The sequence below is a fragment of the Ochotona curzoniae genome, unplaced genomic scaffold (genome assembly GCF_017591425.1).
Source record: "Ochotona curzoniae isolate NIBS_2020 unplaced genomic scaffold, NIBS_Ocur_1.0 contig_3622, whole genome shotgun sequence".
In the NCBI taxonomy this organism is placed as follows: domain Eukaryota; kingdom Metazoa; phylum Chordata; class Mammalia; order Lagomorpha; family Ochotonidae; genus Ochotona; species Ochotona curzoniae.
In genome coordinates this window covers 805587-941937 of record NW_024465926.1, presented here as the reverse complement: position 1 = coordinate 941937, position 136351 = coordinate 805587, and the positions used below count along the sequence as shown (strand labels likewise).

Below are 136351 nucleotides of genomic sequence, written 5' to 3'. Positions count from 1 at the left end.
CCTGGCTTCTGGCTCCGGGTTGGCACAGCATCAGCCGTTGCGCTCACTTGGGGAGTGAATCATCGGACAGAAGATCTTCTCTATCTCTCCTCCTCTCTATATATCTGACTTTGTAATAAAAATAAATAAATCTTTTTAAAAACTTAGTCTAAAATCAGGGTTGCCGAGTGGAGGGTGGAGAGCAGAAGTGGGGGTCATTGCCAGGAAGCCCATGTGTGGAGGCCACAGGCATGGCCGCCCCTCCCAGTACAGTTTTGGGGCTGGCTGCCTCTGGAAGGCCGTGCACGCCTCCCAGTGCTGGCGACCACATGCACTGCTCCTTCAGAACCCCTTCTGCTCTGAGCAGCCGGCGGATGGGCATGGGACGTGCCACATGCTCTGTGCTAGGAGCTGCCCTTCCCCTGCCCTGGGGGCCCGCTGGGCATGGGGCTGGTGTGTGGCCACCCCTCCATGCCACCCGGTCCTCTCCCGTTGGCTGTCCTGGCCAGTCTGCAGCAGACTCAGGCTTGGAGCAGTGTCACCGCGAGAGCAGAGTATGGCTAACTGGCTGGGCTCGCCACCCGACCCTGCCCGCCTCTACAGGCTGGCACCCTCTCTGAGCCTTGTCCATGTGGAAAAGCAAGGACCAAATCATGTTGGAGCGAGGATTTGGGGGTCAGAGCCCCTCCTCTCCCACCCCTTCAGAACACCTGTGCTGTCCGCGTGCCCTTTGCTGGCGGCCCTCTGGGTCTTGGCTCTCCCATCTGCAGCGTCCTGGGCTGTGCTATGCCGGAGTGCCGGGAGCCCCCGGACCAGATGCCCAGACTCAGGACTCAGGCTGCACCCCATTAGTGCCTGCTGGACGTGAGAGCCCAGGAGCCCCCGGAGCTCCGGGACGGGTCCCTGCGTCTCCCCTCACTGCACCTGTTCTGTTGCTCCAGGCTCTGGGAGATGTTCTAGGGTTTCTCAGTGGACCCCGCAGCATCCTCCTTCCCTCCCCGCTGGCCGTGTGGACACCGTGTCCTCCCTGAGGCTGCTGGCTCCGATTTCCTGTATGCCCCACGCCCTCCCGCATTTTTACGATGCTGAATCTAACCGCCACATTTAAGTGGGTGTCGGGGTCTGCGAGCGGCTCTTGGCTGTTTGTTCCTGAGGGCTGTGGGGCGCTCTGGCTGGGACTCTGAGGGGCTGCCCCCTCCTGCTGAGCCTCCCTCCACAGCCCCTTGGGGGGATTTCCTGGCGCTGTGCCGAGGGTCCTGCAGGAGGGAAGAGGAGCCATTCTCTGTGTCCTCAGCTGTGGCTAGTCTTCCACACCCACCTGTGTGTTCCTGACGTTCCAGGGTCCCAGGCCAGAGACAGGGCAGCCCGCGTGTATACAGGGCCGCAGTGTATTGGCAGGGCACAGGGTTGCAGAGGGTGCAGGCGGTGGGCTCCCCTTTGCCCGTGGATGCGGTGTGAGCTGTGAGTGAGGGACCATTCCTGCTGCTCCCGGGCAGGGGAGACCAGGGCCCGGCATGGGTCTGGGAGGAATGCAGCTCAGCCCGCCTCAGTTCCAGCTGGCACCTCAGCGTGCTGCCCTCTGGGCTGGTGAGGATGGAGAGGGGGTCATTGTCCAGCAGCAGTTTCCCAGAAACCTAAAAACAAACCAACGAAAGCACAGCCACCTCCTGCCTCTGGACCGGGCCGGTTCTTCTCAGAGCTACGCCCCACCCCCTTGCCGCCCACTCAGGGAACAGGTGTGGAACTGGGTGCCCACAGGTGAGGGTGGCCGAGCCGCCTGCAGCCGGAACCAGGCAATTCCCGTGCCCATGAAACATTGATGCAGACACTGTCACATGCTGCCACTCGCGTCCCAGCACGACAGGGATGAGGTTCATGGTCTATTTAAAGAGAAGGTTCCAGAGCTCAGCCCTACTGCCTGTGCCCTGCCCTGGCACCTGCTGGAAACCAGCACTTCACTGCTTGGGCTCAGCAGTGGCCTGGGGGTTGAGGCACCCCAGGGAGCAGCGTGGATGCCTGGGGACCCCTCACTGCTGGGGTGACTTCTCAGCCCCAGACCTTGCCCCAGGCCGGAGCACCTCCTCTCGCTTGGCTCCACCCTCTGACCTCCCTGGGGCTGCTGTGCCAGGGGTGGGCCACGTGGGGCATGGGCAGTAAGGTGCCCACAACACCAGGCGTGTGTGTCCCCTCAAGAATGCATGTTACCTAGCCAGGCAGGACAATGCAGCCACCATGCCCAGGAGCCCCTGCCCTGTGTGCCCAGGTGATGGAGCTTGGATGGCAGAGGGCCTGGTGTGTGAGGGTGGCTGTTTGGGGTGAAGCAGGAGCGTGTGTGAGCAGAGCTGTGGAGATGGGGTTGGGCTGCTGCTGAGGCACGGACTGGAGTCTCTGGGCTATGCATGGTTGGGGTCTCACCCCCCAGGTGGGCTGTGTTGAGGAAGGGGCCAGCTTGGAGGTGAGGAGGCAGACAGGTGGCTAGAGGGCTGGGCCAGGCTGTCCTGCCAGATCCCAGCCCTGTCCCTCTGGAGAAGGGATGCCCAGCGTGGCCGGGTCCTATTTGAGGTGACCCAGGGGAGCTGTGCTCCCACGTGCAGACTCTTGGTGTTTAATTCACATTCAGCAAGAGCTGCAGCAGGTCCCGCCCAGCTCCTGGGCCTCCCTGTCCAGGCTGTTGGCAGGCCGAGTATCCATGGGACAGGGAGCCTCCCTGTCCAGGCTGTTGGCAGGCCAAGCGTCCACGGGACATGGGGCCCTCCTGTCCCCCCACGAGGCTGTTGGCAGGCGGAGCATCTGCAGGGCTGGGAGATGGCCTTGCCTTGGGCTCCGGTCTCATGTCCAGTAGCTGACGGGCCTGTGGCCAGGTTGGTGCTGGCATGCCTGCTGTGTGAGGCGTGTGGGTCCTGGCAGGGTCAGGAGCCTGAAGGCTGTGAGAGGAGTGCGTGCTAGCTGTCCTCACCCCGTGTGTGGGACACAGGATGCCGTCGGAGCCGCACGGAAACCCACACAACAGCCATCTTTGCTTTGAGGCCCCAAACCCTTGCTTTCCTTCACGGTTCCAGACAAGCTCTGCCCTCTTTAGGGGACCACTCCCTGCCCAGCAACCCCTCCACAGCCCCACAGCCCCTGCCGTGCCCTCTCTGTGGATCACGCCCCCTGGGTGGAGTCACGCGGCAATTGGCCGCTTCCAGTGTGTGACATCCTCAAGTCCCCTGGGTCCTGGCCTGGGGTGGGGGTCTCCCTCTCGTCTCCTTTCCCACCCCTCCTTGGGGTGCAGCCTGCCCCCTCCCCTCCCCTCCTGGGGTGCAGCCTGCCCCCTCCCCTCCCCTCCTGGGGTGCAGCCAGCCCCTTCCCTGCAGACCTCACGCTCACCCCACTCCTTGCTCTTTCCAGGCACGTACCAGGGCCAGTGGGTCGGTGGCATGCGCCAAGGCTATGGCGTGCGGCAGAGCGTCCCCTACGGCATGGCGGCCGTCATCCGCTCGCCCCTGAGGACTTCCATCAACTCCCTGCGCAGCGAGCACAGCAATGGCGCGGCGCTGCACCCGGACGCCTCCCTGGCCGTGGCGGGCAGCCCGGCCGTGGCGCGGGGCGGCTTCGTGCTGGTGGCCCACAGCGACTCCGAGGCCCTCAAGAGCAAGAAGAAGGGGTTGTTCCGGCGCTCGTTGCTGAGCGGGCTGAAGCTGCGCAAGTCCGAGTCCAAGAGCAGCCTGGCCAGCCAGCGCAGCAAGCAGAGCTCCTTCCGCAGCGAGGCGGGCATGAGCACGGTCAGCTCCACGGCCAGCGACATCCACTCCACCATCAGCCTGGGCGAGGCCGAGGCCGAGCTGGCCGTGCTGGAGGACGACATCGACGCCACCACCACCGAGACTTATGCCGGCGAGTGGAAGAGCGACCGGCGCTCGGGATTCGGCATCAGCCAGCGCTCGGACGGGCTCAAGTACGAGGGCGAGTGGGCCGGCAACCGGCGGCACGGCTACGGCTGCATGACCTTCCCCGACGGCAGCAAAGAGGAGGGCAAGTACAAGCAGAACGTGCTGGTGAGCGGCAAGCGCAAGAACCTGCTGCCCCTGCGCGCCAGCAAGACCCGCGAGAAGGTGGACCGGGCCGTGGAGGCCGCCGAGCGCGCCGCCACCATCGCCAGGCAGAAGGCCGAGATCGCTGCTTCCAGGTAGGAGGCCCGGGTCCAAAGGGCAGAGCTGAGGGGCTCCCGGGACCTGCCGCGCCCTGCCTGCCCGGTGGGCGCTGGCCCTTGTGCTGTCTGGGCACCGGCCTGGCTAAGGGCGAGGGTGGGCAGCTCGCACCCCAAGTGCTGGCAAGGCCCTGCTGGCCCAGCTGGCCATGAGGGGTGCCACGTGGCTTTCCAGGCATCTCTAGGAGGACAGAGGCTGCTTTTGTCCTAGGCTGGGCAGGCTGCCCTGCGGGGAGATGCTCCCGGTCCTTCTGAGAACCTGGGACCCCGGGGCAGGGGTGCCATGGAGCCCCTGGTGGGTCCGTGTCCCCACTCGGGGCAGCCCAGCCCTCAGGACCTGTCGCTCTCACATTGTCGTGGTTTGTGTCAGTGACATTTGACCCTTTGGTCAGCTGGGGGCTGTGGTTGGGGGTGGGAACCGGTCGCTCTCGGTGTCTGCGGTGTTGAAGGGGCTGGAGACCACCGCGAGAAGCCAACAGGGAACAGAGCTGCTCCTGAGGCCTTGAGCCCACCCCCTGCCGTCGGCCCCCTCCCGTGCCCTGGCTGGGGTTGTCCAGGCAGGAAGTGAGCAGGTGCTCCCAGGGCTTAGAGTTAGTCTCAGGTGCATGGCTTGTTCCAGAAGGTGGTGGCCACGCCACACTGTGACCCAGACATTCATGTTGCGTTTGGGGAAGGTTCCCTCTGTCCACTGGTGGCCTCTTGCCAGTGTGTGCATGTGAAATGGCCGACAGGACCCCCGGCCTGCCTTCCGTGTGGTCACCACAGGGCCCCGTCCCGTCTTGCAGGCCCCCACTGCTTGGTGAGGCAGGCCTTGCCGTCCACCACTGCTGCCCACCTGTGGCCCCATGGCCCACAGGGGGTGGGGCCACGCCTGTTCCCCCCCCCCCCACAGGTCTGCCAGTCAGCAGCAGGGCCGTGTACGTGAACCTGGGAGAAGGCCCACCAGGCCCTTCCTGTGCACCTGCTCTGAGATCCCGGGACCCTCATCCAGCTGGGCGAGCCCCGGGCAGGTTGTTGAGCCCCCCAAGGCCTAGCACATGGGGCTGGAGCCCACGTCAGTGCCACTGTCGCCCACCTCACCCCGCCTGCTTAGACCCGTGCCGGGCACAGACTCACAGGTGGGGCCTGGCCTCCTGGTCCCTGGAGTGCCCTGTGTCCTGAGCCAGCTCACAGCCGGGCAGCTGGGCAGCCAGGCCTGGCAGAAGGGGAGCTGTTTCCTGCTTCTTCTCTGCGGGTTCAGAATATGGGAAAATACACACACACACCCATATACACACACACACACCAACACCACACACCCACACAATACCACCCACACACACACCAACACCACCACACACCAACACCACCCCCACACACACCCACAGAACACCCCCCCACACACACACCACCCACCCCCACACACATACCAACACCAACCACCCATGCACACATACCCCCCCCACACACATACCCACCCACCCACCCACACACACACCAACACCAACCACCCACACATACATACCCACTCACACACACCAATACCACACACACACACACACACCACCGCCACCACCCCCCGCCTCCCCCCCCCGCAGGCTCAGATTGTGGCCCTGTCCTCAGCGCAGCTGGCAGGTGACTGCCCAGGCCCACTCTCCACTGGAGGCTGAGGGCAGTGGCTGTGGCCACGAGGGCCTGCCAAGCCCAGGCTGACCCCTGCCTGAGAGGGAGGCAGTGCATGGCTTGTGCGTCCCTGCAGAGCAGCAGCCTCATAAGGGGTGGCTGTGAGTGTGGGCGGGACTGCGGCGTCCTGCGGCCAGGCAGCCTGGACCTGGAGAGCCGACGAGGACCCACGTCCCCTGCGAGGAGGGCTCGACTCGGGACCCTGTGGGAGTTGGGTTGAGAGTCCCTCAAGTCCCCGGTGGGTGCCCCCGAGGTCTGTGGGGCTTGGAGGCAGCAGGTGGTCGGCCCCACCCCCAGGCTCCGTCTCACTGCGCCCAGGAACCCGTGTCCCCACCCCCAAGTTCCCGATGGCCTAGTGGACCTGGCAGACTTGGGGCAGGGCTGGGTGAGGGCATGTTGTACCCCCGCCTCTGAGCTTCTGCCAACCCAGTCAAGGGCATGGACGGGGCAGGGGGCTGGCGAGGAGCTGAGCAGTGGCCTCCTCAGGTGCACGTGGTCAGGGTCCCCTCCGAGCTGTGGGCGGAGTGAAGTCGTCCTTACGAATGGCACTCTTCCAGGAGGCCTTGTGGGCCGGGAGGGCCCTAGGCCTATGCTTGGGGTCCTGATTTGGCCTGTCATCTGTCACTGGGCGTGCCACATCCTGCATGAGAGGGCTTGGGTTCGAGTGCCACCTCCATGTCCAGTTCTGTTCCCTGGAACGTGTGCCCTGGGACCCTGCAGGGGTAAGAGTTTGGGTATGCCAATGGGGAACCTGGCTCTGACCTGGTGCAGCCAGGGGCCGGGGCATGGCTGGGGTCTGTGTTCCAGGGGTCATTGCTGGCGGTAGCTGCAGGGGACAGCACGGCCTCATGCCTGCTCCCTCCCTCCCAGGCTCTCTTGCAGAGGGACTGATCAAAGGTAGCAAGGGCCTAGGTGAGGCCACGTCTCCTCTGCCGGCTATGGAGGCCCGAGGAAGGAGGGGCGAGGCGCTGTCCCCATCCTCGGGTGTGGCAGGAAGAGGTGACCTGCCCTGGGAAGCCCTCACCCTGACCCCTCTGGGAGCCAGGCGTGGCAGGTGACAGAGCCGCCTCTATGTCCCCACCCCCTGTCTCTGTTACGAGAACTTTCTCAGGACCATGCCAGGCAGTCTCCAGGGAGAACCATGGGACCCCACAAAGCCTCTACCTTTTTGAGCCTCCGTTTACATGTGTGTGTGTCTGGCCTGGCTGGGCTGCAGCCGGCATGCCCAGGCCTGCAGAGTGCCCTGCGTGGGGCAGGGACCTGCGTCTCTGTTTACTGTGGCGTCCTTGGGGGTAGGTGCTGCCAGCTCTCCCTGGGGGGCCTCCCCCAAATCAAAGCCTTCTGGCCACCCATCCTGTGGGAGCCAGCCACCCGTAGCCCAGGCCTAGGGGCATCCAGACGTGGCCCCTGGTCACATGCCACCTACTGACAAGGTTCTCCGTCACTGCTGAGCGGTCCGGCTGTGGGGGCATCTGGAGCTAGCTGGCCTCGGGGCTTGGAGCGGGGCATCGAAGTGCAGAGGTCCTCAGGCCCTGCCAGGCTTCTCCCTGAGGACCGCGCTGCTCCAGGGCTGTGGGACCCCCACCTGGGCACCGAGTTCCCTGATGCTCTGAGCCCTCCCTGCTGGCCTCAGCTTTCCTGCCTGTAAAATGGGAACCTCCTGTTTGGGTTCTGCAGTTTTACCTTCCAAGTGATCATGACTGCTGGCACAGGTCACATTAAAAGGACTCAGCTGGCCAGATGGCTTGGGCCCGAGCCAGCACCCTCCTCGAGGCCAGGTGCAGTGTGCCTGTCCACCTTGAAGGACACAAGGCTCCACAGGACACAACTCAGTCAGGTGTCGGGGTCCCAGCCTGCTCTGTGGCCCCTGCTGGAAGTAGTCCCCAGCAGGTGGCCCTGTGTCCTGTGGCTCTCAGGGGTGGCGCGTGCCCTGGCCCTCCATCCCTGAGCTGTCGGCCGTGGCCACCATCGTAGCTGGCGGCCAGCACTGTAGGCTGCTGTCACAGTTGCTGATTCTCTGTTTCCCAGAGACTGGCAAATAGCCACAGACTTTGTGGTTTGTGCAATAGCATCTGTGTTCCACAACTTGCAGGCCAGTAGACCCAGAAGCAGGTGCTGGCCCCAGCAGGGGAGCTGTGCCGATCCGAAGCCAGGAGCCAGGAGCTCTTCCAGGTCTCCCATGCGGGTGCAGGGTCCCAAGGCCTTGGGCCGTCCTCAACTGTTTCCCAGGCCACAGGCAGGGAGCTGGATGGGAAGTGGGGCTGCCGGGACTTGAACCAGTGACCATATGGGATCACGGTGCTGCAGGCTTTGGCTTTACCCACTCCCCACTTCCGTGGGACGGAAAAGGTACATGCGACACATAGCAAAGGCCTATTTACTCATCGAACACTCCAGGGGTGGGCATGTGACCCCCACGCCCCGGCTGGTCATAACCCACGGTGCCAGACGCTAGCAGCAGCACCAGCAGACCTTGTGGTGGGGCTTCCCCAAGCCCACGGATGGTGGCATTCCGAGACGAGCTGACTTCAGCTGCTGCTTGGGATCCACACACGGCTTTTCCCTGGTGTGTGTTCTCCGGAAACTTTCTGGAATCCTTGGGTGTGGCGTGTTGGCAGACACCTGGGGTGCACAGGTGGGAGAGAGTCGGTGCTGGCCGAAGGCAGCAGAGGGCGTACGTGCTCTCGGGAGCGCCACGCTCATTGCCAACACGGGTGTGTGCGAGGACACGTGAGACCCGGGGCTGAGGCCCATGGCTCCGCTCCCGGCTCTGGCTAGTGCAGGCCTAGCTAGGTTCAGTCACTTCTGCCACCACTCCCACCCCTTCAAGGCAGGTGCCTACCCTCTGCCCCCACCCCACGCATTCCCTCCGCACCCCACAGGCCCCGGGTTGCTGTGCATGCTCTGGGGTCCATGCTGGTTCTTGCTGGCAGGACGCAGGGTCTGCAAGCCTGGCCTGGCTGGCTTCTCAGCTAATCTCGTCCCAGAGCCCATGAGGCCCATGAGGCTCAGCACCACACAGCACCCTCTGCCTGCTGCATGTGTGGACTCCTGGCCGGCCCTGCCTCCTCCAGGAGGACAGCCAGCAAGGAGAGGGGCTGGGCTGCAGGCTTTCCCGTGAGGAGAGGTGACTGTCAGCAGGTGTGGGCAGACCCACCCCCCTCTCCTCCCCAGGAACTTGCTAAATATGCAGGCTCTCGGGTGCTGCCCAGTCCTGCCAATCAAATACAACCAGTGCCAAGAGCCTGGTGGGGTGATGGGGTGCCCTGAGCTGGGCGGCTTTCAGGGCAGTGCCTGTAGGCTGCTGGGAAAGCTAGGGATTTCCCAGGAGCAGTTGCTGCCATGGCTCTTGACACCCCACAGGGCTGGGCCCGCCGGGTGTCCACGTGGCAGTTTCCCAGGGGTGCAGGCTCTTGACACCCCACAGGGCTGGGCCCGCCGGGTGTCCACGCGGCAGCTTCCCAAGGGGTGCAGGCTCTTGACACCCCACAGGGCTGGGCCTGCCAAGTGTCCACACGGCAGCTTCCCAAGGGGTGCAGGCTCTTGACACCCCACAGGGCTGGGCCCGCCGGGTGTCCATGCAGCAGCTTCCCAGGGGTGCAGGCTCTTGCAGCTGCTGGCTGTTCTCGGGCTGCTGCAGGAGCCTGATGCTGGAAGTGCGAGACGTCACCTGCTTTTGCTCCTAGAACTTTCTCCGCAAGCTGCCCCTGCACGTCCACGATCGCCTGGGCTTTGCATTTGTTCACTGTACATTACGGACCCACTGTTGGGTCCCCTGCTCACCTTGGCCTCTGGGGAGCTCAGAAGAGGCAGAGCATCAGCCCACATCTCCCCAGCTCGACAGGAGCACTGTGCACCTGGACCCAGGGAGTGGCCATTTGCCCACTGGGGCCACCTAGGTCAGACCCCATGCTGTGTGCTGGGATGAGGGTGTGGTGGGGGGCACAGGCCTGCCAAGGCCCTGTCAGGGCTTCCTGGGGCCTATCAGTGCTCCCCACCCCCCGCTGGGCCAGGAGCCGCTGCCATGGGCCCCAGGATTGGAGGCAGGAGCCTCCTGGGGGTGTCTGAATTCAGTGAGGCTCATGAGGAGGCGGCGGTCCCTGTCCTGGGTGCCTTGCTCCGGGTCACTGAGAGCACCCAGGTGGCTCACATCCCGTCGTGCGCAGCAGCACTTGCCAGGGCCAGGTACGGCTCAGCAGCAACAAAGGCAGCTGGTTCAGCTGTAGCTGCCATGTGGGCCCTTGGGCAAATGCATGACTCAGCGTCTCCTGCCTTGTCTGGGTCAGGGCAAAGCAGCTGGGCACACGGGCTGGGTGGCACCTGCCCAGGCCTGAGCTCCAGGCACACATGAAGCTGTTGGCTGCTGACAGAGGGATGTGTGGAGACTAGATGGACACGCAGGCGAGGGGCTGCCGGCCTCACAGCGCCTCCTCGTCTCCCCCAGGACCTCCCACTCGCGGGCCAAGGCCGAGGCAGCCCTCACTGCAGCCCACAAAGCCCAGGAGGAAGCCCGGATCGCCAGGATCACTGCCAAAGAGTTCTCCCCCTCCTTCCAGCACAGGGAAAATGGTGAGTCTGGGCTGCCAGCTGTGGGGCGTGGCAGGGGCCTGAGGGGACTGGGCAGCTGCTGGCACTGCTGACACGCATGTGGACAGTCCTGCTGTCCCTGGCCTTGCTAGGAGGGAGCCCCCTGCCCAGGGCCTGCCCCTCCCTTTCCCCTCTGCATGGGCTGCAGCACAGCGCTCTCTGGCCACTGGAGTCTGGGGAGCCTGCACCGCCGCAGCAGTTGTGCCTTGCCCAGCCAGGGCCTCGTGGGCTGGACAGCTGTCTCGGATTGCTCTCCCTCTGAGGCACCGGTCCCCAGGCTGGGCTATGGAGACCGGGCTGTGGGGCTGCTGGCAGCTTCGGGCTGTGTTCACACAGCCTGGTACCCACCCATGTCCTGGAGCTCGTGACCTGTGCTGCCACGAGGGAGGTTCTGGGGCCACCTGCCTGGCCCCCGGGACCCAAGTGTAAGAGTGCAGTGGGCCCAGAGCTGCAGCAGGCACCTGACCACCCCCACTGTGCCCCAACATGGGTGAGGACCTGGAAGGCCTGACTGCTCCCCTGAGCCGCATGGCAGGGGTGCAGCCCAGCTCTGCTCACCTGAGCCCCATGTCACAACCCCAAGGTGGGACAGGATGGCTGAGCCATGTGGACACTATGCTTGGGCCGAGCCTGGCTGGAACACGCAAATCCTGGCCTCCCCCATGGTGGCCGTGTCCTGCTGTGGCCGGGTGGCTGGCAGCGGTTGTCTCCGACAGAATTCCTGCGTGGGACTGCCCCTCTGCCCACGGCTCGTGGGATGGGGAGGCCTGGAGCCCAGTGGCAGCCCCACCCCCACCCCGTGTTGTCCCTTCCAGGGCTAGAGTACCAGCGGCCGACCCATCAGCTAGTACCATAGTGCTCGCACACACTCTCACAGGGCGCCGCTGCCACAGGAGAGCCCGGAGCTGTACCGCAAGGGCACCACCCCGTCTGACCTGACCCCCGATGACAGTCCTCTGCAGAGCCTCCCCGCCAGCCCGGCCGCCACCCCGCCGCCCGCCCCCGCCTCCAGGAACAAGGTCGCCCACTTCTCTCGGCAGTTGTCTGTAATACATATATCTTTCGTTTTCTTTTTTATTCCCACCCTCATCTTATTCTTTCTTTTATTTTACCTTCCTTTTTTTCCCCCTTTTCTTTCTCTTATCTCACCTCCTATTCCACCCCCCCTCTTACCATCTCTCCTATTACTTTCCACTTCCACTCCTTTAACAACCCCACCCCTTATCTCTTCGATTCTTCTCCCCACACACTATTCCAACCACCCCCTTTCATTCCCCACTTCTCATTTTTCTTCACTCATCTATCTTTCCTCTTCTCATCTCCAACCACACTTATTCTAATTCCTCCTCATATTTACATCCCTACCTCCTATTCTCCCCCCCTCTCTCTATTTTTCCATCCCTCTTCCTTTCCAACTTTTATCCATCTCACTGCCATTTTCCTCCACAACATATCCCAATCTGACTTCCACCACTTCCTTCCTCCAATCATCCTCATTATTCATCTCATCTTACTTTTCCGGGCTGAGCCCCGGCTGCTGCGCTGGGACCTCAGCTTCTCCCCACCCCAGAAGTCCCTGCCTGTGGCGCTGGAGTCTGACGAGGACACCGGGGACGAGTTGAAGCCCAGCACGGTGAGCTGCCGGGTGCTGGGCTCTTGGGGGGTCTGCTCTCGGGGGCGGTTTGCATCCCCCCATGCCAGGGGTTGGTGGGGGCTCCTGATGTCCTCTGGGGGAAAGCCAGAGACCCCTGCTACCCCAGTGATTCCTGGTCAGGAGCTCATGGTCACCTCCAGGGACATGAGAGCCCGGAAGGGACCCGATGGTTCTAACCTGCTGGCAGTAGGTGTACCTGCCTGAAGTCAGGGTACCACGGGGCTCAACCCCATGGTCAGTGGCCAGCCTGCACCTGCAGCTTTGCACTGCTGGCCACGGTGGCCTGTGGTGCACGTGGAGCTATTTCAGGAGCTGCCAGCCGGGCGGCCAGGCAGGTGCGGGAGCAGCTTCTATATTTAGCTAAGCCACACTGGCAGCTGGGGCCCAGGTGAGCCAGGGACGAGCTCCATTCTTGACCTGTGGGCCATGTAGGGGATGCAGGGGGTCCCTCCTTACCCTAGGGTGAGACTGGGCATTGCCGAGAGCACCCAGCCAGGCTCAGGGTGGCCAGAGGGACAGGGTCAGGGCGTCCAGTGCACAGCTGCTTGCTCTCCACACTGACAAACCTCAAGCCGATGTCCCGGAGCAGAGGTGCCGGGGACCCAGCGTGGTTCCTATGGCCTCACGGGACCCCATGCGACCGGGCAGCTGGCCAGGCAGTGGCAGGTCCTGGGATGTAAGGGCCTTGCTGTCATTCACTTCCTCCTGTGACACAGTGGCTGGGACCCTGGGCCCCACTGGGCATAAGGACGGTGTCCCAGTAGCAGAGTGGGGCAGTCATGGAGGTGTGAGTGTGTGGGGTCCTGGGACGGGGCACATGGTGCTGGAGGTAGCCTGCCCGGCAGCTGGCCAGTGCAAAGCAGCCCTCTCCTCAGGGCCTGGGCCCCCTGGCCTGCTTCCCTCCGTCTATGTCCTGTATGCAGGTGGACACAAGGTCCCTGCTTCCTGTGGGAAAAGGCCTCACACGCTGGGGGCCACTGGGGGCGAGGCCTGGGCTTGGTGGCCGCAGCCATGCTCCCAGCAGCAGTGGGCACACCTTGGTGCTGTGGCGTGTCCCTAGTGCCCCTCCTCCCCCAGTGGACGGGCCCAGGGAGCCTTGGAGGCCTGGGCAGGGTCAGTCCGCTGAAGCAGGGCGGGGGCGTCTTGCTGGTGGAGACCTGCAGGCCTGATCGGCCCAGGGAGCCTTGGAGGCCTGGGCAGGGTTTGTCTGCTGAAGCAGGGCGGGGGCGTCTTGCTGGTGGAGACCTGCAGGCCTGATCGGCCCAGGGAGCCTTGGGGGCCTGGGCAGGGTTTGTCTGCTAAAGCGGGGGGGGGGGGGGGGGGCGTCTTGCTGGTGGAGACCTGCAGGCCTGATCAGCCCAGGGCGACTGTGCCGTGTGCTCGCTAGCGCCACACTGGACATGCAGCTGGTGGGGCTGGGGAGACAGTGTCGAGGGAACACAGCCCCCCAATGGGTGTCTCAGGGCCCTGAGCTGGTGGGGCAGCTGACCCTAGGAGCTAGGACCCCCCCATTGTTGGTGTACCTACGCTACAGGGCTCTTGGTCAAGGGGCAGTCCTGGAGGAGGCATCCCACCTTCAGCCCAGGTCACCAGGAGCATTGGTGCTATGCAGAGCTGGGCAGTGTGCCCATTGGGACCAGTGTCCACAACTGGAGCTGCCTGGCTGGCTGTCTCCAGTAGTGTTGGAGTGCATGCACCCACTTCCTGGGTGTGAAGTGGGGAGCCACAGGACCACCACATGCTTCTCCAGCTCTCAGGGAGCTGTGCCCCTTCCTGTGGGGATGGGTGGCCCAGGGCCCCAGGCTGCAAGCTGAGAGCACCGACACCACAGTGACCCAGTTTGGGGGAGGGGGAAGAGGTAGGCACCGGTCCAACAGGGTCTGAACTCTGCAGAGGAGCCAGGCTCGGGGTGGGAGGTGTCCCCCAATGCCTGCGGGCCAGGAGGTTTCACAGCAGTGTTTTAAGAGCAGCCCTGGTCAGCTGTTCAACTGGCAGCAACTTTTCTACTCAGTATCCCCCCGTGGGACAGGGCGCAGGGGGCACCGATGCAGGAGGGGAGCCCCAGTGCCTCTGCCTGCTGGGGCAGCCTGGGTCAAGGTGAGACCTGCAGTGGGGAGACCCAGGGCCAACCAGGAGGTGCTGGCACTGTGGAGGCTGCTGGAAGACCCCCAGGGGTCATGCCCACCTCCTCCCCAGGAGGCTGCCTGGTGTGGGGCCGCCAGCACCCAGCAGGCAGTCACCTCCGTCTCTGTCGTTTCAGGGATCGGCGCCCGTCCTGGTGGCCATGGTGATCTTGCTCAACATTGGAGTTGCCATCCTGTTCATCAACTTCTTCATCTGATGGGACGGCCGTGGCAGGTCACCCGCTGTCAGCCCGACGGACACGGACAGCCAGGGACGGCCCGCGTCTGCGAGGACAAGCCTGGGTACCACAGTTTGCCTTTCCTTCCGGGTGACACATGCGGATTGTGGCTGTGTAACACGGCACTGCGTGGCAGGGCGGGGGGCAGCACCTGGCAAGGGGCCCTGGCCTTTGCTCTTCCTGATGCGGGTGTGAGGCGGGGGAACCGGATGTCCCGGCCCCGCAGGCAGCAGCCCAGGCCTGGGACGAGGGAGGAACCGCCACCTCCCCTCTTCCGCACAGGACAGACGACCCCCTCTGCTCGGCACTGCCTCCCCACCGAGTCTTAAGCAAAGCCCTGGGTCCCCGCCGCCCACCGCGTCATCAGCCCCGCCCCGCCGCCCGCCCCAGGGTGGCCGGTCCCCGACCTGCAGGGTTCTCACTTGTTCGAACTGTGCCTGCCTCGGCCCCCCAGACATGCACTGTCCCTCCCTGCTGCGCAACGGGCAGGCCCCAGGACGGGAGCGTGACTGCGTCCCGAGCCCGTCCCGAGCCCTCCCCGCCGTACCACGTACCTTGTTTCCGTCCAACAAACAGGTTCCGCGTGTCTCTGCCTTCTCTGCCAGGGGTGCCCCTCCAGCCGCCGAGAGGACGAGGGGTGTCCGTTGGGGAGCCCTCCAGAGCCTGGCCACGCAGGGCTGGGCCCCGCCCACCTGCGGACTCTGCCTTGCTTTGCTTGTGTCCAGCTGTGTCTGCCTTTCGAGCAGATCTCTTTCCTACACTGCACTGGATTGCTATATTTTTAACCAGAAATAAACGGAGGACTAGAGCATGTTCCGGCTGCCTCCCGTTTGACTGTTTTCCAACCCCGTCCACTCCCTGCTCCCGGCGGCTGGGCCTGGGTGGGTGTGGGGGAGACGCTGCTTTCTAACGGACCTTGCACCTTTTTGTACATCCTTGCCTTCCTTTTTTAATATGGAGTGGTTGCTACAGACTGGAGTGAACCAAATAAAGATGCCTGCTCTTTGAGGCCGAGAACCATCCGCACTGGGGTGCGTGTTCTGTCATCCATCTGCCGCTCCGGAAGCATCCAGGCCCACACGCCCACTGCTGGGGGAGGGAGCGCACAGCGCCCCGCATACCAGGGGACTGAGCTGGGAACTCTGCAGACAGGCTGGCCCTCTAGCCTCCCAGAACCCTGGCCTGGCCAGGCACACAGGCAGATGGGACTCCTGGAGCAACATCTGCTCCCCGGCTCTGGCCCCAGAGCCCTGCAAGAAGGGCCTGCCCACTGAGCTCACCTGTGGGAGGGCCATGGCAGCTATGCGCCTCTGGCCCCAAGCCCACCAGGGACAGGGCCCCACACTCACCTCAGGGCATGGAGCAGAGGAGGTCCTGCCGGCCCGGGGGGGGGGGGGGGCCAAGGCAGCACCAGTCAACAAAGAGGAGTGTCTGAGGGTACTTGGAGCCCTGCCCTGCCACGCTGATGGTTGACCTCCCACAAGCCTCCAGACATGTGTCCCCACAGGCAACGCCTCGACCATCCATGGCACCTGGTAGGCTGGTGCAGTGTGGCTGGGCTTGAGTGCATCAGCTGGTCCCACACTCAGGCCCTGGCACCCCCTTGCCAGAACCAGGGACCCCAGGAGCAGACGGAGGTGCTCAGCCCCAGGGAAGGAGGCAGTCCTTGGGGGCTTGGCCACTGCCTGTGCCAGGCATAGCTGCTTCAGCCAGGGACAGATGTCACCAGCCTGCCGGCAGGGTGACCTCACTTCTCCAGTCAACCCCATCACGCCAGGACACACAGGTGCTTCACCACACGCAGACTCCAGCTCCAGCTGGCACTCCTGCCCCGTCAGCTCTGCCTGCCAAACCACCACTGTGCTAAGGGCTGAAACCCAACCCAGGAAGTCAGGCAGAGGCGAGATGGGTCTGGGCTGGACACCCATCCCTTCCCCTGCCTGCTTCCTCATCCAGGGGAGCCCCATGTTACACCACCGCCCTCCAGCTTAGTCCACAGCCGCCAGCACCGACACTGCCCAGCCCCTTGTCACCAATGGCCTCCCAGGCCTGTGCCCTGCCCATGAGCCGCCCACTGCCGTGGCCAGCACGGCCGGGAGCCCGGAGCCCTGACTGGACAGGAAGCCCTGACCTGGTGTCTGTCATGGTTCTATGCCTGAATTGCTCTCCAGCTGATCTCTGGGTGCTGGGCCCGCATACCAACATGCTGACCGTGTTCTGAGAAGGGAGACAAGCCACGCTGGCCTTCTTTGCTTACACATTGGTCACTGACCAATGTGTAAGCAAAGACATTGAGCTGGCAATGGCTGTAACTCTGTCACTATGGGACGGCAGGGCCACAGTGGCGCTGAAGAACAGCCCCGCCCCGCGCCACCACCAGAAGCCGTGGGTAGTGTGCTCACAGCCACTGTAGGTGGGTCTTTGCTGCCAGTCCCTCCTCCCATCACCCCAGGAGCCGGAGAGTACACTTGCTTCTTCAGGAGCTGGGGTCTCCACCACACGAGACCCACAGGGACCTGAGGACACAGCCCGCACACCAGCCAGCTTTTGCCACATGCTGGCAGCAGATGGCACAGCTGTGGCCTGTGCCTCCGGGGAGCAGGTACAGGACCTAAGGGGTAGCGGGGTCCCATTCTGGTGAGGGTCTTGCGGGAGGTCCTTATGGCCCATCCTGCTTGGCTTCCTCCTGCCTGTCAGTCCCCTGAGCCATAGCACTCACCAAGCCCCTGCCAACCTGGAGCCAGTCAGAGTCCGCAAGCATTGAAGGCAAGTGTCCAGGGGGTTCGAGTGGCCTCAGCCTGAGCACCAGGGTTCCCCAACGCTGCCTAAGCCCCTGCACACCAGAGAGACCCTCACAATTCAGTGCTGGCTGCCGCCCACAGACCTCCCCGCCTGCCATCGGGACCCTCACTGCACCAGCTCCTGCCCGCCGTGCTCCCCACCGGCCACTGGGACCCTCACTGCACCAGCTCCCGCCCGCCGTGCTCCCCCCCGGCCACTGGGACCTTCACAGCACCAGCTCCCGCCCGCCGTGCTCCCCACCAGCCACTGGGACCCTCACAGCACCAGCTCCCACCCACAGACCTCCCTGCCTGCCACTGGGACCCTCACTGCACCAGCTCCCGCCCGCCGTGCTCCCCCCCCGGCCACTGGGACCTGACCGGAAAGCGGCAGACCCTAGCCTGTTCTCCAGGAGGTGCAGTCCAGTTGAAAATGGCCGATCAACATGCCCCTGGTCCTCAGCAGGGGTCACTTCCCTACTGCCACACCACAACTCGAGACTGGCTTCTGCCTGCCTGCCTGAGCTGTACCAGCTCCTGTTGGGCCCAGGAAGCCCACCACAGTGAGTCTTGTCCTGCCCAGCCCAGTGGTCGGCCAGGACATGTCTCGCTGACTCTACCTCAACAGCCAACACCTGTCAAAATCACAGCAACGCCAGCACCCAGGGCAGGATTTAAACGACCACCTTTGGTGCCGAATGCCCCAGGGGCCAAAGTCCGTGTCCTGGCTGCTCCACTTCCCATCCAGCTCCCTGCTTGTGGCCTGGGAAAGCAGCAGAGGACGGCCCAAAGCCTTGGGACCCTGCACTCAATGGGAGACCTGAAAGAAGCCACTGCAGCCATTTGGGGAGTGAGTCAGTGGACAGAAAACCTCTTTTTCTCCCTCTCTCCCCAACTCTTTCAAATAAAAATAAACACATCCTAACAAACATTGAGCAGTGGTTTTCCTGGTTTTTGTTCAGTTCAGCTCCAGCACAAGAAGCGCAAGGCTCTGCCAGCCCTCACACCAACTCAGCCCAGTGATGCCACAAACAAGCAGGGCAGGGGAGTTCTGGGGATGGGGCCCCTGGGCCAGTGTGCAGGGGTGAGGTGGACAGTACCCAGCCTTCACCCCCAGGAGCATCTCACTGCACCAGGGCAGCCGTGCGGCCTGCAGACCCACACATGGCCACCTCACTCATTGTCGGCCCACCTGGGCCAGCACGCCCAGCACACGTCCAGCACACGTCCCCGGCCTCACCAGCTACGCAGGCCACACGCAGGCAGCACCCCCTCCGCAGAGGCAGTCCTCTAGCGGGGAGCTTGCGCAGTTAATCCCCACCAGCCTTGGCCAGCCTCCTGCTACAAACCGGACCTCAAGGCCGAGCAGAACCCACGGCTGGGGCCACAGGGCATTTCCATCAAGAGAAGTTCTCTGCAGCCACCCACTGCACCTGCAGCCTTGCTGCGTCAGAGCGCCTTTTGGGGCACAGAACAACGCATGCCTCTCAGGACTGGGGGGCCCCAAAGGCCCTTGCCCTAGGCCCCTCTCTACGCCCAGGAGGGTCAGGCAGAGGTGGCTCTGGAATGAAGAGGCTCCACTCGCCCCTGTGTCTCAAGCCTGGTGGGCCCAGAGGGAGACACCACAGTCTGAAAGGACGGGGATGGACCAAGACGGTGATGCTTGACAGAGGAGTAAGAACTCTGTCATTTAAGATCTTACCATGCAGGGACTGGAAACCCACTTCTGGCTCACTCGGGCGAAGGAAAGCCAGCGCGTGAGGGCTGGCAGGGAGATGAACGCTGCCTTGCCTTCCCTCCCACCTAGTGCCTTCTGCCAACAGCCGCCGCGTACCTGCAGGGCACATTCCCAAAAGCCTACCAGGGACAGGGGAATGTCCTGAGACCCACGGAGCAGACCCACAGCAGAGGCCGGCAGGCAGAGGGGGACTTCCCTTACAGAGAACTCAGACCAGCAATGTGGTGGACCCTTGCTGGCTGTGGTGACTTCCGGCATCACAGCAGCCACATCCTGCTTAACAAGCAGGGGGTTCATCAGAACCTGCAGCAGGAAGAACCCACGAGGCCCAGGAAGCCGGCTTTTATTACAGCAGGGTCACGCGAGCCGCGCACGGCCAGAGGAAAGGAAGGGGATCCAGGGACAGCCCGGCAACCTGCCGCCACGCTGCTCTGCCGCCGCTGCTCACTGGTGGCCTTCACCTGGCAGTGCCGAGTCCTGGGCAGGGCGCTGGGGGCCGGGCCCCGTGCTGTGCGTGCTCTCTCTCTGGCGCCAGCTCCGTGTGCTGGGGCTCTTCTCATGGATGGAGAAAGAAGCGCTATGAGCGGAGACCCCGTGCAGGACGAGGCACCTACGACAGGCACAGCCCGCCACCAGAGCCCCGGCTCCCCGCTTCGCCTCCAGCTCCTCCAGCCAAGACCTGGCTTTAGTTACTACCTCTTGGGCCCAGCCCTGGCTGCACCTGGCACCTGAGGCCACAGATGGAACATCTCTGGCACACTCTGGCCTTCAGGTAAGGTAAATCAAGGGCCTAAACGCAGCCTCTCCTATGGGTGCTGGTCTGAGTCCTGGCTGCTGCACTTCTGACGCAGCCCCCTGCTTGTGGCGCAATCCTTGGGCCCTGTGCCTGCCTGGGAGACCTGGAAGAAGCTCCTAGCTCCTGGCTCCAGACTGCCTCAGCTCTGACAGTTGCAGCCATGTGAGAAATGAACCAGCAGATGCAAGATCTGTTCCTTTTGCTCTCAGTAAATCTGCCTTTCAAATAAAAATAAAGGGTAACCAACTACAAACCTAAACACTCAGCCCTGGTATGGATGTAGCTCAGTGCACCAGCCAGCCGCCCCTGTTGCGGGTCCGGCTCCCGGCCACTCGGCACCTGGCAGGCGGCAGAGGCCAGCCCGGGCACCTGGCGCACTGCCACTCCGTGGGCTACCCAGATGGTGCTCCTGGCTCCTGGCTTCAGGCTGGCCCAGCACTGCCAGTGGGGAGCATTTGGGAAGTGAACCAGTAGATAGAAAATCTTTGTCTGTCTTTCCCTGTCACTCCACCTTCGAATAAATTGTTCTTTAAAAAACAACTGCAGTGAAGACAGAAACCCTCTCACTGTCAGCAGGGAGCAAGCCAGGGCGGCGCTGGCCGGGCTCTGGCCGTCTGCTGCCCCAGCTGCCCCAGTCCATCGGCCACTCACCTTCCTCCTGCCCCCCGCTGTCCTCCTCTGAGTCCTCGGAGCTCTCGGCTTCCTCGCTGTCCCCGTCTGAGTCCGTTTCCTCCAGCCACTCCTGAGTGTCTTTAAAGCAAAGCAGACCCTTGGGCTTCCAGGGCAGCGGTCAGCTCTGCCTCGGAGGCTCCACCCTCCCATCAGATCCAACTCCAGGGCTGGCGGCGCAGTGCCGCAGCTAAAGCTTCCCTCTGCAGCGCCAGCTCCAGCCCCAGCCTCTCCACGTCTCACTGAGCTCCGGCTGGTGTGTCCTGAGACACTGGAGCGGGACCAAGTGCCCGGCCCCCTGCACCCTCGGGGGAGGCCTGAAGAAAGCTGCTGGCTTCACATGAGTCCAGCTCGGCCACTGGGGCACTGCAGGGATGTTTGCTCTGTCTCTTTGTAAACAGATCTCTTTTTCAAAAGGGGGACAGAGCTTTAACCGTTGGCGAAGAAACAGACTTGTGTGTCCCAAGGCTTAGAGCAGAGATGGCATACTCCATACCACACCCCAAGTCTGCTGGCCGGGGGGCAGCCCACACAGGCCCCAGTGGGCACCCCACAGCCTTCCGACACTACCCTGCCCGGGGGTGGGCTGGGGGTGGATGCCCTCCCTCCACAGTGGCCCCACTGCTTACCAGGGTCCAGGGCCACCAGGACCTTCCACTCCTCCATCCGGTGCAGGTCCAGGCAGTACAGGTCCCCGAGGGTGACCTGGCGGTCACCAGCCTCAAACATGCCCCCATAGAGATAGAGTATGCCGTGCTTCACGGCCAGCATAGCGTGAGAGCGTGGGCTGGGCCCAACCTCAGGGCCACCGGCCCCCCCAGCACTGTCCTCGTCCTCCTCCTGGGGCTGTGCCGCCGGAGCTGGGGCCGGAAGCGTCTGCTTGATGGTGACCACAGTCCCGTCCTCGGCCACCAGCTCTCTGACCACCTCCAGAGGCTGCGGGGTGCTGGTACCCCCGTGCGCAGGCTCACAGGCTCCTTCCAGGGCCTCTTTTCTCCCCCGCCTTGGCCTCCTCCTGTCCGACTTGGGGCCCTGTGGACAGAACAAGCACGGAGCAGCGAGCGGTCAGCCCAGAGAGCGAGGACTGAGAAAATGACAGTCCGCAGCCAGGGACACTGGGGGTGCTGTGGCCCCGGGCGGACCAAGGTCGTGCCATCAGCTGGGAGGCGCGAGTTGTGGCCTGACCAGCACTGTCAGAAGGCTGTACCCACTTGCATCTCTGCCACTGGCAGGACAAGCCTGGCGGCCAGCCTGGCCTGACTCAGGACAAACACGTGCTCTAGGTGCGTCAGGAGAACCCCTGCCAGGAACTCCTGCAGAACCCACCAGCAGCCTTCCCATCTCCCACCCCGTCGCAGAGCGGACCCTGCCATCCTGGGGCTCACCCTGCTCTCACCAGGTAACCCCTGGCACACCCTTCCCAACCTTTTAGCTGCCACCGCCTGCAACAACCCGTGACAGCACCCCAATGGGTCTCAGGACATACAGCCCAGAACTGGGACCAGGACCACAACTACTGGGTGCCAGCTCCACATCCACCTCGAGAGCCCCGTGCAGGGGTTGCAGCTGGGAGGGCCCGAGCTTTGAACCTTGGCAGTAACTAGCCCGGGGGAGGACGAGGGCATCAGAGGAACACCCCTCAGTGCATGTGGGCAAGGCTGCAGCCCGTCAGAGCTGACCTACCTTCAGCTGCCCCACGAACCAGCGGTTCTTGTTGGCGTCATAGAAGTGCAGGTCGTTGAAGAAGTCGCCCTCCAGGCGCTCCTCCTCTTCCTCGTCACACACCCCTCCGAAGAGCAGTGTCTGCTGGTTTGGGGCCACGGCCACCGAGAAGCCAGACCTGGGGCTGGGCTTGACTCCAGAAGGGTGGATGCGGCTCCAGAGCCACTTGCCTGCCAGACAGGGGAGGTTGCCAGGTGCCTTCCCACGGCCCCGGCACAGCTCCCCACCGAGCCTCCGCAAGGCATACATCCCCAGGGCACAGTTCTGCACAGAGCTGTCCTGGGGCCTCAGGCAGCAGCCCTGGGTGTGGCCCAGCCCTCCCTGTCCCTGCCTTGCTCCAGTCCCGGCCAGGCAGCCCTCCCAGGAGGTGGGAGGTGGACTTCATGCTGTTTTTCCTCAGTACAGGCCACCATGTGACAGTCCTGCATGTGCAGCCTGCAGGCTTGTGAGACAACTGCTGGTGCGACCAGAGACTCGGCAAAGCCTTTCCCTTAAATGATCATCATAAACACCAGTTGGTGGGAGAGGCATGGGGAACATCCCCAGCCCCCACGGCAGCAGCGGGGTGGAGTCTCAGCCTGACCGGGCTCCAGCTGCTACATGGGGAAGGCACCGCCCAACACTCAGGGCTTGGACCCCTGCTGCCTGTGGGAGACCGAGACAGGCTTGAGCTTACACCAGACCTGTCCCAGCCCTGCCTGCTGTGGACACATGGGAAGTGAACCGGCAGAATGAAGATTCTCTCCCCTCCCTCCACTTAGCAGATGGAAGTAAAGGCTGAACCAACACAGCCTGCTGACACACAATGTACCCAACAAGCAGAGGGTATCAGACAGGGAACCCAAGAATGACACATCCAGCTGGGACTCAGCTGTTCCTGGCCACAGGAACTGAAGTGCTCCCAACACATCGTGTCGCCAGGAGATGGCCCCACCCCAATCACCCAGAGAGGAGGAAGGTCCCTGCTGGAGGAGGCACCCTGGGGTCCTGGCTGGTGGAGACCCTTCCCAAGCAGGCACAGTGCTGGCTACAGAACACCAAGCAGCCCTGGCCTGCCCGGCTCTGTCCTGGGCCACAGGCACACCCCATCTCCTAACAGCCCTGGGATGCTGACTCCACAGCCCACTACCAGCAAGGACACACAGCAAGAAACAGCTGCAAAGAAGCGGCCCTGGCAGGCCCACAGCTATACCCAGGCTTGGCTCCTGCAACTTCAGGGTCTGTAAGGGCATACGAAAAGCCACCCCACCAAAAAACATCGCTCACTGTCATCTCAACACATGGTCTTTACCCAAAAATACAACACACATCACATCTGGTGGAGCCCAGGGCGGCTGCACGCTGAGGGCTCAGCTGTGGGAGCCCAGAACTCTTCTTAAAACCCCAGCCATTGCTGCCCTGACCCTCAGCTAACAGGGCCGCGACCTCGGCAAAGCAAGTGCTGAGGCGCCGCGGTCCTCAGGGCTGCTCCGGGCAGCAGTTGTCATCTGAAAGCCCCACATTCACTGGATCCCAGGGTGAGCGTGTGCCAGGCTCGGCAGCCCAGGGTGGACCTGCCCCACTAAGGAGTGAGCGTGTGCCAGGCTCGGCAACCCAGGGTGGACCTGCTCCACTAAGGAGAAGGTGTGTGCCAGGCTGGGCAGTCCCTGGTGACCCTGGGTGTGTGCCAGGCTGGGCGGCCCCTGATGACCCTAGGTGTCACTGCACATGGCTGGGTGGGGCTAACATCCTGGGCTGGGCTTTCCACAGAGGCCACCTGCTGACGCTGCCCTATGCCCCGACAGGCAGATAAGAGGGCCAGGCACCAGGGGCTAGCGGCTGGCCTTCAGTCCTGGGCAGCACACTTGAGGGCACAGGCTGCACTGGGCTATACCTTCATTGCCGTCCTCCGGCCTGAGCAGGAACATGTCCGAGTGCTGGGTGCCCTTGTCCACATCCTTCTTGACTCTCTGCAGGAGGAAAGGGCCGTGAGAACCGCATGGCAGCAGCGGTGGACGCCACCAGGGGCCCTCTCGAGGTGACGCGCAAGGAGAGGCCCACGGTGCTGCACAGGCCTCCTGCACCAGCAGGCATGTGGTCAGCTCAGGATGGGTGCAGCTACAAGCCCGTCCTCACAGAGGAACACCCAGGGCATCCTGCTGTGCAGTCAGGGCGCTGCCAGGAACCATGCAGGGCGCCCAGCGGGCTCACTGCGAATCCTGCTCGTTCCCGAGGCCGCTGTCACAATGGGAGCAGCCTCCAGGCAGGAAGCCAAGGACGGCTCTTGACCGATGCCAGGCACTGCCCACTTGGATCTCCGAGCTCTGAAGACAAACCCACTGCTTCTACCCTTCACGTTCTGCTTCGAGAGTCTAACCCTGCTGGGCCTTGCTGCGACGCCCACGGTTCTCATCGTGCTGCCCGGGAAAAGGCAGCGCCAGCCCATTGGAATGCGTCCTTTACATCCAACCACACCCAAAGCACCCACTAGGCAAAGACGTCTCCACAAACAGTACTGCAGCAATCCGCGTGGACAGACCACACAGGCACCCCACTGCACTCCTGGGCTGCCCACGGAGGCCAGCTGTAGGCCCACCACTGGTCGACAAACAAAAGACACCCTTCATTACTCAGTGCCAAGCACAATGAGAAGGCGTGGGCTCCAGGAACGCAGCCCCAGCCGGGAGGAGAGACATTCACCCCCGTAGAGGACAGACTCCAGAGCATAGAACCCCTGCACCTGCAGCCCCTGGGGACGCGCAGGCCAGCAGCTGTCCGGGGGCATCGGGACTCCAGGGAGAACCTCTGGTCACCAGGGTGATGTGCTGGACAGCGGGGTGTAGAGCCCGGGAACCCTTCATCTCAGGAAGGGCCTCCCTGTTTCCCCCGAGAGAGGCCTCCAGCCACACAGGACACCCCAGTCCTGCTCCTCCACAGCACTAGGACACGAGGCCCTGACCACGCGTGGGTGGCGGCCATGGGAACACGGCACGGCCCGAGCGGGCAGGTCTTCCCCCTTCAGCCTTACTGACCGGACACGAGTCACAGAGCAATCACACAGCCAAACAGGCCAGGGGAAAGGTGGCAGGCTGCCAAGGAGCCTTAAGGTGCCCACACACTGACACAGCTGGGACCTCAGGTACACACACACAGCTGACATAGCCGGGGCCTCACGTGCATACACACACACACACACAGCTCTGACACAGCCGGGGCCTCACGTGCATGCGCGCGCACACACACACACACACACACACACAGCTCTGACACAGCCGGGGCCTCACGTGCACACACACACACACACACACACACACACACAACTCTGACACAGCTGGGACCTCACGTGCATGCGCGCACACACACACACACAGCTGTCACAGCCGGGGCCTCACGTGGACCTACAGTGAGCACGTATGTCACAGCCGCAGGACTTTCTGTCCCAGTCAGGGTCCAGGACGACATCAAGGACCACCTTGTCCCCAGCACTGATGTGACCAACACTTCCCTGACACTGCAGTCACAGGATGGAAGGCAGCGTCTGTTACCCAGAGACCTGCATATAGTAAATAAATCAATTTGTGGGAAGTGGCCACAGCAGAGAGAAGACCCGCGGGTCAGGAGGAGGTCTTGCAGCTCGGTAAGACATTACACAAGACCAGACAGCAAGTTCTAAAAATGCTGCCAGACCATTGGAAGCAGCCAGAGTAAAAATAAATGAATTCAAAAGTAGTAAAATTGACACTTCTAAAAAAATAAAAGTGCTAATGAGAACAGACTCCAATACTGAACTGTTACTCAGAACAGGTCATACACGGCACGCACACAGACCACCCCGGGAAGACCGGCTCTTGGCACACGCCACACGTGGCGTGCCAACGCAGAGCCAGTGAATTCTCCAGGATGAAACAAGATTTTGGACATTTCAGCTTTAACATACGTAACTCTGGCAAAAGCCTGAGGCGTACATTCTTCTCTAGCATACTCAAAGTTAAATAAGATTCACTCCATAAGCAAATAAGCCTCACGTTAAAGGTACAGCTGAGCGCTACGAAGGCAACTAGTTCTAAGGATATGAAGGAAAAACATCTGCTTCTCATTGCAGATTAAACCATGCAAAGCAGAATATGAAAGAAATAAAAAGATTTAAGATAAGAAAAAGAAGGTTGGTGTATTTTTTTTTTTCTTCCGTGATCTTCAAACTTCCCAAGAGGAGCCTGGAACTTTCCTCTTGTCGTGTCAGGAACCAGAAGTGCCCTCCTGAGACTGCCCTGTCCACCAGAGGGTAGCCGCTTCCTGTGTGCCCCACAGCCCAGCTCACCTGCTTCGAGTAGCCCCCATAAATGACAATGCCACCCTGGGGCGTGACAGACATCTGGCAGCCCGACCTGGGCGTGGGCCCAGTTCCCGATGGGCACAGCTTGCTCCACGTGAATGAGTCCCGGTTAAAGGCATACACGTCATTGTAGTAGATGTAATCCCTGGTCAGAATAAAACACAGGGACACGGTCAGGGACACGGTCAGGGACACAGGGACACGGTCAGGGACACGGGGACACGGTCAGGGACACAGGGACACGGTCAGGGACACGGTCAGGGACACGGTCAGCGACACAGGGACACGGTCAGGGACACAGGGACACGGTCAGGGACACAGGGACACGGTCAGGGACACGGTCAGGGACACAGGGACACGGTCAGGGACACGGGAAGGATGGGGACCTGGAGAGTGAGCCTGGGAGGCGGCTAGGAGCCCAGTGGTGGCCACAACACAGGTGAGGGAGAGTTCTGTCCCATGGCCCGCATCAAGGCTGTGTGACGCCAGCTCCACTATCTAACCCCCACTCCTGCTAGTGCACCCCTGCCGTGGCGGTTCTGAGGGTTCCAGGAGCACGAGGTTCCTACGTGGGAGGTCCTTAGCTTCAGCCTGGCCCAGCCCCACTTAAATCTGGGGAGGAAACGAGTGGGAAATACAACTGTTTCATTTTTCTTCCTCTTAAATAAAGAGTGAAGCAAAGCTTCTCCTGGTGTAAATCTACACGGGAGACGGCCTGCACCGGAAAGCCTGAGCGCTCAGCAAGCCAAGCACTCGACGCTGGAAGTTGTGCCCAGCTGGCAGCACCACGGGGTACAAGAGGATGACACTGGGCACCACGGGGTACAAGAGGATGACACTGGGCACTGTGGATTAACTAAGACACAGCCCCGAACCACACGGCCCAGCTGCATCGCGAGACACACAGCACCCCGCCCAGACCTGGTCAGCCTGCAGACACAGCACCAGGATGGGAGAGGGCCTGCGTCCACCAGCACTGCAGGGCAGAGGGGAGGCCTGAGGAGGCACCCATCACGGCCCTTCCCGGGCCCCAGCCCCATCCAAGGCGTCAGGCTGGAAAGGCACCTGCGGTGCAGCACAACCAGACGCCTGCATGGACACAGGCCGCCTCCGGCCACTGGAAGCAGAGCCCAGGGAGCCTGGCTCTCTCTTCTCTGAGCGCCACAGTCACCTGCAAAGAGCACACTGGCCAGCACCGCCAAACCGGTGCTCCTCCAAACCCACCCAGGCCACTGGCCTCACCTCACCCTTCCTTTTTTTAACATTTATTTATTTTTATTGCAAAGTCAGATATACAGAGAGGAAGAGAGACAGAGAGGAAGATCTTCCGTCTGATGATTCACTCCCCAAGTGGCCACAATGGCTGAAGCTGAGCCAATCCAAAGCCAGGAGCCAGGAACTTCCTCCAGGTCTCCCATGCAGGTGCAGAGTCCCAAGGCTTTGGGCTGTCCTCGACTGCTTTCCCGGGCCACAAGCACCGAGTTGTATGGGAAGCGGGGCTGCCGGGAATAGAACTGGTGCCTGTGTGGGATCTTGGTTGCGTTCAAGGTGAGGACTTTAGCCACTAGGCCACACCGCCGGGCCCACCTTTTTTTTTTCAAGATTTATTATTATTATTATTATTTTTTTCTGGAAGGAAGAATTGAACGAAAGAGAGCCAGATATCTTCTACCTGCTGGTGCTCCTCAAATGGCTGTAGGACTAGGCCAGGCAGAATCAAGAAGCAAGGAGCTTCTTCCGGGTCTTCCCCGGGTCTCCCCTGGCCTCCCATGTGGATGCAGGGTCCCCCCTGTGGGTGCAGGGGCCCCCCTGTGGGTGCAGGGGCCCTGTTGGTACGGGTACAGAAGCCCAAGCCCTTGATCTTGTGCTGCCTCTCCAGGCCGTCAGCAGGGAGCTAAACTGCAAATGGAGTAAGCACAGCTCAAACTGGTACCCCATGGGATCCAGCGCTGCAGGCAGAGGCTTGGCCTACCTCCCTCACAGGCCTTAAGAAGACAACAGGGGGACCCGGCGCCGTGGCCTAGTGGCTAAAGTCCTCATCTTGCACGTGCTGCAATCCCATATGGGTGCCAGTTCTAATCCCGGTGGCCCCACTTCCCATCCAGCTCCCTGCTTATGGTCTGGGAAAGCAGTGGAGGACGGCCCAAAGCCTTGGGACCCTGCACCCACGTGGGAGACCTGGAAGAAGCTCCTGGCTCCTGGCTTTGGATTGGCTCAGCTTCAGCCATTGTGGCCACTTGGGGAGTGAATCATCGCATGGAAGATCTTCCTCTCTGTCTCTCTTCCTCTCTGTGTATCTGACTTTCTGATACATATAAAAGTAAAAACAAAAGCAGGGGCAGGGTCATAGTGTAGCAGGCTAGGCCACCACCTACAATGCCAGCATTTCTTATGGATGCTCCACTTCGGAGCCAGCTTCCTGCAAATGCACTTGGAACAGCAGGGGAGGGCGGCAGTGCGGGGAGCCACAGGGGTATGACAGCTGGATGCAGTCACAGCTCCTGGCTTCAGCCTGGCCCAGCCATCCAGGATTCTCTCTGAGCTGCCTTTCAAACATAACACATCTTAGAAGAGACGAGCAGAGCAGATGGCCCCTCTGTCGCTGGCCCACTGGCCCCTGCCGGGCACCTGACCCCTGCCGCTCTCCAGTTCTAGCAGCTGCAGGTTTCCACTCAAGAAAATATGTTACATGTAGGATAAACAGCAACTGTTTGAAGAAACTCAAAATAGCCTTTCCAAGTGCAGTTCATTTGTTTAATACAGATGGTGATTAATCCACTGTGGCATCTTCCTATTTTTGAAATACTTCCTCAATAACAATTTTAAAATAAAAATTACTTTAAAAACTGACTCGAAGGCAACTGGATGTTAGAACTACTGCCAACTTTGATTTATAACCAGAAAGTTTAAGCGTAAGTTGTCCTGCCCTGGCCGAGGCCAGCCCGGAGTCAGCAGAGCAGCACAGCTGGGTGAGCAACTCGGAGGCTCCAGGCTGAAGGGTAGCCGTCTCTCTCTCTCTGAATGTGCACGCCTGTCTCTCTCTCTCTCTGAATGTGCACGCCATCTCTCTCTCTGAATGTGTACGCCGTCTCTCTCTCTCTCTGAATGTGCACGCCCATCTCTCTCTCTCTCTGAATGTGCACGCTGTCTCTCTCTCTCTCTCTGAATGTGCACGCTGTCTCTCTCTCTCTGAATGTGCACACCTGTGTCTCACGTAGATTGAATGCACACATCTGAGTGTGTGTGTGTGTCTGCCGTCATCCGGCTTTGTCACAGCCAACCTGAGACGACGGAGCGCACTGTGGGGACCCCTGTTCACACGGAAGGCGGCACGGGACAGGAGCCTGCTACGCCGGCGGTACCCTGAGTCAAACACACAATGCAGCAGGTGCTGTGGCAGAGGCAGCCAAGTTTGCGCCTGTGGCAGCGCCACTCCATGTGGGCACCACATCTGGATGCCAGCAGGTCCTCTTCCACTCCTGAGGACAGGCCAATGCAAAGCCTCTCTAGTCTGTCCTTCTCTCTGTACCTCTGCCTTTCAAATAAAATAAATAAATGGGGGGGGGGGTAACTAAAAAGCAAACAAGAATGATGCAAACACATTCCTTCTTTAAAATGAATTACACACTTAAAAGTGTCCCCCTAAAAAGCACTTGAGGGGCCCGATGGCGTAGCCTAGTGGCTAAGTCCTTGCCTTGTACCCACCGAGATCCCATTTGGCCTCCGGTTCTAATCCCAGCTGCTCCACTCCCCATCCAATTCCATGCTTGTGGCCTTGGAAAGCAGTGGAGGACGGCCCTAAGCGTTGGGACTCTGCGCCCTTGTAGGAAACCTGGAGAAGGCTCCTGGCTCCTGGCTTCCAATCTGGCCACTGCAGCCCCTTGGGAGTGAAACAGTGAATGGAAGATCTTTCTGTGTCTTCTCTGCAAATCTGACATTCCAATAAAAAAATCTTTAAGAACAACAACAAAAGCACTTGAGAGCTTAGATCTGGGGGCTGGAGCTGTAGCGTGGCATGTTAAGCTGCCCCTTGTGAGGCCAGCATCTTACATAGTGCTGAGTCCTGGCTGCTCCCTGCTCGTGACCTGGTGAGGTGGCCCCTCCACCCATGGAGGAAGACTTCCGGATGGAGGGATAGGCTCCTGGCCCCCCCAGTCCAGCCCAGGCTACGGCAGGTGACTGTGTGTGTGTCCCTCTGGGGCTCTGCCTTCCAAATAAAACACATCTTTTACAGACAGTGTGAACCTCAATGCCGTGGACAGTAGTGCAGCCTGCAACAAGCCCACGCCGCCCTGTGCCCACGCAGCCTCCTTTCGCTCCCACGGCACTGCCCTCTCCATACAGCCAGGCCAGCATGTCTTTTTGGGGACTAAGAACAACCAGAAAAACGTGTGGCCACATGTGGGTGCTACTGCACGAAGACGCTGGGGAGGCGGAAGACGCCACAGGAGGCTCATAGGACGACAGCCGCCACTGGGACACCTTCAGATGCAGGCCATCAGTGCCGAGAACCCTTACATGGCCACAGACCAGCGTCCTGGGCTAGCAGCACCCGCATCGCCTGGACGTGGTGGAAAGGCAGAGCTCAGGGCCTCCCAGGCCCGCGGAGCCAGCCTGGGTGGCTGAAGCGTTCAGCCTGAATTGCGTTCAGCCCATAGTCCCAGCCCAGACACACAGTCCCTGGGCAGCCCTGTCCAGCAGTGAGCACGCCCCACAGGGGCACACAGAGCGCGGACACAGCCTGGGCAAGGGTGGGCAACCCCCGGCAGCAGTCCAACCAGCCAGGACATAGCCCTGCCTTGTACCAACCTTGCACTTTCATGGAAGCCCCCAAAGAGCAGCAGGTGCCTCTTCCAGGCCACCATCCGATGTCCACTCCGGCCCGAAGGACCCCCGGTGGCCCTGAAAGGAAGGGAAGAGAGTCGTTTTCTTTTTAAAAAAACTCTTGTTAAATCTTCATGTGAGAAACAAAGACAGATGGTCCATTTCCCCAAGGCCTGAGCAGCCAGGCAGGCGGCAGGCAGCGGGCACTCACAGCGGCCCCTCCAGACGCAGACTGGCAGGCCAGAGCGAGAAGCCCCCGGGAGCTCAGGGTGGGACACCTGGGTCTTACCCGCCAGGCTCAAGCACCCACTCCCAACTCTTATTTATTTAAAAAAAAAAAACTGTATTCAGACTTCCATTTTGTAGAGACTTCCCAGACCGCCCTGTTAGAAGTCTGCTACTGGGCCCAGCGCTGAAGTCCTCGCCTTAAACACACCAGGATCCCATACGGCGCTGGTTCTAATCCCAGTAGCTCCACTTCCCATCCAGCTCCCTGCCTGTGGCCTGGGAAAGCAGTCAAGGACGGCCCAAAGCCTTGGGACCCTGCACCCGTGTGGGAGACCTGGAAGAGCTCCTGGCTCCTGGCTTTGGATTGGCACAACACCGGCTATTGCGGTCACTTGGGGAGTGAATCATCGGACGGAAGATCTTCCTCTATGTCTCTCCTCCTCTTCATATATCTAACTTTGCAATAAAAATATTTTTTTAATTGGGAGGCTTCCTGTTAACACATAGGGCTCCCTGTTAACACGGGGGGGGGGGGTGTGCAGACTGCTGACACGGGGAGCTGCCACTGCACTCTGTCCAGGAGACAGACGTTGAGGCCGCTCATGAGCGCCTCTCAGCAAACAGGAAGCAGAGCGGGATCCAATCCCAACTTCCGGGATCCCAGATGTGGACTCCAACAACAGGACACTCCCCCGTGCCCTGGGGAATGGAGACAGCTGGTGACACAGGCCTCCACCCACACAAAGCACTGTCCACCACCCTCCCACGCAGGCACTAGAAGCCATCACCGGGGAGGCTGGCGTCACACACAGCCACTTACAGAAACAGTGCGTGGCAGAGCAGAGCCGACTGCCCACCGCCCAGCACTCACCCGCAGACCACATCTGCAGCATGCTGCAGCTTAGCTCAGTGTTGGGGAGCCCGGCACCCCACACCAGTCTTGGCTGGAGCCACAGCTGCTCCACTTTAATCTGGCTTCCTGCTAATGTGTTTGAGAAGGAAGCAGAGGACGGCCAAAGCCTTTGGACCCCTGCCACCCATGTGGAAGACCTGGGGCAGGCCCCTAGATTCAGCTGGGCCCAGCTGCTGCAGGCAGTGCACAGAATGTCTGCTGGTCTGTCTGACACTGAGCTTTTCAATTCCTCTTTAAAAGCAGCAAAAAATTATTGGGCCCAGCATGATAGCCTAGTAGCTAAACGCCTTGCCTTGCATGTGCCAGCATCCTGTATGGGTGCCGGTTCGTATCCCAGCTGCTCCACTTCCCATCCAGCTCTCTGCATGTGGCCCGGGAAAGCTCTGAGACCCTGCACCCACGTGGGAGACCCAGAAAAGGCTCTTGGCTCCTGGTTTCATAACAATTCAGCCATAGTCATTGCAGCCACTTGGGGAGTGAACCAACGGATGGAAGATCTTTCTGTTTCTCCTTCTCTACAAATCTGACTTTTCAATAAAAATAAATAAATCTTTTTAAAAAAAATGTGCTTAGGAGCTTCCACAACGCACCTTTGAGGCCTACATCACAGCATGGTAGGTTAATCCTCGGCCTACGGCAACAGCGCCCCACATGGATGCATCCAGGGCTCCCACTTCCGACCCAGCTCCCTGCTCAAGGACTGAGGAAGCGGCGGAGGAAGGCCTAAGGCCTTGGGCCCCTGCACCCACGGGAGACCCAGAAGCTCCTGGCTGCCAGCTTTGGCCGCTGTAATCATTTGGACAGCGAACCAGTGGAAGCAAGCTCGCTCTCCTTTCTCCGTGTAACCGACTTTCATCACCTAACAGTGAGCATGGGAGTAGTGAGGAGCCCCACCCCCAGCCCAGCACCCCCCAGCCCAGCACCCGCAGTCCGGCACCCCCAGCCCAGCACCCCCTAGGCCGGCACCCTCCAGGCCGGCACCCCCCAGGCCAGCATCCCCCAGCCCAACAACCTGCAGTTCCACAACGCCCAGCCCGGCGCCCCTCAGGCCGATACCCCCCAGCCCAGCACCCCCCAGGCCGACACCTCTGGCCGCCAGCCCCTAGGAGGAGCCCCGCCCCAGGCCGACTTACTTGACTTGCTCCCAGGTCTTGGTGGCCAGGTGCAGGACCCAGAGGTCCTTGTAGTGGTAAAACTGCTCCCCGTCGAGGGACGCAAACTCTCCGCCGAAGACCCACAGCTGCCCACCTCCTTGAGGCACCATCACAGCCTGTCCAAAAGAAAGGGACATTGCTCTGGTCTTTGCCTAATTCAGGCTCTGGGTCCCCACCCTCTCTTGCAATGACCATTAGGATCGCTCCAGAAACCCCTCAAAACAAACAAACAAACAAACATACAAACAAACAAAAAGCCAGAATAGAAAGACAGACAGCAACAGGAAAGGCTTGGAATCAGACAGGAGGTGGCAAGTGTGGACTCACTCATGCCTAACTAGTGGGACGCGGGGACTGCTTGCTTCTCACTGGGGTATTGGGGATTTCTCTGCACACCCATCCTAAAAATGTTCTGCACCCAAACTGTTGATTGAATATAAACCAAAACTGAAATGTCTATGAAGAAGTCACAGGATGTGGTTAAGAACCTACATTTTCCTATTAACATATTGGTTGGTTAATCAATACCATGTCAATTAATACCATAATGTAGTAATTCGTTGTTGATGTTATGTCGGGGCTTTTAATCGATCAGGATGATACTCTGCCGGCTCTACCTTCAGACCAGAGTCGGTCTCACCAAGAAGCTGTTGAACTTACCAGGACAATAGGATGCTGGACTTTATGCTTGGTAGATACTTCCACTGAAAGAATCTCAACTAAATTTGAACTGGGGTAATGCAACAAGGTGGAGGAATCCACCAAGGGGGGAAGGTCCGGGGAGGGGTGGGGGGATTCCCAGTGCTTATAACACTGTGTCACATAATGCAATGCAATTGATAAAAAAAAAAAAAAAAGAGGGACAGGGCAGGGGACTGCACAGCAGCTGGACCGGCCCCAGGGCACAGCAGTGTCAGTTCCGTCCACTTATGGTCCACCCTACATCTCCACCAATCCCAGCGGGTTCCCAGCAGCCCTCCAAGGGTACACAATCCCTTCCAAGGTTTCCCAGGCTGTACACAGATAGGCACTACACAAGCTGACAGAGGCTGCTCCTTGTGACCAGCTCCCTGCTAAGGCAGTTGAGAAAGCAGAAGACGGCCTACCGCGTGGGAGACCCAGACGCAGCTCTAGGCTCCCGGTTTCCCAATGCCCACCCCAGCCTGGCAGCCATTTGGGGGTGAACCAGCAGAGGGAAGAGCTCTCTTCGAATCTCGTCCTCTCTCGCTGCAACCCTTTCAAATAAATGTATCTTTAAAAACAAACAAACAACTGGAATTAGGGTGGCACTGTGAGGCGGTTCCAGAGCTGGCTGCTCTGCCATACCCAGCTCCCAGCTTATAGCCTGGGAAAGGAGCGGACGGCCCCAGTGTCAGGCCCCTGAATCCGCCCTGGGCGCTCCTGGCTCCCACTCCAGCCCAGCCCAGCCCTGGCATGCACAGAAGTACAGCCCTCTGTGGTGCCCCTCTCGGTGACTGCCATTCATGAATGTCAGGGGCAAAGTTGGCCTACCACCCAGCTAACAGCATTTTTACCCACTATCTGTGACACAAGTGTTTGCCACGTGCGGCACTCCAAGTCAACAAGGCACAGCAGCCGCGAGCAGCCGGGGTGCAGTGGGACCAGCCCTCCCGGACTGTCCCAAAATGCTAACACTTCGGCCATTTGGACTTGTCCATGGCTGCTATGGTTAGAACAGAACGTTCAGAGAACCCGAGGGTGACAGCAGCAACCCAGGGGGCCAAAGGAACACGCAGGACTGGGCTTTGCTGCACGAGTGTGAGTCCCCACGACCCGACCCTCACCAGGCCTGAGAAGCCACCGACGGGAACCTGAGTGGGAGTGTCAACATATCCCTGTCACAAGGCCCCCACCCAGACGCGGCCTCCTAGAGACCAGGTGTCTTCCAAGTAGGCGTGCAGTGGGCTCCTGCTGGCCCTTCAAGGGACGCTGAGGCAGCCTCCTGCACGGACCAGCTCTTCCCTCAAGCTCTCCTCTGCTCCCAGCGTGCGGAGGACAGAACGCAGCTGCGGCTCGGCCCCCGTGGCTCCATCCTGGTCACAGAAGGGAGCTATGACTTAGGGGGAACCAGCTCTCAGGCCAAAACAGAGCATGCTCCTCCCTCCTCACTCCCCCCATCAGACCCCACGGCTTCAGCCGGTGACCCACACTCCCATCAGACCCCACGGCTTCAGCCGGTGACCCGCACTCCCATCAGACCCCACGGCTTCAGCCGGTGACCCGCACTCCCATCAGACCCCACGGCTTCAGCCGGTGACCCGCACTCCCCCCATCAGACCCCACGGCTTCAGCCGGTGACCTGCACTCCCCTCCCTCCACACCCACAGAGGGAGAACAGAAGCCTCCCCAAGACGCTGGGTCTATCGGACACTGGTCAGCAGCCTGCGGATCCACTCACATCACACACTAAGTGGATCTCAGCCCCAACACGGAGAATCCAGAACAAAGGAGGAGCAGATGTCTCCAGCCTCGTGGCCGGCGTGGAAGGCTCAGGTGCCACGAGGGCTAGGCGTTCACACCCCAGAGCCCACTGCAGACCAAACTGTCGGCAGCAAGAGCACAGCTCTGCACGCTGAGGCCCGCTTAACCGGCCGCCCTGGCGACCAGCCCGGCACAGCCGCCTTCACGCGGCACCCACGCAGGTCAGAGCTGACTGGAAGCTGCCAAGGAAACAAATCCACGCCAAGGCTTCCATGACACTCCTCTTTCCACAATGCTGCTAAACCCCACGACGGCCATGGAAACAGCCCAGCCATGGCCAGCGACGGCACCGCGGGAGAGCAAGCCGAGTCGGCCCTGCAGCACCAGCACAGGTGTCAGAGTCCTGGCAGCTCCACTTCCATCCAGCTCCCTGCCTGTGGCCTGGGAAAGCAGCAGAGGATGGCCCAAGGCCTTAGGACCCTGCACCCGCGTGGGAGACACGGAGGAAGCTCCTGGCTCCTGGCTTTAAACTGGCCCAGCTCCAGCCAGCTCTGGCCATTGCAGCCATCTGGGGAGTGAGCCAAAGGACGCAAGACTTCTCTCTGTCTCCCCTTCCCTCTCTGTAACTAGCCTTTCAAACAATAAACAAACCTGCAATTTCAAAACAATCGCTGAGCCAGCACAGCACAGCACAGCACAGGCGCAGCGGACGAACCAGCCCTCGTGACCTGGAACACACCCCGTTCTCCCGAGGGAGCGGCCCTGGGCTCAGGTGCCTGGGACGGACCGCACCTCCCAAGAGGGAATGTGAACACATGCATGCTGACCAGCACTGCTACGCGTCCTGACTCAGAATCCCGAGCTCACCTTTAGCAGGGAGCTGGCGCCTGCCCGGGGCCAGAGGGTGGCCGGCTTCCACGAAGCCAGGTACAGATCAGGGGCTCCTTCAGGGCATGGAGTCAGAGAGGAGGCACAAACGTCACGGACACACGCCTGCCCGGCTATCCTCAACGGCAGCCTCCGAGAGCAGGGCCCTTCCCCAGCCACTACGGCAGCAGGGCGCCCGGTGCTGCTGCAGGGGGACATGCCGACACAGGGGAGTCTTCCCCCACCCTGTCCCGTTCTACCCACTGCAGCCACCGCCGCTCGACGCCCGGTCTTCTCACCAGAGCCCACTGGGCCCTCTCACCTGCAGGGCAGCAAACACAGCAGGCCACACACTCCCCAGGCACAGAGGAGTCACCTTCCAGCTCCACGAGGCCAGGGACGCTGAGCCAGGCCCAGCTCGGCCTCAGGCCCCAGTGCCCACCAGACCAACACATCTGGGCAGGAGGCCCCAGTGCACCCTGGTTACCTGGTGCGCACAGCGCCGCGGGGGTGGCCCGGGGATGTCGACTTTGGTCCAGGTGTCCTTCTTGATGTTGTAGATGTAAAGGTCATTGTAGAGGAGCGTCTGCAGGGACAAGCAGCTTCAGCATCCAAGGGGAGACAGGAAGCAGCGCAGACCACACCACACTGCCGGGGCGCCTGCCAAGACGCCCTGCCGGGGGCTGTGTGGCAGCTCAACAGGCTAACCGCAGCGCGGCGCCTCAGGCGCCAGCATCCCACATGGCCGCCAGTTCCTGTCCCAGCTGCTCCCCTCCCATCCAGCTCCCTGCTTGAGGCCTGGGAAAGCAGCAGAAAATGACCAAAGTCCGTGGGACCCTACACTCACGCAGGAGACCCAGAAGAAGTTCCTGGCTCCTGAGCAGCTCAATTCCAGTACTGCTGCCATCTGAGGAGTGAACCAGTGGATGGAAGGCCTCCCTGCCTCTCTTCTCTGCAAACCTACCTTTCCAATTAAAACAATTTTTTTAAGTTATTTATTTTTATAGAAAAGACAGATATACACAGAAAAGAGGCCGAGAGGAAGATCTTCTGTCTGCTGGTTCACTCCCAAGTGGTCACAGTGGCTGGAGCTGCGCCCATCTGAATCCAGGGACCAGGAGCCTCTTCTGGGACTCCCATGTGGGTGCAGGGTCCCAAGGCTCTGGGCCGTCCTCGACTGCTTTCCCAGGCCACAAGCAGGGAGCTGGATGGGAAGTGGAACAGCCGGGACATGAACTGGTGCCCATATGGAATCCTGGTGCATGCAAGGCGAGGACTTTAGCCACTAGGCTACTGTGCCAGGCCCCCAATAAAATAGATCTTAAGGGAAATAAAGAAGATGCTCACAACACAGCGAAGTTACAGCGAACATCCTTGCTTAGCCAAGCACCCCCAGAACAGGCTAAGAACCCCAAAGTCACAAAGCCTGTTTTCTACTGAAGTGCTGACCACCTCACTGAAAAGGCAAAGCCAGCAGCCCCACAACATCACAAGCAGAGAAGTGCCCAGCCTGCCACAGGTCAACAGTCCCTGGTGCCCAGCAGGGTTCGCCATCCCCTGAGGCAGGCCCAGTTTTACTGTGTGAAGATTCAGTGAGGTCACACCCACAGGCTCTCCACAGGGGCTCTAACCAGAAGCAGGGGGCTTTCCCGCCTGCTTAGCACGTCAGCCCTGCGCTGGTCAGCGTCCTCCCAGATGACGGGTGGCAGTGCACCCTGAGGCCAATCAGCATGAGATGCAGGCAGCAAGACCTCTGGGACACCAAAAACACATAAAACCCATTGGACCTGGCACCCAGGCATGGCACAGCAGGTTAACACACAGGCTCCCGATCGGGTCTGGTACCCAGGTATGGCACAGCTTGCTAACACATTGGCTCAGGGAGACCCAGAGAAGGCCAGTAGGTTAATTCCAAATCGGAGGGCTGGCTGAGTCCCCCCATTCACCATTCGGACCGAGACGGGAGCTCCTGGTTCGGGCCTGGCCCAGGCTCAGCTGTCGTGGCCATTTTCAGAGTAAACACCAACACATGCATGAGCCCATCCCCCCCGCTTCTCTGCATCTCCTCCATCATTCCGCTTTTCTAACAAATATCTTAAAGACATTTTTTTTTAAAACAGAAAAATATGTATACTTTACTTTTTGGCCATTGAAATATTCACCTCCAAAGAGGATCAGTTCGTCTTTCTCAGGATGAGCCGAGAGGGAGGCATTCAACCTGCAGAGAACAGAGCACAGCTGAGCCCGGCACACAACGCATTCAAGAGCCAGCCACGAAAGGACAGGCGCGGTGTGCTGGCGGGCCCTTCGCACAGCCACAGGACTGGAGAGCACTGGAGCCACGGGACTGCAGAGCCGGGAGGAGGCAGCACCCCTACCTGCTCGGACAGCCACCCCAGGGACACAGGATGGGGGCCAGCACCCCTACCCAGCATGGTAGCCTAGTGACTAATGTCCTCGCCTTAGATGCACTGGGATATTCCATGGGCACTGGTTCTAATCCCAGTAGCTCCACTTCCCATCCAGCTCCCTGCTTGTGGCCTGGGAAAGCAGTGGCGGATGGTCCAAAGCCTTGGGTCCCTGCACCCGTGAGGGAGACCCAGAAGAAGCTACGGGCTCCTGGCTTTGGATTGGCTCAGCTCCAGCTGTTGCAGCCACTTGCGGAGTGAACCAGCAGATGGAAGATCTTCCTCTCTGTATCTCCTTTCTCTCCATATATCTGCTTTTCCAATAAAAATAAATAAATCTTCAAAAAAAATAGGAAAGAAATGACCGGCACCACTAGACTTCAGTCAAGGACGGGCCGACAGACACCAAGGCCAACAGGACGGCTGTGGGCCAGCAGCAGCCAAGCCTCAGTGCACAGGCCTGCTGCCTGCTCAGCCTGGGAACGAACCAAGCCACGAGCCCTCACCCTTGCAACGCCACTCCTCCTAAAGCCCCGAACCTGCACAATGGGGGGACCTCCCCTCCCCCCCCGTCAGACCCTGAGGAAGCTGTCGCCCAGCATCACCTCTGCCTGCTGGCAGAGCAGGGGGCAAGTGGAGAGGGAAGGGCGGGGACGGAGGACTGAGGGGGAGGCTCCCCGGGCAAGGTGGGCCCCAAGTTCAAAGCCTGAGCATACGATCCCATTACCTGGGCTGAAGGGGATGTGCACCCCAATGTCTCCCACCAGGTCCTGGACTCCCCCAGGCTCAGACAGCACTGAGACCAAGCCTGCACTCCAGTTCAACGAAGCAAAACGCTTCCACTCAGCCGTGCAGGACCGAGGCACCTGAAGTGTGCCCCCGTTGCGGCCCAGGCATGGGAACCACAGGCCCCAAGCCCAGCGTGCTGCCACAGAATGCAGAGGCTCAGCTCCCAATCAGACACGCACACCCACGTCACCCACAGCACCTGGGACGCAGGCCTCTGCAGGCTGGGGCCCCGGCCACCGCACAGACAGCACCCGGCAGGGTCACCGGGAGACTGGCGCCGGCAGCCCCGGTGGCTCCCAGTGCTTACCGGGGCGAGGGCGGCGGGCACGGCGTCTCCACCACCTGGGTCTTCCTGGCATCGAGGGTCTGGAAGTGGGCGATGAGGGCCTCCAGGTCCTCCTGCAACACAGCAGCGGTCCGCGCGCCGTGAGCACCGGCCCGGGGTCAGGCAGCTTCCTGCTCGGCCTCCCTGAGCTGGCGCTGGAACCCTCACCCGTCCTGCTAGAGATCTGACTGCATGTGGGCTGTGGGCGGCCTGGTCAGGGACGGGGTGGGCACGGGCTGTGGGCGGCCTGGTCAGGGACGGGGTGGGCACGGGCTGTGGGCTGTGGGCGGCCTGGTCAGGGACGGGGTGGGCACGGGTTGTGGGCTGTGGGCGGCATGGTCAGGGACGGGGTGGGCACGGGCTGTGGGCGGCCTGGTCAGGGACGGGGTGGGCACGGGCTGTGGGCGGCCTGGTCAGGGACGGGGTGGGCACGGGCTGTGGGGCGGCCTGGTCAGGGACGGGGTGGGCACGGGTTGTGGGCTGTGGGCGGCCTGGTCAGGGACGCGGTGGGCACGGGCTGTGGGCGGCCTGGTCAGGGACGGGGTGGGCACAGGCTGTGGGCGGCCTGGTCAGGGACCCGGTGGGCACGGGCTGTGGGCGGCCTGGTCAGGGACGGGGTGGGCACGGGCTGTGGGCGGCCTGGTCAGGGACGGGGTGGGCACGGGCTGTGGGGCGGCCTGGTCAGGGACGGGGTGGGCACAGGCTGTGGGCGGCCTGGTCAGGGACGGGGTGGGCACGGGCTGTGCGCTGTGGGCTGAGGGGCGGCCTTTCGGGGCCGCGTGGCGGGTGGGGCTGGGAGGGCCGAGGGACCCGGAGACCCGGGAAAGCTGACCCCAGCCCCGGCGGACCGGGATGTCCACCGGCTTCCCCCGCCCAGCAGCGGCCACAGGTGTTCCCCCGGGGCCCGGTCAGGATCAGGGGTCAGGGACGGGGAAGGCCCCGCCCACCTCCTCCTTCCGCGAGCGCTTGGACACTTTCTTCTCCATCTTGGCCGCCGTCTTCTCCGCCCCGCGGCCCTTCTTCTCCTTCCTGCCCTTCTTGCCCATCGCGCCGGGCGCCCGCCGGCTCGGCCCTCGGGAGAGACGGAAGTACCCGAGCCCCGGGCCGGCGCGCGACGTGCGTCACTTCCGGCGCGAACCTCCGCGAGCGCCTCCGGGCGAAGGTATCGCGGGGCGGGCGGAAAGGTTCCGCCCGCGGGAGCCGGCGCGGCGGAGCCCTCGCGCTTCCTTCCGGCCTGTCGGTCAGGGCGACCGCGTGAGCGGCGTGGGGACAGTGAGAAGGAACATCCCCCGAGCTTTGAAGGAAAAAGCGGTGCAGGGGAGAGAAAGCGCCGACCCCTTGTGAGGCAGCTTTTCTGCTGCCCAGTGTCGGCGCGAGGCTCCTGCCCCCGGGTGCTGCTGAGTCCCCGGGCGTCGAGTGTTTTATCAGCTTCCGGCTTCCCACGGGGTGCCGCACCTGTGCTACCCCTCTGGCACCCCTATGCCACCCCTCTGCTGCCGCCCCTCTGCACCCCTCTGCCCCTCTGCCCCTCGCTGCTGCCGCCCCCCGCCCCGGCAGGAGGCCAGGTGTCAGCTGTTGTCAGAGCCAGGTTCTGAAACCCACATTCTGCCGGAGCGCTAACCACATCCTCGTCCTGGCCAGGCTAGCAGATGATGCAGCGTGTACAGGACGGGGCTGAGGGGGCACGACAGAGTCCCTTCATCAGTGCCCAAGCCCTGGGTGTGCCAAAGGGCCAGACCCAAACCGGGCTGGCCAGCCGTCAGTGTCACCTGTGTCTCGGATGCCCGCCCTGACCTCAGGACACCTGGGTTTTCCCACTGGCTGACTTTCCTGGCATGGCCCCGGGAGTCCTCCAGACTCCCAGTGACTGGCCGGGCACCTCAGCTCTCACTGGCTAGCCTCACACACCCAAGACAAGCCCTGCTGCCTCTCTGCCCAGCGCCCGCAGCGCACAGGGAGCAGCTGTGTCTGTCAGGGTCAGAGCATGGGAAGACCCTCGCCATAGCCATCTGCTGTGTGGGGCCGCCCACTCGGCCAGACCAGGAGCCAGGCCTCCAGTGAGACCCTAGGAAGGCAGGGGGAGCGGGCAGCTGGGACTCACAGGACAGAGAGGCCAGCTCTAGACGCAGCCCGCCTCCCCCACCAGGGCTCTGAGCTTGGGCATCTCAGGGGACTCTCCAAGTGCCCCCCTCATTGTCTGGCAGCACACACACTGAGCACAGCCGGATCCACGGGGAGCTAGGCGGCCAGGTGCCTCGGGGGCTGCAGAGCAGCAGCCGTCCATAGCCCGGGTTTTAACCTAGCCTCAACTGGACCCAGACGAGACCCCCAAGAACCACTCCCTGAGCCTTGCCATGCGGAAGGTGGGGCTCCCAGGCCATCGTCCACCTTCCAGAAGACAGGGTCTGGGGCGACTGGCCTGGAGTCCTGGAGCTGGCTCCCCTGGGTGTTCCCTTACCAGCTGCCATCTTCGGGACTCTGGAATTTGGGAGGCACTGGAAGCCCTGGCTGGAGAGTGGTCACCCCGTTCCCCTTGGCGGGGGGGGGGCGGTATCTAACAGCAGTGGTCACAGTAAAGGAGGCACGGCCAGGTGCTGGTGTTCACGGCCAGGGAAACTGCCTCCGTGTTCGTCTCACTCTCACAGGACAGGGCAGCGGCTCACTCTTTACCTCTGGGTCTCTGGCCAAGGCGCTGAGGGGCAGCGCAGGCCAGTCCCCTTGACTGCCACGGGGGCACCTGCCCTGCCTGAGGTGAGAGCTCGGTTTCGAGCTGACCTGGACCCAGCAGGCAGAACTTCCAGACAGGGTCTATAGTCCAGAAGCCAGGCCCAGAAGAGGGAGTGTCCAGGCCCAGGGGACACTGAGAACCTGGGCTTCGGAGGGCAGTTCCTGCACACTGTGTGAGGGGCCTTTGCCTGCAGCACCTGGTTGGCTCTGTTGGCTGATGCAACACAGCTGGGAAGTTAACCCAGGCTCCATGCCTGCAGTTCTGGTGTCGGCCTCCAGAGGTCGGCCTGTGCACAGGCAAGGGCAGCAATGCCTAAGCCTGGGCAGCATCCACACATCTCAGGGAGCCTGGCCCCAAGCCTGGGCAGCATCCACATATCGCAGGGAGCCCGGCCCCAAGCCTGGGCAGCATCCACGCATCGCAGGGAGCCCGGCCCCAAGCCTGGGCAGCATCCACGCATCGCAGGGAGCCCGGCCCCAAGCCTGGGCAGCATCCACACATTGCAGGGAGCCCGGCCCCAAGCCTGGGCAGCATCCACACATTGCAGAGAGCCCGGCCCCAAGCCTGGGCAGGTGCTGGCACATCTCAGTCACAGCCCCGCAGCCCCAGAGGTTGGCGGTGAGGAGAGCCCCCCGCCTCTGGGTCACACTTGGCAGTAGGATTTTTCTCTTGAAGACTTGCTTATCTGAAAGAGAAACCTTCCATGTACTCATTCACCCCCGCAGATGGCTAAAGCACCATGGGACTAGGGCGGGGGGCCGTCCTCCCCCGCTCTCCCAAGAACGTAGACAGAAGTACATGCAGAGAACTGCACACGTGAGACCCGGCTGGGTGAGTCTCTGTTGGAATGTGGAAAGCGGAGCCTGATGCTCGCTGCTGCCCACAGGGGCTGCTAGCAGAACAAAGATGAGGAATTTCTGGCATCTGCAGAGAATGGAAAGCACAAGTTCTCATCCACACCCTGCCTCTTGTTTTACCCTGAGGCAGCTGGGCCGGACTGCTTCTGTGTCCTCTGTGGATTGTTAGCTGCCCCCCAGTTCTCTGGTTTCACTCTAGAAACTCGCTCCTGGGGCACAGCTCCCTGACAGGGTCCCCAGCTTGGTGTGCAGGGCACTTGCTGAGGTGGCCTTGGCACTGCACTGCCCACCACCTTTGGCAGTGGTTCTTAACGCAACCTGTGAGGGGGCACCTCTGATCCCTCTGCCCCAGTACCCACACACTGGGTGCTTAAGTCAAGCCTGGAGGGGGCACGCTGCAGCCCCAGCGTCCACCAGGCTGGCCCTGCAAAAGGGGGCTGATGAGCCAAGCCCGGGAGCCTCCCCACCCCACAGCGCATCTAGGAGAGAAACCCTAGATGGGCCACCATGGCCGCTCACCTGCTTCTCGGCCTGAGCATCACCTGACGCCCTTCGTCAGCAAAGCACGCGGGCTCAGAGCTGGCTGCCCTCGGGCTCTGGACGAGAGCCGCCACCTCCTCTGCCAGAGCACACGCCCCCGGCTCCTTGGGCCTTTCTCAGTCACCTTCTGGGACACCTTCTGCTTGCAAAGCATGCCCAGAGCTGACTGCTGGCTGGATGCACATCCTGCCTGGAGCCTCTGCTTCCGCGCCTGCGACCTCGGGGTCCACCTCTAGGACTGAGTGAAGGCTACTGAGTGTGACCTGCCTTGGCCAGGCCAGTGCTTGCCCAGAGAAAGACTCCAGATGTGGGCGTGTCCACCCCGGTGGCCACCAGGATCGAAGGCCGACTCGGGGGCCCCAGAGCTGTTCTGCAGCCCCGCACATCCCCCCCTCAGTCTGGCCCTCGTCTTCTCCAGGCTCTGGAACTGCTGCGATTTCAGCCAATAAGTCGTTGTCCCCACCTGCCAAGCTGGGGTTGCATAATGTCCCCAGCCTTGCTTGGCAGAATCAGGGAGCTGAGTACGAAGGAACTGTGCCCCGGGCTCTCATGCCCGGCAGAGGGGCCAAGCGGGCTGTGCACCTGCTTGAGTCAGCCTCACGTGTGCATCCCCTGTGCCCGAGGCCCCGCGGACTCCCTGGCCCATCCTCTCAGCTGTGGTCCCTGTGGCCATGCCCACTTCCACTCTGATAAGTCCTGCCATAGCCAGCAGGTCTGAATGCCCTGACCAGCAGGAAGAGGCTGACACTGGTTGCTGGGTGGTGCTGTGACTCTGTGGAAGGGTTCAGGGCTGAGCATGGTCGGGGGCAGGAGATCCGCTCGGGTATGTTGAGCGTAACACCTCTTTACCAACACAGACTGGCTGACTCCAGCTGGGAACCCCCTGCCTCCCGAGCCTGGCCCTGTAAGTGATGTGGGGCCCCCATATGGGGCTGGACTCTTAAAGCCGGGTGTGGCCCTGAGACCACATGGGCAGGCGCTGGGTCGAGGTGCCAGCCCCTGACTGGCCATGGGCACCTGTCATCCGTAAGACTCCAACGCTGCTCCCCACTCTGTCTGGCTCAAATTAGGGTTCCTTGGGCAGAATGACCCGAGGTGCTCCCCGGCCCTCTAGCCAGGAATTGCCCTGCCATTTTCTTTTAATTAGAGAGGCAACTTTACAGAGGCAAGGAGAGACCGAGGGAAGGACCTTCCGTGTGCTGGTTCACTCCCCAGCTGGCCACATGGCCAGAGCCGACGGCCTGTTGAGCTGCCGTGGCGGCCCTGGCTTCTGTGGCCTTGGCAGACTTTGTGCTGAGGCTTCCATCTGTCCTGCCAGGGCCTGGGCGGGGGCAGGCGTGCGGCTTCGTCTCTGCTGTCTGACCAAAACGCTGAGGGGATTCAGCCCCGGCATTCGTACGATGCTTCTCCTCTCTTAACATTTTTCTAAAAAGATTTTATGGGGCTCACTCTGTGGCATGGTTGGTTAAGCTTTCGCTGGTGCTGACATCCATATGGTGCTAATTCAAGACTCGGCAGCTCCACTTCCCATCCAGCTCCCTGCCTGTGGCCTGGGAAAGCAGTCGAGGACGGCCCAAAGCCTTGGGACCCTGCACCCGTGTGGGAGACCTGGAGGAAGCTCCTGGCTTTGGGTCGGCTCCATTCCAGACACTCAAGAGTGAATCATTGGATGGAAGATCTTCCTCTGTCTCTCCTCCTCTCTGTATATCTGCCTTTCCAAAAGAAATAAATAAATCTTCAAAAAGTAGCCACTTACGGATTGAGAGGGAGAGTTTGAGAGGGAAAGCTGCCTCCTGCTGGCCAGAGCCTGGCTATCTGCGGCCCTCAGGACTGGGGTGGGCCGAAGCCAGGAGCCAGGAGCTGCCCTCCACAGTGGGCGCAGGTGCTGCCTCACAGGGCCTGTCTGGAGCACTCGGTCAGGCTCCCGGCCCTGCCCCGGGGTCAGGATCGCTGGCTGGGTTCTCTGCAACTCTGTGCTTCTCTCCCGCTCCGTGCTTCTCTCCAACTCTGTGCTTCTCTTCCACTCTGTGCTTCTCTCCGACTCTGTGCTTCTCTCCCGTCCTGTGCTTCTATCCGACTCTGTGCTTCTCTCCGACTTTGTGCTTCTCTCCCTCTCCGTGCTTCTCTCCAACTCTCTGCTTCTCTCCCGCTCCGTGCTTCTCTCCCGCTCCGTGCTTCTCTCCAACTCTGTGCTTCTCTTCCACTCTGTGCTTCTCTCCACACCAGTTCTGCTTCTCAGAGTGCAGGGCGGCTTGTCTTTTGTTCACCATGTTCTTAGTTATTTGATGTTTTCCGTATCTTTTATATATGGTAACTTGCTTTAAACAAGAATGTTTACTTTTAAGATTTTTAAAGACTTATTTTCTGTCCAATGATTCACTCCCCAAGTGACCACAACAGCCAGTGCTGCACAGATCTGAAGCCAGGAGCCAAGAACTTCTGGGTCTCCCACATGGGTGCAGGGTCCCAAGGCTTTGGGCCGTCCTCCACTGCTTTCCCAGGCCACAGGCAGGGAGCTGGATAGGAAGTGGGGCTGCCGGGATTAGAACCAGCAGCCATATGGGATCCCAGTGTGTTCAAGGCAAGGACTTTAGCCACTAGGCTACTGCACTGGGCCCGTGAATGGCTGTTTTTAAAAACAGCCCAGGGAAATCATGATCTCCACACTGTCCCCATCAGCACTGTAGAGGGTTCCCCCACATGGGTGCACCAGGTGGTTGGAAAGCTGTAACAGGGTGCAGAGGGCCCAGGGTGGCACAGTGTTGAGGAGAGGGACTTTGCTTCCCAGGGCCACCATGGGGCATGGCAGCTGCCAGGGGAGGGACAGTGACCATGTCGTCCCCAGGAGCCAGCTCTTTCCTTCCATCCTCACAGGCTCATATTTTACAGAGAAACGGAAGCCAGTGGAACACAGAGTCAGGTCTGGGAATCTGCGACATGCTCTGCTTCCCGCTGGGGTCACCACCTGGTGGGCTGTGTCGCTGTCCTGCGGCGATGGACTTGGTGCGTGGAGCCGATGACACGCGTGGACTCTGATGGAGCTGAATCAGACTATACATGAGGCTCATGTGGGATAAGGGAGGGGTCCGGGGCTCATCAACAAACCCATCACCGTCTCTGTACTTCTGTCTGGAACTCCTTCTGTCTTGTGTATTCCACCAAGCGTTCTCATTCACATGCTGTCGCTCAACTGTTCTCATAGATGATGTCCAATCAGTTATACAAAAGGCAGCCATTCGGTTGTTCTCATGCAAATATTACCCAATCAACCATAATCCTGTGCTCGCTGACCTTCCAGGGTCACCATGTCCTCTTACAGGGTGACTGGTTCCCAAAGGCCAAGAGAAGCAGGCAGCTGGTCTCCTTAAGGATCCCAGCGCCTCCTCAGCCTGCCTGATGGTCTCTGCCTGGGGCAGCTGTCATCCAGACAGCTCACAGGTATGTACTTGGCACCGCTCTTGGTTCCAGCTCAGGACCCACAGATGCCTTCGTGGGCACCAGCTGAAAACAGCGCCAAGCCCAGGGACGATGGCCAACGGCAAAGCTGCATGGGAGGCGTGTGGCTGCCGGGCGCGCCCGGCCAGGTCTGGGTCGGCAGGTTGGAATGAGGGCCTCCCAGCCTCCATGGGTGCCTCCAGGCCATCTCCACTCCTAGGGAGTGAACAGCAGGGCCAGAGCAGGCATGCAAGCAGGGCACGGCCTGGGTCAGGTGGCCAGTCCCATGTTGCAGCCGCTCAGGGTATCTACGGCACCAAGTCACTGGGTCACGGGGTCACTGGGAAGCTGTCCAGCCGTGTGGGACGGCTCAAGGTCACCCAGGCCGCGGCCAGCTCACACCTGATGAACCTCAACCCGTCCGCCAGGAGTCACAGCCTCATGGCCCCCGCCTCAGCGTGTGCCAGGTCTCTGCACGCCCTGCCACACACGTGGGCACCACCCCGCTTCCTGTGGGCCTCTTGCCTGCAGCCGCTGGGACCCACACCAAATGTCTCCACGCCTTCCCCTGCGAGGGCATGGCAGGCTGGTCTGCCATGTCTGGAGGCAACTGCTGGCTTCCCCGCCATCGCTGCCCACAACAGAGCCCGCTGAGTGCCAGAGACCCCAGGGTGGAGATGGCAGAGGAGCTGGACCCCCAGCCAGCCCTGTCAGCTCTGCACAACTTCCCTGCTCCCCGGTGGGCAGCAGCCATGCCTGGCTGCTTAGTGGCCCAGCGTGGTCACACAGACCCGGCCAGGGCTGGCACCAGGCCCCTGGTGTTATTCTCTGCCGGCGACGGCCCAGACCAAGCTCGGCCTCGGATGAGGAGGGTTACATAAACACAATGGGGGGGCCCTCCCAGCCAGCCGGGACTTCATTTGTTCGAGTGGCCGGCCCCAGGCACCCACAAGAGACACAGGCCCTCTGTTCTCCCCGGCCGAGGCCAAGGCCCTTTCTGAATCTCAGTAAGTGACTGGCCAGCTGTGGGCAGCAAGCCATCCTGAGGCCTGGGCACTCATTTGCCCTGACCACACATGCTGCTGTGCCAAGGGCCTACCAGGTGCCAAGGTGGGACACGAGTGACGAGAGGGCAGCTGCCCGCAGGTTGGACCGGGGAGGACAGAACGTGCCGCCCCGGGGCAGCAGAGGTCAGGATGGGCCAGGCCGCAGGTAACGCGAGCAGACCAGGCGGTGCAGGCACTCTTCCTGGCCTGGCCCAGGACCATCACAGGTGACTGGCAGGGCACAGCCTGCAACGGCCACACCCAGATGCCCACAAAAAGCCCGTTGTGCCCTGACGGCCAAGGGACTCGCAGGTGGGCTGTGCACACAACGACCCTGGTAACCCGGGGGTCCGATGGGGGTCCGAGGAGGGGGCTGTGCCGCTGGCCTTACAGGTACAGGACAGGGCAAGAGCTGGGCAAGTCGTGGCCTCCTGGAGCTGCCACACGAAAGCAGAGTCTCTGGGAGCCTGGGGCAGGACGCAGCTCTGCCTGCGCTGGAGATGTCCATGAGGCCTGCCATGGGCGTCCGAGCGCCCAGGCGGCCAGCAGCTTGTGGTCCCTGTAACCGCAGTGTGCTGGCCATGCCAGGAGCCCGTGCAGGCTCTGTTCCCTCCGCTTCACCCCATGTCACCCTCTGCCCTCCTGTGGCCCCGGGCGGGGGGGGTCCGGCCCAAGAACAAAGCCCAGGTGTCACTGAAAAGCAGGGGTTCCAACCAATGGGGCAGAGCTGCTGCCTCTGAGCGCCATAGCCTGGGCACCTCTCCTCCCCCAGCACTCACCTTCAGGCCACACCAGGTGTCACGTCCTCTCGGCCTGCTCTAAGGACCAGCGGCCCTGGCTGTCACGCCCACCTCCACCCAGTGCGGCCGCATCCTGCCTAGCCACCCCTGCTGCCCTCTCTCGGGGCTTCCAGGGGGACCTGACCCAGCCCAGACGAGGGGTTCCCAGTGTGCACATGGAGGTAACAGGAAGTAGCACTGTGGGGGGTGCGCCCTAGGTGGGAGCGTCTTGAATACCACGTGTGACCCTCCAAACCTCCTTCACGCCAACTGCCAGGGCGGGGGGCTCTCAGGGTCAGACAGCCACAGGTTCCAAGCAAACGAGCAAACGCTGCCTGCCCCAGCCCATGGGGAGGGGTGGGAGTGTTGACCAATCCTATGTTTTGAAGTCCTGGGCCCTCGAGCCGGCCCACAGCAGCCCGAGGCGCCTGCGCCAGCCAGAGCAAAGCTGTGAGTAAAGATGCAAGTGGCGTCCAGAGGCCGAGACCACGCAGCGGCTCAGGCAAGCCAGCCTTCTGGCTCCCAGACTGCGTCTGCGCCACGGCCCCCTGAGGCAGCCTGGCCCTGGGCCAGCCGGGAGGCCCTGTGCCTCACACTGCTGTTGCCCTGGAGCGCCCGGACTGGCTCTGCTGAATCCCAGCTGGCCCAGACCCCAGGGCAGCAGCACCCACAGGGGGCAGGCCAGGTGGGAGGAGCTTCTGCCCTCACAGGCTCATCCCCCCCCCCCCCCGTGCTGGGTGGACCCTGCCCAGCGCTGCCCTCCCCCGTTTCCATCCTGGGCTCCCACGGCAAGGAGTGGCACATGGAGACCCACAATTGACACAGCTTTAGGAGATGCGTCAGGCCATGGCAGTGTCCTGTTCAGCTCCAGCCTTTGCTTCTAATTTAGCCTCCCGCTCCTGTGCCAGGGACAGTGGGCAGCAGACAGGCGGGGCAGCAGAAACCACACCACACTGGGCTATACTCGCCAGCCCAGCCAGCAGCTGCAGGATCCACGCGCTGTCTCTGGGAGCCCTGCGGCCTAGCGAGACTCACCTGAGGACAGGAAGCGTGTAGGCGAGGGAGTGGGCAGGCTCTGGGTGAGGCTTGCTGGGACAGAGTCGGGCAGGGCAGGGCCACAGGTCAGGGCATCCCTACAAAGGCCTGGCGGCCGACCGGAACCTCTGACCCCGGTGTGCCCGGCGGCCCAGGTCGGTGACCCCTCCTGCATCCTGTAAGCCTTGGGGGCCGTGTGTCCTCATGGCTCCCGACTCCAGGACTATGGCCATCCGGGGAGCGTCCATCCTGGCCCTCCCACCCCGGGGCAGCACTCTAGCCAGCTCATCGCCCCCTCCCAGCACTGCTGTGCCTACCCTGGGGAAGCTAGAAGCAGGGGCCTCAGGAGGAAACATGGCATGAGACCCCCAGAGCCGTGACAACACCCAGTCTTGCGCCTCTCAAACCCCCAGGGTGAGTGGCTGCAGGAAGTATAGACAGCCAGCTGCCCCAGGGTGCCTGGGCTTGGTGCCACCTCTGCTCCTGGTGCCAGCCTCTTTCTTGCTACTTACTCCATGGTGGGCTGCAGCTCAGGCCCCAGCTCCTGGCGCTGGCTGGCGCTGGCTGGCACTGGCTGGGGTGGTGTGCGGCGAGTGGGCGAGCAGAAGACGGGCCAGCTCTGCATGTCCGAACATTGCTGTGTTCTTCCAGCAGTTCAAACACAGGCTCAGCCGAGCCCTGGGCTCCTCGGCCAGCAGCCGTCTCCAAGCCCAACGACACATCCGAGATGCGTGGTTACCCAGGCCCCCATGGGTCCCAGGGACAGCTCAACCCTCACCCTCAGGGAGACACCCCAGGAAGAGGCTCCACTGCCCATGGATGCCCACATGCCTTTGCCTTTGGTGTGAGTTGGGGTCCGCCTCTCAGGTGACTGAGTGGTCCCTCTGGACCCACGAGCCTCTGGGTAAGAAATCTGACCAAAGGCCTGGTACAGTAGCCTAGTGGCTAAAGCCCTCACCTTGCACATGCCAGTCCCGCTTCCCATCCAGCTCCCTGCCTGTGGCCTGGGAAAGCAGTCAAGGACGGCCCAATGTCTTGGGAACCTGCACCCACGTGGGAGAACTGGAAGAGGCTCCTGGCTCCTGGCTTTGGATGGGCTAAGCTCCAACCATTGTGGCCGCTTGGGGAGTGAACCAGTGGACAGAAGATCTTCCTTTCTATCCCTCCTCCCCTCTCTGTATATCTGACTGTCCAATAAAAATAACTAAATCTTAAAAAGAAAAAAAAGAACTGGCACCCATATGGTTTCTGACATGTGCAAGGCGAGGACTTAAGCCACTAGGCTACCATGCCAGGCCCACATGTTACTTTTTAAAGGAGTATTTAGGAGAGAAGCAATTCACGTCACTTGGGAGAAATCGCTGCCAAGTGTGGGACCCAACAGCATTTGGTGCTTCTGTGCAGGCATCCTTCCATTCGTTCCAGATCATTCCCGAACGTTCCCATCACCCTAGAAGAAATGCCATCGCCGCGTTCCCTTCCCCCAGCGTCCAGCTGTGCACTCTCCCGGCAGGTGAAGGACAGAGGGGTGGGGGGTGCCGCTGCGTCCCAGGGGGTCCCGAGGTGTGTGCAGCATGCCCGCTGCAGCTGTGCGACTGCCCACGACGGCAGGCTGTGTCCCAGTGTCCGCGTCTCCTGGGGGTGGTGAGCTTGCTGGGCTGCTTGGTTCCTTCGAGCAAACCCGAGTCCTGACCCGTCTTCCCAGCCAGGCTCATTTCGCACTGCTCCTCACATGCACAGGAGGTGCACCTGGGGGTCCCTGCTGTCCAGCAAAGCCCCGTGGTCTGAGCCAACACAGGCCCCAGGCAGGTGCGCCTCCATTTGCTCCTTCCTTCTCCATTTGCTCTCGGTCCCACCCTTGTACAGAAGACCAAGGCCCAATTTTCTTTATTTATTTGCAAGGCAGAGTTAGAGAGAGGGAGATGGACGTTCCACCTACTAGTTGGCTCTCCAAATGGTCACGACGGCAGGGGCTGGCCGGAGCCTGGGGCTTCTCCCAGGTCTCCCACATGCACGCAGCGGCCAAGCGCTTGGGCCATCCCCGGCAGCTTTCCCAAGTGCGTTGGCTGGGAGCTGGATCGGAAGTAGAGCAGCCGGGCTTGAACCAGTGCCTATATAGAAGAGTCAAAGGCAGCAGTTTCATCTGCTACACTACAACACTGGACTCCGGGAGGGCCCAGGGGCCCTCGGTCAGGGCGTCCTGACTGGCACTGGGGTCTCTGTCCTTGGACTGCACCCGGGTCTGCATCTGTTAGGTTCCCTACAGCTTCCACCCAGAGGACCCCCATCATGGGTCACCCCCCGGGGGATGCCTGTGGCCCCTGGCACCTGTGGGACCCCAGTGGGCAGCCGTGGACGCTGTGGCTGCCATCTGTGCCACCCACTCTTCCGTCTCGTCTCTGTTGGACCCAGCCCATGTAGGTGTCGGGGTTTCCCCCTCCGGGTGCCCTGCTGCTGACGAGCTCTGGCCGCCTGCCCTCCCGGGGGCCGACTGAGCGAGTTCCCATCTGCCTCCCCTGGGGCCCCACAGAACACGGAAGGATGAGGTGCACCAGTGCCCAGGAAGGCAGAGGTGACCTGGACAGGGGTGAGCCTGGGACAGCAGGTGAGAGACAGGGATCTCACTCCACTTCCTGTCACTGTTGTACTGGCAGGAGGGGCTGGGGCTTTGTGCTAGGCATTGTGGCACCCCCAGCTCCCACCCCCTCACCCCAGGGTAAACCTTGACTGGAGTGAGCTGCCAGCCCAGTTGAGGCTCTCACCTGGCGTCCCAGTGGGGATCAGGGTCCTTGTATCAGCTCTGCCCTCCTTGGGGGCCTGATTCACGGAGGGGCCTCTGCCAGGTCAGGCAACATGTGCCAACAGCTCACACACCACCATCACTTCTGCTTGCATTGGAGCCAGCCGAGAGCTGGCCGGGCAGGTGCCGTGTATCCGGGAGCTAGGGCCACGTCTTTTGCCAGCAGTTTATGCCCTAGCTGTGACTGCTGCCAACAAAAGCAGGAAATGCGCACTGCCCCCCGCCTCGTACCCCCTTCTCTCACAGCTGTGGCAGGGGTGCTGCTGCCCTGGAGGCAGGTGGCGGGGTGCCCGGGCACGGCCAGCAGTGAGCGGAGGGCAGCAGGATTGTCTCCAGGCAGTAGGTGGGGAGGAGCTGGCAGCCCTGAGCCGAGGGACAGAGCTGACCCCAGTGCCCGGTGGGGGCTGGGCTGCCAGGGTGGTCTGGAGGACCTAATGTGGGCAGTGTTGTGGCTCCTGAGACCTGCCCACTGCTCTTGCCCAGGCCACGCTCGCTGTCTGGGGCTGGTGCTGAGCCCTCACTGAGCCCTTCCTGTGTCTGACCATGCCATGACTCCTTGCTTTGGCTGCCCAGGCAGCATGGAGCAGCTGAGTTCACCCCACCACCTGCTCTGGGGTCTGCCCCACAGCCCTGGCCATGCATGAGGCAGCCAGCGTTCCTGTCCTGCGCACAGGGGGCTGACTGGGCAGGGCCTATTCCTTCTCCACAGGTCCCAGCGTGGTGTGATGCCCCAGGGCACCTGGGCAGGAGAGGACGGGCCAGGCACAGGGCTTTGGGGACTCAGCGGAATTAGCGGGTGGGGCTGTGCGTGGTTCCAGGTCGGCGCACTTGCTTCCTGCAGCCGAGCAGGAAGGAGGAGCTGGGACAGGCTGGGTGTGCAGGTGGCAGCCTAGGCAGTGTCGAGTCCTGACCTGTGGGCTGCGGGCACACTGCCAGCACCTCCTCCGCCCCCGGTGCTACCACCCAGGCCTCCCTGGCTGAGGGCACAGCACAAAGGCATGTGGGAGACAGACTCCACCTGGCTCTGCTCACAGCAGGCCTCTGGCTGGGGGAGCCCATTGGGGCACGGCACAGCGGGTCCAGTGATGCCTGCACGCCTCACTCTGCCCCATGCAGCCCGGGCTGGGCCTCTCCAGCTGGACGCAGGTGCCACCTGCTTCGGTGCTGCCACCTCCTTGCCTCTTATCAGCCTTCCCCGGCTGATGCCCCAGGCTCTGGAGCCAGCTGGGCTCTGCAGGGTGGGGACTGTCTGAGTCCACCACCCTCCATGTGGCCCCTGTAGGCTTGCTGGGACCCCCGACGGCCTGGCAGCATCACTATGGTCAGACTTCTTTCTCTTTGTCTAATCATTCTCCTTCGAGTGCTGGAATTCCATATGGGCACTGGTTCGTGTCCCGGCTGTTCCACTTCCCATCCAGCTCCCTGCCTGTGGCCTGGAGAAGCAGCTAAGGACGGCCCAAAGCCTTGGAACCCTGCACCTGCAAGGGAGACCCAGAAGAAGCTCCTGGCTCCTGGCTCCAGATCAGTTTAGTTCCGGCTGTTGTGAATAGCAGATGGAAAGATCTTTCTCTGTCTCTTCTTCTCTCTATAGATTTTCCTTTCCAATAAAAATAAATGAAGCTTTAGAAAAATATTTATTTATTCAAAACACAAAGTGGCAATGAGGCAGAGAGAAGGGGTCTTGCACACACTGGGCCACTCCCCAAGTGGCTGCAGCAGCCGGGCTGCAGCTCTGTCCAGGTGTCCTACATGGCCGCAGGAACCCAGGCTCTTGAGTCTTCCAACACTGGTGCAGGCACAGGCAGGGTACTGGACAGGAAGTGGACAACCAGAACTTGAACCGGTGCCCCATTTGAGACACAGGAGTCACAAGCTGTGGCACCACAGCACTCGCCCCATGATGCTCAGGTTTCTTTCTTTTTAAATTCATGGCCGGAACTGAGCTGATCTGAAGCCAGGAGCCCAGAGCTTCTTCTGGGTCTTCCAGGCAATTGTAGGGTCCCAAGGCCTTGGACTGTCCTCTAATGCTTGCCCAGGCCACAGGCAGGGAGCTGGATGGGAAATGGGGCTGTTGGGACTAGAGCCAGTGGCCACATGGGAATCCCTGCACGTGCAAGGCAAGGACTTCAGCCACTAGGCTATTGCACTGGGCCCAGTGGTGACCTTTGAAAGTGGTTGTTCTCGAGGAAATTGCTTAAGACGAGGTCAGACTGGACGGACCCTAACTCCGTGACTGGTGTCCCCACGAGCAGAGGGGATGCTGAGACACCAAGGCATGGACACAGCTGAACCACACCGAGAGGCCCCAGGAGGGGGAGACAGCCTCCTTGGTGACCCCACTCCTGCTGTAACCTCAACTTGGCCTTGCGTGCTTAAACAGGTGTGGTTACAGCCACCACAGGGGAAGTTCCACGGAACCCAGGGCGGAGAAGCTCATTGGTGGGGGGCCGGAGTTCCCTTCGCAGAGGACCCATGTCCCCAGCCCTCAGGCCCAGACACACGGGCTGCTACGGCGAGGGGCAGGCCAGCCCCTCGACCTCCGGCAGTGCCCGGGCTGCCAAGAACACACCGTCTTTGGGACAAAGCAAGGGAGCTGCCTCCACGAGGGACCAGAAGCCCACACTGGGCTTGGGGGTGGGCTGATACCCACCCCCAGGCGGGTGCTGCCTCCACAGTGGAACCAGAGAGGCAGGCCAGGTCTGGGCAGGACAGATGGGTGTCCTTTTTAATCAATATTGATTTATTGTAAAAGAGTGACACTGACCAAGGGAGACAGGCTCCACCTGCTGGTTTACCCCCCAGATGCCTGCAGGAATGCAAGCAGGCTGGGTCACCAGGAGCCCCAGCGCCAGGGCCAGCTCCTGGAGGCTCGCAGCTGTGTCAGCAGAAAGCCTGGCTGGCACACAGGCAGCTCTGGGGCCCAAGCACCCCCCGTAGCAGTCTGCATCCCCAGCAGGTCCCAGCTGCCCAGTGTGCTCACAAAGCCAGCTGGTGACTGCCTGCCTGCAAGGGATGAGTTGACGGGAGTGAGCTACAGCTTCAGAGGCCCCGGGCTGTGCTGAAGGCGTGCAACGTTCTTCAACAGTTGGGAAAGTAGGCTCCGTGGGGCTGGGGACATCTAGAGCTTACCACAAAGGCCCACAGGCACGGCAGGCAGCCCATGTTCACTTCCGGAATCTTCTATGCACAAGTTAAGGGCGGAGGTGGTGTGGGGCTGGGGGCTCCAGCTCCGGCTGTCTGCCCAGCCCTGTGACCAACATGCACCACGGCCTCACCATTGTCCACTGGGAGCTGTGGGTGTGATGAGATCACAGCAGATGCCACGGAGGGGCTGGTGACCCAGATGGTGCCTCGGTGCAAGGCTAAGGTCAGATACAGAGGACTGGCGAGGCCGGGAGGCCCGGTGTCCAGGGATGGGGTCCACGTGGGACATGCGCAGGGACCGAGAGCAGGGTCAGGGACCATATGGCAGAGCCAACCAGAGCCCTGCTCGGGGAACCTGCCAGGACGCACTGTGTCTGCAAAGGGCTAGGATGCTCTATGACAAAGCGCACCCCACCCCGTGACCCCTAACAAGGCTGCACATGGAACTCTGGCCACCACCCTGCCCTGCTGACCCTCTTGGGGCCAGCGCTCTAATCCGGGTGTGACCTGTTTTGCTATTTTGCCAGCAGCCCGTGGGTCATTGGTCCCAGCCCGCTGCGCCCACCACTCCTCCCGCAGTGACACACGTCCCTGGTGACAAGCCCGATTTAGTGGCCAGCGGCCCCAACGGGAGCTCAGCGACAGAAGGCGTTGCTCCCAGCAAGGCTGGAAGAAGAGCTCAGGGCCCTCGGGGACGACAGGTGGCTGAGGGAGGACAAGGTGAAAGCCTGCCCGGCCCGTGTTGCAGAATCGGGGACGCCCCCAGGCCTCCTCGAGCCCCCAGACTCCTCGACCTCATCAATGCTTCCCTGAGCCGCCCAGCTGCTCCAAAGCCAGGGAAAAGAGTGCTCCCACACTGGGCTTGGCCTGTCTCTCCAGACGCGGCCCATGGACACAGGCTGGGCCAGGCAGACCCTCCCCAGGTGGCACAGCACAGGAGAAAGCCGCCCCCATCCCCGGCGTGTAGACCACCTCTGCCTGGCCCCACAGGGCCCCTGCCAGCTACGGCCTCAGCGGCCAGGCCTGAGTCAGCCAAGGCCAAGAGCTTCCCCTGGACCTCCTGTATGGGTGCAGGGGCCCAAGCACGTGGGCCTCTCATTAGGGAATTGGGTAGGAAGTGAAGCAGCTAGGATTTGAATCTGTGCTCACGGCAACTTGCACACTAACCTGCTGTGCCACAGTGCCAGCCCGTGTTTCCTTGGGTGGCTTCCTCTATATGGAGGACGAGCCGGACTGGCTGATGAGCTGGGAACACCGGGTGAGGGACTCCATTCCTCCTGATGACTTCCACAGCTGTGCTGGCCAGCCCTTAAGGACAGAGGCCTGGGGAGGGCCAATGGCCACCTTGGGGCTCGCTTGCGGCTCCCTGACCCCAGAGGCAGTGCCCACTCTCTGGCGTCTCCTGGACGAGGGTCAGCACCCACACCCTTTTCCACTGGCCAGTCAGAGGCTGCCCAGGGACCACGGGGCTCTGTGGGCTTGGGGGAGCCCGAGAGGGTGCCGGCCGAGGTGGCCGCAGGGTCAGAAGCCAGGCCTTGCCTGCTCCTTACCCAGCCCTGCAGGGATCAGCAAGAGAAGGGACGATTTCTGGAACCTTCGCTCGCTGCCTCAGAGCAAGAGGGGATTGGTGTTTGCAGAAACCGGCAAGGACTGGTTGGGAGTCTTCTCTGCGCTTCCACGGCTGACTTTAATCAGACCTCTGAGTCACCCTGGGCTCTGGGAGGAAGGAGCCATATCCTGTCAGGGCAGGAGCCTGGGAGGTGAGCAGGGCCTGTGGGAGGTGAATGTTGTCACCTGAGCCTGCGTCTCCCAGGCTGGGGCTGGGGGTCGCACGAGCCTGGGGGAGTGGGGGGCTGTGCCAGGAGCTCCCTCAGTGTCCAGCCTGCCTGCTGGCCTGTGGGCACAGGTTCACCCACTCCCACCTTGCCTGGATCACCTGGATGGGTCAGCGTCGGCCACGCCCCATAATCTCCGCCCCCATCCTCGCCCCCCTGCTCCCCACAGCGGCAGGTCATGAAGCTCATGGACCAAGTTCAGCGCCTTTGCTCCGACCCAGCTGCCTGCTAATGCACCTTGGCCCTGCTCCCACGGGGAGACCTGGATGGGGCTCCTGGCTCCCAGCTTTAGCAAGGCCAGCCCAAGCCTGGTGCCACAGGCATTTGGGAAGTCCGGCAGGAGGAAAATCTCGGTCCTTTGGTTTCTGCCTTTCAGATAATAAAAATACGAACTGAAATTCCCACGGGAAGTTTAGGCTTGTGCAATTGAACTGCCTGGCTGCCCTGACCACTAGGTCTCAAACTGTAGGTCTGCCTCTTCCTTCTCAGGTGTCCAGGCCCCTGGACGCCTCCCAGCGAGCCTGGACCTTCCAGGCCTGACCCCCTCCCCACTGGGCCTGACCCTGAATGCCAACAGGTGTGGTGCAACCAAGTGCCCCTGGCCCCATTGCCCCAGCTCCCGCACACTGTGGTAACCCTAGGATTGGCTGCTCCACAGAAGCTGGGTTCTTTGTTTCACAATCCCCCGCCTGGGGCCTTCCAGAGCAGCTCCCCCCGGGCTGGTGTCCTGGCACGTCAGCAAGTTGAGCCGCCACTTGGCAGGCTCAGCAATGACCGACGTTCCAGCTGCTCCACTTCCGAGCCCCCTTCTGCTCACACACCTGGGCGGACAGCAGTGACGGCCAAGTCCTCACCCTTGTGGGAGACCTGGGAGGTTCCAGACTCTGGCCATTTAGGGAGTGAACCAGTGGAACTCCACGTCTAACTCAACCTCAGTAAAACTGAAGACAGCCCCCTTGGTCCTGAAGACAGCTGCGCACCTGGGGCCTCACCCAGCCCCATCCCACCGCCCCAGGCCCCTGTACTTGCCTAGTGGCTGGCCTGGATGGCACTCCTCCAGCGTTCCCAGGAAGCCCCAGCCTGCTCCGGGGCACGGGTGAAGGAGGGGGCGGTGGGTGGCTAGAGGCATCATGGTGTCTCCCCTCACCTGTGTTATCACCCAGCATTTCGAGGCAACAAGAAGCCCAGGAGGGCAGGTGCTGCCCGGGGCCGGGGTGAGGGAGCAGGTATGCCAGGCGGAGGGCTCCCAGCCCCTCCCAGAGGCCACGCAGCAGGCCTTGGCGGGCGGCGGGGGGGCTACCTGGTCCAGCAGGTGCATGGGGTCGGGGGGTCAGCTCAGAGTGTCCCTTCAGGACCCACTAAAAACAGGCAGAGGTGATGTTGGGGCGTCCACGCTCCTCCAGGCCCAGGGCTTGGCCTGACCCCTACGTGGGGGAACGGGGAAGCAGTCTCACAGATCCAGGGCCACATGGGGTCAGGACTCCTGGGTGCGGCCTGCACGGCAGGACTTGGAGCAGCTGCATCTGCCTCAGTGTTGGCACTCAGAGGGCATGGCGACGTGGGAGTAGGAAATGAAGCCAGAGTGAAGAAAGACACATCTTCCATCTACTAGCTCACGCCACAAATGGCCGTAACAGCCAGAGCTGCACTGTGTGGAGCCAGGAGTCAGGAGCTTCTCCTGGGTCTCCTATGCAGTGCAGGGTCCCAAGGCTTTGGGCCGCCCCCAACTGCTGTTCCAAGCCACAGGCAGGGAGCTGGATGGGAAGTGGAGCATGGAAAGCCAGCACCAGCAAAAGTCTAATCTAATACATCACAACAAGGGCCCCATGCAGGCGCTGGGATCCCCACACCTGCTGAGTCAAGTGCCCCCTCCTTGCGCCCCCGGCAAGTGCCTTTGGGGCTTAACCCAGAGTTTCCCAGAGCCTGGGAGCACCTCACCAGGAACCCAGCCCGAGGGCCCTGGCTGTCTCCTTGCTTAGGGGGAGTGGGTGGCAGCGGCAGGTCTGGGGGGCCCCAGGAACACCTGCCACAGCCAGGTGCTAAGGAAGTGACTACATGAGGCCTTCAGTGGTCCTTAGAATTCTGTTTTTCTTGAAAAACACAAACAAATCCATTAAAAAAACAAAACATAACTCCCCACCCCAAGTAGCCCAGTGTAACAGGTTAGCCAGTAACAGCAGGAGGCAGCACAGACACGCGCCCGGGTCAGGATGCTGGCGGCGAGGGCACGCACACAGCACTCCGCGGGCTGGGCTGAGCCGCCCGCCGCCCGTGGACACGTGCCAGCTGCCTTTTCTGAGTTAGATGTTAGCACAGAACACACAAGCAAAGCAGCCCATGACAGAGCTTCAGACAAAACATGGAGGCCCACGGGGAGCCTGGGGACGCCTCAGTCTACACCAGGGGGAATGGTGGGCGTCAGGTGGCCGTGCCAGCAGGCAGGCCCAAGTCAGCACCGTGGGACGTGGCCCCAGGCGGTCCCTGCCTCCCAAGTGGGATCCTTAAAACCTCTGCCATGCAGAGGTGGTGCTACAGAGGGTGCCCAGGCCCCGTGCCTCCAGGGCTGGCCTCCAACAACTGGCCCCATGAAGAATTTGCCCTCAGAGGAGGCTCGGCTTGTAAGGTCATGTCCCCAGGGGTGTCCCCACGGAACCCTAGAGGAGCCTGCATCATTTGGGAGGTCTCCAGGGCAACCTTAGCAGGCAGGCAGAGCACCTGCTGCGGGGAACCTGGAAGCCCCAGGACAGGCCCAGCCACGTCCAGGCCTTTATAGGAGCTGCGTCCCCGGATCAGCAGCACGCAGGGGCAGTGCACCCGGGGACCCGGAGGACCAAGGGTCTCAGCCTTTCTACACAGCTTGTCAGGGTCCTCCAGGCCGCCAGACGTCCTTCCTGGCTGGGGACAGGCGGTGAGGGGCACCAGGAACCGGACAGCCCAGGGAGTGAGTGTGAGGGCAGCCGGCCCGGGGAGGGAACCCACCAGGAGGCTCTGCCCTGGAGTGTCCACTCCCAGGCTCAGTACAGTAGAGGGCGCCAGAGCCCACATCTCCCACTCCCGAGTGGGGTGGGGGGGCTAGGCCTGCTGTGCTGCCCGGTCCTCACACCTGGGACCCTGCCAAGCTCTCTAGTGGTGGGCTCTGTGCCCCACAGGAGGGGCTCACTCCTCCTGAGCCTACCTCTGCCTCTCCTGTGAGGTTTGCGGTTTGGGCCCGGAGTCGCCCCAGGTTTTAAGGCAAAGACTGCCTGAGGGACTCCAGCAATGACACGAGGCCACATGCACGTGTGGCACTGGCCGCCAGTGCAAGCGCGGGGCCCGGACAGAGGTGTCTGAGCCTCAGTAGCTTCCTTGGCCACAGGGACGGGGCGTGTAGGGAACGCTGTGCCACCCCCTGCCCAACTGCCTTGAGATAACCATGGTGGTGAAGGCCCGAAACTTAAGTTAAAAAAAAAAGATATAAAAAGGTGAGAAGGGCCCAGCACTGCTGTCCAATGCAGGGTGGGTGCCAGGGTTGCCCCGAGCACACCACGGGCCTCCCTGGGAAGCAGCCCAGAGCCACCTTCTGGGACTCAGGACCCAAATCCGTACCAGTCTCACAGTGGCTGGGCTGCACGGCCTGTGGAGGGAGCCAGGGGGCTGGGGCGGCCGTGGGGACGTGTCGACAGGGGGCGTGGGTCGGAGTGTCCCGTGTCTTCTCCAGACTACGTCTCCTGGGGGACCACTTGCATCAGCTTCTGGCACAGGGCCGTGGCGGAGACTGTGAAACAAGGACGGCAGCTTAGTGTGGAGCAGTGGGCGTGCCCAGACCTGCAGGGAGCGACCTGCCTCGGCGTGAGGACCCCACACCCAGAACCTTCCTCAGGGGTTGTTACATTCAGACAATGCAGCCTGGGTGAGCGGGACCCCCAGGGCCCTGGGTCTTCCGCAGGCGCATTCTGGGAGGGCTGGGGGAGGGTCCTGCAGTGCAGGGGAGAGGCTGCTGTGCTGCTCTGTCTCATAGAAGCCCCTGTTCTGAGCCAAAGAGCTGAACCCTGCAATCCTGCTGCCCGCTGGTGGACGGGCCATGGGGCAGGGCCTGCTGCCCACTGGTGGACAGGCCACGGGCAAGGGGTTGGCCCGGCAGCTGAGTCACTCACAGATGCCCTGGAGGAGCCACTTGGGCTTGTCCTTCCACCAGACCCCGAAGAAGTAGACAGGCAGCCCGCTGAGGATGATGGTGAAGCCGATGCCACACTCCACCGGCGTCTTCCAGAAAGACACAGCGATGAGGAAGAGGCAGGCCAGGATGAAGAACACAGGCAGGGCGAGGTTCACCTGAGCACAGAGAGGACGGGGTCGGCCCGGGCACAGCGGGGAGGGCAGGGGTCAGCCAGCGCTCAGGCACCACAGGGAGGGCAGGGGTCTAGGTCAGGGTCGGCCAGGGCACCATGGGGAGGCCGGGGGTCGGCCGGGGATCATGAGGGAGGCCAGCTGCCTGTCCCTATGAGCTCTGGCCACAGTTCCACTGCAGTCACTGGCAGGGGACCAAGTGCCCAGCACTCCTGCAAAAATTGTGGCTAGTGCTGACAAGGGAGGAGTGGTCTTTGGGAGACCCTTAGCCACTGGGTGGGCTTGAGCAAGCCGGCCTGCAGCCCCACCTGGCGTGGCAGTGTCCCAGACCACAGACAGGCAGGGTGCCCGGGACACAGGGCCAGACCAGGCCACGCAAGCCACATGGCTGTGCTGCCTGCGGTGTTCTGTGGTCCCACGACCCAGCCCCACACACGGCTGACCCTGACGTCCACACTAACGCTGCTCCCTCCTCCTGCAGGACCGAGCTCTGGTGGAGCTTCCTGACAGCAGCACTCGAGGGGCTGCGGGGTGTCCCTGAGTCCGTGAACCATCCAGTCCGTTCGGAGGGTATGTGCCAGCTCCGGGGCCCTAAGGGGGCCGTGTGGGCCTGCGTCTGCCGAGACCCGCACCTTGATGGGCCGCTCCAGCTCCGGCTTTTTGTAGCGGAGCCAGATCATGCCGATGATGGCCAGGGCCACGCACAGCCAGTTGAAGAAGCTGAAGAAGTTGATGACCGAGAAGATGTCTTTGGAGAAGGCATACAGCAGGGTCATGAGACACTGGAAGAGAGGGCGGGCTGTGGTGAGCGGCCGGGCGAGAGGCGAGGTCAAGGTTGTGGCAAGCCTCACCTGGGACCTTGGTGGGGGCTGACCCAGCCCTCCTTGCCGTCTCCCCTCTCCCTGGCTCTGGGAGGTAGCCAAGCCCATTTTCTGGAGACACAGAACCCCAATTCCTGACCCACGGGAAGGGAGATAGCACTGAGTCCTGGGAGAGCTCAGGGGCTAGGCACAGGGTGCGGCTGGCTGCAGAGGCCTGGGGGGCAGCTCACAATGGCAGACGCGTGGACCCACGTGAGCCACACCCACACACATCACCCTGGAGATTGGAAACAGGAAAGACCTCAGCTGCCCTGAAACACGGGCACCCATGTGCAGCCGTCCCTGGGAGCTGCCAGCCTGCCCAGGCTTACCGTGAACACGAGTGATGGCACAGGGGTCAGGAGGTGTGGGTGGATCATGGACAGGATCGAAGGCAGGTGGCCCTCCCGGGACCCCACGAAGAACAGCCTGTGGACAGAGGTGCCAAGCTCAGCCCAGGCCTGGGAGGATGCGGCAGACCAGTCGCCTCAGGCAGAGGCCCAAGCCGGGCTCCTGGCTCCTGGTTGGCCATGAATGGAGGTAACAACTGTCCTTGTGTGTCGCTTGGCAACAAAGCCCAGGCTTGGGCGGCTAGTGGCCGGGGCTCGGCAGCGCCTTGGGGGTCCACAGCCCACACCAGCAACTCTTAGATCCAGTGCTGGTGTCTGCTCCATGCTCCCAGCCCAGCTGCCCGCCACCCTTGGGGGAGACGCCACGCGTCCCTGGGCCAGGCCTGGCTGTGACAGGCACTTGGGCTGTGAGCCAGTGCACGGAAGCTCTCTCTGCCCCCTGACAGTCTGCCCTTCAAGTGCACGGGGGAATGTTAAGCAGCAGCGGCTGCTGGCACTCACCTGGAGGACGTGAAGAGGGACCCATTGACTGAGCCGAAGCAGGACAAACCCACGAAGACGGGGATGACCCAGGACATGACTCCCAGGTGGTAGTTCCCGAAGTCCTAGGTAGACGGGGAGCTGAGCCCTCTTCTAGCCCGACCCCTCTGGAGGTTTTCTCAGGAGGGCGGCGCCAGCCTGGCCTGCTGCCTTGACCCAACCCCACGTGGACGGCCCCGGGCCCCGCTGCCCTCACCGGCATGCTCACGTCGGGGCAGCAGGCGCCTCCCAACACTCGTGTGTCAGACCCTCCCCACCCACGACCCCCAGGAGGGCAGGCAAGGCCCTCCCCCCACCGCGGTAGCCCAGCAGACTCCACCCCAGCTGTGACAGCCCTGAGCCTAAACTCTCTGGGTGGTTGGGCCTGCCCAGGCACCTGCTGGGAGGCTGGAGGGCAGACTGTCTTACCACGGCCACGGCCTCTGATGTCAACATCTGCTCAGTGGACAGCGTGGTGAAGTAGGCCAAGTTTGTGAGCACGTACACCAGCGTGACGATGGGCAGGGAGATAATGATGGCCAGGGGCAGGTTTCTGGACGGGACACGCGGGACACGGTCACAGCACAGCCCGGGATGAGGGGACAGACCTGAGGGCCGGGCCCCACACCACCGGGCTCCTCTGGGTCTGGGGCGGCCAATGGCTCTTCCTGCAACGGGGCAGACACTGCACCGCGGGCCTTGACGACCCATCTGAGAAGGGACTCCTGAGGAGACTATGAGGGTTCCGGAGGGCGCAGCAGGTAGCCCAGTGTGATGGCCCACAGCCCTCCCTGCCAGCCCAGGTGGCCCGTGTGCACACATGCGTACACACGTACACACTCTGGCGTCAGCTCACAGTCACGTGTGATGGCACTTCTCTGGGGTATCCAGTGCCAACTCGCACAGTTCCATGCAACGACTGAGGGCCCGTGACCCCTGTGCCGGCGCCAGGCCCTCCCCACTGAGGCTGGGACCCCTCTCCCACCATGACGCAGGGATGGCCCCACGGGCCTGACACCTACCTGTAAGGGTTGATCATCTCTTCTGTGACGAAATTCAAGTAATTCCTAGGAGCAGAGAGCACAGCTGAAGGCTCGGTGCCCACCCCGTTACGCAGGTGGTAGGACCCAGAACCTAGGGCAGATGGCGGGGGCGGCCAGCAGCGGGGGCGGCCAGCAGCGGGGCGCTCGGCCTTCCTCAGCCTCCCTGTCCCGGCCCCCCACACCCTGGGCCCCCTCAGGGTGCCCAGCCTGGGTCACCCACCATCCTCCGTAGGCAAAGAGGCCGCTGTACAAAGCCAGCACGATGTTCCCCACATCCCAGTTGGTGCCTTCAAAGGAGGACTTGGGGTTGAGGTTGGACACGTCGCCTGCGGGAGACAGGGTACACAGAGGTCAGAGCAAGAACAACTCGGGGACGGGACCCAACTCGACTGCAAGTCCACGGCCTGGACTCCGATCACGGCTTCACACGCGTGTCCCCTGTTCATCCGGAGGCTCCTGGCCCTCTCAGCCCAGCGACATGGGCAGCAGGGGGGCTGTGCCCAGGGTGACCACCTCTCGGCAGGATGGGGTCGGCAGGAAGTGGCCGGAGTGGCACGTGATCTTCCTTCAGAGGCTGTGTCCTCGAGGGAGGCCCTCTCCCAGGCCTGGCGGTCACACGGTGGTCAGCGGCCTGGCTGGGAGCAGCTCGGGACAGGGCTTCTTTCAGCAGGGCCGCCCACAGCACCTCTGTCTGGCTCCCTCCTGTCTGCCTTCCACAGAATGTTCTGGAATGCGCCACTCCTCTGAGTCAAAGCCCGGCTGTGTCCCCAGGGCCCACACGCCCATGGAGGGGGGGACATCTGTCCTACATGTGGGGAACTGAGGTACATACAGGCCTTCCGCTCTGTGAGGATCCAGGCCTCAGCTCCCTACCGTTCCCTGGGGCCCTGGGGACGCGGCCGGTGCAGACCCCAGGGCCCTGCCGCCTCAGACAGACAGGCCTCGGCTGGCCCATGGCTCACAGATTCAGTGGGCTGTAGCGACAGAATGGCCACACGAGGACAGCATCCGCCCAGGATAGGTGAGGCCTTCCTGAGGGGGCACGCACAGACTTCCATCAGCACATCCAGGCACCCCGACCACACCACCTCCAGCAGCCGACAGGTGGGAGGGGCAGGACCGTGCCTGCCACACATTCGGCTGTTCAGGAGCCACCTCAAGTCCCTCCAGGCTGTACCCGGCCCTGGGGGCACAGGATGTGGGGGAGAGCTCCAATTCAGACTCCGCAGCACACACAGTACTGTGTGGGCAGGGACCGACCTGGGCTGTGCTGGATGTCCGCCCAGAGCACGAGGCCTTAGCCTCCCTGGGCGCCTGACCAAATACATACAGGCTGCCCGGTCCCCACGGACACAAAAGAGCAGGTGCCAGGGCTGCGGGCCCAGGGCACTGACTGGGCCGGACGCCCCGAGCCATCATGGAGCTGGCACACTCCGCTAAGGCCCAGGGTACCCACGCTGGGGGACGGGACTCTGCCTGCCCACCCCTGGCCCTGTTCTGACCACAGCTCGGCTCCAGGCTGGCTTAGAGGACTGAGGGAGGGAACGGCCGTCTGGGCCTGGTGCCCAGCCAGAGGGGACCCGGCCTGGGGGATGGTAGCTCGGGATATGCCACCTGCAAGTGGGTCATTTGGCAATGGCTGTGGACAAGGGGAGCCACCAGGCATTGTCAAGCCCAGACCCCCACCCCTACCTCAGGCATGGGCTGTGGCAGCGGTGGCAGCCAAGGCCTCCCCAGCAGCCTACTGCCAGGGCCCTTGGCTCCCCCTGGCCTGCAGCACAGGCCAGCTCTGTCCACCCTGTCCAGCGAGGCTGGGAGAAGCACCTCAGGATGGGCGAACAGAGCGGGACTGCCCCAGCAGCCCTGACCCCGCTTCATTTCCAGTCCCTCCCTCAGAGGCCGGAGGGGACGGCTGCAAGACTGAGGCCACAGCAACCTGGAGACTGTAGGACAGCCCCTGCTGGCCAGGGTCCCCTGAAGGGGTCCACCACACACAGCGCCCGAGGGGACAGGAAGGCCACCAGCAGCAGGACCACAGCCGCCCTGCCTGGCCCCATGTGCACAGAGGGCAAGACCCAGCCCGAGGTGGGCACAGGCCTCACCCAGGCCCAGAGCTGGTGGTCAGCTTTGAGCCTGAGAACACCCCAGGACCCGGGGCTGGCAGGCTGCACCTCAGTCCACGTCCCATCTGTCCCGGTATGACCCCCATGAGGGCAACAGGACCGGGCTCCCCGTGGACTGTTCGAGAAGCTCCCACCATTCAGGCCCTGTCTGGGCTGACTCCCAGGGGACTTCAGCAGACTTGGAAGGGCGGGCAGGCCAGGGCCAGTGAGGAGGCTCCTGGGCGACCGGGCCGGTGGCCACAGACCAGGGTGGACGCAGCCAGACCCCCACCCTCATGTCACAGCCATTCCCACTCGGCTGCACCCTCACGCACTGGCATGGAAAGAGTCCTCATGGTCAGACCCCCTGAAGACAGGCGTCTCTCCAAGGCTGTGTCCCTGGGCTCCAGGCATCCAGAACAGCTGAGCGCACTGGCCCTCGTGCCACGGCCCCAGCAGCCCTGAGGGCGGAGGTTCCCCTACAGTCCTGCTCAGGGCCGAAGGCAGGCACCCCACTTTCTGGACAAACCCAAGAACTGTGCAAGCTCCAAGTGACCAGCCCGTGGTCAGGATGCGGGGAGCTGACCAGTATGTGATCATGGAGGGTACTGGTTAGAACATACATGGTATCTCAGGACCAGTGCCACGCCCCACCCTACCATCCCACCCGACGCTGCCTGCCCGTCCCAACCCATGTTGCCCTGGCCTGCCCCATGCTGCCTGCCCATCCCATGCCATGCTGCCCCTGGGCCACGTGCCTGCCTCACGCTCCCGCCAGTCCCGTCCCGCCCCTCGGGGACAGATCCCCCACGGGCACCAGCAGCACTCACCCTTGCCAATCTGGACGAACCCCAGCAGGATGATGAGCGCCAGGGCCAGGAGCTTGGCGGCGGCGAAGGCGTCCTGGACACGCGTGGCGGCCCTCACGCTGTAGCAGTTCACGGCTGTGAGCAGCACTGTGAGGACAGAGGGCAGTGTGAGGCCCGGCAGGCAGGTGCCACGGCCAGCTGCAGCAGAGTGCTCCCACCTCTCAGTTAAGGATGAAAGCATGAAGCTTTTGCAACACCACGACCAAAAGAATCTCCTTTTAAACAGACATGGATTTTTATTTATGCGACAGGCAGAGCCCCCCGGCTGCAGCGTGGCTGGCAGGGCCCTTCTCCAGGGGGAGCGTCCCTGGTGACGGGGCTGGCAGTGAGGGCAGCATCCCTGTGGACGGCCACGAGGAGTGGGCATGCAGGTTGGAAGCGTTATGGTGCACCCCGAAGGGCTGTCTGGCAGCTCCTGGGAAGAATCCCAGACACCCCATGTAAGGGTGGGTGGGCAGGTGGGCTGCTAGCCATCACTGAGCTGAAATCTAGCTTCTAGGACTCCTTGCTGCTGTACGGCCTGGGGCTCCAGGGACAGCAGCACCTGGAGCAGGGCCATGTCCACCCCAGCCGGGACACTCCTTGGGGTCTAAGCAGGGCATCCCCTCCAAGGGAGCCTTAGGGCCACCTTTGTGGCCACAGCTCGCCTGCCAAGCCCTGACCTCAGGCCCCAGCACCACAGGCCAACCAGCAGACGAGAGCTGCTGGCTCAGAAGACAGAAAACCTGGGAGCTGCCTGGCGGGCAGGACTGGTGCCCAGGCCCTTCTCCAGGGCACACACAGGCACCGGGGCCAGCTTGCCAGGGCGTGAAACCTGGAGAAGCTCAGCGTGGAGGGCACCCACAGGATGGGACGGGGGTCACCTGCAGCCCTGACCAGTCCCAGCCGGCTCCCTGGGAGGCAGCAGGGCAGCGTGGTCCACGTGCCTGGGCTGGTGCTCCAGCCTGGCTCAGGCGCCTGGGAGGTGATCTCACGGGAGCAGGATTTCTGTGTCTCTGATACTTGTTTTTTAAATGTTCTGTTTCCCCAAGTCTCAGAGGACTCATCCAGGAGCCAGCTCTGCCGACGCCACCCCGCTCCTGGGGCCAGACGCAGCACCCCGCCTCCCCAGCTGGGCCCGCCCCTACGCTTGCAAGCGGCTGGAGGATTGCATCACTCAACGATCGCATTCAGCCTGCGGCTGGCAGCTGGCAGCCCAGACACTTCCACAAGCCTTTTTTCCCCACCACAATGGGCGGGCTGTGGGAGCCAGAGGAGCATGGCATGGCAGCTGGCACCTTGCCCAGGTACCCCCTTTCCGGAGTCTCCCTGCACCCCACGGACAAGACCCCAAGCCTCTCAGAATCCACTTGCCCTCACTCTGGGATGCCACCCGTGGTCTGGTGCCACCACACTGGCCACCACCTCATGCAGGTGCCCTGAGAAAGTCCCCAGGGCGGGGGTGGATGGGGGGCAGGCTGCCCGGATAGGGACAAAAGCAGGTGTCCCTACACACAGCCAGGGACGTGCGAGTCAGGGGGCATGGCTGCCTTGACAGAACAAGGGTCTTTCCCGTGTTTTCCTTCTATAAATAAATAAAAAAACAAACAAGAAGTTTCAAAGCTCAGTGACTTTGAAGAGCATGTGAACAAAGTCTTGGTCCCAGGGCTCTTTGTCTTGACATTTCAAAGTAAATGTAAATAAACAAATCAGTACACCTGGGCCCTGTACCCCTTCATCACTCCCCAAGACTGGGGGGACTCGGCCACCGCCCCGGACGTGGGGGCTGGGAGGTAGCAGCTGTGCCCCCAGCAGAGCAGGGCGTAGCTCTGCCCCTGCCCCGGGCAGCCCCAGATAAGCACAGCTGCCTGGCCCACAGGCACAGCAGGACCAGCAGATAAGGGCTGACTGAGCCGTCTCTCTTCTTCCTGGCTGGTAGGGTGACAGGAGCTGAGCTCTGATCTGTGCCTTCTGCCACTCCCTCGGGCCCACCGAGGGCTGCCCCGTGGAAGGAAACCCCAGCTGACCCAGCTGTGCAGCCCAGCAGGACGGGACCTCTTCTGGGAGACTACCCGTCACACCTCCAACTTGGGCTCTGCCTGGTGAGCGGGGCTGGCCAAAGCCCAGGAAGGGACAGTGACCCAGGACCCAAGCGTGGAGCCCCACGCAGCCCCCACAGCCCTGCCCATCGAGAGGGTGGCCGTGTAAGCGGTGGCCCCAGCAGGGCCTGGGTCTTACCAGCAGCACCAGGTATCAGGTACCTGAGCAAGGTCAGAGGTCACACCCAGAGGGTGCCCAGTGTCCACTCGGAGCATGGCACCAGTACAGGCAAGCAGCCTCCGCCCACTTCAGCAGGTGTGCTGCTGGCATCACTGGCAGACTCAGTGAAAAGGGGCAAAGCTGCCAGGCAGGTGAGGACCACACGGTCCCTGAGAGGGACCACCAGCAGTGGCACCACACGACCTGGTCAGGACAGGGGAAGTGGCCAGCCTGGACACCCAGGCATGCCAAGTACAGCAGCTGACTGGGGGACTGCTAGCTAGTGGCCTGCCCCGGGCACTCTGGGCCTTGCCCAGCATACACAGTAGGCACCAAAGCACATGTGGCAGAGGTGGCTGCCTGGCCTTTCCAGGCCCAGGGTTCCTCTGGGCAGGGGTGCCATCCGCCTCCCCCTCAGACGCACTGTCGGATTCCCCCAGAATAACAGATGCCTCGGAGACAAGTGAATCCCTGGTCCCCACCTAGGCGGACACCCCAATCTCGGGGAGGGGTGGCAGCTTTCCCAGGCCTGACCTGGCCTCCAGAAGGAAGGCTGAGCCGCCAGCCATGGCCACGGAGATGGGCGCCTCCAGCCAAGGGGACGCCCCTCCCATCCAACATGGTCAACAGAGACCCCCAGCTTGGGCCGCAAGCATCACATTCGGGAGCCGAGGTATACGTGCCACACGGCCAAAAGGTCGAGGGACAGAGGAGCTGGCGGCTGACCAGCCGACTGCACAGCTCCACACGCTGTGGCTGTCACAGCCCGGGGTGGCAAGGCAGGCCTGTGAGTGGCAGGCTCCCATGGGGGAAAGGGCTGGGGCTCTGACAGGCAGGGTGGCTTCAGTCCGCTCCCTCTGGCAAACGGCCCGCAGACATGCATCGGGCGCCCGGTCTAAGGCCCCGAGGACACTTGGCGTGCCTGCTTGGGCCTGAACGCTCCGTCCCTCCAACAGCAAGACCAGTTGAGAAGAACCCACTAGACTTGGGACAAGGACTCGGCGGCATCCCCGTGACAGCGGGGTCAGCGTGCTGTGCAGCCCAGGGAGTGGAGGACCCCCCCAGGTCTCCTGAGCCCCTTCCTCCACCCTGGTCCTCTGAGGGCAGCACAGGATGGCGGGATGACCGCACAGCTCCCCCAGGACCAATTCACGGCCCGGCACCAGCAACATCTGTGAAACAGTCAGGAGCTTGGCTCAATGTGAGAGCGGCCAGGATTACATGGCACACAGCTTCTGCACCCCTGGGGTTCCCGAATCAGCAACATAGGCCTGGGGGAGGGGTGCCGGCAAGCACGCTTCCAGGACCCACTGGGGCTTCCCGCAGCAGCTCCACAGGCCGCACCGGGGCCCCACGCAGAAGGGCCAGGCGGGCCACAGGCAGGGCCTCCTGCTCGCCAGTCTGCTGTGCGCACGCACAGGGGCTCAGTGCTGGGCGAGCCGGGCTGCACTGCTGGCCTCGGCTCTGAATCAGCTGCACGCTGGGCAGCGCACACAGCTCCTGCCTGCCAGATTTCTGCCGACGGAAGGTCAGGCTGACCCGGGCAGGTCGGGTTGCTCGCACCGCGCTCCAGAACTCCTCTGGGGAATCGGTGCTAATTCCTCACACAGCCGGCAGATGCCAGTCCAGCGGGGCGGGCCAGGCCTGGCCACGCCTCTCTGACTCACAGGTGCCCCTTGCCAGTGTCCACCTCCTGAGCAGCTAGCTGAATGCAGGAAGGGGCTGCTGGACCCGAGTCCCCCTGGGGCAGCGGGGCACCAGGTGGAAGGGGACAGCACAGTGTGGGGCGGAGAGTCCAGGGCCTGGACATGGCGACAAGCACCGGCCCCGAACGGGCAGCCTGATGATGGGCAGTGGGCAGCGTGGGCGCCATTGTCCTGACACCTGCTCCCGCCTTGGTGTTCCCAGTCATAAGATGGAACAGCACCAACTGCAGACCGGCATGGAGAGCAAGGCATCCGAGCTCGCAGCCTAAGGGACACCGCTCCCAGAGCCTTTGCTCACCCTGGCCCGAGGAGCCCAGGCCAGCGGGGCAGGCGTCCGCAGCTCCTCTGGGGTTATCAAAGAGCCTGTGACCCGGGAAAGAAGGGTCTCCCGTGTGCCTGGGGATCACGCGCTTTGTGAAGCACCAGGCGGGCTGCTGCCCCAGATCCCGTGATTGGCGTGACCGGCTGAGGCGGGCCGGCAAAGGCGGGTCCCAGCACTAATTGCCCGGCTGCAGAGAAGCTCGGGCCTGTCTGGCGCCAGGGAACCACCCAGAGCCTCATCGAGGAGTGGGGGCTGCGGGGGAAGAGGGGCCCTCAACATGGAACGGGGACCGGAGGCCATAGGCCCCTCTCTGGCAGTGACCATGGCTGACCTTCTAATCAGCTGACCAGGGCTAATCCAGCAGTCACCTCGAGCCCTGAGCTCCCCGGGCGGGGCGCAGCAAAGGCACCTCTAGCTGGAGAAGGCGCAGGGCATGAGCCGGGGGCTCCCTGCCCCCTCCAGCACACCTCCTCCCTTTGGAAGAACCAGACAACTTGCAGGATTGCTGGACAGATGTGGGCAGCATGCGAGAGCCCTGGTGTCACGTGCCGCACAAGGGCCTGGAACTCTCGCCTCGGCCAGGCTGGCGAGCATGCTGCCATTCCACAGACAGGAGGCCGAGAAGGGTCCCGGCGGCTCTCAGGTCACAGGGCCCACGGGCTAAGGTGGCACGGGCAGGGCCCAGAGCTCTCTCTGTGAGACCGCCAGCACAGTGATCTACTTCTCAGAGACTCAGGGCCCCCTCGGGCCCTAGCTCTGTGCCTGGCCAGAGGCACCTGGGCAACAGAGCCAGGCCTCCACGTCCACCTGCCAGGGGGCGCGGCAGCCCCATCCCAGGGCCCAGAGTCAACTTCAGCTCCCCGAGCCAGTGAGCGTGTGACCCCTGACCACTGCCCATGTCACTCATAGCAGTTCCACGGCCCCCGAGGACAGCGCCCACCCAGGGCTGGACCAGCCTCTCGTTGGCCCAAGGCGTTTCAGTGAAGCCGCAGCCAGCACCCGCGAGCCGTGCCCCGTATCGCACGCCCTCCACCCCTCTCGAGGCAGCCTGCAACCCCCTGGAAGCCTCTCGCAAGGCCAGGTCAGCAGCGACCCCAGAGATGGCGTTGGCCAAACTGCCACCTGGAATGCCCCAGCACCACTCCCGACACCCCAAGGGGCGGTGGGTGATAGGTCAAGCGTGGGGACTCCCTCAACCATGAAGTAGACCCAGAAGAAGTTCTGGGCTCCCAGCTCGAGCCTGGCCGGCACTGGCGGAGGGAAGCTTTCAGGTGAGTGACCGTGGATCTCGGAAAGCGTCAAGACTAAAGGCAGAAGCGCTGGATGTTTCTGCCGCTCTCCACCGTCCACTGGTGCTCGGGCGGCTTGCGAGGCCGAACGCCGGGGCCTTCCCACAGCCCGTGACGCCTGCGGACCTCGCCCTGGCTCGGCACTGGCTGGGGGAACCATGACAGAGTCCCAGGGAACTCTGGACCCGGACCTGGCCCCCGGGGGCCCGGCGGCACCCCCAGGAAGGGCCACAGACCCGCATGTCCTGCACCAGAACAAGCCTCAAGGAAGAGAAGGTGGAGGACAAGTTGTCCCTGAGGCAACAAGAGCAAGAACACCCTGGGGAGAGGGGCAGGGAACGTTCCAGAAGGATACACTGTGGGCCGCATATCTGGAGGCGGGCTGACGGGGAGGCATGGGGCCTCATGGAGTCCTCACGCATTCAAAAGACAAAATGAGGAAAGTTCCACCCTTGGTCACTTCCGAGGCCTTTCCCACGCCTGCCCAGCACCCGCGCGCCCACAAGACTGGATGTGGAAGGCCGCCAAGCCAGCACTCACAGCCAGGCCAGCGCGCCATCCTGGGGCCTCCTCGCCCCCACAGTCCTGACCCGGCCCTCCCTCAGGGCAGGGTCTCACGCTCGCCCCAGGCCCTCCAGACCACCCAACAGCACCGCCAAGTTCCCCGGGGCCCAGTGGTCAGGCCAGCTGGCCTCGCTCAGTGCACAAGCCTCGGGCTGCCAAGGTTGGCCAGAGGGTGAGCCGAGAAACCGCCTCGGGCCAAAAAGCGGAGGGCACGGGTACACCGCTTGGGGCACAGGACCCCTTGTCTGGATGCCTGGCACAGGAGCCTGAATCAGTGGGGCTCCCTCCCCAGCTTCCCTCACAGTCTGCCCGCGCGCTGTGGCAAGGGCAGAAATGAATGCGTGTGTGTGCGTGTGTGTGTGTTTAATAACTGCGATTCCGCCTGAGCAGTCACTGAGTTCAGAGAACCCAGACAGGAAGTGCTCAGCCGCTCCACGTGGTGTGCGCTTGCAATCCGCACGGGCTATTGCTAGACAGGGCCAGGCGCGCCCACGTGCCGCGCAGAGCGCGCGCGGGGGCCGGGCCGGGGTCTCCCCCAGCCCAGCCGCGCCCCCCAGGGGCTGGCCCGGAATGAATGGAGAGCGGCGCGCGGCAGCTGGCGGGGCCCCAGGGGTGCGCGCCGAGGCGGGACCCGGGGACGCCACCGCCCCACCCCGGGGCCCCTACTCACGCACGCAGAGGCAGGCCACGAGCTTGGCGGCCTCCTCGGGCACGGGGCAGGTGGGAAAGACGGGCTTGAGCAGGTAGGTGGCGAAGACGAGCGCCACGATGTACTGCGACGAGGGCCGGATGATGAGCAGCTCGATCCAGAGCTTGAGGAAGGCGGGCAGCGAGCCGTAGACCTCGAGCATGTACGCGTAATCGCCGCCGGACTTGGTGATGGTGGTGCCCAGCTCGGCGTAGCACAGAGCGCCCACGATGGAGAAGACGCCGCACACGGCCCACACGACCAGCGACAGCCCCGGCGAGCCGGCCTCCTTGAGCACGCCGGTGGGCGTCACGAAGATGCCCGAGCCGATGATGGTGCCCACGATGATGGCCACGCCATTGAGCAGCGTGATGTTGCGCTGCAGGGCCACGCCCTCGCCCCCCTCGGCGGCCTCGCGCCCCGCCGCCCCCAGCATCTTCTCCCGCGCCTGCTGCTCCTCCTGCCTGGCCGGGGCCGCCGCCGCCGCCGCACGCCGCTTCGGGCCCGCGCCCGCCATGCCCGCCCGGCTGCCCAGCTGCCCGCGCGCCCTGCGTCAGCCAGCGCCCGCCCGCGCGCCGCCTTTTATGTCCTTGCGGCCGCCCAGGCCACGCCCCGCGCCCGCCGCCGCCGCCCGTTGGCCGGCGCGCCCGCCGAGGCCCCGCCCCGCCCGAGGCCCCGCCCCTGCCCCACAGCCGGGGGGCGCCGGGTCCGCGCTGGCCGAGGGCCAGGTGGCCGCGCAGTGGGCATGGGCTCGGGCTGCTGGAGGGAGATGCTGGAGGGCGGGGAGGCGCAGACGGGGATGCAGGGCCAGCCCCAGAGTGAGGGTGCTCAGGGGACCCTGCCCTCCTGCACCTCTGCTCCTGCGGCTGCAGCCCCAGGGCAGGTGGTGGGGCCAGCTGGAAGATCACTCACCAGCTGACTAGCTAACAGTGCCTTGGCAAGTGGAGGGCTAGGGGGGCGTTAAGGTGCCCTGTAGGACTGCTGGGGGGACCAGGGTCGAGCCAGGAAAATCTGCCCCTGCAGGGGGACCCAGCAGGTGCCACCCTGTGAGAGGCCAGCCGGGGGTGGCACTTGTTTGACCAGCAGTGGGCACAGCCCTGTCCTGGCCGGGCAGGCCTTTGAGTCACCGGTCCCCTCCCTAGTGGCTCCCACCCCAAGGCTGTCCCTCCCAGGGAGAGAACGCTTCCCAACGCTAGTGGGACATGTAGCCTGGAGACACTTTTTGGTGCAGATTTCCAAGTCTTCAAGGAGTTCCCAGAAGATACATATGAGGAATAAACTATGCAGGGACTTCTGATTTCAAAATAAACATTCTTTAATTCCACTTTTCCATAAGCTTTTTATAAACAGGATTATTGATGACAGAGAGGGAGGGATCTCCCACCCCTTGGTTCGGCCACAACGGCCAGGGCTGAGCTGGACCAAAGCCAGGAGGCAGGAATTTCACGTGGCGACAGAGACCATCGGCTATTGCTTCCAGATATTAACGAGTTGAACCTGAAGCAGAGCAGCCAGGGCTTGAACTGGCGCCCCTGTGGGATGCAGTATACCCAGAAGTGTCACAGTGTTGGCTCTGGAAAGCAGAACGAGAGAGATCTTCCATCCGCTGGTCCACTCCGCAGATGGCTGCTGGACCAGGAGCCAGGATCTCCAAGCTGGTCTCCCACGAGGGTGAGAGGGGCGAGCCTGGGGGCTGAAGTTACAGCAGCTGAGCCCCGGGCCCTGCCGGCTGCCAGGTGCCAGGCAGGGCCTGCCAGCTCCTGCTGGGGCCGAGAGCGCCCGAGGGGGAAGCGAGAGGTCACAGAGCCCCCCGTCCCAGCCCTTGTGAGCTGGGGACCCCGGAAGCAGCTCCCCCGCGGGGGTGGGGGTTAGGGGACAACAACCCGTGAGCATTTCCACGGTCCACCTGGCGCCTGAATCTGACTGCTGCTGGGACCCAGCACAGCTTGGAGACCAAACTCTCCACCCTGAGCAGAGGCCGCCCTCTGCTGGCTGGCTGCTTTCCTGCAGGCTGAATCTCACCTGTTCCCCACAGTCCCCAGGTCTGCCAAGGCTGTGTCCTGTGCCTCATGTCCGGTCCTCACAGGTCCTGCTTGTCCTCGTGAGCCCAGCCTGACAGCCCTCGGTCTCCTGCCACAGGGTGGAGCAGGCCGAGGGGGTGTTGGTTTTTAGGCACATGGCAGCCACGAGCACTTTCTCCTGAACCCAGAACTGCAGGGTGCTTGGTGGCCAAGTCCCGTCCACTGGCTCATCCAGGTGAAATCTCCTGGCTGCAAAGAGGGAGTGGTACCTCCCGGCAGGTGCGTATACACCTGTATCCTGGAGGGGCATCCCGCAGCAGCTTCGCAGGGACCTGGGCCGGGGGCTGTGGATCCTCCTGGACCAGCAGCACGCAGGAGCACAGACTCTGAGCATCTTGGCCAGGCTAGCTTCTGGGTGGTCAGTCTCACGATTTTGCCGTCTGAAGTGGCAGGTGGACGCAGGGCTTGGGGCCTGGAGGGAAAAGCTAGGGCCGAGTCCCAGACATCTGGGGAAACCTTGGCTTGGGACAGCAAGGGGACCAAGCTGATGTTCTCGGGAGAGAAGTGTGGAGGGTGGGGGTGAAGCTGAGTGGGGGGGCAGGAGAGAAGGCAGAGCTGGCATGTGGCCCCTCCAATATGAGGCTGCCCTGGATGTGGGGCCAGGAGGATTCCAGGTCTGCTTGGCCCTGGAGAGAGAGGGGCTGGTGGCTGAGACGTGGTTCAGCGGTACTGAGCAAGGTACCGCAGGTGGAGGGTGGTGGGCGGGAGATGGGACCCCCGAGCGGGTGGATGAGCCCTGGGTGGCACGGGGTGGGGCCAGCGCACGAGAAGTGCGGGTTCTGCCCACAGCATCAAGGGCTCCGGACAGGCCTGGCCACGTGTGCTCGGAGCGTGGGGATGGGAACAGGGCAGCCTGCCAGGAACAGGCAGTTTCTCACACGCTGGCATTTATCAAAATGAGAAAATAACATAAAAGCAAAGTCAGGAAACCTTAAAGGGCCAGGCGTTCCTGGATGCCCCGACGCCTTGTGCATCTGGCTGCTGGCCAGGAGCGCTTCTGCTTTTCCTGCGGCTGCCTTTGAGGCTCCGGCCAACGGCTCCTCTTCCCGTTGATATGTGGTTTTGTAGTGACGTGTCCAGGCTGGGTCTGCTCTTACAGGGTGTCTCAAAATCTGACGGGTGGCACGGGAACTCAATTTCCAAAAGCACCCCGATGAAGAGCAACTTTTTAATAAAAGGTTTATTTTTATTGGAAAGTCAGATTTACACAGAAAAGGAGAAAAAGATCTTCAGTCCGTTGGTTCACTGTGCAAGTGGCCAGAGCTGAGCTGATCTGAAGCCAGGAGCCAACAGGCTCAGCTGGGTCTCCCACACGGACACATGGTCCCAAGCCTTTGAGCCCTCTAGGCCATAGGCAGGGAGCTGGAAGAGAAGTGGAGCAACCAGGACACGAACCAGCGCCCATGGGGAGCGCAGTGGTTGCCAGCAAGGAGTCAGCCCATGGCTGCTGCGCTGGGCCTGAAGAGCACTTTTGCTGGGGGCAGAGAGGCTGGCGCTCCCTGGGTGCCACTCCCGAGGCCTGTGCCATGCCAGGCCTGGTGTGAGCGGGGGCCGTAACCTGACTGCCGTGGCACCCGCCCCTCCCACCTTCCCCCTGCCCAGTGGCCCCTGTGCATCCTGGGCCTTTCTGCCCCAAGTCTCTGTGGACATGGCAACCCTGACCCCAACCCTAATCCAGCAGGTGGCCGTCCATAGATGCAGTGTCCTTCCCGCAGCCACTGTGGCTGACTGTGGGCCACGGCTTCCTGGCCACCCCTCCCGCCCAGCCCAGAGGACACACAGGTGTGGTTTAGGCTGCCCAGCTAAGGGTCCTGGCTGGTTTAGGGTCCAGGCCACCACAGGGTCCCTGAAAGAAGGGGCAGGCAATGGGAAGCAGAGACCACAAGAATCTCACTTCTTTCCCCCTTCCTCCAGCCCGAGCCTCCAGAAGGAGCTGAGCACGGCATCCCTGAGCACAGATCCACACGGAGCATGTCCATGCTGAGTGTGTCCACACCAGGACAGCGCCCACCCGCGCGCATCCGCACCAGGACAGCGCCCACCCGCGCGCGTCCACACCAGGGCAGCATCTGCACCAGGACAGCGCCCACCCGCGCGCGTCCGCACCAGGGCAGTGTCCGGCCTGAGCACAGTGTCCAGCAGCTGGCTTGATGTCCTCTCCCCAGCTTGACTGGGGGCTCACGCCCCAGGCCGGCAGCCCTGAGGTGCCAAGTGTGGCTGCGCTTGGCCCCGCCCCGTCCTCAGGGGCTCAACCTCATATCCGGGTCCCCAGCACTCGGGCCTCACAGCAGGACACCATGGCCAGCAAGACCGCAGGCCTCACCCTGCAGCCTGCCACAGGAACCAGCCACGAGATGGGCAGGAACACAGGACACAGTGTAGAGAGACTGAGAGTGACTGCCCAGGTCAGCGGCGACCGCTCAGACCCCAGAGCCACCACGCACCTGCCCGGGTCTCCAGGCCTACCTTGCACCTGTCTGGATCAGACCCCAGGCCTACCACGCCTGCCTCACACCCCTGGCACTGGTGCCCCATTCCCACTGTAGTCAGTGTGTGTGGCATGACAGCAAGCCCAGCAATGACTTTGTTCTCTTTATCTCAGCAGCACACGTGGCCGGATCGTGAGCTGGGGGCACAGTGCTGCCTACCCCTCTGGATAGAGTGACCGCGAGCGGCCCTCTCCCACAGCCAGGAAGGATGCGCGGACCTGCCGGCCCATCAGCGGCTGCAGCGGGCGATGGTTGTCGGCCATCAGACGCTCCTCTTCCCCGGGAGCTGAGAACAGCAGCCTGCGGAAGGCCGACAGCTGCGATGGAGAGAGCAGGTGGGAAAGCAGCAGGCATGGACCGTGCAGCACCCAGCCTCCGGCCCGGGATCAGGGAGGGCCCAAGGGACCCACAGAGTGGGTCGATGGGGCAGCATGAGGCTCCCAGGTCAGGCCCTCACAGATCTGCAGCTCCCACTGAGGACAAGTCCTGAGCCCTAGAGTGGCCAGGGCCATGTTGGAAGTGAGCACAGGTGCCCCACAGAGAAGCCCACGTGGACAGGAACTGGGGCCCAGCCATGTGTGTGGGAACGAGTCCTCCTGTCCAGCCAAGACTTTAGATCAGAGACATCTCCTGCATTTCCACCAGGGACTGCGAGCCAGAGCCCCCCAGTGCCCAAAGAACCCTGCTGATGACTGCCACATGGGGGTGGTAGTGAGCACACTTCCCATGAGCCCTGGGCAGTTCTGGGGCCTCTCTCTCTTAGGGACCCGCAGGCCGGCTCTCACACACCAGGGGTATTCTGATGACCCCCAAGGGAGTGACTCCCGCCCCTGTTCACCTGCCAGCAACCAGGTCACTTCACAGGTCACAGGCAGAGGGTGAGTTCGGGCCTGTGTCACTGTGTGTCCTCAGGGGTCGCACACCTGAATCCCAAACACGGAGGACCAGACAGGATGGCATGAGACCATCCCGCACCGCCTGTGCCGGCCTTGCTCATATGAGAGGGGCTGAGATCACTGCCACCTGTCACAGGGCGTCCACAAAGCCCAGGCGCCAGCCCCCATGGCTCAGTGAAGACCACACCAGGCCATCCCTCGGCGACCTGCTGGCCGCATCCCAGCTCACCTGCTCCTGGGCCACCTCGATGGGTTCCTTGTAAATGAGCCAGGTGACTGACTCGGTCAGTGGCGGGGTGGTGAGGGAGCCCGCGTAGGTCCAGTAATCCTGACAGGTGGGCAGCAAACAGGAGGGGTCGAAGGGACCCATGGCTGCCCGCATACCCTGAGAAAACAAGGAGCATGGGCCGTGTGAGCCGGTGGCCCTGGCGCTGCGGGAAAGGGCCAGTGCAGCCTCTGCCTCCACAGCAGGCTGCGGGAAGGGGCCATTGCAGCCTCTGCCTCCACAGCAGGCTGCGTGTGCCTGAAGCACAGGCGAGAGACCCCATCCTCCGGCAGCCTTCCTTTCAAGGGTGAAGGCTGTGGGGAGTCCACACATCCCCAAAGGGAGTCTCCTCACCACGCGCGGGGAGCAGCCACCGGCACCCCATTCCTGAAGCTTTGCCAGCTCCCCGAAAGGCAGCTCTGTCCCGTCCACACACTGCCTGCCCGCTGCCCACATGACCCTGGCTGCAGAGGGACAGTGTGTGAGCAGAACCCACAGGATATCCCAGCTGGCTGGTTCCGTGGAGCAAACCCCCAAGGCCACACATGTGCCAGCTACACTGGGCACCCACTCTGCAGATGGGCCCCCGGTGCCTGCCCACACATCCACAGGGACTGAGGTGGCTGCCCGGAGCAGGACGCTGTGAGTGTGGCTGTGCGGAAGGAATCCAGGCAGGGTCAAGACCACAGACAGGTGGGGGCAGAGCCTTAGTGGGGGACACCTCCACTTCCGCCTGGGACTGGGGCAGGCTGCTGCCCGGAGGCGCCCCACACATGCCCATGGCAGGCACCAAGAAAGGCAGGTCCCCCCTCAGTGAGGGGACAGTCCCCTGGGAGGCCCCGAGAGGCCATGGGAGTGGACTGGTCACCACTCCACGGAGGAGCAAACTGAGGCTTAGTGAGGTCGAGGTCCTTGGACGTGGAGGCGCTGACACCCCAGTCTACCCAGGGATGGGAAGGAACTCCCAGAAGCCCCCCAAGAGACCCAGTCTGGCCTTGCCTCCTTCCCCGGCAAGGGCAGTGAGGCCCAGCGTGGTGTGTGTGGCTGGCCTGCGGAGCAGGGCGGAAGGAGGCCCTCCGGGGAAGGGCAGCAGGTCCAACTCTCCCTTCCTACTATGCGGAAGGTGGACAGGGCTGGGAAAACATCCCACAGCCCAGCTGGCCCCGGCTGTGGCCCAGCAAGGAAGAGGCCCCAGGCCCGAGGCCTTGAGGAGTTCCTGAGCCCCGCTGGAAGGGACATCAAGGGGAGCCCCGGGCACATCAAACACCCCAGGAAGGGTGGCTGTCCTTTGTGTAGCCTTGCATTGTTCGCACAGGTGGGAACCTCCCTCCGCCCCGGTCTTTGTGGGGCCTGAGTAAACAAGCCCCACCTCGACCTCTGCTCCTCAAAGGCCCCCCCCCTGCCCTCTTCCCCCTCGGGGTCCTTGCGGGCGCCAGGGCTGGCCAGGGCAAGCTGGGGCAGCGTGTGCTGCCCAAGGGCCAGCACGGAGCTCTCCAGCGCCACCTGCTGTAAAACAGGCTCAGGTCATGCCCAGGACGAGAGGCCGGGGAGGCCCAGAGGGGCAGCCCCGCTGGGGGACTCCTCCCTGGCTGCTCTGGTTCTGTCCCTGCAGAGGGGACCATGTGGCTCACCTTATGCTTGATGGCTGGCAGGATGTCCACCAGCTCCTGCAGGGCCTGGTGACGGGCCCCCAGCTGCACGGCAGACACAGCACCATCAGGATGGACACCAGTGTCGCCCTCAGCCCACGGTGCAGGGGACTCCCCTCCCCAGCCGTCACCTGAAGGAACACTGCAAGCACTGCCAGTCCCTGCTCGCCCCGCACGGCTGCCTCGTAGCTCCGGTATCTCGCTGGGTTCCAGTGGACCAGGTGCAGCTAAAACGGGCCGGACAGAGAGCTCAGACTCACCGCCTCCTCCTCGTGGCACACTGTCTAAGCATGTGTGTGTGTGTCTGCTGGGTGATGCTCCAGGCACTACAAACAGCTACAGGACCGCGCTGGGCCTGAAACGGGGGCTCCAGGGCTGGAAACGCACCCGCCTGAACCCGCTGCCTTTCAGTGTTCGTCTGGCATGCCGAGCAGAGCTAGCAAACCCGGACACCCACTCCCCGTCTCGGCATTGCGAGGGCCTGAGTTTGCTGCAGCCTGGCAGGCGGACCCCTCCTCCCCTGCTGTGGGGCCGAGCAGAAGTGACTCCTAAAGGAACTGAGTACATCAGGGTCAAGCAAGCTTATCTGAAGCCGGGAACTCGTGGTACAGCCGGCCGAGCCCTGGCGCCCTCGTCCTTCCCGCTGCCGGCTGGCCACCAGCAACGGCAGAAAGCTTCAGCCTCACTGCTCTCTGCTGAGCTCGAGCAGACACTCCCATCCCGAAATGTTCCCAATGCCGAGACTGCACAGATCAACACCCACCGTGACACATCAGGGTCACGAGCACCTGCAGAGGAGCTGCCCCTGCCCATGCCCCACAGCTAAGCCGGATAGAAGCCCAGCTCTGCACGCCTGGGCAGCCATGTCCCCCTGTGTCACCCTGACGTGTGGAAGTGGACCCACGCTGGCTGTCTGTCTCTCTCCTTCTCTCTCTTTCTCCACCACCTGTCTCTCTGCTTCCTCTTTCTCCACAGCCACCTCCCTTGCTAAAATAAAGACCCCTCCCCCCGTGTAACTACATCTGGTTTTCGGGGGGCTGCTGGCTTCTTTCTCAGCTGCCCCTCCTTCAGCCCTGAACTAGAACCACCAGGTCAACCAAGGACCCTGATTGGTGCTCAAGGTCGACCACTGACGCTGTGGGCGTGCTCCAGACACACTGGCCACCTCCTCCCACGTCCGTGCCCCCCGGCCCCCTCCGTGTCACTGCCCCACTCTGCTCCTCCAGTTCCCCAGCCTCTCGGTGGCTGCAGCATCCACTGGGGCAGTCGGGCCTCGCCCCTGCATTCCAGGGTCCGCTCCTGAGGTGACAAAAGCCCTCCCGTGGGCGACCACACCCCTGCGTGTGGGATTCCAGCACAGCTGCAGCTCCCTGTGGCAGAGGTGCCCAGGGCCCCACCGGTGGATGGCACAGGGCACCCTCCCCGGGACATTCCCCCCATGGCCAGTGGGAGCCAGAGGAGTGGGCAACGTGGAACACACCAGAATTCAGGGTGCAGGGGCTCGTTGGATAGGGCTAATGGCCGACAGAACAACGATACAAGTTGTTTCCTGTCTGCTCTGGGTCACACACCGGGGGAGACCTGCAAGACCCCACCGGCCTTGCGCCCCGACTCCTGCCTGGGACCATGATGGGAAGTCCCCGCTGCGCACACGGGGATCCCAAGGGGCCGTGGGCACTGCGAGTGAAAGGCCAAGGGCTGCCCACCCCCCCCGCTGCCCAGCTGGGCTGCCCCTGGAGCAGTAACTGACCGGCCCCTCCCGGGCGGCAGGCACGTCTACACACCTCTGCCGGGTACGCGCGGCCAGCCACCACGTGCTCGGAGCCACGCTCGTCTGCCGCTCCCCAGTGGAAATGGAACTGCTTCAGCCGGTAGTGGTTTGCCAGGGGCCCGCCGCTGATGCCTGGGGGGACAGACAAGACATGGGGGTCACTGCCTGTGATGCACTGGTTTATCTGAAAGTCAGTCAGAGAGAGACAGAGCTCTCCCACTGCGACTGATGCCCAGATGCCCCTCACGGCCGCTGGCCGCTGTGTTCCTCGGACCTCAGCTGGCCGGCCAGTGGGCGGTTTGGGGATGCAGGCCTCGGAGCCCCACCAGGCGGCGGGAACCCCGGGGCAGTGTGCAAGCAAAGGCCCGTTCCTGAGAGCCTGAGGTGCCCCCAGTTTCCAGACCCGTCTGTGGTTTAAGAAGACAATGACCCTACTGGAGGATGCATGCGAGAGGAGCTTCTTGGAGAAGTGACCTGTCCTCTGAGCTCTGAGCCCCAGCCAGGGCAGCCCTCCTGAGTGGCAGGGAGCCCTCAATGCCACCCCACCCCGACCCTGAAGGCCCGGCTCAGCTGCCTGCCACAGCCCAGGGGTTGGAGATGGGGCCACACAGGGCCAGGGGCACGGCTTCTCACTGATAACTCCACGGTCGCCTGCAGTTCCCATCAGCAACGACTCCCACATAAACACTCTGACTCTCATTCCTAAGCAGGGTGCGTCAGGTGGCCCTGGGACCCCCACAGGCAGGGCGGCGGCGTGGACCCCTAGGCCGGGGCTCCCCGTTCCCAGGAGCTGCACCCCGCCGTCCCACGGCAAGCTCAGGGCACGCTTGACAACATGACAGGCTAGTGGGATTTGGGAGTTGTTCCCCCCCCTCCCCCGAGGCACTGAACCTGAAGCTAGGAGAGCTGGACCCCTATGGATGAAGGCAGTGGTGCTGGCACTGGTCACCAAGGGCATGGCCAGGGACAGGAGGGCAGGAAAACCTTCCCCGGGAGGGAGCAGCAAGGCTTCCGTGTGGACTCCGCTCCGGGAGCACCAGCCAGAAGCCGTGCCCCTCTGTGCTGCCAGCTTGATCTAACGTCGGGGTGAGCAAGCCGCTGGCAATCCGCGAGGTGCAGTAACGGGCACAGGCATTTGAGCCCAAGCGCGTGGCGAGAGCCGGACGTCACACCCCGCACGGAGGGGCAGGGCAGCCCACTCTGCGCTCATCTCTGCTGGGCCTCGGGGACTTGGCTCCTTGCTGCCACGGAAAGCCAGCTGTCAGCTAAGTGTTTGCTCCGTCCCGGCAGGGCATCCTCGGTGCCCACGCAGGCCTTGACAGACATTATGTCCCCACTCGTAGGACGCCTGCCAGATCCCCACGGTGCCTCAGGCTGCTTCTGAGTGCCAAGAGCCTGGAGACATGAGCCCCGGGCAGTACAGGTAGGCGTGGGGTGACAGGACCCACCACCTGCCACCCTGCCAGCACCCAGCCGTGCCCAGGCACCCATGGAAGTAGCCCTGGGCCCACCTGCTTCACGCAGCCCACGAGGACAGGGAGTGGGGGTGGGCTTTCCGAAGCAGAGCCACCTGTCGCTGAGCAGAGGGCGTCCCTTGGGCTGGGGGCTGCATCTCCCACCACCCAGGTGGGCTGGGGGCCAGAGCAATCACGAAGAAGCCCCAAGGCTGAGCCTCTTTCAGCTTTGTGACTGGCAGAGACCTGGCCTGACAAGGAGGTGGGAGCAGGCAGGGTGTGGCTGAAGGCAAAGGGGCTCCTGGGAAGGGCCCCGGGGGCAGGACTCCCTGCCTGGTGGGTCCAGCACTGACCCCCGGGGACCCCTCGGTGTCACACGGAGGCAGAATTGGGAGGGGTCTCCCAGTAACAACCTTTCCAAAGCTGGATCTGCCAGCAGAGCGGGAGTCAGGTGGCGGGGGGCAGTGCCTGGTGCCCCCCTGGGGCAGCACTGTGCTGTGAGCATGAAGCCAGCCTGTGCCCTGGGACTCCCACATTCAGGCCAGGCTCGACACTGGCCATGTACACTTAGACAGACATTAGCAAACAAAAGCCAAAGATGCATGCAGCTTCGTGGAAACCAGAATTCAAGATGAATTACATTTTCACACACCCCTCCAAAGAAAGTCTGAAGTCCTTGCTCAGGACAGAGCTTTGAAACATTCAGGGAAAAGGTGGATTACGGGAAGATGACACGAGCCAATGTTCTTTGGACCTGCACAAACTTCTGCTTCCATTTCCTAAAAACTTCCTTTTTATTTTTAAAAATTATTTGTTTTTATTGGAAAGTCAGATATACAGAAAGGAGGAGAGACAGAGAGGAAGATCTTCCATCTGATGATTCACTCCTCAAGTGGCTGCAAAGGCCTGAGTTGAGTCGATCCAAAGCCAGGAGCCTAGAGCCTCTTCCAGGTTTCCCACGCGGGTGCGGGGTCCCAAGGCTTTGGGCCGTCCTCAACTGCCTTCCCAGGCCACAGGCAGGGAGCCGGATGGGAAGCGGGGCTGCTGGGACTAGGCTACCGCACCGGGCTGATCCATGAACTTTCTGACGCAGCCTTGCTCCTGCTGAGGGACAAGCTGTCCCCAGGCAGGGTCTCGGTTGCCTGGGTCCTCTGTGGTGCTGCAGCTCAGGGAGCACTGGGCACAAGCCCTGGCCAGCAGGCGCCCACCAAGGACTGGCCATGTCAGGCTCCTTTCCCCAAAGGGCTGGCTCCCCCTCAAGGAAGAGGCAATCACTTCAGAAAGCACGCACGCCCCCGGCTGCCCAGCACCCCAACCCTGTCTGTGTGGCAGGTCAGCCCTGCAGCTTTCATTGTGGGGTTCCAAGCAAATTTAATGTTCCTTTTTTCCCCCCATTGAAGTTAAGAATCCAATTTGAGACAGGAGACCGAGATAAGAAAATATCAAAGTGACTTTCACAAATGGCAAATGGCAAGAGCCATTCAGCAGGGGACACGTGGCTGCCGTGTGAGCCTCCGGCCCGTGTGGCACTCAACAACACTTACTGAGAGCACAGCTGTGCCCCCAGCCCACATCTCCACCAGCAGGTGCACTGGCACCTGGCACACGTGCGGAGGTCTCATCGGGCAACTGATTCTGTGGGTGCCAGACCCTCCAAATAAAACCGTGATGGCCACTCGCTGCCGTGTCCTGGCCCCGGATCGCGTTGTCTCGGCCATCTCTTTGTGGGTCTGAGCCCTTACATGACACGCAGGGCAGGCGCCTGGCCGGCATGCCTGCCTTTAGCTTTAAGGTCAGGATAAGGCAGCTCGTGCTGCCTGCTTCAGTGGAAGCAATGCCACCAGGGCCAGCCTGCTCTTGCAGCCCCAAGAGACGCAGCCGACACCCCACAGGTGAGAAGGCCCCAGCCCTGGGCTATGTGAGTCTCTCTCCAGTGATACACTGCCAGACCAGGTCACCCGGACACTGGCTTCACCCAGAGCAGCTCTGCAGGGGTGCTTCCTGCCTGGCACTGGTGGACAGGCGAGGACGCCCCAAGGTGAGACGCCCTGATGTCTCTTGCATGGTTGCTGCACTGGCTGGCACCATCACCACGGTCACCTTTGCGGTCACCTGCGGGAGCCACCTGCACAGAGGCATGGACGCACCGTGAGAGGCAGCTTAGCCCCACTCGTGGGGTGGACACGTGGCCTGGCACCCGCCAGACAGCAGCCCATGGTTATTCAGTAAGATTGGCCGCCAGTGTGAAGGTCGGCATGGACCACGCTTTGGGGAGACCTGCACTGGCCAGGATACCTGGGGAGGCCCGGAGCAGGGGAGGTGTCAGCTGGGCTGAGGAAGGTGGCAGAGGAGAGAGGGCGCGGGGGGTCAGCACCCCGACAAACAGCTGCCCACAGGCTTGCATGCGAGGGTCACTCGCTCCTGCCTGCCTCTCAGCTCTGCTCCTGGCTGTCCCCCAGCAGCTCCTCAGAGCAGCTCCTCAGAGCAGGCTGGGGAGGCTGGACGGCTGCCAGGGCCCCAGGTCAGCTTTTCTGGCCATGCCACCATCAAGGTCTCTGAGAACCGCTGTGGCCTCTTGCGGAGGGTCCTGGCAACCCTGGGGTTGCTGCTGCCACAACCCCCACCCCTCATGACCACCCCACTGGCCAGGACACAGGTCACAGGGGTGACCCCTCACCCCTCACGGGTCAGGACACGGCGGCCCCCACCCCACTCACTCCCCTCTGCCGGGTCCCCTCCCATCCTCCTCCCGTGGGCTCCGGGAGCAAGGCCCTGCCCCAGGTCACTCTCTGCAGAGCCGTCCACCCTGGGGCCGGGAGAGACCAGGACCCACAGGCCTCCTGTCCTCTGCCCAGCTCCCTTGAACTGCCTGCCACAGGTTCCAGGAAAAATCTGGGATAGCCAGTCACCAGCAAATTTCCAGTCAAGGACACGCTTTTTTAAGCTGATGTCTCAGGTATTTGCCATGAAACATCTGGGACACACTTCCATGTTTGAATGGTTTGTTTTGTTTTTGAAATGCAACCTTATTCATTCATTCTTAACCCTTAGTTTTGATTTAGAGGTGGACGCTCAGGGAGGACAGCCCCCGTCTCTTGGCGGTCTGCTCCCGACGCCTGTCTTCGGCCTCCTCCGTTCTCTTGGCCAACCTGCTTCCTGGGGAAGCCTTGGCCGCCATTGCCACCCGCTCCCCACGCGGGACTCCGCCGGCTAGGCGAGCGCCCACCTCCGGCCACAGCTGATTGGATACGGACCAGCAATAGCCCTGACGGGCGGGGGGCTGAACCAATCAGAGGCGCTGTCCTCGGAGTGTGGCGAGCAGAGAGCGGCGCCCCCTGGTGGCAGAGGCTCCTGCTGGCGGCGCGCTCCGGCACCTGCAGTGCAAGAACTGAGCGTGTGTGGGTGCAAACACCCCGAGACAGGCTTCCGCCAGGGCTCTGCTCAGCCTGGCTCCCTCCGAGAACCCATGAGATGCCCGGGCTCCTGCTGCCCCACCTGGCAGCCCGCCGTGCTTTGTTCTCAGGCCTCTGGCTCAGTGGGCAGCGCCCAGCCGGCGGTCACTCCTGCCCTGGCAGGTGAACCCTGCGGGGAGGGGCTGCCCTGGTCGCCGCGAGGCCGCTAGGTGAGCGTCTCCCCCGCCCTGATGGTGTCCGGAAGGCCGCCCCACTCCCAGGGGCAGCAGGACAATGGCCTCGGGCCCCAGCGCGGGCTCACCTGAGCCAGCAGTGTCCTCAAATTCCACCTGGAAGAAGTAGCCGGTGTTCCATGCGTAGCGGCAGGATGCTGCCCGGTAGGCGATGGCGAGCGGCTGCAGGCGGGGATCGAACACGCTGTCCTCCCTCCGGATGTTGATGGGGGACTGCCGGGTGCCACCTGGGACGGGGCCCGGGCCCGTGCAGAGCCCGCGTGTCCCCCCGGGGGCTGGTGGTCCGTTCCTGAGCTTGCAGCTCCCTGCGAACGCAGCCCAATGCTGGTCACTGCCCCCCATGGTGCCCGACTCTGACCTGGCACAGCTCCGGCCCGGTGGGAGCGCTCTGTCTCCGTGCCCCCCAAAGGAAGGAGATTAGAGTGAAGGCGCAGGACAAGCGGGCTGCAGCCAGGACTCCCTCACCCCTCGAGGGCACCCTGCTGCCTGAGGGCACCGCTCTCCAGTCACCATACAGTCAGCGCACACACTGCGGGCACCCCACGGGGAGGGCGCACCCCTGGAAGGGCGCACACACACTGCGGGCACCCCACAGGGAGGGCACACCCCTGGAAGGGCGCACACACACTGCGGGCACCCCACAGGGAGGGCGCACCCCTGGAAGGGCGCACACACACTGCGGGCACCCCACAGGGAGGGCACACCCCTGGAAGGGCGCACACACACTGCCGGCACCGCTGGGGGAGGGCGCACCCCTGGAAGGGCCCACACACTCTGCCAGCACCCCACGGGGAGGTCGGTCCTGTGTGTTCGGGTGCTTTCTCGACTGGCTGTGGATATGCCACCGTGGGGCCTGTGAAGCCGCACACACTGCCTGTCTCTCTCCTGGGACCAGGTGCAGCACAGGGCGGACAGAGGCGGCGGCCCCAGCTGACCACAGACCTTGGGCCTGGCTCCCCGGGCGCCGGCGTGCCTGTCCCCGGGGCCCCAGATCTACTCACAGGTGCCGATTGCGCTCCCCTGTACACGAGGCGGCCAGGAGCACCGCAGCTGCCAAGCAGGCGCCCCCACGACCTGCTTCACCATGGAGGGGCCCCTGGCTGGCAGCATGGCCCTCAGCGTATTTGGGCCCGTCCCAGAGGCCCCAGGTCCTGGCGGCCCCTTTCACAGTGGCTACAGGGGCCAGGGGAGAAACTCACCTACCCTTCCCAGTCCAGAGGTTAAATTCCAACCCTGGCCCATGCTGCCCGGTGGATGACCTAGGCATGGGGGCACGGGGCTGCATCGATCTGGCCCTGAAGGGCAGCTAACTGTGCCCTGGGCTCCGGGGCAAAGTCCCCACCCCTGCCGATGACCCCGCATCCTTGTCCCCCTGTGGCCGGGCACGCAGCACCTCTCCCCTGCTGTGCGTGTGGCTGGTAGCCAGCCAATGAACAGTGACCCAGGCCACAGGGTCTTGTATGCAGATGCACCGTGGGTGCCAAGCTCCATCTCCCGGATGGACACTGAGGTTACTCCCTGTTTTTGAAGCTTGAGAGGAGAGAGAGCCTCCATCTACCACCTTACTCCCCAATGCCCCCAGCAGCCAGCCTGGGCCAGGAGCTTGGAGCTCCGTCTGGGTCCCGCACGTGCGTGGCCATGACCCAAACACGTCACTGACCAGCTGCCCCCTCCGGGGCTGTGCACCGACAGGAAGCCAGGGCTTGCGTGGGTCAGATCCCGTAGCTGCCTCTGCATGGACAGGGCTGGACAGCGCCGACCCTGGGCGCCCTGTGTGCCAGCCACGTGTGCCCTGGGCAGCGGCTGGCAGGGAGGTGGCCTGCCTGCATGTGTGGGCTGACAGGGCACAGGGGAGGGGCACCCCAGCCACCGCCACGTCCTCACGGGTGCAGCGGGGTCCGGAGCTTTGCACGGTCATTTCCACACACGAGAGGCCTGTGAGGTGCGTCTCCCGGTGGCCAGTGCCTGGCCGAAGCTGGTCACACCACGTTCGCCTCAAGCCTGTCGAGGACTCAGGGGCCAGGAAAGCCTCCGGGTGGCCGAAGGGGGCGCGGCCTGGCCTTACACGTCCCTCACGCTGGGCCTTGCTGCTGCAGCGTCCACCCCCGCAGCCGGGCGGCTCAGGCGGAGGGCCCCTCCGCACTGCGCGCACCTCCCTAGGGCGGTGGTATCATCTTTAGAAAATCTGCATTTATTTGAAAGCGGAGGGTGCAGAGGGAGAGAGCTTCGATCGGGGCCCGAGACCCTGGACGCAGGCGCCCCCTGTCCCCGGGGAGGTGGCTCCCGCGTCTAGGGAGGACACGGAAGGCCGTCCTTCCCGCGGAGTCGTCGGAACTACAAGTCCCGGCAGGCCTCGGGGCGAGGGCGGGCCGCCGGGGTCTCGTTCGACGGGACTACAAGTCCCGGCAGGCTCGGCGCAGACGAGAGGACTACGAGTCCCAGAACGCACCACAGCGACGTGCGCAGTGCACCCTGGGGACTGTAGTCGTCCGCAGCAGTTCATGTCCACGAATTCCTTCACAAAGACAACGGCCATTTTCCACGCAGGGAACGTGGCCGCGCGACGGCCAACCAGGAGCCGGACGCCTGCGCATGCCCGGCCGAGCTCCGTGCGCAGGCGCCGTGCTCGTGTGCGCTTGCGCGGAGAGCGGGGGGCGGAGCCGCGGGAGGGGCCGGCGGCGCCTGCGCGGAGCGGCGGCTTCTCTCGCGAGGACGGACGCCATTATCGCAGCGCCCCGACAAACACCACGAGAATTCCGCAGCCCACACGGTAATTGCAGCTCCCGCAGCCGGTCGCGCCTCCGCCTCCCCCTTCCCGCGGGGCGAGAACGAGAGCGAGAGCGAGAGCGAGAGCGAGATCTGCGGCCGCCCTGTGCCCTGCGCCCTGGGGCCTGCGTCCTCGGCCGGCCGCCGCCAACCGCCGGGCCTGTGGGGGCACGGGGTCACTCCCCAGGCCCACGGGGGACACGGGGGGCACTGCCGACACGGGGGGCACTGCCGACACGGGGGGCACTCCCCAGGCCCACGGGGGACACGGGGGGCACTGCCGACACGGGGGGCACTCCCCAGGCCCACGGGGGGCACTCCCCAGGCCCACGGGGGACAATGCTCGGCCCACGAGGGACACGGGGCCACTGCCTGGGACACGGGGTCCACTTCCCAGACCCACGGGGGACACGGGGACACTGCCTGGTCCACGGGGTCCACTTCCCAGGCCCACGAGGGACACGGGGGCACTGCCTGGGACACGGGGGTCTGCTCCCCAGGCCCATGGGGACATGGGTGTCCACTACCCCACCCGGCCCTCAGGGCTCTGCTGCCCACGGTGGACACGGGGGTCCACTCCCCAGGCCTGGCCCTGGCGATCGGCCGCTCCCCACCCGGCCAACCCCCCTGAGTGCGCCCTGCTCGGCGCGGGGACGGGAGCTGTCCCTGTGGGGCCACCTGGGCGCTGGACGCTGGGCTTTCGGGGCAGCCTTGGCGCGCGGGCGTGACGGGGTCGTTTGCTCCTGCTTTGTCCCCGAAGTGGGTGTGGGGTTCCATCGTCGCTGGCTCTGACGGGGACCGTGGGGTCAGCGGGCTCGCAGGACACAGCTGCCCTCGGGCCTGTGCGGGCATGGTCAGGCCCCAACGCTGTGCTGCGCTGGGGGCCCCCTGTCCCTTTGCAACCCGGCCCCCTCCTCCCCTGCCCTGGGCAGTGTCCTCTGCTTGTCCACACGTCCCTGGGGTGCTCTCTGAGCCGGGCTCTTGGGCCCGGGCCCTCCGCCCCGTTGAGCTGCCCCACCCTGCAGCAGGGAGCTGGTGTGGACTGAGGGCCCCCCCCAGCAGCAGCTGCTTCTTAACTGACTTCCTGTGCCGGGTGCCTCCCTCCCCAGGTGCTGCTCCTGCACAGAGGGCTGGGAGGAGCTGGCATGCTGCTCCCCCAGGGCCCCGGCTGTTGGGTTTGGGCCCTTCTTGCCGCCGTATTGTCCTGGGGTCGTTACGTCCTGGGCTGTGTGGCCAGTCTGGCCTGGTCGGGACCCTGCCATCTTGTTTGTGGTGTGTGTTGTTGGCGGGGCGGTGCAGGTGGCAGCTTGGTATCGCCAAGTAGGCGATGGGCCTGGCTCTGCTGTTTTGGAGGGAGGCCAGCTGCAGCCCGGTCCCAGGGCTTCCTGCCCCAGGCAGGCTCTTGCCCAGCCGGGCGGTGTGCAGAGCCAGGGCTGTGCTGCCCTTAGCCACTGGCCACTGGAAGCTGCAGGCGAGAGCCCCACTGGGCAGCTGCCCGTGAGAGTTGGTGAGAAACACGCTGGGTCTCACCCGGCCTTGTTCAGGTCACTCTCCAGTGAGGCTACCTCCCTGCGCTGGTGCTGGGCGGGCGTGACCCACACGGGCGCCTGGGCAGCAGCCTTCCATGCCTGCACTCGCCCCGCCTCATGCTGCCTCGGAGCCCGTCCTGCACGCGGCTTCATGCCTCCAGTCGGCTCTGGAAGGTTCCTAGGGAACAGGATTAAGGCTCGGTTGATGGCGCTGCGGACATTGGGATATAGCCGCTATACGAGCTGGTGTGAGGGAACCTTGGCATCCCCGAAGGTCTTTGTGAATCCTGCCAGGGATGGCAGAGCTCACCACAGCGCCAGGTTAGATGCCCAGGAGGTGAGAGGAGAAAATGCCCCTCACTGGGACCCTGACGTGCGCACCGGGGGTCCAGGTCCACAGACAGCCTGGGAGCTGGCTGGGCAGGCGCTGTGCGTGCACGGAAGCGTGACCCTGGACTGGGTCCCCTGGGCTGGCAGGTGGGCCGGCGGCACAGGCCTGGCACTGCCTGCTGGGGCCGTGAGCTGTCTGGGTCCCATAGGGGGAGGCCAGCTTCAGCACTGCAGGGTCTGCACCAGCTGCTCAGGTCCGGGAAGACACCCTTCTCGTTACGACCGGACTCGGCTGAGTGCGTGGTGAGGGCGAGTGAGACTGCTCTGAGGGCTCCAGGCGCTGCTCCTGCCGGAGGGTAATGCAGGTTTGCAGCTTTGGCTTTGTGTGTGGTGGCGGTAAACACTTGAAAACTATGAGTTACCAACAGAAGAGCTCTGGGCTGTTCTGGAATGTTCCTGTGCAAGAAGAGGTCGTTGGCAGGAAGGGGGGCTGCCCATGCAGCACCTGCTCAGTGTGTCCTGCCTTGGCTCTGGGGCGGGGCCTTGGCTCTGGGGCGGGGTCTTGGCTCTGGGGCAGGGTCTTGACATGCACCTTGAGCCGCGGCACTGTTGGGCAGAGCGGGTGCGCGTCCCTTGGTGCCCTGAAGGCCAGCAGCGCCCCTGGCCTGGCCAGGTCCCGTCCCGGGTGGTGAGTCCCCTGTGCCCTAGGAAGAAGCCTCCTGTCCAGGGGAACAGTCTAGAGGAAGAGCCCAGACCATGGTTTTGTAAGATTTTTAAAATATTTTCATTGTAAAGGCAGATTTATAGAGAGGAGAGACAGAGGAATATCTTCTGTCCAATGGTTCACTCCCCAAGTGGCTGCAACAACTGGAGCTGAGCCAATCAGGAGCCAGGAGCCTCTTCAGGGTCCCAAGGCTTTGGGTAGCCCTTTTTTGGGTAGACTGCTTTCCCAGAGCAGCTGGGGTTAGGACTAGCGCCCACATGGGGCCCCAGTGTAGCAAGGCGAGGTCTTTAGCTGCTAGGCCACCACACTGGGCCCAGATCCTGTAATGTTCACCATGGTTGGAGTTAAGAGTACAGTGGTGCAGTTGAGGGGGTCCCCAACCTGATTCCTGTGTATGCCAGCCACAGCCGGGCCTGGCTGCCTGTCACCCACGCCTGCCTACATGTATGTACACTGGCGGTTGTAGTTGTCTGGTCAGTTCTGTGCCAAGCCCTCACTCCTATGCAAAGCTGATGGATGCTGCGGCCCAGCCCAGCCCTGCCTACCGCACCCTCGGCCTTCACTCCTCACTGGAGTGACTCCTAGTAGCCCCACGAGGCCTGCCGCCAGTCCTGGTCCCTGCGGTCCCTGCAGGGGCCCGTGTCCACAGCGCACTGGTTGCAGAGCACAGAGTTCTGTGGGCAGTGCAGGTGGTGGCTCCTCTCAGCTGGTCTGAGCAGTTCGCCCCGTTCACTCGCCCTCTGACTGAGTTACTGGGCCTGGAGCGGGGAGCGGTCTGGGGGCAGCTGGTTGAGGGTGTTTGCCCAGCAGGTGCTGTGTGCAGAATGCGCCTTCTCGACGAAGGAGGCCGTGGCTGTTGCGAGCTCCTGTTGTGTAAGTCCCTTCTGACCTTACTCCTGGGCCCCGTACTGTGGACTCTTTTTTTTTCCATCTGAAGGTTCACTCCCCTGGTAGCCGCAATGGCTGGTGCTGCACTGATCCGAAGCCAGGAGTCAGGAACTTCCTCCAGGTCTCCCAGATGGGAGGGTCCCAAGGCTTTGGGCCGTCCTCGACTGCTTTCCCAGGCCACAGGCAGGGAGCTGTATGGGAAGTGGTTCCGTTGGGATTAGAACCAGCACCCATATGGGATCCTAGAGCATGCAAAACACGATTTGAGCTGCTAGGCTACTGCACCGGGCCCAGGAAAGTCTGCAGTGTTTTCAAGCTCAGGTGGGAGACGAGGCCGACAAAGCGAACCTGGGAGGGTGCACTGCTCACGGGTCGCTCCCAGCTAGGGGTCAGGCTGCATCTCCCCTGTGCGTGGAGAAGCCCTGCAGGAACCCAGTGCCTCAAGGTGTCAGTGTGGCAGGATCTGGGCTGTAGATGAGACCAGGGACTCTGCTGAGGCACGCGTCATCTCAGCCAGGGTCGTCGCTGCCAAGTTGGTAATATGCAGACGAAAATGTGGAATGGGCCCAGTGCTGCAGCCTGGTGTCTAGGCTACAGTGGTTTAGTGTCTAGCCTAGTGTCCCTTGCATACGCTGGGATCCCATGTGGTGTGTGTTTGTGTCCCAACTGCTCCACTTCCCATCCAGCTCCCTGCCTGTGGCCTGGGAAAGCAGTCAAGGACAGCCCAAAGCCTTGAGACCCTGCATCCGCGTGGGTGACCCGGAAGAGGCTCCTGGCTCCTGGATTCAGATCGGCGCAGCACCGGCCGTTGCGGTCACTTGAGGAGTAAATCATTGGATGGAAGATCTTCCTCTCTGTCTTTCCTCCTTTCTGTATATCTGCCTTTCCAATAAAAATAAGTAAATCTTTAAGAATTAAAGGGTCCGACCAGTGTCTGTCAGCCTTGTCTGCAGGGCGTGACCTAAGTTTTGGATCTCGGATGGCAGAAGTGTCCTGGGCACTGGAGGGAAGTCCGGCTGACCCCGCCCTGGGTGGCCTGTGAGGGCAGTGGGCAGCAGGTGGGGTCGGGCCTGCGGGGTGACTGCGGGAACAGCTGCTGCCAGCGTGCACAGGGTGGGGTGGTGGGGCAGTGTCTCTCCGTGACTCGCGGCCGTTGTCGGCAGGTGGTCAGTGCGCGCGTGGGCTGAAGGGGAGGGCTGTGCTGGGCCGGGATCCCCGTCCCCGTGGCTCGCTGACGTCCCGCCCGCTCTCCGTGCTTCTGTCTTGCAGGTGGCAGGAGCCCCACCCCACCCTGCGTTGGATCCTTGCCTGGCGCCCGGCCCCTCTCCTCTGGTGCCCATGATGTCAGAGCAGGACCTGGCGGACGTGGTGCAGATCGCAGTGGGGGACCTGAGTCCTGACCACCCAGGTGCCCGCTGGACTAGGCAGGGGGTGTTCTCCGTGCTCAGCACACAGTAGGGGGTGTTCTCCATGCTCAGCACACAGTAGGGGGTGTTCTCTGTGCTCAGCACACAGTAGGGGGTGTTCTCATGCTCAGCACACAGTAGGGGTATTCTCGTGCTCAGCACACAGTAGCTGCCCCAGCAGTTTTTATTATTATTATTTTTTAAGATTTTATTTTTATTGCAAAGTCATATACAGAGAGGAAGATCTTCTATCCGATGATTCACTCCCTAAGTGGCCGCAACAGCCGGTGCTGTGCCGATCCGAAGCCGGGAACCAGGAACCTCTTCCGGGTCTCCCACATGGGTGTAGGGTCCCAAGGCTTTGGGCCGTCCTTGACTGCTTTCCCAGGCCACAGGCAGGGAGCTGGATGGGAAGTGGAGCAGCTGGGACTTGAATTGGCGCCCCAGTGTGGTGCTGGCATGCAGGCAGAGGGTGAATGTCTGTGGCATCTTGCTGGCCCCGAGTGTTGCTGTTGACCCTGAAGTGGCAGGCCCACGGCTCAGGCCCACGGCTCACAGCCCACGGCTCATGGCCCATGGCTCACAGCTGAAGGCCCACGGTGACGGCCCACGGCTCACAGCTGACGGCCCACGGCTCACGGCTCACGGCCCACGGCTCATGGCCCACGGCCCACGGCTCACGGCCCACGGCTCACGGCTTGCCATTGCTTTGCAGTTGTTCTAGAGAACCATGTGGTAACGGATGAAGATGAGCCCGCTCTGAAGCGCCAGCGACTTGCCGTCACCTGCCAGGATCCCTCCATAAAGGTGAGGTGCTGCTCTCCCTGCTGCCGCTCCCTGTGGCTGCAGGCCCAGCGAACCCTGCTCTGCCAGCCCGGCTTCCCCGGAAGTGGCCTTCTGCCCTGTGTCCTGCTCTTTGTTTGCTGTGTCCCTTGGCCTGACCCAGCCGGCGCAGGATGAGCTCTTGCAGTCACACCTGCGGAGACCTGTGGTCGGGCTTCTAGGGTGGGGTACGGACACTATTTTGGGGAGTCACCTTTTCCTTGAAGAGTGTGGGGAGTAAATGTTTGCATTGAGGTACCATCCCAGGCAGGGTGGCCTCCTGTCCGGCAGTGTCCCAGAGCGACCTGAGGCTTGCGTGGGTTCCCGCATCTGCAGTGCCTCAGTGGGGAAGGCGGTCGCTGGCGTGCGGTCGCTGGCGTGCAGTCGCTGTGTCATGCGGTGTGTCTGTGGACAGTCGCCTGTGTCAGCTGGGTCATGTGGCGTTTCTGCAGTGGCAGGTGACCTGGACACAGCGCACAGCTCGGCCTCCGAGGCCTGAAGCTTCCTGTCGGTCAGTGCAGGGCCAGTGCCCGAGGCGGCCTTCCTCGCCCCCTCCAAGCACCCCCACTCGCTGCCGGACACTTGGGGAGCCTTACTCTTTATGTATTTGTTTATTTTGATGATCTCTACCTAGTTGGAAAGTGGGTTAGATCGTTTTTTGCAAATTCTCTTTTCCTTCCTGTTTCTGGGGCAAGGGGAAAGACAAAGGGAGAAGCCCTGCCCAGCCCCCCAGCCATCCCAGGTCCCGAGGTGGGGTCCGAGGGTCCTGCTCGAGTGGTTTTCATGGTTCAGCAGTTCTGAATTGCTGCCAGTCTCGCCATCCCAAGCACGATGAATTCGCTGCAGAATCCACTGGCTGACACAGTCCACCCTACAGTCTCCGTTTGCCCAGATTTTCACTGCCAACACATGGCTGGGGTAGTTGATCAATTTGTTTTGTCCTCTGTTGTGGTGGCAGGTGTCCTCTGCAGGCCCCAGTGTACTGCCCTGTCCTCCATGTGCGCCTGGATGTGCTGTCCCCTGCTGTCTGAGCCACTGAGGCAGTTCAGCTTTGACACATGCACTCCATGGTCAGACCACAGAACCTGCACTTCTCTTCATGGTTGGGGTTCTGAGTCCGGCAGTTCGATTGGGGGGATCCCCAAAGAAACTTCATCGGAGGTGATCCCAGACCTGATTCTTGTGTGTGCTTGCCAGTACAGGCCCGGCACAGTCCGTCACCCCGATCAGCCTATGCATGTGCTGGTGATTGCCGTTGCTGGGTCAGTTCTGCCTCCAACCCCATCTTCTACACAAATCAGTGGGTGATGGAACTTATTCCAAGCCTGCCAACCATACATTTGGTCATGTGAACCAGTGGGAGCTGCAGCCTAGTTGGGGCGACTCCCATTACCCCCACCAGGCCCGCCCCCTGCCCTGGTTTCCGTGCTTGCCAGTATGTACTGCAGACTGATCCAGTCTGCCCCACGTCCCATTCAGCTCTCCTACATGTCAGTGGGCATTGAAGCCTAGCTCAGCGCAACCAGCCCCGCTGTGCAGCCCGCACACCTGCCAACGGGTGCTCCTCTCTGTCTAGCCATGCCTGCCCCAGTCTTGGCTCTCCACTCACCAGACAGTGGCATCCCTGCAGGGATCTGTCAGGTGGGGACAGCCGAGAGGCTGCTGTCATGGTCTGCCACCAGGTGGCGAGCTTGTGCAGTGTCTGCGACCCGTGGGGGTCGTGGGGGCTGGGGTCTCCAGACTGGTTGGTTGCGGTGTTGGAGAGGTGTGGCCGGCTTTAGGGGTGTGTGTAAGTATAGCTCAGCTAGCCGCGCATAGCACGGGAGGCACCCCGGGAAGCCACGGCTGAAACCAGATAGCAGCCCCACCAAGCCCTTGGGAGTTGTCCGTCAGGAAGCAAGCCAGATCTCCTTTCTAAAATGCTCTTTTCTCTTCCAGTCCTTCCTGTATTCCATTAACCAGACAATATGCTTGCGACTGGACAGCATTGAGGCCAAGCTGCAGGCGCTGGAGGCGACGTGTAAATCCCTGGAAGAGAAGCTGGACCTGGTCACCAACAAACAGCACAGCCCCATCCAAGTGCCCATGGTGGCTGGCTCCCCGCTCGGCGCAACCCAGACCTGCAACAAAGTGCGATGGTAAGCCACAGGCCCGTTCCTGCCCACCCAGCTCGCCTGCAGCTGTGCCCTGTCCCAGCTGAGCCCAGGGTGTGCCATGGGCCTGCTCTCACCCGCCTGGCTCCCTGCAGCTGTGCCCTGTCCCAGCTGAGCCCAGGGTGTGCCATGGGCCCGCTCTCACCCACCTGGCCGCCTGCAGCTGTGCCCTGGCCCAGCTGAGCCCAGGGTGTGCCATGGGCCTGCTCTCACCCGCCTGGCTCCCTGCAGCTGTGCCCTGTCCCGGCTGAGCCCAGGGTGTGCCATGGGCCTGCTCTCACCCGCCTGGCTCCCTGCAGCTGTGCCCTGTCCCGGCTGAGCCCAGGGTGTGCCATGGGCCCGCTCTCACCCGCCTGGCCGCCTGCAGCTGTGCCCTGTCCCGGCTGAGCCCAGGGTGTGCCATGGGCCCGCTCTCACCCGCCTGGCCGCCTGCAGCTGTGCCCTGTCCCGGCTGAGCCCAGGGTGTGCAATGGGCCTGCTCTCACCCACCTGGCTCCCTGAAGCTGTGCCCTGTCCCGGCTGAGCCCAGGGTGTGCCATGGGCCCGCTCTCACCCGCCTGGCCGCCTGCAGCTGTTCCCTGGCCTGGCTGAGTCCACGTGTGCCGTGGGCCCGCTCTCACCCACCTGGCCGCCTGCAGCTGTGCCCTGGCCTGGCTGAGTCCACGTGTGCCGTGGGCCCGCTCTCACCCGCCTGGCCGCCTGCAGCTGTTCCCTGGCCTGGCTGAGCCCAGGGTGTGCCATGGGCCCGCTCTCACCCGCCTGGCCGCCTGCAGCTGTGCCCTGGCGCGCTCGCACAGAGCTGGGAGCGAGCTCTGCGTCTTTTCTCTGGGACAAGTCCTGCACACCGGATGCTTGCTCTTGCTCTTCCGTCGTCTGCTCTGTAGGCGGTGGGAGACGTTTCTCCTTGGTCTGTTCTGGGCCATGGCTTTACTGCCCCTGTCTTGAAAGCTGCCCTGTGGGCCTGTGGATGCAGGAAGTGGAGCTGGCAGAGTTTGCTTAGGCAGGAGGGTACACGCCTGGCCTGCCGTGGCGTCCCACCGGCTGCTGGAGCTCTGACCCCTCCACAGAGCCCTGGGGATGGTGACCTGCTGCCCTGCATGGGGGCGCAGTGTGGGTGCGGAGAGGGCCCCCACTGTCCATGTGTTTGTGGTACAGGGTGCTGATATTCATGCCTGGTGTCACTTGCTGTGCTGGCATAATCGGTAGTTCTTCTTTTCAGCCCTTGCTACCTGTCCCCGCCTGCCCCCACCTGCCCCCCTTCCCCCGCCTTCCCCCGCCTGCCCCTGCCTGCCCCTGCCTGCCCCTGCCTGCCCCTCATTTGCCCCCAGCCGCTGGCAGCAGCGTTGGCATCGCAGCCCGCAGGGTGGCGTCAGAGAGTGAGGTCTTTGTGTAGGCATCTGACCGAGCTTGCTGTACAGAGTCCTCAGACTTGAAGGTTCATATTTTGTCTGATGTGCTCGTGTTCCAAAGTGCAATGTTAGGAAGTAGGATTTATAGTTTGAAAATTAGAAGGGTGCTCAAATGGTGATATAGAGGAGGTTGGGGCAGTCTGTGCCCCCAGGCCAGCAGGGAGCCAGCCAGGTATTCCAGCTAGCACTTGGTGTCCGGTGACGACCCTGCAGGCGGTGGAGGGCGGAGCTCCAGGGGCGGCTGCTGTGGGGTTCTGCTGCCTTGGTGGTCGGCGCCTGCAGAGCCCGGGCTGCGGAAAGCACGACCACCGCCTTGGCTAAGAGTGGGACGGCAGCTTCAGCCAGCTGGGAGCAGGCCTGTTCGGGTGTACGGGAGAGCTGAGCTCAGAGCACCCTGGGCACCCACAGTGAGAGCTGCTGCTCCAGGGGGCGCCCTTCCTGCCCAGGGGCTGTCGCCTGCTCCTCCTGCCAGAGGCGGACCAGGGCGTTCCTGACGGGGAGCCTGTGTGTGCAGATGGGCTGTGAGGGGCCTGCGGGGCGCCCACTCCCTGAGCCGGCCTACGTGGTGACCTTGTGCCCAGCCTCCAGCACCCTCCTGTTGCCAGTGGGTGTGCTGACGGCTCCTGCTGCCCGCTCTCTTCAGGGTGGCGGCGCTTGCCGCTGCTGCTGGGCCGTTCCCTTGGGGAAGGTGTCTGCCGTGCGCTCTGTCGGACAGCAGCCAGGCGGCCGCAGCCGCGCTCCGTGCGGGTCCTGCGTCTAATTTCTGAAGGACTATGCCAATAGACAGAGCGGAGTGACTGTGTCAGGAGTTGTCGAACCTGGTGTTCTCTCAACATCAGCTCTGAAAACAAGAGATGCTCGTTGGCAACATCTGAGGCTGTCCAGAGAACATTCCAGGGAGAGGGCGAGTGGATCTCGCAGCCCTGGTGTGGGCCTGCTTGGCAGGGTCAGTGCCGGACGGGGCCGCCTAACGGGCCTCCGGCTGGGCCGCGGGACTGTCCGAGGGACTGCTCGCCCTCACTTGGTGTGGCTGGAGGGACACTGGGCCCTGCGGCAAGGACAGGCCGCCTGCGATGGTGTCGGAGGGGCCCTGCCGGCCGGGCGGCCCTGTGGGCGCAGAGCTCCACGTTCTGCCGGGAGGGTGGAAGGTGCAGGCCGCTGGCCCACAGCCTGCCCCCGCCCTGCTGCTCCACCTGTAGCAGAGTTCACTGGGTTGGAGGTGGCAAGAGGGCCGGCGAGCTCCTTAAGGTGTGCTGTGGGTGTGTCTAGGGGTGGTGGCCTGAGGCTTACGGCGTCCGTGGCACTGGGAGGCATCGGGAGCTGCGGGCCTAGGTGTGGTGCTGGCTGGGAGCGTCTCAGCTGGGCCAGCGTGCACAGTGCAGCATGCCGGCAGCTGACCGTCTCGTCAGGCTTGGAGCAGAGTGCAGCAGGCACGGGACTGTACGTGGCAGTGGCCCTGCTGTGCGGCGGCTGCCTGGGCGTGGCACTGCAGGGTGTCATTTTGCCCCCAGGAGACTGGAGCGAGACTGGCATCCAGGGCTCAGTTCTGCTGGCTTTCGTCATCTCAGTGTGTGTGTGGACAAGCAAGCTGTTGCTGTCTTTGATTTTGAAAGCTTTGATGGTAGGCCACGCTTGTGCCTTTACAGTGGTGGTGCCGCCCGGCGAGCCCGCATCTTCCCCGTGGTGCTGGTGCGTGAGGGAAGGTGGCAGGAAGGCTTTCACGGAGAGCTACCCTCAGTTGGGGCCGTTGAGGCGCGGCTCTTTCCTCAACACCGAGTATCAGCCCAAGAGTGGACATGTGGATCCAGACCGAGCCTAGTGCCTTCCCAGGGCGTGCTGCTGAGGGGCTCAGCCCCCCGGAGAGCCAGCCTGGCCGAGCCACCTCTGCCTGGTGGCCCTCGCTCAGGCAGTGCCGCCCCCCACCCAAGCAGGAGGTTGGGGCGTCTTGGCTTCCGCTGCTGTTGGGCATCTCTGTCTACTTTTTCAGTGAACAAATTTGGAAACATTGCAGAGCGTGTCCACCTTGAGCTGAAACACTGTGCTGTGGAGAAATCGTTTGATCTTGGCCATGGAGGACTCGCTTAGTTCTTTCCTTGTTGAATTGGAAGCTGGGATGTGAGAGTGTGTGTGATGGCCCTGGCAGACAGGGAGCACTAGAGGCCAGTGGAAGCAGGGTGATGGGCTGCAGCCTGGGAGCAGTGCAGGCCTTGCGGGCAGGGGCTGTGCTCTGGACTGGGTACCCAGCTGTCCTTGTAGGCCGCACTGCAGCCTGTGGCCAGGCTAGTGCAGACTGGGCTCTCGGCCGTCCTCGTGCTGTGTGCACAGATGGCCTTGGGTTGACGCCAGGTCAGGGCTGAGGGTTAGCCACTGGGAGCGTGCACGGGCCCCAGGAGTGCCCCCTGCTGGGAGGCCCTGCTGCCCCTCAGTGTGCGGCGGCTTCCCGGCTGTTCATGCCTGTTGAATCTTGGTCCTCCCTGGCACCCAAGGGTGGCTTCTGTCAGCGGCTTGTGCCGCTCTGGTCATTTTTAGGGTATGCCATCCAGTGATGCTTCCTGTGCTGTGTGCCCCTGCTGTGCTGGCGTGGCCATCATTTCTGTGTCTCCCTTACCTCTGATGTTTTGGGGGGCATGTCCTGTCGTCTACCGCCATGAGTGCAGTGAACCGTGTGGTCGCAGGGCAGGACTTGGAGCTCGTCCACTGTTCCCGTCAGCACACTGCTTGCCAGTCGGCTTCTGCAAGCGTTTCTGTTGGCCAAATCTCTCTTCTCGAATACTTGATGGAGTCGGCCAGTAGAGTCTCCCGAGCTTGGGATTCTAATCGTGAGTTGGGTTGTTGGTGGGTGCAGGGCGTCTGGGGCTGGTGCCCGCGGACTTCCCGGCCTCTGAACCTCGTTAGCAGTGCACTGCAGCACCTCGGATCTGCAGGCCAGGCTCCCCGGCTGGGTGGGGCCGGGCTCATTCCTCCATGGGGAAAGAAAGATCTACTGGGAACAGTGGGTAGTGAGGAGAGACGGAGAGCACAGCCTGGCCTCTCAAGCCCTGTGCGGCGTCTGGAGGTGTGGGCAGGGTGTCGGTGCTGCTTCATTGAGCTTTCAGAGAAGGCGGAGTTGGGGGCCCATCCCTCTTGGAGGACTCTGGAAGTGTCAGCATCAGGTGTGCCGTGGGAGAGGGGCGCACCTGGTGTCGTGACCTCAAGCTGCTGCTGGCTCTGCTGGTCCCAGGTGTCACCCCCACACCTCACCCACCCGCTGTGTCCGTGTCTGTTCACTGCCCCAGCCATCTGGTTTGCTAGCTCTGGCTCAGAGAAGCCGATGCTCAGCTGTGGAGCTGGTGGCTTGGTCCTCTGCTTTTGCTCGTGACGGTGTAGCTGGTTGCGCTTGCACAGAGCCCCGGGCAGGATGACTTAGGGACACAGCGCCTGGCCTCTGCAGGGAGGAGCCATTTGCCATGAGAACTCGGAGTGTGGAAGCCATGGTTTCATGTTCGCCGGAGCAAGCCAGTTCAAATGAAGGGACAGGGCTAGCTTAGGCCATTGAGGGCAGTACGGCACCCATGGGGGCGGTGGTTTGAGTCCTGGCTGCTCCACTTCCGATGGCTGGGAGAGTACTGGAGGATGAGTTAGTGACTGGGTCCCTGTGCCCACAGGGGGAACTTTTGGCTCCTGCTGTGCCTGCCCCCGCCCCAGCCTTGGCGGCCACCTGGGAACTAAACCAGCAAGTGCAGTCCTCTCTGTCTCTGTGTCTGCCTTTTCTTTGTAACATTTCCTTTCAAGTAAATAAATAAATAAAATATTTTAAAAACAAAAAGAGCACTCAGGTATTCATTGAGCCTAAGCAGACCTCCCTGGCTGGGGCACCGAGGGATGCTGGGCGTACAGTCCTGGCTGCCAGCTGTGGGCAGCTGTGGGCAGAAGGAGGAGCCGCTCAGGAGGGCCCGGACGCTGGGATCATGTTCCTTTGAGGTCCTCGGAGACCAGGTTCAGTCCAGCTGTGCAGCTGCTTCCTCACAGCACCAGCCTAGGCTGTGATTTCCCTGGGGGCCAGGGCTGAGCCAGAAAGGCACCCCACAAGGTGGCAAGTGGACAGACAGGGAGTAAGCACTGCTCTGTTATTTCCAGTAACTTAAAAAAGATTTATTTGTTTTTATTAAAAAGCCAGATATACAGAGAGGAGGAAAGACAGAGAGGAAGATCTTCCGCCTGCTGATTCACTCCCCAAGTGGCCGCAATGGCCAAAGCTGAGACAATCCAGAACCAGGAGCCAGAAGCTTCTTCTGGGTCTCCCACACAGGTGCAGTGCCCCAAGGCCTTGGGCCGTCCTCTGTTGCTTTCCCAGGCCACAGGCAGGGAGCTGGAGGGGAAGTGGAGCAGCGGGGATTGGAACTGGTGCTGATATGGGATCCTGGTGCTTGCAAGGTGAAGACTTTAGCCACTAGGCTACCACACTGGGCTCTCCAGGAACATTGTGCACACAACACCACTTGGCATCTCTGGTGGTTGAGGTATCCGTTTCAGAGTAGGTCGGGGTGGCTCTGACTCCAGCTTTCTGCTCAGGCAGGGCCTGGGAGGCCTGCACAGGAAGCCTGTGCAGAGTGGCTGGCTTCCAGCCTTGGCGGGTGCAGGCCTTCGGGTATTGAGGCTGTGTGGGAGCCATCTGTCTCTGTCTTCCTCTCTTTCTCAGATGAAATAGAGTGAATCATCCTGGTGGGTTTGTCCATGTCATTGCCGGCAGAAAGGGGACCCATCAGCGGTCCCTCTGTGGTGCGGTGACATTGCAGTGAGGAGTGAAGTGTGAGTGAGGGAGGCGCAGGGATGGACTTGCGGGCTGCAGCCGAGGCCGCGAGCGTGAGGCCGGTGCGCTCACCTGCCCTGCTTGAGCAGACGGCTTTGGTAGTTTGGAGTGCTAAGAAATGTGGGTCCCGTGAGTGCCCCGTGGCAGGCACTCAGCTGCCCTGTGTGGCAGCCCATGGGGGAACCGGGGTCGGAGGTCATGCTCTCTGGGGAGGGAGGGTGCCCGAGGCTTTTGGGGGGCTGTCCACACCCTGCACCCCAGGTGCCTGCCTCTTGCAGCCAGAAGCTGCCGGCCTGAATGTCACGGCCTTGATTTTGACAGTTTTGGGGAAACAGGTGCCTGAGTGGGCTCCCGCCACATGCTGGCCTTCTGCTCCGCAGCCTGTCCTGTCCCGGTGGGTCTTGGGACCCTGGCCTCCACCAGCACCCGCCTCTGGGGGAACACGGGGACTGTGGCCGAGGTGACCTGGTGACCGTGCCCCCCCCCCAGCCGTGGAGCACCTTCTCCAGGGTGCAGAGCTGGAAAGCAGCCTCGCCAGGCCTGGTATCTGGGGACAGGACTTGGGCCCTGTTCCTTGGTCTTCCCAGCACCTGTTCCTCTCGCTCCCCAGCCTCCAACAGTTTAGATGTCTGTGACCACAGAGCACTAAAAGTAGCACAGTGGGTCTGTGCCTGCTGCCTGGTCGGACCCCCAAGTCATCGTCCTGTGCCCCCCTGGGCCTGCAGCGGTCTGCTGAGCTGTCCTCACACCAGGGCTGCCACAGGCCCGTGTGCCACAGGAGCGTGTAACTGTCTTGGGGGCAGTGGCTGGGAGGGAGCGAGGAGTGACGTGTCTTCCGTAGACACCGTGGGCTCGCAGGGCTCGCCTGCCACAGTGCAGCCTTCGCTGAGGGCTCGGCTGAGAGCCCGGCCTGGGGGGCACCCCCGTGTGGCCCGTGTGAACTGCCCGCTCGCTCAGAGCCGGCCCCCGGGAGCTAACTGTATTGAATTGCTCGCATGTGCTCTGAAAATGAATGTTGCTGTTTTAAGGTCTTCTTTTCTTTGTGATTCTTTTGTTCCGTAGCGCTGTCCCCCAGACTACAGTAATACTCAACAGTGACCGGCAGCACGCCGTTGTAGCCAAGATGGAAGACCCCTTGAGCAACAGGGCACCGGACCCCCTGGAAAATGTCGTTAGCAAGTCAGTAGCCACGCTCCCCTACCCTCCCTGTTCACGGCGCCCCTGCCTTTCCCCATCAGAGGAGTCCCAGCACTGAGACAGGCCTGGCTCAGCACGTGGTCTGCCCTGCGGCCGTGGCCCGGGTCCAGCAGGCACAGGGTAGTGGTCTGGGAGGGCCCGTGCAGCTCCCGGGGTGGCTGGTGAGGCCGAGCGCCGTGGCCCGATTCAGGCAGCTGGGGCCCATCGCGGTGCTGACGTGTGGGGCACGGAAGCTGCCCGCCTGCTTGTGCCAGTCTCCCGTGTGACCTGCGGAAGCTGTCCTGCTTTTCTTACCCATTCTCTTGAGGTGTTTTGGGTAGACTGGTCGGAGGAGGCAATGGGCAGAGTCTGCCATCCCTCTGGGTGGAGCTGAAGGCCCTGCAGGTGACCCTCGGCCAGCAGCCTGGGCTCTGCCTTCCCTTGTCACATGCCCTGCTTCCCTACACCCTCTGTCCTCCAGCTGTGTCCTGGTTTCTTGTCTTAGCCTGGCTCTGGGGGAGCCCCAAGGGCCTGGTGCGAGGGGAAGGGTTGGAGAGTGTGGGGCAGGAAGAAGCCGGTCAGAGGGGGTCGCCGCAGGTGGAGGGCCGGGGCAGATGTGTCTCCCTCAGGGTCAGGAGCAGGCGAGGGCTGCCTGACGGCGGCCTGGGCAGCACCCCCGGTCCCATAGCTGCTCTTCGCTGTCTTGGTGCTGGGCAGTCGGCAGGGAGTCTTTGTGAGCCTTGTCAGGAGGGCCAGGGTTTGGCTGCTGTGTCCCAGCAGCACGCTTGTGAGGTGGCTCCTGGGAGTTCTCTGGACTTGCGGCTGGCTCTCGGGGCCCACCACAGTGGATGCTGGCGGCGTGCTGAGCCGTCTGGGTATTTTGTGCAGCCTGGGATGCTTCTCTGGGACCCAGCCCTAGAAGTCGCTCTTGTTCAAGTAGCTCCGGCTGAGTGGCAGCTTTCCAGGCCCAGCCCAGTGAGTGGTGGCTTCATTTCCTGTGTGATAAAAGCGGCTTAACTATACATTGATCTGCTTTGAGTCTACTGTAGACAGAGCAGTGTGGTCCACGTGTAGCTAGCTCCTGCTCGCGGCCGGGGCCAAGCTGAGCCCTGCCCACTCGGCCAGGCCCCCTCACAGCCCCGCCTGCGTGCTTGTTCCCACAGTGCAGTTCCTGGGCGTCGGCAGAACACCATCGTGGTGAAGGTGCCCGGCCAGGAGGACAGCCACAATGAGGACGGGGAGAGCGGCTCGGAGGCCAGTGACTCTGTGTCCACCTGCGGCCAGCCGGGCAGCCAGAGCATCGGGAACAACGTCACGCTGATCACCTTGAACTCGGAAGGTAGGAGCCTGCGCTGCTTTTCGGAAATAATTGGAGGAGAAGGGGATGGGGTGGAGTGAGGTGGGCACCGGGCATTCGGGAGCTCACTTCGCCCTCTGCACAGGACAGTCTTGCAGATTCATGTAGCCATCGTCAGCCTGTGTGACTCGCTGCCTCCTGGGGCTGGGCTCCGTGTCTCACCGACGTCTAGGGGTAGGCATGCAGGCTGCACTGCTGGTCTGGGGTTCATGGTACCAGCTGCCCCGCCGCCTCCCACTGAGTGCGGGCAGGAGTGGGCAGGTCAGGGCGGCCTGCGCTCCCAGCGGTGTGCCCTCCTCCATCCTGCGAGGGGCTGTGGCCAGAAGCTTCCCGCCCCCTGGCCCTTGCTTGGCTCTGCCAGTAGCCTGTGCGGTTCCCTATGAGTGACTTGGCTGGGGTGGGCAGGCAAGGCCTCCCGGAGCCAGCCTCGGCCGCTGCCATCTGAGCTAGCAGGAGCCAGGAGCCTTTCTCTTCCCCCTGGTGAGTCATTGCTTGTATTTTTTTAAAAATTTCTTTTTTTTTAAGATTTATTTATTTTTATTGGGAAGGCAGATATATATAGAGAAAGGAGATACAGAGAGGAAGATCTTCCATCTGCTGGTTCACTCCCCAAGTGGCTGCAGCAGCCGGAGCTGTGCCAATCCGAAGCCAGGAGCCAGGAGCTGCTTCTGGGTCTCCCACACGGGTGCAGGGTTCCAAGGCTTTGGGCCGTCCTCGACTGCTTTCCCAGGCCACAGGCAGGGAGCTGGAGGGGAAGTGGAGCAGCCGGGACATGAACTGGCGTCCATATGGATCCTGCATGCAAGGCGAGGATTTAGCCACTAGGCTACTGCGCTGGGCCTGCTACTTTCACTTCTAATTTAAATTCTTTGCATTGACGTGGCTGGGTTGGGAGGGGTGGAATTTTTTGTTAAAATCATTTATTTTATTTACTTGAGAGGCAGAAATGGAGAGACTGCCTCCCCTGGCTTATTCCCCAAAGCTGTCACGTGGGGACTGGGGTGTCCCCTGCTGCCTCCCCGACTCAAGTGTGTTTTTGGAGAAAGCTGGGCCCCAGGGTGGAGCCTGCTGGCACTGGGCACTGTTGATGTGGGGTGGGAATCTCCCGCCCAGAGCCTTCGCAGCCAGCCCAGCACTGGCCTGTAAACGGACGCTGTAAAGCATTTGTTTCCGTGGTTTTCTCTGTGCTCACCATTTCCACTGAGTTCTAGATTGTTTCTGTGGCAGTGGTTACTTTGCACCCCCGTGCTGGTTGCAGGCCCGCGGTGGCCCCCGGGAGCTGGGCTCTGGAGCCGGGCTCTGGTCAGGCGCGGTGGCCCCGGGCTGTCTGCAAGGCCTCAGCTGCTCTCTCACAGTGCTGTTGCTTCTCAGGAATTCGAAATGGTTTATATTAATGACTTGCCTTTTGAACAATAGTTTGCTTTAGAGACTTATTTATTTTCTTTGAAAGGCAGAGTGACAGTGAGGGGGCGGTCTTCTGTCTGCTGGCTGTCTCCCCCAGTGTCCTCCACAGCCGGGAGCCCAGAACAAGGCTTGCCAAGCCTGATCTGAGCTGATCCCAAGTCCAAAACTTCCTCTGTGTCTCCCTCGCAGGTGCAGGGTCCCAAGGCTTTGGGCCATCCTCCACTGCTTTCCCAGGTCAGAGGCAGGGAGCTGGATGGGAAGTGGAACAGCTGGAACTCAAACCATTATCCATATGGGATGGCAGAGGATTAGCCTGATACATCATGATGCCAGCCCCAGAAAGATTCTTTGTACTGTCTGTCCTTGCATCATAGCTAGTGGACCGGAGCACTGAGTGTGTGGGTTCCTGGGTCCTCCTGGGCTGGGCTGGGCTGTGGGGCAGGCACAGCCTCAGCTGGGAGAATGAGCCCGTGAAACTCTGGCTCTCTGGGGAGTCGTGCGAGGTGATGCTGCTGCCGGGACGTCAGTGAAGAGGCGTGTGCTGAGCCGGCCACGCAGCAGTGTGGCAGTGAGTCCGCCTGCAGAGTTGGTGCGGGCTCGTCCTTGGGAGCGACAGACCATTGCCTTTGGGTGACCACGCCAGGAGCAGGTTCTAGAGAAAAAAATATGGAGGAGGAAGCAAGGAAGCCTGGGTGGGCCCAGGTCTCAGATGCCAAGGGGACCCTGCAGTGCAGGGGCAGGTGCCTCTGGGATAGCACAGCAGAGTGGCTCCCCATGCTGGATGTCTGGGCAGTTCCAAGTGCAGCCTGAGACACACTGGGATGCCCCTTGGCTTGGGCCCTGCTGATGTTATTCCAGAGGGACGGGGAGGAGGGCGTGTGCATGCTGGGCCTCAGGAGCTGGATCTCACCGAGGGGGCCAGGGAAGTTGTCGGTGATGACTGGACTGGCCACGCATTTGGCCCCAGGAATGTGTGGGTGTGAGGACCAGTCCATGCTTCTGCCTGACCTTGGCTTTCCTTCCACAGTGCCGTCCCAGTGTGGAGCGTGGGGTGGGAGGCAGGATCCCCATCCACTTGCCTCTGCCTTGTGCTGCAGCCACACCCCCGTCCCTGGCACCCAGGCCACCAGTGCCCGGCCTTATGGTCACACCAGATCCTGTGCTCCTGGCTTCCTGGGACCAAGGCCATGGGTGTGTGGCATTGGCAGAGCCCACCTGTGGCCTTCCTGTGGCGACCCTGGAGTAGGCAGGTGCCGCCCAGACAGGCATGTTGCGCTCATCCTTGAGGCTGGGGCTCCCTGGGGAGACAGGCTCATGGGGGTGCTGAGCTCCCCTCCTGTCCACACATGAGCTGGACAGCAAACAAGCAGATGGGTTGGGATGTTTCTCAGTCTCTGCACTGGTGTGGCCAGCACAAAAACATTGCAGGGTAGCTGTTTGACATTACCTCCAGACTTGATGGTGAACTTGGACCACAGCCACCTGCTGAGTCTGCTGGGTTTTCACCAGTGGCCACAGCTTGCCCAGGCATGGGGTTACTAGATCAGCAGGTGACTTAGCTCCCGTGGACGGCAGCCTTGTGTGTGGCGTGGAGGCACAAGGCTCGGCTGGTGGTGCCCTTCCCAAGGCGGACATGGGGGGGTGGCACACATACAGCTGCCCCCGGAGCAGCGAGGCCTCCTGTATGCTGTCCGGGTTCTACCCCTCCACCCGAACCTCTTGATGACCCAAAGCTCTCCCTCTCCTCTAGAGGACTACCCCAACGGCACGTGGCTGGGCGACGAGAACAACCCTGAGATGCGGGTGCGCTGTGCCATCATCCCCTCCGACATGCTGCACATCAGTACCAACTGCCGCACGGCCGAGAAGATGGCACTCACACTGCTCGACTACCTCTTCCACCGCGAGGTGCAGGCCGTGTCTAACCTCTCAGGACAGGGCAAGCACGGCAAGAAGCAGCTCGACCCGCTCACCATCTACGGCATCCGATGTAAGCGTGCTGGGCATTCAGCTGGGAGCCATGGGCCCCATGCTGGCGGCAGTGCAGGGACTCTGGGTTCAGTGTTTCCTCTCTGAGATGTACGCGAGACCCTTCCTCACGTCCTGAGACTGCCAGTGAGACGAGGGGAGCAGAGGCCTCCTGTCCCCCACACCTGGCTGGCTGCCAAGGGTCTGAGTGCCCTCCTCTCCTGCACAGGCCCCTCAGCAGGGACCTGGCTGCTGGCATTGGGCACATTGGCTCTCTTTCTCTCTTTGATGAGCAGAGTTACATACGGGAAGATCTTTGAACCGCTGGTTCATTCCCCAAATGACCACTACAGCTAGGGCTGGGCCAGGCCCAACCCAGGAGCCATGAGCTTCCTCCAGGTCTCCTACATGGGTGCAGGAGCCCTTGGACTAGTCCCCAGCAGGGAGCTGGATGGGAAGTGGAGCAACCAAGTAGAATAGGCACCCATGTGGGATGCTGCGGAGCAGGTAGCAGCTTGACCCACTCTGTTGCAGCGCTGGCAGGGTGGAGGCACTGGAGGCGTCCTCTGGACACAGTACTGTGGCACAGTGCCCACCGTGCTGACCCCACTGTTGGCGCATGCCCACCGTGCTGACCCCACTGTTGGGGAGAGCTTGTTGGCCAGGTCCCTTTGGTTTCCCTAGGCCAGTTGCTATCAAATCGAGTCTGTAATTTCAAGAAATAAATTGTTGGCACTTGCTTTCCTCTGGAACTTGAGCTGTCCCTCACAGCTGTCAGGCTTCCAGCCTTGTGCTGATAGCCCTGTGCTGCCCAGCACCGTGGTGGGCATTGCCCCCGGGGCTCCAGGTAGCTGGCCAGGAAGGGGGTGCAGGCAGGCCTCAAGGAGATATGATGGAGCACTCTGGGCGTGCCCATGGAAGGTGCCGCCAACACTCTGTTGTCCAGTTGAGACAGGTATTGGCACCTTGGGGTCGGTGTCCTCTTGGCTTGAGGCCAGTGGCACCTGGAAGCTGCTGCAGGTGCACTGTGCCTGCTGCCGTGGGCGTGCAGCAGCCAGGGCTGTGCTGTGAGCCTGTGTGGCATCCACGGGCCCACTCTCCGGGGCTGCCTGAGTCTGTCTCCTTGGTCTTCGCGTGTGGCAAGGGTCACTTGGTGAGGCCACTTTTCCTCTAGGTGGGTGGGCTCTGGGAATCCTGGCTTTGCCTCTTGGCTTCAACTTCAAAACCAAACTTGAGGTTTTTCTGCTTATCGAGTAACACATGGCCCAGAATGCGTTGGCATTCGAGGTAATCTTCTTATCATGGCCTGATAAGGTTTTCCAGCTCAGCCAGTCCAGCTGAGGCTGCTGGGTACTGTGAGAGAGGCGGGGGAGGGGGTTGGAGAGGTCAGAGACGGCCACATTCGGGCTGCAGCGCCCGGGCCCTGGTGCCCGGCTGGCCAGGTGCAGGTGATGCCAGGGCAGAGCGCGCTCAGGGCCCCCAGGCCTGGCTGCCCAAGCCACAGCTGCTGCTGTGGGGGAAGGCTGCTGCTGAAGCATGGGTTTGTCTTGGCTGCAGTATGGGCGGCATTTAGCATCGAGTGGGAACTCTGGGCTGCTTTTGGAAGGAGTTGTGTAACACGATGTCTTAGGAGAATTGAAAAGTGGATCATGTATAACTAAATAAATATGCATTTTTGCTCTAAAAGATATAAGCCAGGTTTTGAACTGGCTGATTGATTTTTTACAAATTCAAATTTAAATGTTAATGTTTTTGGTCATTTGTTACATCTGTAATGCCCGCATTTTATTTTTAGCTTTTAACATATTTAAATGAAGATTGTATAATCTTACCCTTTTCTGCAGATACTTGAACATTTTCTTCTTTACTTGCAAAAATATGGAAGGAACTAGGGATGACTTTAACCCCCCCCCCCCCGCCCCGCCGGAGAACCAGGGACGGCTTTAACACCACCCCCCCCGCCGGAGAACCAGGGACGGCTTTAACACCCCCACCCGGAGAATCTGGGGTGCCTTTTTTTTTTTTTTGATGATCTTTACCTAGTTGATTAGGGCTCAGAGGGTCAAGGGCTACAGGAAGGTGGGTGAGACCATTGTTCCACATTCTCTCTTTCCTTGCTGTATCTGGGAGGAGGGGAGAGATGGGAAGAAGTCACGGCCACCCTGCCAGCCAGAGGGATGGCTCCTGACCCCACCTCCACCCAGCTTTTCCATACAGGACTGTTCCAAAGGAGATTTTGTTTGTTTGTTTGTTTAAAGACTTATTTTTATTGGAAAGGCAGACATATAGAGTGAAGGAGAGACAGGGAGGAAGATCTTCTGTCTGTCGGTTCACTCCCCAAGTGGCCGCAATGGCTGGAGCTACGCCCATTTGAAGCCAGAGCCAGAAGCCTCTTCTGGGTCTCCCACACGGGTGCAGGGTCCCAAGGCTTTGGGTCGTCCTCAGCTGCTTTCCCAGGCAACAAGCAGGGAGCTGGATGGAAAGTGGGGCTGCTGGGGTTAGAACTGGTGCTCACATGGGATCCAGATGCTTGCATGGCAGAAACTTTAGCCACTAGGCTACTGCATAAGGCCCAAGCAGCTGAGATGCTGTTGGCATCCACTTGATATTGTGGTGCTTGCAAGGTGAGGAGTTAGCCACTAGGCTGTTGTGCCGATCCAAAGGAGAGCTTTTCATATTTGGGGACACCAGCCCCTCAGCCAGTCACTGGGCCTGTGTTAATAGGTGGTCGGGGACCTTGTGCGGTGGCCTAGCAGCTAAAGTCCTTGCCTTGAGCACGCCAGGATTCCATATGGCGCTGGTTCTAATCCCAGCAGCCCTGCTTCCCATCCAGCTTTGTTGCCTGGGAAAGCAGTGGAGGACGACCCAAAGCCTTGGGACCCTGCACCGGTGTGGGAGACCTGGAAGAGGCTCCTGGCTCCTGGTTCCTGACTTCTGGTCAGCTCAGCTCAGCTCAGCTCCAGCTGTTGCGGCCACTTGAGGAGTGAATCAGCAGATGGAAGATCTTCCTGTCTCTCCTCCTCTCTGTAAATCTTTCCAATAAAATAAATAAATAAATAAATCAAACAAGCAGTTGGTCGTTCTGGTCAAACAGGTGCCCATACCATGAGCTCTCGCTTAGCATGTGAGGTGGACGGCGGTCCAGGAGCCCTGCTCCCAGGCACTGTTCTTCCTCGCCCTCAGCCTGCCCCCTTCACCCTGTTCTTCCTCTAGATGACAGAGATGCCCCTATTCGGGGTTTCAGGGTCAAGTACATGTTAAAGGAAGAGCCCAAACAAAGGAGACTTTGATATTTCATGTATTACTTTGAAACAAACACTTCCTTTGTTTGGGTTCTTTTTGCTGTTTTGTTTTTAATAACCAGAGAATTTTAAGGGCTTGGGCAGTAATTTAACTCCCAGTAGAGGGTCCAAGCTCAGTACTCCTAGTAGTCAAAACAGGAAGTTTTTCAGCATAATATTTCTGTTATTAAAATGTAAGACTTTATCCACTTGTTTTCCTGTTAATCAGTTGTGTGGACCAACTGGGGAAGTTCCTCGTTGGGGCTGGCAGGGGGCGTGGTGGAGTAAGCTGCCACCCTAACTCCCTCCCTCAGGCACCTGGGTGCCTGGGTGTTGGCAAAGCCCTGGCTCGAGGAAGCCTGGCAGCCTGAATAGATGAGCTGAGCCGGTTGGTGAGGGGAAAACTTCTCGACCCTAGACAGCTGGCCCTGAGTGCTGCCTGTGATGTGGGAGCAGAGGCAGACACTGGGCCCCTGGGGGCCCCCAGGGCCCCCAGGGCCACGCAGGGCTGGGAGAGCAGGTCACAGGACGTGAACGTGTGCTTTGGTTTGTCCCCGTGTGGGTGTCTGTCCGGGAGGGCAGGGTCTGCCTGCTGTGCGCCTTCCTCCCAAGCGTCCCGGGTTCGAGGCCTTTCCTCACGTCCCCTCAGGTCACCTGTTCTACAAGTTTGGGATCACAGAATCCGACTGGTACCGAATCAAACAGAGCATCGACTCCAAGTGCCGGACGGCATGGCGGCGGAAGCAGCGAGGTCAGAGCCTGGCAGTCAAGAGCTTTTCACGGAGAACGCCCTCCTCCTCCTCCTACAGTGCCTCAGGTGGGCCCACAGGTGGACTGGAGGGCATGGCGTGGGCTTGGCACACAGAAGGTCTGCATTCTCGGGCACTGGGGGTGTGGCTCAGACCCGGTAGGTGCTGTGTGGGACGCAGGCTGTGCTGCCCGTGTCTGCCGTCAGCCCTGAGGATACGTATGGTGACTGTGGCACGGGAGGGGCTCCTGGGGGGCTGCCTCTGAATGAGGCTGCTGTCTGTGCCCTGGGGTGAGGGCAGCTTGCTTCACTGGTGCGGAGAGCTCACACCAACCACAAAGTGGGCAGACTAGAAAAGGAACAGAGTGAAATCCACAGTGTCCAGCAGAAAATGTGACTTCTGCCCCGAGAAGCAGTCAGTGGAAGGATTCCCTGCCTGGCTGCAACATGCCAGGACATGGAGGAATCAGTGGAATGTGTCTGAAGGCCTAAGGGCAAAAGAACCTAGCCAGGAGAGGTGGAGGCTAAAAAGGGAGGGGTTCCCTGTGTACTTTCTGTTGACTCCTGGACGTTGATCTGGTGATGTGTGTTTCTCACATCAGATGGGCAGAGTCGGGCTGGAAGGTTGTAGGAACCTGTCACAGAGCGACGAGGCCTTCAAGTCTAGATGGTGGGGAGGCTGAGGGTCTTGGAGGTGACACTGTGAGCTGCAGGTGTCGCACGAGCTCTTGGAACAGGTGGAGACGTGTGGGCACACGTGCAGCTGGGCCCTGGGTGGGGCAGGTCTGCGTGGGGGCCAGGGTCACGTGCACAGCTCTTGTGGCTCCTACTGATAGTGGCCAAATGTCCCCAGACCCTGAGAAGAAATGGCCACAGCCAGCCTTTGCGTAAGGGCAGCAGCCCTGCGGTCAGTGTCCCCGAGGCTTGAGGGCAGTCTAGCAGGTGGCTGCTCTCCCTGGCCCAGACAGGCCAGCAGCCTTGATTGTTCTCTTCCATTTTAATGTATCTTTACACCTAACAGTTTTTGCTTAGTCATTCTCTCCAATAAAAATGTGTGTGCACCGGAACATTTAAGCATTTATGAGAATTCTTATTATCATTGCAGTTAAAATTGGAGTGTAATCCATTAAGAATGCATAACTCGTTTTGTTTAAACACAAATCAACTTGTTGGCAAGGCCTGTGCTGCGCTGGGGCTGCCCTGCCCCGGGTTCAGTCAGCCACAGGCGGCTCTCGCTTTTGTGGGGTGGGACGGCTCAGCCTCACTCCTTTACGTTTTCTCTGGATGATCCTAAGGAACTTCCTTCATTTCTGAAGTTCTTGCGGCAGGAAGGGGTTCCCGGCAGCTGGGTTCCTTGGGGTCGGGAGGGTTTCCTGCTGCCCAGCGTGTGGTGGTGGCGTGATGGTGTGACTTCTCCGCAGAGACCATGATGGGCTCCCCGCCAGCTGCCAGCGAGCCCTTGCAGCCGCAGCCACAGGCCCTGCACTACACCCTGGCCAACGCACAGCAGGTGCAGATCCACCAGATCGGAGAGGACGGACAGGTCCAAGTAGTATGTACCCTTTCATTGACACATTCACAGGCCCGTGGGGGGGTGGGCGCAGGCAGGCGTCCTCTGTGGGGAGGAGACACCCTGGCCCAGGGGTGCTGCTTCCCTGGAAATGAGTCCCAGGAAGCAGCCCCAGGGCTTTTCGCTTCTGGTTAGAAGGGAAGCTCTCCGAGGAGTCCCGGGACAGTGAGCTGTGATGTAGTTTCCATACACATGGTTGAGTGAAAGAGTACAACAGTGGAAGTTTGAGATCCATTGTGATGAATTTAAGTAAGGTAACGAGTCTTCATTTCATTTAGCCAAGTTCAGGTGTATAAAAATTGATGATATCAGTGAAGCAGGAGTCACTTTGTAATTGGGCTCTTTGACTTCGTTGGAGTCCCATTTATGAGTGTGTAATGCTCCCGTGGTCTGGAAGCTTGCTGGCCTGCTCTCAGCATGGACCGCTGCCCTCTGTGGCCCTCTGCCAGTGTCCTCGGAGAGCCGGGAGCCTCTGGATTCCCACTGGGCTTTTAGTCCCTCGCAGTGGGAAGTGTAGTTTGAAACAGAAGTCATCATCTAACATTATGTTTCTGGGTCGAATTTGCATTCTCAGATTTGCTTATTGAGTCATGTGCAGGCTCAGACCGTCCCTGGGGAGTCACTGGGCATGTGCGTGAGTTTGGCTTGCACAGGCCATGCCACATCATACACGCCACAGCTCAGCCCTGAGTGCATGTCTTACACCCTCGGGGGGCCTGGTGGTCCTCCAGGAACCTTCCAGAACCTGTCGCGGGTGTCCTCTGGTCTCGTTTTTCTTCTGATGCTTCTTGGTGTCTTCTCTTGCTGCGGATCCCACAGGGACACCTCCACATTGCCCAGGTGCCGCAGGGGGAGCAGGTGCAGATCACGCAGGACAGCGAGGTGAGTCCTGGAGCGCCGTCGCCCCCAGCTCTGACAGGGCCCTTGTCGGACAGCCCGGCTGCTGTACTGCAGGGCCCTGTGAGGGCAGTGGAGGCTGAGGGCCAGAGGGTCACACCGCAGTCACTGGAGGGCAGCGAGGTGCTGTGCTTGCAGGGCGCAAGATGCTGGGGAGGGCTTCCCAGGCTGGCATCTGATGGCACGGGAGGCGTGTCCTCAGCAGAGGAGTAGTCAGCACGGGGGCTGGAGGTGGACAGGTCAGGTGAAGGGTGCATGACCCCAGAGGGGAGAGAGAATGCCCAGGAGTCTGGTTGCAGTGCGAGGAGCAGGAATGGCAGCAGGCCAGCTCGGAGGACAGGCGGGTCTGGCTCTGCAGGAGGCTGAAGGCCCACGCGGGTGTATGGGGCGGAGTGTTCCCAGCACCCCATGTGAGTGGAGTTATGTCACAGCACCTGTCAGGAGTCAGGGCCAGTTCACATCTGAGGACTGTCGGAGTCCAGCTCCAGCCGAGTTCGGTGCTCGAGAAAGGTGCGTGGAGTAGGCGTAGAAAAGAAACGGACCACTACAGTTTCAGGACCATAAGGACAGTGTGAGAAAGCTGTGCTCTTCACAAAGGCTGGCACTGAGTCATCACACCTGTCAAGCGGGCATTCCTAAGGATAGTTCTGCCAGTCATTTCCCCTCGAGGCAGGATATCAGCCGTTCTCAATAATGGCACACATCAACCAGTAACACATTCCTACTGCAATCCTCATTCTACAGCTCCGTCTTGAATCAGTTAAGGGAGGACGTGCATCACAGGAGGAGGGACCTAAAGATCAAGGAAAGAGGGAAAGAACAGATTCCCACTACACCTGGGACTTGACACCCTTGATTAGCATATGGTCAGTGGGGGCAGCGGAGACGGCACGAATAGTAAAGGGCAGCATCAACTTCCAAGCTCACATTGATAGTAAAGGCCAACTCGGCAGTGGCAGACAATTCCTGATCAGATTACAGAAATCCCAGTGAGGTTGTCTGCTGTCCAAGCAGAGGTGGAACTGCCTTCAGGTGGATGCAGAGCCATCCGCCGGCCTTGCCGTGCGGCGGGAGAGTCCTCGCAGCCCTGCCTGCAGCGGGACCGTTCTCGTCACACCTCCGTGTCCTCCACACCCACCGCACGGACCCCAGCAAGGAGCAGCTGGAGGTGGAGTCGGCCAGGGGCTCTGTCTTGGGGGGCAGAGCTGCCCAGTGAGGGGATTCGTAGACCTCACTAGACCGCTGGGATTCAGTGTGTGACTCGTAGTTCTGTTTGTGTTATCCAAACGGGGTCCGTCCTGTGCACAGAATTCTATTACGAATTTAGTAACTGAGAAGAAATGGCTGCTGGCATGAATGATTACTCTGAGACGAGTTGAAATGTGCAGTGTTGGGACAGCCCATCCTTGCCTTGCCTGGTGTTACGCCTTTATTACCAGACCGAACACGTGCAGCACAGAGCTGCCCAGGAGGTGTGAGGCCGCAAGGCTGGGGGCCTGCTGTCTGCTGCCATCTGCCCTGCAGGCCTGCTGCCCACTGCCAGGGGCTGAGCCGTCACCGCCGGTGGCCTACTGGCCAATCACTGTCCCACCTTTGCTGAAGGCTGGGATTGGGGGGATCCCCAAAGCTGCTTCGTGGCACAGGCTGCAAGGAAGGCTCCCCAAGAGGGTCTACCTGAATCTTCTTCCTTCCTCATTGTCTTTGCTTCCCCCACAGGGCAATCTGCAGATCCACCATGTGGGCCAGGACGGGCAGGTGAGTGCTGTGTGCCTGGAGTCTGTGCAGGGTGGAGTGGGGCACCCCAGTGCTCCTGGGTGGGACACCCCCACACTTGTCACAGGTCCCTGTGTGCCCTGTGAGCGTTCTAGTGGTTGTATTTGCACAGGGCGGCATGTGTTCGAGCAAGGTGGGTTTGTCCTCTTGTGTTGGTGTCCAGCCCAGACCACCTGCTTTTCTTCTGTTCTGAGACAGGAAGGGGTGTGGCCGGAGGTGTCACTGTGCTGTGCCACCCATCAGGGCTTCAGGAGGGTGCTGCCCAATGGTGGCATCCTGGTGTGGAGGCTCCGAACGCTGTCTCCCTCTTGTTTGGAAAGCAGTTTGTCATGGGGACTTGTGTCGCCTCAGATCTGTTGGGGTATCTAGAAACCTTCCCTGCATGAACCCAAGCCTGCGAGTGGTGGTGAGGGACACACACTGGTGCCCACTCACGGCACAGAATGACGCCCTGTTCTCGCCCACGCTACTCACTGGGCTCTGACCAGGCCCTGCGCCGGGACACACGGGGAGGGAAGGCAGGCCCATGGAGTTAGTGCCCCCACAGGGCTGCTTTTGTTTATTTTTAAAGATTTGCTTACTTCGATCAGAAAGTCACATTTACAGAAGGAGAGACAGAAAAAAAGACCTATCTGCTGGTTCACTCCCCCTGTGGCTGCAGCAGCTGGAGCTGAGCCAGTGTGAAGCCAGGAGCCGGGAGCCTCCTCCAGGTCTCCCACGCCAAGGCTCTGGGCTGTCCTCCACTGCTTTCTCAGACCTCAAGCAGGGAGCTGGAGGGGAAGTGGAGCAGCTAGGATATGAATTGGGCCCTGTGAGGTGAGGTTTTAACCTGATGGTCTCGCAGCAGCACAGGGGGTCCCTCCTAGGAGCAGAGTCAGGGCCGAGGACATGCAGAATTGCAAAAAGCCACAGCGGCTTCCGGCAAGCCATGCGTCCTGAGGCTGAGGCCTGGCCAGCCCGGCAGAAGCCAGTTCACTTGTTCGTTCGTTCTTTTTCTTTCTTTCTTTTTTTTGTATGTGAGGCTATAATTAATTGATTTTGACTTTTATTTTGATGGTGTTTACATAGTTTAAGGCCGCATGCCCGTGTGGACCGCTGGGAAGAGTCGAGGAATGGGGGTAATGGATGAGATCATTGTATCCAATTTTCTTCTTTTCTTTCTGTTTCTGGGGAAGTCGGGGAGAGGAAGGGAGAAGCCATCCCTAGCCGTCAGTGCCTGGGGATGAGGAACTGCCACCCAGTGTCATCCCCAGGCACCTGATTTGGAGCTTGCGCCAAGGGTTCTGCTCAAGTGGTTTTGAAGGTTCTGAAATGCTGTGATTTCATTGCTCCACCATTTGCCCAGATATGCACTGTCAGCACTCAGGGTCCAGCTCCACGTGCTGCCCTCATCAGCCTGCACACACACATAACCGCTGTTCACAGCTGCTGGATCAGTTCTGTCTCCAGCTCTATCTCTTATGCAAACCAATGGCTGCTGCGGCCCAGCCCAGCCCTGCCTACCACACACTGGCCCTTACATACACCAGTGGGAACTGCAGCCCAGTTGGAGTGACCCCCGGCACCCCCACTAGGCCCACTTCCAGCCCTGGTTTCTGCACATGCCAGTATGTGCAGCAGACTGGTCCAGTCTGTCCTACATCCCATTCACACACCAATGGGTGCTGCCGCCTAGCTCAGCCCAGCCCAGCCAACAATCCAACCCACACTTATGCTGGTGGGCACTACCGCCTGTCCAGCCAGGTCCACCCTAACCCTGGTTCTTGTGCTCACCAGTGGGAGCTGCAGCCCATCAGGAAGGTGCCCGCAGTTTCCCTGCTGGTCCCACTCCCAGCCCTGGATCTTGTACTTTCCCGGTGGTTCTGCAGCCTAGCCTGACAGGGCTTGCCCCCAGTCCCATCACTTGTCAGTTCATGCTGTTGCAAAGCCCAACCAGCCTGTACTTACTCTGGCTCACCCATACCCTGGTAGATATGGTCGCTTAGCCCAGCCTGGCTGTCCCTCTAAATCAGCTCACACGCAGGCCAATGGGCTCTATAGCCCTGTCCATCCTGGTCCGTCCCCCTAAATCAGCTCACACGCAGGCCAGCGGACTCTGTAGCCCTGTCCAGCCTGGTCTGTCCCCTGTCCCAGTTCTTAAGCTCACCAGCATGGGAACAGTGGCCCAGCAGGGGAGTCCTTCCCCCCCCCCCACACCACCCCATCTCGCATATGCTGCTGGGTCCTGCAGCCCAGTCTGACGTGGCTTACCCCACCTTGGTGTTTGCCAGCAGGTGCTCAGCCTATCCCAGCCTGGATTGCCCAGAGTCCCAGCCCTAATATGGACTGGCTGGTTCTGCGGCCCAACCCAGCCTGTCCCACACCGTTCCTGGTTCTTGGATTTGCCAGTGGCTGTTGTGAACTGGGCCAGACTGTCCTCCCCCAGACCTGACCACACATGTGGCGGTGGGCACATTAACCTGGTCTGGTCTGGGTTGCTCCCAGCCTTGGTTCTTGTGCTCACCTGGCAGAGGAGTTTCCCAAGCTTCTCTCGGTCGCCTCCCTGTGCAGATCTCATGCACCCCACCTGACTTGGCCCCTCCTTCCCTGGCAGGAGCAGTGGCGGCTCCGGATCCCTGCCTTTGCTCCATCTCTTCTGTCTAGCCGTGGTCTAGGGGGAGCCCTCCAAGCCTCTGAATGAAGCCGCCGAGGGTCCAGGGCCACAGCAGGTGCTTCCGGGACCATGCACGGGCCTCTGGGACATCCCCTCCAGCTTAGCTCAGCCACAGGCCAGCCGGGCCTGGAAACCGCCTCCGTCCCATCCAGTTAGAGGTGCTTGCAGGCTGTATGCACTGTGTGGGGAGGCCTGTGGGGTAGGCTCTGGCATAAACAGGAGACCAGCGGGACAGAGGAGGGTAGGGAGGTGGCCGGTCATTGCTCTGAGTGTCCCCAGTGCCCTTGTCAGCCGTCACTTTCCTTTCCTGCTTGGAGCCTGAGCCATCAGCAGAGCCAGGAGCTGATCGGATTTCGCGTGTCCCGTCGGCCGTGGTGGGCGGTGTCCCTGGTTCCTGCCGCCCTGCCCTGCAGATTGGACCCACGAGTAGGTTGAGGTCAGCTTTGTGTTGCTACAGCGGAATACCCGAGGCAACTGACTTCATGAAGAGACATTTGTGTTAGCCTGCTGTCTTGGGAGTCCAGGTTCCAGGTCAGTGGTTTGTTGATTTGGCCTCCGGTCAGGACAGTGGAGGCAGGAGCAGAGAAGGCCTCAAGCCCGGTCGGCTCCGATCTTAGCACTTCAGTACCTCCGAGTTTGGGAGCCAAGTCATGGTCAAGGTAGCAAGGCTGCATTTTGTGTGTTCAACTTGCAGCCTGAACTGGCCAGTGCTGTGCCGCGGGGTGCCATCAGGTCAGCAGCACAGCAGGGCTGGCGGAAGAGGCTCACGGGATGGCACTGGTGGCACGCTTTGCTCCTGACTTTGACACAAGTCGCTTGTCCTGTCCACAGGCTGACGGGATTCAGGAGAGGAGCCACACTCCTGGCCCCAGCCCTGTGCGCCCCGGGCTGTGGAGTGTCCAGTGCTCTTCTGTTTATTATTTATTTTCATACACTTGAAAGGCAGAGAATCAGCAGACAGATCTTTGCTGGTACCTTCTCCAAATGGCCACAGCAGCCAGGGCTGGGCAGAAGCAGGAGCCTGGGTTCCATCCAATTCTCCCGTGTGCACTTGAGCCCTAAGCTACAGGATGCGTTAGCAGGAAGCCGGGTCAGAAGCAGAGGGCTAAGACTTAGATCAGCCTGGCTACGGTGGACTGAGTACGTGTTCTGGAATGTTCTGTTTCCCTTGGACTGTGGCTTGGTCATCCGACTCCAAGCCGTTGCTGAGTTAGCGTGATGTTACTTCATCATGCAGACCTCACCTGGTTTAAAAGAAAAGGCCCATGGTGGGCAGGAATCTCCTGCCAGCCTGGATTCGCTCTGGCCACTGTGCCTGCCGCCGAGTGTTTCCCACCTGGCTGCTGTGGGTGTCTTTCAGCTCTCAACATCTTGGCTGTGTGTGGCAGCTTTCCCTCATGGACAAGCACTGGTGAACTGATTGACGCATGCGCCTTCGTCCCGGGAAACCTGCTTCTGTGCCCTGCAGTGTCCCCGGAGCAAACCAGGCCGCCGTGGGAGTGTGTGCAACCGATGGGGCCGCAAGGTCCGACCACAGAGCCGCCTGCTCCCAGCGCCACTGCCACCTCCCTCTCCGACGGCCGTCCGACTCTAGCAAGACTCCACGCGTCACGTGTTTGCTGTGAGCATGCTGAAGAGCGGATGGGAAGCTCGTCTCCTCTTGCTGTCCGCTGGCAGAAGCTTTTGCGGATAGATAGCTGCTGTGGGGGCTGCCCAGCACCACCCGGCCAGTGTCCTCTGACAGTCCATGAAGGAAAGGGCTCATGGCTGCAGCCGGAAAGCACTTTCTTCCCGTCTTATGTACCTCACATTCCTGAGACACTGACCACAACCGGACCAGAGTGGCTCTGGAGCAGCCGGCACCCCAGCATCCTCTGCTCGTGTGAAGCGTTCCGGGGGAAGGGGCCAAGTGAGCTGGGAGACGGTGCGTTTTTCCTGTGATGTTTCCCGATATCCGGAAATTTGACAGGCTGCGCTTGGTTACAGCGAGAGGAGTGGGCTTGTCTCCTGTCTACATCTGCCTCTTCCCAGCTTTGCTTCTGTGCCAGGTGACATTTTTGCAGTAGACTTTGAGGTAGGGGCTGGAGTGACCATGCTGAACCCAGGAGGTGACTGGGGCCTGAGCGGCCCTGCTGTGCCCAGGAGGTGACCAGGGCCTGAGTAGCCCTGCTGTGCCCAGGTGGTAACCAAGGCCCAAGCAGTCATGCTGTGCCCAGGAGGAGGCAGGAGCCTGAGTGGCCATGCCATGCTGAACCCAGGAGGTGACCGGGGTCTAAGCGGCCCAGCCGTGCCCAGGAGGTGACCAGGGTCTAAGCAGCCCAGCCGTGCCCAGGAGGTGACCGGGGCCTGAACGGCCCTGCTGTGCCCAGGAGGTGACAAGGCCTTAGTGGCCCTGCTATGCCCAGGAGGTTACCGGGGCCTGAGCGGCCCTGCTGTGCCCAGGAGGTGACCAGGGCCTGAGTGGCCCTGCTGTGCCCAGGAGGCAGGGTCTACAGCAGTGGGTGAGCAACCTGTGAGGTTCCCGGGTCTCTGGCCAGGAACCACAGAACCGGGAGCTGAGTCCTACAGTCCCCACGAGCCCATGGCTGATGTGTAGGCCAGTTCCTCCTGGAGGATCCAGGGGAATATGTCTTTCCTTGCCTTTTCCAGCTGCTAGAGGCCACCCGCATCCCGTGGCTCTTGACCCCTTCTGTCATCAAAGCCAGCGACCACCAGGTGAGTGCTTGCCATGCCTGAGGGCCTCACAGCCTGCACTCAGTCATCCAGGGTCACAGCTATCACACATTAGCTGGGCCTTCTGGGCAGGCCTCCTATCCATGGCAGGAAGATCAGTGGCCTCCTGGGCAGGCTCCCCGTCCATGGCAGGAAGGTCATTGGCCTCCTGGGTGAGACCCCATCCACGGTAGGAAGGTCAGCGGGTTCCTGGGTGAGATCCCATCCACGGCGGGAAGGTCAGTGGCCTCTTGGACTGGTCCCTGTGGTGTACCAGCAGCTCTGGGTCTAGGGATCAGGCCATGGTTGTCTCAGCACTGGTCTATGTCAAAAGTCTGCAGGTGATTCTAAAGGCAGAACACAGAACATCGGCCTGCCAAGCTTGCTGGCATGGAGGAGGTAGACAGTGTCCCTTCCTAAGTCCCACACCTTGCCAGCTGTCCCCTCGCGTGTTCCCTCCATGGGCAGTGGCCTAAGGGTCTCCCGGGACCCAGACACAGGTTGTGGAACCGTGGTGTCAGAGGAGGCCGATGTGTGGCTGTGAGAGAGTCCATGAATCCCAGACTGTGCAGTGCTACAGTGAGTAGATCATTTCCAGAACGTTCCTGACTCGGGCTGCTGTCGCAGTGGGCAGGAATTCCTTCAGCGAGACCCAGGAACTTTGAAGCTGTCTCTCTTCGGCTCAATGGAGTGCAGTGGGCTAGCACCCCAGTGCCCGGGGCTGTGGGGCTTGGAGGGCGAGGCGAGGTGCCTGGCCAGCTCCCCAGCCGTGACCTGGAGGCCCAGCTGCTGCTCCTCAGGGGTATGGTTGGTCACGAAGACCACGTGGGCTGGGAGGGTCTGCGCCTACAGGCCACACCAGGAGGTGGAGCTGGGCTTCCTGCTCCTTGGCTCCTAGAAGGTGGGGTACTCGTCTCCTGTGATCGCCTCACCCTTTACTAAGAGGGGTCTGGACCAGACCAGGGCTGCCGTGCCCTGCAGGTCCTGTGTTCCTGGGGAAACTGGCTCTTGGCGGCGGGTCTGGGCAGTGCTGTGTCCGTGCGTGGTGGGCAACTGCTGAGGGCAGGCACACATGTGTGCTGGCTGCCCTGGGCGGAGCCTGAGTGAGCGTGGGAGCCCAGTCACATCTCTCACACATGAACCCGTCCTGGGGTCCAGCGCCAGCAGTTGGGGTTACCATGGTTGGCCCAGGCCTCCTGTCTGCTGTACATCTGTTCTGTGATGGTGGAGGTCAGTAGGGCCATCAGGATGTGTGCAGAGGGGACAGTTGGCAGCCCCATGACCTGGCTGCTCACAGGGGCACAGGCCAGCTGGCGGCAGGCTGGGAGAGACAGCCTGGATGGAGGGGTCCCAGCTGCTTGAGTGCGGGCTGCAGGGTACCCAATAGAGCCAGTTAAGCTGTGGGCTGGTCACTGTTGTCTTCTGGTATGGCCGCCTCCCTGCCCCCAAGGCTGCCTACTTCCTTTTTTTTTTTTTTTTTGTAAGATTTATTTATTTTTATTGCAAAGTGAGATATACAGAGAGGAGGAGGAGAGACAGAGAGGAAGATCTTGCATCCGATGATTCACTTCCCAAGTGACCGCAATGGCCAGTGCTGTGCTGATCTAGAGCCAGAAGCCGGGAGCCAGGAACTTCCTCCAGGTCTTCCACACGGGTGCAGGGTCCCAAGGCTTTGGGCCGTCCTTGACTGCTTTCCCAGACCACAAGCAGGGAGCTGGATGGGAAATGGAGCTGCCGGGATTAGAACTGGCGCCCATATGGGAGCCCAGTGTGTTCAAGGCGAGGACTTTAGCCGCTAGGCCACTGTGCCAGACCCAAGGCTGCCCACTTCTGACACAGGTGTCCACAGAGGTCACAGGATGCTCATGATGCTTTCCATCCATAAACCTGGAAGCACTTCCTCCGGTCATTGAAGTGCTTCCTCCGGTCATTGAGGGTTGTTCAGAAAGCAGTCCAGCTCATGGCTGCTCTCGCAGGGCAGTGGCGGCTACGGGCGCAGGTCTGTCCGTGTGCCACACCCTTGCTTCTCTGGGGCCTTGGGTTAACGGGCGCACAGAGCGGGACTGGAGAGGTAGTGTGAGCCCCAGTGAGGACCTCGGGTTCGGGACTCGGGCTGAGCGGTCTGGGCTCACAGGGCAGCTGACCGGCGCTCCTGGCCGTCTGTCCTTCCCTGCCCGGCTCTGCCTTGACGTCGCTCATCATGGCGAGGTCTTGCGTGCTTGCTGGTGACACACACTTGTCTTCCTGGCTTCCCTCCGCTGCTGGCCCTGCAGTTTTCTCTTGCTTGTTCTGGGTTAGTGCTGGCATTTGTTTCTCCGAGGAATTAAGCATCCAGGGCTCTGTCCGGCGTGCGGATATTCTGCACCTCACCGAAGTAGATGCCTGCATCGAGAGCTGCGCAGGGTCGCTGTGGCATCCACGCTGGGCAGGCCGTGTGCAGCTGCTCACCTTCCTGCCTTTCTCTCTCTAGGTGTTGCAGGGGGCCCAGCTGATAGCCGTGGCTTCTTCGGACCCCACTGCGACAGGGGTAGACGGGTCACCTCTGCAGGGCAGTGACATTCAGGTGCAGTACGTCCAGCTGGCGCCTGTAAGTGACCACACAGCGGCAGCCCAGGTAAGCTGTGGGTACCGCCTGGGCACAGGGCCCTGCCTGTCGGCGGAGCATCACTTAGCTTAGGAAGTGGAGTGGCGGGGCCATGGATACCCGTGGGGTGGGAATTTTACAAACTCCTACAGATGTAAAGTTGCGGAGTGAGGTCCTGACCCCGTACTGCATGGAGGGCGGCTAGGCCCACTCGGGTAGCGACTCCAGGCTCCTCTGAGTGGTGGGGTGTGTGTAGGACGGGATTGTAGGTTAGGGTGGTGCCTGGGGTTTATGACAAGAGTCAGATGCTTAGTCCCAAGAGGCCAGAGGATTCCTTGAAGCATACGGGGACCCCTTGTGTTGTGAGCTGAGGGCCACAGCCTTTCCTGCATGGCCAGGTGCTTGGCTTTCCTGCAGTGGCTGACCCTGCAGGAGGGCCAGTGTAGGGAGTGTGAGCAGCAGTGTTCATCTGAGGTGAAACCCAGCTGAGCCCAGGTGGCACCTGCCCCGTGCAGCAGAGCCATACGCTTGCCAGGGGCCCTGCAGGCCCTGAAGGACCCATATCCTCACCAGGGGCCCTGCAGGCCTTGGAGGACCTATACCCTCACCAGGGGCCTGCAGGCCTTGGAGGACCCATACCCTCACCAGGGGCCTGCAGGCCTTGGAGGACCTGGTCTGCTCCTTGAGGTTGTCAGGGGCTGGCAGGTTGCGTTCCTGGAAGCCTGTTTGTCCTCTGTGCCTTGGCGGGTGTCACAGGGAGAAGACATGCTGGGCAGTGCTGTCACTGCCAAAGGGCGTGAACATTGAGCCCGCATAGCCGTGTGAAGGGGCTGAGGGGGCTCACCTGCTTCTGTCTGTGGGGCTCCCTGGGCATCTCCAGCCTCACCCTAAGAGGATGGGTCCCCAAGGGGGACACTGGCTGCCTGTCCCTGGAGCACCTGCTCTGTGTCTGAGGACCACAGGCCTCCTCAGCTTAGCCCCTGCCATCCCTGAGGTCAGCACCCCTCTTGTAGGTGTCCTGCGAAGGGCTGTTCCGATGTGGGGGGACACTCCCACACCCATACTACCTTCGGAAAGTTGTGGAGTCTTGCGCTTGGAGGGGGCTCTCTCTGCAGGCTTCTCTGCTGGGTGCTATAAGCCCAGTCCTGGGGTACTCGTTTAGACACAGGGACTACCCCTCGCTTCCTCTGCAGCCTGGGCCGGCACAGGTGTCAGGTGCCCTCTGTCCCCTTCCTCAGCCCCTCTTCTATTGGAGACACTCCAGGGAGGTTTACATGGCCGGTCCTCACTTGAGAATGAAGGCGTGGGTGACTTCGGGACCTGCAGCTTGTTGGAGGCTGTCCCTGGTAGCAGCTCTCCCAGGAAGGCCGAGCAGGGGTCCTGGGCCAAAGGAGCCACGTTCACCTGTGGGTGTATCCGTGGTGGCATGTCCTCAGAGCACTGCGGGGACCCCTCCAGACACACCCACCCCCTCCTCTCTTGCAGACGGCCGAGACCCTGCAGCCCGAGATGCAGCTGGAGCATGGGGCCATCCAGATCCAGTGAGGTGGCTGGCGGCTGTGCCCATGGCCATTCCCATGTGTGTGCAGAACGCACCCCTCGGGGAGCGTCCCCCAAGAACCAGAGACGGAGACCCTGTGCCCCTGCCTCGAGCCCCTTGTGCTGAGTCATGCCACGGGTGCCTGGAGGAGGGGCGGGTCGCCCTGGCACCGTGCGCTCTTGGGAAATCAGAATCGGCGATATTTTTGTTTCAAAGGCTCTTTTCAATTTGCTATGGTGTTTGTAACAAAGGAGAGAATGGCAGTGTGGCCCGGTGGAGCGGAGGCTGTGCGCAGCCCCTGTGCGGGCGGCTCTTGGCGTGATGACCCGCTTACCCACCTCTCCAGGGGACGCCCCAGCACTGCAATTATGCATTTCTGATGAAATAAATGTATTTATGACCACTGCTAGCATATGGCCATTGCATTTGCACCATGCCAGGGATTCTGGACAGGTGGGCTCTGGGGATCCTCAGATGAGGCTGTGGACACAGGGGGAGGTGGCCCTTTAGGGATGGGTCCGTGGGACCCACTTGTGCCCCTCACATGGTGGTAAGGTGGGGTGTTGTTGAGCTCACTCTGGACACCTCCCTCTGGGGGCCCTATGGAGCCTTAGCAAGGCTGATGCCTACCTGTCGGCTACAGCAGCCGGCCTGGCAGCCCTGGGCAGCCCACGGCCGAGTTGTGTGGTTTCAGTGCACCAGATTGATGGGTGGGAGGCATTTTCTAGGCTATGGACACTCCCAGTGCAAAATCAGAACAGACGCAGCTGACGCAGGCTGTCCAGGAGCAGAGGGATCGTGGGGCCAAGCACACGGGCACTGTCCACTCCGCTTGGGAAGCTCTGTGGGGAGAGATGTGGTCAGCTGAGGCCTGCAAGGCTGTGGTCCAGGATGGACGCCACGGGCTTCTCCTTTGAGCTTCCCTGTGCTGCGCACACAGGACGTTGTAAGGTCAGAGGGACCACACAGGGCAGGGCTGCCTGTGATGCCAGCAGCTCATGTGGGCGCTGGGTCAAGCCCTCGTGGACTGTCTTGGCTTCAGACTTGCCCAGTTCCTGCTATCTGCAGCCATCTGAGGAGTGAGCCAGCGGATAGGAGAGCTCCCTGTCTCTCCCTTTCTTTCTCCCTCTGCCTTTCAAATGAATCTTAAAACAAGTCATTAAACAGAATTATGAAAGAAATCATAGAAGAAATAGTGCAGGTCCTGTGTCCCCAGCCTGGTGTCTGAGGCTGCAGCTTCCACGGTCTACACAGCGTAGTGGGAGCGGGCAGGACCTCCACACTGCGTCCTCTTCCCTCCTTGGGGAGTGGGACAGAGAACCTTGGTTCACCTCAGAGGGACAGCCACAGGATACCACAGGGGGACAGCCACAGGATACCACGGGGGGACAGCCACAGGATACCACGGGGGGACAGCGGTAGGTCACCTCAGGGGGACAGCCACAGGATACCTCAAAGGGACAGCCACAGGAAACCACAGGGGAACAGCGACAGGTCACCTCAGGGGAACAGCCATGGGTCACCACAGAGGGACAGCCACAGGATACCACAGGGGGACAGCCACAGGAAACCACAGGGGAACAGCGACAGGTCACCTTAGGGGGACAGCCATGGGTCACCACAGGGGGACAACCACAGGATACCACAGGGGGACAGCCACAGGATACCACAGGGGGACAGTGACAGGATACCACAGGGGGACAACCACAGGATACCACAGGGGGACAGTGACAGGATACCACAGGGGGACAGCCATGGGTCACCACAGAGGGACAACCTGAATCACCTCAGAGGGACTATCACAGGGACAGTGAGGACAGCCATGCCCCCCATCTTGGCCACCTGTCTGGCAGTCGGGACATGGGGGGCCCTGGTGCCGTGCATGGGGCTCTGTCGTGTCACTAGAAGCATTTCCTTATACTCTCCACATTTCTGTACCTGTCACAGGACGAGTGATGGCCTCATGAGAGCTGAGGACCTCCAAGCGGGGGCCTTGGGCTTACTGGCCACTTGGTTGGGGTAGATGGGCACTGCTTGTGTGCCCCAGACAAGGAAGACGAGGCTCTCGGGGCTGACCTGCCGCTGTCCCCCACAGCCTGGGCAGGCCTGAGCCAGCCACTGTCCAGTATGGGGCAGGCCAGAAGTGTCCACCAACCCTTGCTTGAGCCTGGGTGTGGGGTCTAGACATCCCCTCAGGGAAGCCTGGTCGTGCCTGGGGGACTCGGCCAGCGGTAGTCCTTCCCAAGGCTACGCCGCCCATATCTCAGGTCCAGGGTTTGGTGAGGGGCTGAGTGGAGTGGCTGTGGGGAGTGTGGAGGCTGAAATGCGGCCTACTGGCAGGGAGGTGGGTCCTTCTAGCCCCGTCTGCCAGGCAGAGCAGGGTGAAGCATGCATGGTGCCCGAAAGGAACCCAAGCTGCCTGGAGCTTGGACTGAGCAGCCGCAGAGGGGCAGGGCCACCTGTGCAGCCCGGACAGGCGGGCACCACCACACAGGGTTCCTCCCTGATGAGTGCGTCATGCCCTGGGGCCCCAGCTCTGGCCCCTGGCCTCAGAGAGCGGTCACATTTGCATCACAAGTTGGGATTTGGGCTCCAAGTGATGTGTTTATTTGTTACTAGTTATTATAATTGACTATTGATTATTACAAGTGCACCCAGACTTGGTGACCTGGCTGCGTGAATGTGCAGTCTTGCATCTTCAAGGCATAGGTCAGTGCTGGATGCAAGGCCAGGGGCTGGGAGGCGGGCTGGCACAGTCGCCTCAGTCCTGACCACGTGGCACCTCCCACGCCAAGGGCCATGGTTGGCTCTGTCGGCCTCATCTTCCTCCCTTACTCGAGCTCGCAGCATGCCCGTGCAGTGCTGTTGATCTCCACAACTGGAAAAGTGGGCTTCGTGTGTTGCCCAGGCCTTGGGGCCGAGATGGCTTGCCTGTCTGGAGTGTCTTCAAGGTATGCTCCTGAGAGAGAACGTCCACCTGTTGGTTTACACCCCAAATGGCTGCCACAGCCAGGGCTGAGCCAGGGTGTCCACGTGGGTGCAGGGTCCAAGGCCATGGACTGTCCTGTGCAAGGGGACCAGCCAGGGATGAGCCAGGGCATCCACGTGGGTGCAGGGTCCAAGGCCATGGGCTGTCCAGTGCAAGGGGACCAGCCAGGTCCAGAACTGGTTGTCGGTGTGCTGTGCCTGTGTTGCAGGTGGCAGCGTCATGCATTGCACTGCAGCGCCGTCCCCTTGGTTTGCCATTCTGTTGCATCTCCATGAACTTAGCTGCCTGGTTTCCGCTCCTGGGCAGGCCTGGGGCCACGTGAGGGTGAGGTGTCATAGCTCAGTAGGGACCTGGGCTTGGTGCTGCTGACGACCCCACACCATGGCAGGAGCCATGACTTGGGGGGTGTGGCTTTTATTGTTGTAGACAACCTAGGGCTGGGCAGGTATTCCAGAGTGGGGCCTGCCTTGGGATCCAGTCTGTGGGAGTGCCCAGGGGCTGCCCTTGGGTTGGCACTCCTAAGGGCACTGGGGGGTCTGAGGATGGGCGAGCGGGGGGCCTTGTGCAGGCGGTTTCCGCTTCTCAGGAGGCCACGCCCCCAGCGTGTCAGTGAGGCGTCGTGCGCCTCCTGGAGGCAGAGGGCGCCTCCTGGAGTCTGCAGAGGGCTCCCCACAGCCCGGGCACAGCTGAGGGGAACAGGCCGCTCCCACCCAGGCACAGCTGAGGGGAGCCGCCCGCCCCACAGCCCGGGCACAGCTGAGGGGAGCAGGCCGCCCCCACCCCGGGCACAGCTGAGGGGAACAGGCCGCCCCCACCCCGGGCACAGCTGAGGGGAGCCGCCCGCCCCACAGCCCGGGCACAGCTGAGGGGAACAGGCCGCCCGCCCCACATGAGCACAGCTGAGGGGAGCAGGCCACCCCACATGAGCACAGCTGAGGGGAGCAGGCCGCTGGGCTGGCGGCTCCCGGCTGACACCGCGGAGGGGGGACAGCGGGCGCCCCTCGCTGCTCCCCACGCGGCCTGCAGTGAGCAGCGCCTCCGCCCAGGAGTGTGTGCAGCCAGCTCGCGCTGCGGCCCCGCCGGAGCTTGCGGCCGACCGGGCACCTGGCCCTCACAGAGCCCTTCCGTGGGACCGAGCCCTCCCATGGGACCGAGCCCGTGGCCGCAGGGATGCCGCTGCTGTGGCCGCGTGCTCGCCGCCACCACGGGCTCCTGAGGAGAGCCCCGCTCCCCACGGGGGCAGACGGCAGGAGCCGGCCCACGCGAGTCCAGGTGAGTGTCCCCTGGGGAGCAGAGGGGCTGTGCGGACCGCGTGGCCGCTGGCGCTCGCGGCGTGGAGGTCACAGTGACTTCTGCAAGGACACGAGTGGGGGCCACACAGGAGGCCGCCTCGTCGCCCCGGAAGAGGCCGGCGCTTGCCTCCGTGTTTCTCCAGCTCTGCTGTTCCCGGGGCGCGGCGGCTGGCCTCAGCCCGCTGTTACCGGCACCCGGAAAAGCAGACCGAGTGGCCAGGGTGGGGACCCGGCAGGACAGCCTGAGTCACTGGGGTTCCTATAGCCCCGTCCACGCCGGCCCCGCGTCCTCCCCGAGCCCCGTCCACGCGGCCCCGCGGCCTCCCCGAGCCCCGTCCACGCTGGCTCCTGGCGGGCAAGGCTGGGAATACTGGCTGGACAAATGCAGTTCGTCACGGCCCTTTTACTCCACTCTGCTCCGTTTGCCTCCGGCACTGGGCCACGCACCCCCCGCCCTCTGGCCACTGCAAGCACTCGGAACCCCAACAAGTGAACCAAACAAGCTCGGAGTCCGAGTCCAGCCCTGAGCCGGACAGGCGCTGGTGCGCCCTGTGCCAGTGCAGGCCCTGGCTGTGCCCACACAGGCACACTCAGCGCTGGTTGGCTGGCCCCAAGGTCTGGCTGTAACATCAGGCCCCTGGTCCCTGTCGAATGGAGCAGGTGCAATTCCACAGGTGGTTACGCACATCCCAGGGGCCCTGGGGGCCGTAAATCGTTCTGCCTCTTGGTTGGTGACCTTTAAGTCCCGCCCGATCCCTCGCCGGCAGGGCCAGCACGAGGCCGCATTGCAGAGCCGTGATGTAACTGCCCCGTGGTAACTCGCCGGGCCTGGCTGAGGCCCAGGGCGGCTTCAGGCTCGGGGCTCTGTCTTGTCGGTCCATGCACCTCGTCCTGCTGCCAGATGTGGGGTCGTCCCCACGAGGGTGGTCCCTCCTGCTCCTCAGGCCCCCACGAGGCGCAGCCTGGTGCCGAGCGAGCGTCCCAGCTACCGGTGTCCCAGGGTGGGTCCCTGCGTTCCGCTCCCCCCCAGGCCCCCACGAGGTGCAGCCTAGGGTGGAGAAGACATGCCAGCTCCCTGTGTCCGAGGGCCGGTCCACGTCCTCGCCGACATCCTGGCCCACCTTCCCCCAGCACCTGCTGGGGCTCTGGGTTTTGAAAGCTGCAGGTGTGAGGCCTCTCGGGTGCCTGTGGCGAGCGCCCTCCGCTCCCCCACTCCTGGGGCTGGCTCTGGGGGCCCCCGAGGGCGTGGTCTCCTGGCCTTTCCAAGTCTGTGGCTTCTGTTTTGGTTTGGAAGAGCAGGACTGTTCGTGACCGATTTCTCCATCTTTCCTTTGTGGGTCTTGGTTTTCAGCCTGTGTCCTCTCCAGGAAACATTTGTCTGTTCCAAGGTCACGGATAAGTTTTCCTCCAGGAGTTTTATAGATTAAGTGCCTATATTTATGCCTGTGGAACAAGGCTGAGGCTCGGGCTGTCCCCGCGTGGGTGTCACGTGAGGCGGGGCTGCTGGCTGAGAGTCCCTCTCCTGCCGGGCTCTGCTCAAGGTGCCCGTGCCAACTTGTCTAGTTGATTGCAGTGTGTCACATGCCTTGACTTTCTTCGTTTTTTTTTTTTTTTTTTTTTTTTTTTTAAGATTCAATTAATTTTTAAAATCAAAGTCATGGAAAGATAGAGATCTTCCACCTGGTGGCTCACACCCTGGATGGATGGACCAATTTGAAGTCAGGAGCCAGGAGTTTCTTCTGGGTCTCCCACATGGGTGCAGGGTCCCTAGGCTTGGGCCGTCCTCGACTGCTTTCCCAGGCCACAGGCAGGGAGCCGGATGGGAAGTGGAGCAGCGGGGATTGGAACTGATGGCCGTATGAGAC

General features: G+C 61.9%; 5 protein-coding genes and 1 long non-coding RNA gene across 14 annotated transcripts in view; 2 read left to right on the top strand and 4 right to left on the bottom strand.

The window, feature by feature from the left end:
* The window catches only part of JPH3 (junctophilin 3), a 25249-nt gene extending 10837 nt beyond the window's left edge, over positions 1 to 14412 (top strand). The window contains 6 exon segments of the mRNA XM_040982150.1: positions 3370 to 4147; positions 10275 to 10399; positions 11233 to 11296; positions 11298 to 11463; positions 11946 to 12050; positions 14332 to 14412. Of these exon segments, the coding sequence (XP_040838084.1) occupies positions 3370 to 4147; positions 10275 to 10399; positions 11233 to 11296; positions 11298 to 11463; positions 11946 to 12050; positions 14332 to 14412 (1319 nt within the window).
* A 4552-nt stretch (positions 14413 to 18964) lies between these two features.
* Positions 18965 to 41496, bottom strand: KLHDC4 (kelch domain containing 4). 2 transcript variants are annotated; one of them, XM_040982257.1, is made up of 12 exons: positions 41348 to 41496; positions 40383 to 40474; positions 39018 to 39096; positions 37366 to 37464; positions 33549 to 33685; positions 31260 to 31352; positions 26436 to 26595; positions 24012 to 24087; positions 22100 to 22308; positions 21046 to 21448; positions 20399 to 20497; positions 18965 to 19506 (listed from the first exon to the last, which is right to left on the bottom strand). In XM_040982257.1, the coding sequence occupies exons 1-12, from the start codon at positions 41444 to 41446 to the stop codon at positions 19409 to 19411; spliced, it is 1644 nt and encodes a 547-aa protein (XP_040838191.1). In that variant the 5' UTR covers positions 41447 to 41496; the 3' UTR covers positions 18965 to 19408. The 2 variants fall into 2 exon arrangements, with proteins under 2 accessions (XP_040838191.1, XP_040838192.1); XM_040982258.1 differs by having other exon boundaries at positions 18966 to 19503.
* LOC121157853 lies at positions 35252 to 36439 on the bottom strand. The gene is made up of 2 exons (XR_005884103.1): positions 35855 to 36439; positions 35252 to 35698 (listed from the first exon to the last, which is right to left on the bottom strand). It is a non-coding gene; the product is annotated as an uncharacterized LOC121157853 (long non-coding RNA).
* Positions 41497 to 62204: 20708 nt separating the features above from the next.
* Positions 62205 to 76051, bottom strand: SLC7A5 (solute carrier family 7 member 5). 2 transcript variants are annotated; one of them, XM_040982256.1, is made up of 11 exons: positions 75458 to 75992; positions 68630 to 68755; positions 67800 to 67811; positions 65918 to 66023; positions 65677 to 65721; positions 65084 to 65207; positions 64637 to 64740; positions 64118 to 64214; positions 63558 to 63707; positions 62733 to 62910; positions 62205 to 62353 (listed from the first exon to the last, which is right to left on the bottom strand). In XM_040982256.1, the coding sequence occupies exons 1-11, from the start codon at positions 75990 to 75992 to the stop codon at positions 62298 to 62300; spliced, it is 1533 nt and encodes a 510-aa protein (XP_040838190.1). In that variant the 3' UTR covers positions 62205 to 62297. The 2 variants fall into 2 exon arrangements, with proteins under 2 accessions (XP_040838190.1, XP_040838189.1); XM_040982255.1 differs by lacking the exon at positions 67800 to 67811 and having other exon boundaries at positions 75458 to 76051.
* Positions 76052 to 80200: 4149 nt separating this feature from the next.
* CA5A (carbonic anhydrase 5A) lies at positions 80201 to 90068 on the bottom strand. Its single transcript, XM_040982149.1, has 6 exons — positions 89795 to 90068; positions 84640 to 84758; positions 82987 to 83082; positions 82838 to 82900; positions 81171 to 81326; positions 80201 to 80362 (listed from the first exon to the last, which is right to left on the bottom strand). The coding sequence occupies exons 1-6, from the start codon at positions 90066 to 90068 to the stop codon at positions 80201 to 80203; spliced, it is 870 nt and encodes a 289-aa protein (XP_040838083.1).
* Positions 90069 to 92425: 2357 nt separating this feature from the next.
* LOC121157848 (BTG3 associated nuclear protein) lies at positions 92426 to 130608 on the top strand. Of its 7 annotated transcripts, XM_040982249.1 has the most exons (14): positions 92426 to 92496; positions 97233 to 97371; positions 98085 to 98176; positions 100130 to 100329; positions 107605 to 107721; positions 108882 to 109057; positions 112230 to 112469; positions 116378 to 116545; positions 117898 to 118028; positions 118866 to 118928; positions 120660 to 120698; positions 126019 to 126084; positions 128552 to 128695; positions 130151 to 130608. In XM_040982249.1, the coding sequence occupies exons 2-14, from the start codon at positions 97302 to 97304 to the stop codon at positions 130208 to 130210; spliced, it is 1566 nt and encodes a 521-aa protein (XP_040838183.1). In that variant the 5' UTR covers positions 92426 to 92496; positions 97233 to 97301; the 3' UTR covers positions 130211 to 130608. The 7 variants fall into 7 exon arrangements, with proteins under 7 accessions (XP_040838183.1, XP_040838185.1, XP_040838184.1 ...); XM_040982251.1 differs by lacking the exon at positions 107605 to 107721; XM_040982250.1 differs by lacking the exon at positions 126019 to 126084.
* Positions 130609 to 136351: the final 5743 nt, after the last annotated feature.

Coding starts and splice junctions, on each gene's coding strand:
- KLHDC4 (XM_040982257.1), bottom strand. CDS start 41,446: ATGGGCAAGAAGGGCAGGAAGGAGAAGAAGGGCCGCGGGGCGGAGAAG. Junction 31,353..33,548: donor AAGACCTGGGAGCAAGTCAA/GTAAGTCGGCCT, acceptor CCTTCCTTTCAG/GGCCACCGGGGGTCCTTCGG. Junction 26,596..31,259: donor GGCTTCCATGAAAGTGCAAG/GTTGGTACAAGG, acceptor TATTCTGACCAG/GGATTACATCTACTACAATG.
- SLC7A5 (XM_040982256.1), bottom strand. CDS start 75,992: ATGGCGGGCGCGGGCCCGAAGCGGCGTGCGGCGGCGGCGGCGGCCCCG. Junction 64,215..64,636: donor TCCCTCTTCACGTCCTCCAG/GTGAGTGCCAGC, acceptor CTCTGTCCACAG/GCTGTTCTTCGTGGGGTCCC. Junction 63,708..64,117: donor TGCCATCACTCGTGTTCACG/GTAAGCCTGGGC, acceptor CCTCTCTTCCAG/TGTCTCATGACCCTGCTGTA.
- CA5A (XM_040982149.1), bottom strand. CDS start 90,068: ATGGGGGGCAGTGACCAGCATTGGGCTGCGTTCGCAGGGAGCTGCAAG. Junction 81,327..82,837: donor TGCCAGCCATCAAGCATAAG/GTGAGCCACATG, acceptor TTGTTTTCTCAG/GGTATGCGGGCAGCCATGGG. Junction 80,363..81,170: donor TCGAGGTGGCCCAGGAGCAG/GTGAGCTGGGAT, acceptor TCTCCATCGCAG/CTGTCGGCCTTCCGCAGGCT.
- LOC121157848 (XM_040982248.1), top strand. CDS start 97,302: ATGATGTCAGAGCAGGACCTGGCGGACGTGGTGCAGATCGCAGTGGGG. Junction 112,470..116,377: donor CACCATCTACGGCATCCGAT/GTAAGCGTGCTG, acceptor ACGTCCCCTCAG/GTCACCTGTTCTACAAGTTT. Junction 120,699..126,018: donor ATGTGGGCCAGGACGGGCAG/GTGAGTGCTGTG, acceptor TGCCTTTTCCAG/CTGCTAGAGGCCACCCGCAT.